The 138,759-nt window shown below is 55.8% G+C and overlaps 6 protein-coding genes across 15 annotated transcripts; 1 reads left to right on the plus strand and 5 right to left on the minus strand.

The window, feature by feature from the left end:
- Window positions 1–85: 85 nt before the first annotated feature.
- On the minus strand, window positions 86–1,012 carry LOC104335404 (G-protein coupled receptor 55). Its single transcript, XM_009941133.2, has one exon. The coding sequence runs from the start codon at window positions 1,010–1,012 to the stop codon at window positions 86–88; it is 927 nt and encodes a 308-aa protein (XP_009939435.1).
- Window positions 1,013–24,793: 23,781 nt separating this feature from the next.
- On the minus strand, window positions 24,794–27,917 carry LOC104335414 (G-protein coupled receptor 35). The gene is made up of 2 exons (XM_009941144.2): window positions 27,838–27,917; window positions 24,794–26,459 (listed from the first exon to the last, which is right to left on the minus strand). The coding sequence occupies exon 2, from the start codon at window positions 26,431–26,433 to the stop codon at window positions 25,498–25,500; it is 936 nt and encodes a 311-aa protein (XP_009939446.2). The 5' UTR covers window positions 26,434–26,459; window positions 27,838–27,917; the 3' UTR covers window positions 24,794–25,497.
- A 3,929-nt stretch (window positions 27,918–31,846) lies between these two features.
- On the minus strand, window positions 31,847–37,486 carry LOC142361002 (G-protein coupled receptor 35-like). The gene is made up of 2 exons (XM_075417277.1): window positions 37,334–37,486; window positions 31,847–35,916 (listed from the first exon to the last, which is right to left on the minus strand). Exon 2 carries the CDS (start codon window positions 35,902–35,904, stop codon window positions 34,936–34,938), a length of 969 nt encoding a protein of 322 aa, XP_075273392.1. The 5' UTR covers window positions 35,905–35,916; window positions 37,334–37,486; the 3' UTR covers window positions 31,847–34,935.
- Window positions 37,487–38,909: 1,423 nt separating this feature from the next.
- On the minus strand, window positions 38,910–45,253 carry LOC104335403 (G-protein coupled receptor 35). The gene is made up of 2 exons (XM_009941132.2): window positions 45,189–45,253; window positions 38,910–40,181 (listed from the first exon to the last, which is right to left on the minus strand). Exon 2 carries the CDS (start codon window positions 40,142–40,144, stop codon window positions 39,221–39,223), a length of 924 nt encoding a protein of 307 aa, XP_009939434.2. The 5' UTR covers window positions 40,145–40,181; window positions 45,189–45,253; the 3' UTR covers window positions 38,910–39,220.
- Window positions 45,254–57,703: 12,450 nt separating this feature from the next.
- Window positions 57,704–63,302, plus strand: LOC142361078 (dynein regulatory complex subunit 2-like). 2 transcript variants are annotated; one of them, XM_075417540.1, is made up of 8 exons: window positions 57,704–57,820; window positions 57,904–58,071; window positions 58,149–58,318; window positions 58,447–58,585; window positions 58,687–58,884; window positions 59,539–59,757; window positions 59,847–59,999; window positions 60,117–63,302. In XM_075417540.1, the coding sequence occupies exons 1-8, from the start codon at window positions 57,800–57,802 to the stop codon at window positions 60,327–60,329; spliced, it is 1,281 nt and encodes a 426-aa protein (XP_075273655.1). In that variant the 5' UTR covers window positions 57,704–57,799; the 3' UTR covers window positions 60,330–63,302. The 2 variants fall into 2 exon arrangements, with proteins under 2 accessions (XP_075273655.1, XP_075273656.1); XM_075417541.1 differs by lacking the exon at window positions 59,539–59,757.
- A 7,448-nt stretch (window positions 63,303–70,750) lies between these two features.
- On the minus strand, window positions 70,751–116,309 carry ST6GAL1 (ST6 beta-galactoside alpha-2,6-sialyltransferase 1). 9 transcript variants are annotated; one of them, XM_075417548.1, is made up of 11 exons: window positions 112,305–114,396; window positions 111,454–111,722; window positions 110,969–111,077; window positions 110,654–110,880; window positions 104,808–104,980; window positions 87,839–87,967; window positions 86,076–86,757; window positions 81,067–81,164; window positions 75,684–75,785; window positions 73,714–73,888; window positions 70,751–71,797 (listed from the first exon to the last, which is right to left on the minus strand). In XM_075417548.1, the coding sequence occupies exons 7-11, from the start codon at window positions 86,704–86,706 to the stop codon at window positions 71,541–71,543; spliced, it is 1,263 nt and encodes a 420-aa protein (XP_075273663.1). In that variant the 5' UTR covers window positions 86,707–86,757; window positions 87,839–87,967; window positions 104,808–104,980; window positions 110,654–110,880; window positions 110,969–111,077; window positions 111,454–111,722; window positions 112,305–114,396; the 3' UTR covers window positions 70,751–71,540. The 9 variants fall into 9 exon arrangements, with proteins under 9 accessions (XP_075273663.1, XP_075273660.1, XP_075273662.1 ...); XM_075417545.1 differs by having other exon boundaries at window positions 110,981–111,117; XM_075417547.1 differs by having other exon boundaries at window positions 110,654–110,877; window positions 110,969–111,117.
- Between the last annotated feature and the right edge of the window lie 22,450 nt (window positions 116,310–138,759).

Below are 138,759 nucleotides of genomic sequence, written 5' to 3' on the forward strand. Positions count from 1 at the left end.
TGCTACGTCGGGGATAATGCTGTCGGCATCGTGTGGGCCACGTGGGAGCCGAGGAAGAGGTGTTCCTCCACCGCAGGCGGTCCCATCATGTGGCACACGGCTTAAAGACAGGACATAGCTCAATAACCTTTTTCAGATGTGTTTTCTCACGAAATTCCTTTGCAGCGAAGTAGTAGAAGATGGCGTCCAGGCAGCAGTTCAGGTTGGCTAGTATCATTGCCACCTGGATGAAGAGGCTGATGGTTTGTTTCAGGCTGCAGTCCACTATCACGTGCTGCCTTACCAGGCACTGTAGGCAGATCCCAAGGTGGACGGGCGTGAAGCACACAAAAAACACCACAAGGTTGATGGTAATGACTCGTAAGGAGCCACTGCCTTCTACCTTCTTTTTAGCTTGACTTTTGCGGTTTAGAAGAATCCAGATGTTTTGGACAGAGCAGAAAACCATCACAGCAAGTGGGATCAGAAAGCCAAAGACTTCCACAGAAACAATGAGGGGAATGCTCCATGCCTGTTCCGACATGTTGTGAAAGCATTTCAGACGTTCTTTCTTGTGAAACACATACATTGGGCTGCTGCAAAGCCAAGCTACTGCCCAGATGAAGCAGCAGATCCAGATAGCCCATCTGGGGGACTGGTTAGCTCGACCTTCAAAAGGGTGTCTGATGCAGATGTATCTGTCGACAGTAATGCAGACAATGATGAAGATGCTGCCGTACGTGTTGACGAAGTAGAGAGATTCTATGAAGGCGCACAGGAGTCCAGGTGCGTCCGTGCTGGAGTAGTACAGCTTGAGCGGGAGCGAGAGAAGCAGCAAGACATCTGCAAGCGCGAGGTTGATCATGTAAACGGAGGTTTTGGTCTGTTTCTTCCAAAAGCAGCAGAACACGGAGAGGGCCAGGGCGTTGAGAACCAGCCCGAGAATGAAGGTGGGGATGGAGATCCCCAACCGCAGGGTCTCTGCTAATCTGTCAATGTCTGTAAAATTACATTCCCCGCTGCCGTTGGTCATTTCTTCCCTAAAATGACAGAAAGAACAGGTTGGAAATGTGTAAGGCTCACAGTTAGTGCCTTGATATATCAGAGTGAGATACTTTCAAACGCAGCTATGGGCTTTTCTGGTTTTGAGATGTGCACTTGATCAGCCTGTGGCTATTATTGAAAGTGAATCCTCATTTCAAGCACAGAGCTTTCTGTTTCCAATTTGAGTGACTTTATCTGTTATACAGGAGCCTGATTCTCAATGGCAGGTAGTCAGCACCCACTGACTACCGCGCCCTTTAAGATAACCGCATTCACATACTGAAGAGACCGACCCATTCAAACATATGTTTTCAAAAACTCTAAAGTGTACTGGCTGTCTTTAGCAGCTCGTACATCTATTGAAACTTCCAAAACACTGATGTCCAGTTGCTTCATTACACAGACATTCAGGAAATTGCTCGTCCCTATGAAGGCAGGTCCAACTGCTAGCTGGGATTTTACTCTTGTATCTGTGATTCCCTGTGCATCAGTAGCTCTTGCTGGTGTGCTTTTACTACACCCGCGTTTATATGGATATTTTAATTTTATATTGGGCTTGTATACGATGCTGGTTTTTTAGAAGGTCAGCTTAAGAAGACTGATCTTTTATCTAGTTGCAAATTGAGTAAGCACATTTTCTAGCTTGTGCCTAACTTTCAGCACTGGTTAAATTTTGGGTTTGCACATACTTTAAATTCTAACTTATTATCTTAGACAATCTGGCAAAGATTAGCAAATGGAAGGCATGACATCTTAATAATACCATTCCTTAAAAAAGTATAACTTGTGTGGAAGAAGTGTTATCAACGTTCTTAAAAATATATGTATGCTTTAACAAACCATGCCCTAAAACTACTTTTTGATAACCTCTTTGAATTCAGATCACCAGAAATCCTAATGAAGGAGAAGAAATTGGCAGTTAGTTTTCACTCCAGCTCAGCCAACCAAGAAGCTCAAAAGAAATTTTAGGAGTAAGTGAAGAGGTTTTAGGAAGAGCATGATCAAGAAGGCAACCTCTGCTTTGGAGGACAAGAAGTGACAGGTAGATCATAAACACTACCAAATGGAGCTGGACTTTGCTAAAGAAACCAAAAAACAATTAGTGAAAGATTTAGGTTTTTTGTTTTCATGGCTAAAAGAACATATAAAAAGAGAGAGAGACAAATGGAGAACAAGTAGATCTGCTAACGGAGGAGATGGCCTGGAGTTTTGCCAAACCTTACACCTTTGCTTTTCAGAGGGCTGCTGACATTGTGCTGGAGGTCAGAGGTGGGACAACGTGCAGGAATCAGGGAGCTTAACATGTTCCTATTGGGGAAAACAGTTTGTTTCCAGCGCAGACTACGGACAGAAGAGGCACAAGAGGCTGAAGGTCCAACCCAGTGACTGTTATGAAGTATGTATGTTATGAGTGTATCTGGAAAAGGATCAGTCTGGTCTGTTGTAGGAAAGAGGGTCAAATCTGATTAGAGCAATTCTGCAACCACTGAGTCAAAGCTTCATACAGATTTTTAAGGAAAACTACTAAATAAGGCTTTGACAGGTCTTGCCAGACCACTGTCTTCTTTGATGAAGCGTCTGCTTTTTCAGATAAGGGAAAGGCAGAAGATCGAAGGCGCTTGCATTTCAGTAGAGTCTACTAGAAATAATTAAATAGCACTAGAAAAAGGGGGGGGTAGATCGAGGGCTGTTAAGTAGGTGAGGAAATGGTTTCGAGAAAGCTGGTGAGGACTACAAAGAGGCTGCTGCAGGTTGCTGGGAGGATGCACAAATCCATGGAGACTTCTCTGTGGCGGCGTCCCCGCTGCAGAGCGAGGTGACTGTGGGGAGCTGCTGTTGGCCGGGGGCCGGACCTGGCTGCCACCTCCAGAGATCAGAACCGAGACGCGCGACTGGCACTGTCACAGCTTGGTGAACTTAGGAAACGGCAAAAGGAAATCTGATTGTTATCAGTGGATTTAGCTCTCAGAAAGGAGAACAAAAAGAAAACCTTGGTTTGTACTTCAGTCTAAGACTGAGTCAGTCCCTGCTTAGAAAATGGTGTAGCTGTGGTACACGAGAGGCGAGAGAATTCCACTGAAGGTGGTGATCAAGACCATCCATTTAGCTGGGGAAGGATCAGATGGCATGAAACATTTTGGGGGAGTGACAACAGCTGTTGATCCAGCACTTTGTGCGTGGTACTGATAGATCAGAGAATTGCTTGTGAGGTCTCTTCAAAGTGGGAGTTTTGATTCTGCTTTTACTGGGTTTCTATTTCACTGAATGCTTTTTTTTAGAAGTCATTAGTACAAAATCATGTACAGCATTACTCCTGAAAATGGTTAATTTCAGGAAAACGTTACCCAGCCTTTAAACTGGTAATTTCAAATACTCAAACGGAGTGCCTGATTCTCAAAAACCTGATATTTTTTGACAGCTTGCTTCCCTTCAAATTTAAACTTCACATCTTGGGTATTTCAAGGGAATTGTTTGCAAACAGCTCACATGAGTAATAAGTTTGCCCCAAAGTATTTGAAGACTTCTTTTCAATGACAAGTAACCTTGCAGTCATTTCATAAGCATCATCTTTTCTTTACTGCGTTATCCAAATTATTAATAAAAAGACTGACAATACTGAATCTGAAAGATACCGAGCCGTACCAAACACAGCTTTCCTGTACGGCAGAGACTGATGAGTATCTTGGTGTGTACGCACTAATCATACAGAAGTTTCATACAGGTGATGTTTCCGTCGCTTGCTCGTGAGAATTTCTTTGGGGATAGTGTTTGCCGCCTGTTTCCCACTCCTGCACCCCGTCCCCAGTGCTGTCAGTGTGCCACAGAAGAAAGTCATATTACTGCTATTATTTCAGTCGTTCTCAGAGGAGTCTGTGCAGATCGTTACTTACCTCTCTGTTGTCTTCTGGGTGCTGGCAAACAGACTCTTCGGTGGGTGGTTCCAATATTTTTCCAAAGTCTGAGGCGAGGCTGAGTGACCTGCCGTTCCCCAGCTCCTCCTTTGCCACCTCCTTCAGAGGCGACCACTGCGATTGCCCTGTTCCAGCCTTCGTCCTCCACGAGTTTCCTGAAGGAATCGCCTGCAGCTCTAGGACTATTCCGGACAAATTCTAGAAGCGAAAAGATCACATCAAAACCTGTAACTGACACCACTCGAGGAAGCGTGTCTCAGCTGGTCCAGACCCTGTGTCATCACTGCTTCATTTGTTCTCCGTTTCTCCTACTGAGTGAGGATTTTCCACTTCCTATGGACTAGTTAAATGTTAGCTGGGTTTACCGGCAGCAGGAGCTTGTGCTGAAGCTAGCAGCAAAGGTGTGCTGACCTAGGAAAGGGAACAGCAAGGTTTTACAGTATGAGCTTTGCTAGGTTTTTTGCAGCACGGCAGGACATGTGAAGGGTTTCCTCTTTGTAGCTCGGGTCTGGGTTCCTCTGGCTCTAGCTGGGATTCGCACAAGCCTGTGTGTTAGCACAGATCGGGGATGACAGGTTAAGGATGTTCTTATCCATGAAAGCTTCATTAGCGGGGCATCCCCCTCACCAAATCTCTAACTTGCCGTAAGCGTAGGTGTAGCTTTAATAGCAAGGAAATGATGGTCAGATAGCAGAGCTCAGCGAGCCCATTGTCCTTAGTCTGGCTGTGCTACAACAGAGGAGCGAGGACAATTCAGGTCACTGCTTCAGCGAGGACTTTACAGCGTTTACCGTCATTACCCTCCTCATCGATACAAACCGAGTAATGTTACTGCTGCAAAGAAGATTTTGTTTGTATCTTCTATATTATTCGTGTTAGGTAGAAATTATTCTCTGGTGGATGCACAGGAGATGTGTAATCTGGCTTAGTGCAATGAAGAGCAGTAAGTTCCACATCTGCAATATATTTCATCTGCAGTTGGATAATTTCTTACCATTTTATTCTAAGTATTTTGATTGCAACAGAATATATTTATGCTTATCACTAAAGCAAAAATCATTTTTTCTGCTCTAAGCTAAGCAACACTACATGTTTGATCTTACAGTTTGATCTTTATGAGAAATAATAATCCAGCTGACTTAAAAATAGTGCTCTACAATCAACGCTGCTAGTAAGTGATTGGAAAGAAAGCTGTTAGTTAAGATATGAATTACTTTACCTGAATGCCAGCAAGCAGATCAGCAGCATCGCTTCAGCCCAGGTTGCTCTGTAGAGCATAAGAGCATTTGCTTACAGATCATAGCCTGCCAGTGCGCTTACTGCATGGCATAACCACATCCTTCTGTGTTCTTTTTTTTTTTTTCCTATTTCAAACCAGTCTGTGCTGCTTTATACAGACAAGTGAAGGAGAAAGAGTGTAAAGACTCGAACCCCCAGCTGTTTCCAGTCAGTAGTCAGTGCAGGGCTGGGAGCAGCGTTTCTCTGAAGCCAGGGTTGGGTTTGGACTGGACTTCACCTGGTGTGCAGCAGCTGAGAGCTTTTTACCGGCTTGTGGCGGCTACCTCCAAATTTCCAGTTATTCCTTGAGCTGGAGGGGAGATGGGGAAGCGGAAAGTTGTAGGAGAGGCTTCTCCCCCAGTTTCTGCTCAATTTGCATGCTGGAGATCAGTGGTTCAGCTCTCGGGTGCTTCTGAAAGATGCAGCTACTCACAGGCACGCAGCTGTGCGACTATTCACAGGGCACATCCCAGTTTTAGCCAGTTCGGATGGTGGATTCATGACTGCAAGCTGGCAGATGCTGGTTGGTGAGAGGAGGGAGATACATGGGGCACCAAACCAGCGCCTTATAGGAGTCCTACAGTAGGCAGGACACGCTTTTCTTGAAATGAGCTTTCAAGGCTTTTCCATCAACAGGACTTTCCTGGTGGAGCCTGCAGCTCTTCCCCTGCTCAGGGAGATGCCACGCAGTGCGCACCTTTTGGAAGGGTCACGGTGCTTGCAAAGAGCGAGCAGCAGCACTACGGGGGCATGCAGCCACCACTGTCTTCAGGAGACGGTGGACAGGAGTGGGACATAGCCAAGGACCCAAAGCTGTGATCTCCTCAGGTCCTGGCTGGCTGTGGCTTGGTGGGGACTGGCATCAAACAGATGTTTGTGGTTACACAGAGTGACAGAATTTAGCGAGAAAAAGTTAATTGCCATTTGATGGCGATGTGACATTCTCACACACACACAGCAATTTTATCTCCAAGCAGCCGAACTTGATGGGATGCATCAAGAGGAGTGTGGCCAGCAGGGCGAGGGAGGGTCTCCTTCCCCTCTGCTCTGCCCTGGGGAGGCCCCATCTGCAGTGCTGTGTCCAGTTCTGGGCTCCCCAGTTCAAGAAAGATGAGGAGCTACTGGAGAGAGTCCAGCAGAGGGCTACGAGGATGAGGAGGGGACTGGAGCATCTCTCCTACGAGGAGAGGCTGAGGGAGCTGGGCTTGTTTAGCCTGGAGAAGAGAAGGCTGAGAGGGGACCTTAGAAATGCCTCTAAATATCTGCAGGGTGGGTGTCAGGAGGACGGGGCCAGACTCTTTCCACTGGTGCCCAGCGACAGGACAAGGGGCAACGGGCACAAACTGGAGCAGAGGAAGCTCCAGCTGAAGATGAGGAGGAACTTCTTCCCTCTGAGGGTGATGGAGCCCTGGCCCAGGCTGCCCAGGGAGGCTGTGGAGTCTCCTTCTCTGGAGATATTCCAGCCCCCCTGGCCGCGGTGCTGTGCAGCCTGCTCTGGGTGACCCTGCTTGGGCAGGGGGTTGGGCTGGGTGACCCACAGAGGTCCTTGCCAACCCCGAACAGTCTGGGATCCTGTGAATTGGCGGAAGACTGAAACCCGAAGCAGGGGCTTGTCTGAGTCTGTCGTCCGGATGCTTCGTCCGGATGCGCGCAAACGGTCCCTCTCTGGAAGCCCTCTGGCTGAAGAGCGAAGCTGACGTGCCAGTGCTGAGAGCCACTCTTCCGACCCGGGGCCTGCTCTCACCTCACGCACTGCGGCCCTTTGCTGCGGCTGAAAACCTCTTCTGAGGGACATCTTTCAAATCGCAGCCTGGCTTTGGAGGTTATTTGGTCTTTCTGGGGAAATTCTGCGCTTCCTGCAGAAAAAGTAGCACCAGCATTTGTACCGCAGGACTTGGAGAAGAAAAACTTTGCAATTTCTTAATAGTTTTTCTTCTTCTTGTCTCATCTCAAAATCAGATCTGAAGCAAGCGGGGCGGGGGGAAAAAAAAGCAGAAGCCAAACAAAGTTTGGGTAAACCTCGTGAGAAAATCACATGGCAGAGGGAATGGATGCAACGTGGTTCATGTAACGTGGTAAACGCTTTATGGAATTGGGAGGTTTCGAGGGCTCTTCAACTTCTGTCTTTTCAGAGCTGCGGGCTGGCGACAAGTCTCAGCAACGGACTGTGAGGAGTCTGCAGTCACGAAAAGAAATCTAAGAGCGCAACGAAATAGTAGCAGAAAACAAATACCCTACAATTATGCGTGGCCTTCGAGCGAATTATTCTGTGTTTGGTTGCAGCTGGAGTGGGGTTACTTCTTTAATCCCCTCGCTGCAGGCAGATTTCAGACTGGGCTTAGAACTGAAGCTCAGTGTGGGTGAGCGGCTCGGTGAACTTCCCGCTCGGTGTCGGCCGGTGCGGCAGAGCCGAAGGCAGAGCCGGCGCTTCTGGCCGTTGGCGTGCGACGCCTGCGGGGTCGTCACTCGCAGGGGAGCGTGCGGGTCGTTCTTCTGCAGGTTGGCCTTTTTGGTTTGGATTAGGACGGCTTCTATCTAGAGCGTGTTTAACGAGGACAGGGTCTGAACGACACGCTCCCACACCTGCAGGTAGATTGCTGCCTGGGAAATTGGAGCTGGTTTGGCCCCTGTCTTTGGAGGCTGCTTTCGTAACTTCTCCCACCAGGTGCTACACGTGAAGATGCTCGGCAGGAATCATTTCAGTGAGTCCTTTGTGGTCGCAATGCCTTGATCACCCAGCGCTGCTGCTTGCTAGATGCTGAATTCCAGCGACCCAGGTGGCTGCATGGCTCTAGGTTTTCAATGGGAAGGAGCAGGGCTTTGTTTGTTTCACTTTGCCTTTTTTTTTTTTGTTCCTCTCAATTAACCACTAAAATGTGTGGGATGTGTATAATTTGCCATGCCTAGAGACAACAATCTTATCAGCCTTATCCTTTTCCCAATATTGTGTTCCAGCTAGCGAATCAATAGTGGCTGGAAGAACCTAAACCGAATTTGGAGTAACTAAAAGGAAGTGTGTGAGCAAATAATGTATAACTCTTATGGCAAAGAGGAGTAGGATTTTTTTGTGTGCTTTTTCTTTTTGTTTGTTGTTTGTTTTTTTTTTGTAGAGGTTGGTGAGCTTTCTCCATCTTCTATCCTCTAGGCACAGCAAGTGCCGCTCTGCGAAGTCAGGCAGCAGCAGGCAGCATGTCTCATTTTCAAGGAACCAAAATCTGTTTGAGAGGAAACATTCATACTGTGCAAAACCACATTCATTTGCATGACAACATCACAAATTCTGCTGTTCTTTTTTTTAGTGGAAAATATATCAAAACAGCTTTGCAATTCAGCTTTCACAAATGTCTAAAATGTGTGTTTGCTTGTACTTATTGGCCAGAACGGAGTAAGCTGGGTCTCAGATCTGGAATTAGGATGCTCAAGTGCAAATCAATCAAGTTTCAAAGGTGGGGTCAAATACGTTTCTGTGCCACTCTGAAGGCATGTGTGACATGTTGTTCTCCCAGACAGCTATGACCTATGAGCTCAGATAAGAAGACTTCATCATCCGGAGCAAAAAGAGTTATGAAAAGACATTGGCCGGCAGAAGGCTGGGAGGTGAATGAAAACCTGTCCGTCTCCGTCCTTGTGCAAAGCACTGGATGCAGTGGGGAAACAGAAGGCTTATCAGCCCAGACCTGAGTCGAAGTTACCTTCTATGTTGTGCTGTGACTGGTTTCTAATATTTCTGGGTGTGATTAAAGGCTTCAAAAACTGGATGGTCAAAGTGAGTTCAGCTAACAAGTTGTCTTGTTCTGAGCAGGCTACCACAGCTTGCTACCGCGAAAGGGACTGGCCGCCTCCTGTGAAGAGGGGGGATGCTGGGGACTGCTGCTAACTCCAGCTGAGCAGCAGCACACTCCTGGAAAGCACACGAAGAGCTCGTGATGCTATCACCTACCTGAAGAAGTACCTTGATGCTCCTTCTGTCTCAAGAACAGGTAAATTAAAGAACAAGCTGAGTTTTCACTGGTGTCTTAGAAGTTGTTGCTTGTACTTGGGCTGGAATGCAAACAGTGTTTTCTTTACCTGGAGGCCTTTCGCTTCATGCCAGTGCTCTTTGGGGTGCTGAGGCACAGGAAGTTCCGTCTGAACGTGAGGAAGAACTTCTTCCCTCTGAGGGTGACGGAGCCCTGGAACAGGCTGCCCAGGGAGGCTGTGGAGTCTCCTTCTCTGGAGATATTCCAGCCCCGCCTGGACAAGGTCCTGTGCAGCCTGCTGTAGGTGACCCTGCTTGGGCAGGGGGTTGGACTAGATGACCCACAGAGGTCCCTTCCAACCCCTACTATTCTGTGATTCTGTGATTCTGTGATTCTGTGATTCTGTGCTCAGTACTCTCTTGCTCATCTTCGTAAGCAGTTGAAGTCTGGCTTGCAGTGAGCGCTCTTGATTGCGCAGCTGGGAACTTCGGGAGGCTCGGGGGTTGTGTTCTTCTCACGTAGCTGCTTTTTTTGCAGCAAGTGAGGGAGACTGCAAAACTAGAAATCGGGAAACTTGGCAGCTGCTGAATTTTATGGGAAGCAGCCACATTCAGTCTCTCCAAGGTAAGGCAGCCCGGGACAGAGCAAGAAGTGCCGTTGTTCTTGGAGCTGGCCAGCTAGGAGCATGGATTTGTTTCTGACTGCATCTGAGAAGCTTTACGAAGGTTGGTTAGGGTTTATGTTGAGAGGAAAGGAACGGGCCAGTCTGGTGAGCAGCCAGTCTCACGCTGGTATGGTTGAGTGAGCAGAGCAGTATTTTAGGCACAGAGTGTCTTCAGCTGTATCTGATTCAGAAACACACCAACAGGAGACGGAACACGCCAGGTGGCATCTCCTCCATGACTTCAGGGACCCACAGTCTGCAGCTGAGCCGAGATGATCTAATTCACCATAGGTCAGTTTGGCCTTTCGGACCCAAAAAGGCCGGTGAGGAAGGGCCGGCGTCAGCCAGGCGCCAGCGAGGAGAAGAGTTTCATGGCCAGCCCATCCCTCCTTCGAGGCAGGGATGGAGCTTGCGCCTGGCCAAAAGCAACGCTGGCTGTGGGCGCCCCGATGGGCTGTAACTTTTCTGGAGTATTTGTGGGAAGGAGCAGGCAGTCAAGCTGCGAGCTCGGCTTTAGTGAAACCGTGAGCATAGCGGCGGGGCGTCCTGCACGAGCGAGCGTTGCAGCCTGCTCCCCGAGGTCCACCAGCACGCCCCAGCTGTGCCAGCTGCCCGGCCGAGACGGGCTGTGGGTGCTCAGCAGAGCTGGGCTGGCGCTGGTCCGGCACAGCCCTCGGCAGTTGCCATCCACCAAGACGCATCCAGTTCTTGCAGGGGTTTCCATGGGACGTGTACAGACTTTGAGGAGCCCCCTGCAAAGCGACCAAGATGAGGCTGCTGTGTTGATCTCTTTGAAGACAGAAAAGCGTTTGTTTGATGAAGATGCCACGCTCACTGAGCGGTGGCACAGCCAAAGGAAAGAGTAGGTGTGCACAAAAGAAAGGTTTCAGGTGAAACCGCCAGCTAATTGCAGAATTGTCCGGTAAGAGGAACGAAAGGTTCGCAGCAGCGTGGACACAAACCCGGGGCCTGAGTGGGGAGACCACACGGCTCCTGAGCACTCAGGCTCCTGGGGTTTGTAGCATCATATCGCAGCGAAACAGGAGATTTCTCCGCTCTGCCTTACCACCGTGCAGTCATTGCACGCCGTTCTTTTTCCTGACGCAGGCAGTAATCAGATCAGAGAGTCATGTTAGGCTCGCCCATCTACACCATATAACATAATACTCTGATAAATGGTGTATCTAGATTTTTTTTTTTTCCATAGCAAAACATTTTCTTCTCAGCCTTTGCATTGCATTTGGTAACAAAACACGTAATGACAAACACTGCCTTTAGGTTTTCACTCTACCGAGTACTACCTGGGCGCTGCGACTGGCGCGTCGCCGTCTCCCGCCTGGACTGACGGCAGCCGGCACGCCCGCCCCGGCAGCGTGGCACGGAGGGACGGCGGTGCAGGAAGGCGGCCGGTGCCTTGCACAGTCATTCCTGGAGCTCCGCGCAGGCGGCCCTGCACGAAGGGCTACGAGCTGCCTCGTCTGCAGGGTTGTGCACTCCCAGTGCCTGCTGGAGGACCCATTGCTGTCGAATGGCTTGGGCTGAAAAAGAGCTGACTTGGGTGGAAACTGCGTTGTTTTCCATTCCCTTCAACTTTTCCCCGTCCATCTCTCCTCACTGTAGGGACTGGCATTGCTGGAAAGGAAGCCCCACGCACTCAAGCCTGTAACTGCAATGGACTGGAGTCAAATGAAAATCACAGTCTGGCGCAGAAGTAACGTTTTCCAGACCTGAGATGTGCCCTGTGTCATTAACGCCCGTCATCTTTGCACTCTGGGTCTCTCCTGGTGTAGCGTACGCGTTGCCAGGTTGCCACTACCTTTGTGTGGTTTCCAGACGGGTGTGCATTCAGCTTGCATTCGTAAGGCAGGTCTCAAAGGGTTGCGGAGAAGCGGGACGAGCTCTGGCCCCTCGCGGCATGGCCAAAATGAATGTTGCTGTCCCAGGGACAAGGCTATTTGAGACATCAGCTGGGGACTGATGGAGATGGGATTGTGTCTCATGCCGGTGTTGTCTCACCCGGACAGCGGCCGTTAGCACGCCCGTGGCTCTCGTCTTTGCTTAGCTCGGTGTGTCCTGCGGTTTCTGCAGGCTGTAGCACGAGTTGCTCCGTCGCAGCCCAGGTGTACTGGCAGGATGCACTTCTCAGTGCCAGCTCTCCAGCCTGCGTCCCCTCACCTTGGCACTTCCATCTGAGGGTGTGAGAACTGCCGCCAACCTCACTGCTGCCGTGAGTGTCCTGCAGGTCCCAGGGCACCGGAGCCGCAGCCGGGATCACGGAGTAACCCAATGCGGAGACACAGAGAGTGCTGCTGAGAAACGGAGAGCGCTCAGGAAGGGCTAGTCAGACAGACAACAAGAGAAAAAAAAAAGGAAAGTTTAAGAAAATGCTTACAGGGATCCCTGCTTTTGCTTCGCAGTGGTGTTTCCGAGTGGCTGTCGGCGCTGGCAGAGGAAGCGCTGCCCGACAGTGCCATCTTGGGGTACCTTGGGTTGGCGGAGAGGCAGCGAGGTGCAGCTTGGCTTCTCCTTGGCGTGGTGCTCTCTCCCCGTATGCACAGATAAAAAAAATATCTGTATATTTGTGTGTGCATCAATATCATAACGATCTATTAACAGTCATTTCGTTGTACATGTGCATTGCATGCATGCTTACTTTATGAGCTTTATTTTGTTCTCGTCTCTCCTAACCTGTCCCGGCCGACCGCTTTTTGCTTCGGTAAGAGAGCCAGCCTTTGAGAGAGAGCGCTCTGCTTTATGCTGCTGAAAAAACGTCTCTGTGTGAAAACATGGCTTTGGCTGCTCTCCCTGGAGAAGGGCAACCGAGCAAATTTCCGTATTCATTCCAGTGCAGAAGGGTTCTCTGCCCTGAAGAGAATCGGCCATGCTTGGATCTGGCGTCTGAAGAGGACAGTACCGGAGGCAAGTTCCATCAGCTGTAGCGTGTTTCTTCTGCGCGTGCAGGTTATCTGCCCTGGCCGTTGGCGTATGGTCAGCAATACAGCTGGTGGGTCTCGATCTCAGGGCCTTGGGTGCTGCGAGGCGGGGATGCTGCGATGTGCTGCCAGCCCAGCTGGCTCCCGCCGGAAAGGCACTCTGGCTTGTTTTGCAGTGAGTGGGAATTCACCCTCCTTTGTGCACAGAGAGGCTGCGGTGTTTGAGCCCAGCTGTGGCTAGATACTCGTTGCCTTCTGATGTGTAAGGTTAATCTGGCTGACTCGACATGGTTGTCTTTGCTCTGGCTGCCTGCCGTAGCCAAACGTCTTTACGCACAAGTTCAGAGTGGATGAATGGCTTTGGAAATCAATGCATTTCTTTTGGGTATGAATATGCCACTTAGATAACCTCCTAGCTTTCTGCTCCAAACCATGTGCTAGAGATTTATTTGAAGTGCTGGAAAGGTCCCTTCACTTCAGCACAGGTGCATTCCTATAAATAGCCTGTTCAGAACAGCCTCATAACAAGAAAGGGATCAAGAAAGCAATTTTCAGGAAAGTGAAAAACCTCAAACAGCTGAACACCTCTCAAAATGTCAGTTGAGATGACAGCTTCTGAATTTCTGTCGACACAGCCTCTGAAAGACCCAGCAACTGTGTGGAGCCCAGAGTGGTCCAGCCTGCCTGCAGAGGGGTATGGGGGGGGTGTACGCGTCTGTCTGTCTGTCCCTGTGTCAGCCAGGATGCTCTGCAGGTTGAAAACGCACTTTTCTCACTCAGCTAGAGGTGTGCTGGCCTGGGCTAGGTGTGGAGGTGGCTCTCGGGGCGGCCCTTGCCAGGTATTACGTAGGGTTTTGTTGTGCTGCAGTGTCGTGGGCACGGGGGCCCCCGAGGAGTCGGATAAAGGCCCTGACTGAACCTGTGCGGACTGACTAGCTCTCTCCAAGGAGGACTGCCTCTGGTCCTCTGGTTTTTACGCTACAAACAGGATTGTCCTAAGCGACTGCCTCATCTTTGGAGCGGGATGGAGGGTGCGTGAGCTGAGTGCAGGTGCCAGCCTCTGTGAAGAAAGCTGTTGTACTGTTATAATAGCCTGCTCTGAATAAACCCCATTTCTTCTGTGTCGGCTGGGAAGGGCGATTGCTAAGGCCGGGGTAGTTGTGCAGGGGTTGTGCTGAGGTGGCTGAGAAACCTGTGAAGGTCGGTTATCGCGTAGGGACTGAATCGTGTCGCTGCCTTGAAGTCCGGTGCCTCTGTAGTTCTCTCTGATCCCGGGGGTCACCTTGTATGCATGCACCAAGCGTGACCTATTTTGATTTCTGCAAAAAGGGGCTTAGGTTTCCCAGGCCAGAGCAAGTTGTTCCTTTGCAAATTGTTTCACTGAGCCTGAACCTCCAGTTGGGGTTGTTCTGGAGCACCCAGATAACCAACAGCAGCTGGCCAGATGTGCAGGTGTTTCTCCAATTCCACTTTAAATCTGCGGTATCAGTCAAATGGCAAGCCTTGACGCCCCTGGATCACAGTGGGGGTCATCTCCCAGCTTGGCAGAGCAAAGCTTCCCTTTGGAGATGCCTTCAGCTGGCGAGGGACTTGCAGCCCGCCGGAGTCCCGACACAGCTCAGGCCTCTGCCACTCTGCCGGGACCGGTGCCGGGGGTCTTCCCGGCTTGGACCCTCGGCTCCCACGGGCTGGGGCTGCAGCCCGCAGCACTGCCCAGGAAGGGCGATGAGGTGGATGGAGCCCCCAAGCCCTGCCCCACGCTGTGGTGGGAGCATTCTGGGGGCCTCCCCGGGTGCCGAGCAGCAGAGGGCAGCTTTGGCCCGGGGGATGTGTTCATTGGTCGCACAGCGGGTGAACATAACGGCACAATTCCGTCATCGCCTGAGCCCTGACAGAGTTATCCTCTTGGGCATGGGTGAAACAGGGGCCTCCCGACAAGCCCCGGCTGCCCGGCTGTGCCATCACGCCGCGTCTCTGCCATGCACGTAGTTCCCCATCGTTTGGCAAAAAACTCTTGGGCTGAGGCTAACTTGAAGCCAACCGGCGCAGCCTCTCGGCTCCGGTGTCCCGAAGGCTGGCAGCAGCACCGCGTGCGCGTGCGCAGCTCGCGGCCGCACGGCGTCTGTCGAGGATGTAGTGCTTCCAGCTTTGCAGAGCAGCGTTGGGACCCTGTAAATCCAACCCTGTCCGGGCTCAGACGCTGTAGACAGACAGCGCTGCAGCAGGGACTGGGACGGCGTGGGGTGGGCTGGATTTCTGCTTCCTATCAACCTGACCGCATCTGGAAAAAACCTCGTGGGGAGGTGACCTGTGCTGCGAGAGGCTGCCTTACCGCTTGCACTCTCTCTCTGGCTGCCTACAGACAAGACCTCTGTAGCACTAGGTAGGCCCAGAGGCACGCAGAAATCGCTAATGCTGTGCCGCGGAGGTAAATCTGAGCCGAAGGAAGAAGCTCTGGCTACCAGTGACTGGTGACAGTCGTTTTCAAAAGACCCAGAAAGAAGTGTAGGTACGTAACTCCTTCAGACACTTGAAAAGGCACCTTAGCACAGAGACTAATCACCGTATTAAAAAAAAAAAAAAAGCCTACTTTAAGTCTGGAAGTCCCATCTGGAGAATATTTACTAAACCTTCTGGTACATGAGGAGCAAGTTAGAATCGTGAGTTCAGGAAAATAAAGCAGTTTCAACACACAAAAAAAAGATATACAGTAAATTACCTATGCTCTCTGCTCAGAAATATTAGTCACAGGGAATTCCTATTTTCTCTAGTTTTACAAGCCTAATGCATCACGAAATAAATTTATGCAGAAGGTTTTGTTTTCCCCTCCTGCATGCCGCAGCCACTGCCATTTCTCCGTTGCTGTATCTCTCCTAGATGCTTACTTGTTTTCCGTCCCCTTTATGTCCCTCCTCTACTTTTTGTCACCAGCACAGGGAAGAAAGCAGAAAAACAGAGTATTTTCTCCCTACGTTGGCTGATGTGTTATTTACTTTTCAGCTGGAGACTGGGGGTTGTGTTCAGAATGTTTCTTCTCAAATCAGGATTTTAGAAATGATAGAGAGTGACTCATGGAGACTTTTTATTTAGCTGTTGTCTTAAGATGAATCTTCAGATATTTTCTTCATCTTTCCTTCTTTTGTGACAGCTTTCTGGCTGATTGACCTCCCTGAAGTTGCTGACATCTAGGGTTTGTGGCTCCTGAAAATGTCATTTACCGAGTCAGATCTGTGAGAAGTCATTTAGTGGCATGGGCATTCTTGATCCAGAGAAGGTGGAGAAGCAAAAGGTCAGACAAGGGAGGTGCATGATGGTTCCTCCTGCGTTTTGCAGGTTGGTGCCAAGATGCCTTTGGAGCTTGGTGATAAAACAGAGCAGTGAGGGATGCTGGTGTGGACGGGGGGACGTGGCCCTCGGGGCTCGGGACTGTCTCCTGCTGGGCTTGTCACTCCCGCATGGACAGATTGGAGGAGCAGACCTTGAATAGTCTGTGCTTGGTGTGGGGAAGAGGATTTCTAGCTGGGGTCTGTTGCCACTTGCTTTCCTCTGTCGGCTGCCTTGCTTCTCTCCAGTCCTGGGCTGTTTTGTTAAGCTGTGGCAGTGAAGGGACTTCACCGAGCACCAAGGCAGTTGGATCCCCCAGTCCCAGGTTTCCCAGTGCCTGCTGGAGCCAAGGGTGGTTAATGGTCTCACGAGACCACACTGGCCTTGTGTTGGCACCTGCTGGGAGGGGTTCGGCTGCCTTTGCTGTCGCTGGGAAGGTGGGTGAGGTCGCACCAGAATTAGCAATAATTGCGGCTTTTAGAGAAAAGCACTGGTTTTGCATGAAGCCAAGGCTCCCCACCACGTGTGTCAGCATGGCTTATGGACATGTTTAGCAATAAGGGGGTAAATACAGGCCTGAATGGCCTTGGGCAGCTCGGCACAGTTAGAAAAAATATCCTCGTGCTGTGCTTTCAACTTCTGCCCTGGCGTGAATTCACCGTGAGGATTCCGGCTGCCGGCACGCCCGCACCTCCGGTACGAGTTTGTCAGCCGGGGTGGTAGGTACGCAGGGCAGCCAGGCCGTCTGGAAAGATCCCTGGCTTTGGGGGTCCTTCTTGTCATAAACGTGCTCCGACCATTGCATCTTGGCTTTGGATTGGGAACGGTTTGTCTTGAAAAAGGAAAGGGAAAGGACTGCGAGTGAGACCATGCCGGAGAGACAGGCAGGAGCTGGGCACTTCTTGCAGAAAGGGTGTTTTTGTTGTGGTGTGGGTGTGTTTGTTTATTTTCAGGGTGTTTTTTTGGCTTTCTATCAGATGATTTTTGCTGTAGTTGAGAACACACCGAAAACTGCCCTGGGCAAGGACGTCTGGCCCATGCTGGGGCTGGATGCTCAGCACTGCTCAGGATAACTCAGAGCGGCAGCAACCAGAATGTGCCCCTATGACTGCTGGAAAGGCTGAGTGGCTTCTGGGGTCATTTCCAGGAGAAGACCATGATAAAAAAGGAAAAGTCCCCAGGACCTGGAAATGTCACATCTGAATGGCTGATGGAAATAGTGGCTTGTTTTCTAGGGCACACCTCTTTCCTCTCTGTCTGGGTGTGCAGAGATGTGGCCACCAACAATTTCTCATCCAAGTCACCTTTTTTGTGGCTGGAAGATTGGTTAGTTTGCTTGTTGTTGAGTTTTTTTGGGGTTTGTGTGGCCTCACCCTGGTCACGGGTGACCCATGGCTTCTGCGGCTGGGCGGCCGGGAGGTTTTGCCGAGCAGCCGGGTCCCGCGCGGCCGTTCGCAGGCAGCCCAGCCGGCGGCGTAGCTCGTTGAGCCGTGGGGCGGTCGGAGCCTTCGGGTGACCCTGCCAAGCACCGGGTGTTGCTGAGGACAGAGCCACCCGAGGGAGCGACGCCTCGGAAAGGTGAAAAGCAAGCAGAGCTGCACAGCACAGTTCACTCTCTGGAGAGGTTTATTGCTAGGACGGCAATTTCTAAAGCTAGGTTTTCACATGGGGAGCAGGGCTGGGATGGGGATGGCCATGCTGGGGAGCCCGGAGGAGGACGGGGAGGTGGAGGCACATCTCCTGGAGCCGAGGGAGGGCATTTCCGACAGCTCCCCTGTGCACCCCTCCATGGAGGAGCCGTTCATGGGATGCGTTGGGTGCGGACCCGGGTACGAAGTGTGCGGGGGGGGAGGACAGGTCGATCCCTGCGCTGGGGAAAGGGCTTGCAAACGGGCACCGCCGGCAGCGACGGAGCAAAGCAGGGCGGCTGCGTTGCAGCTCCGTGCGCGTCCCTCCGACACCGGCAGAAGCCTTTGCACCACGGGGCCGTTTGCCAGCACTGCAGGGGAGGTTTGAAGCGCACGGGGAGAAGCTCTTGTGATTTCTCCCCTCTGTTTGTGCAGCTGGAAACTGAAGAGGCTTGGCCAAGCACAGAAGTGACGCGTGCTCTGCAGCGTCTGGCTTCTGCAGCCCCATCCGAAAGCAGAAGAGCAATTCCTCCTTTGGTCGCTTTTACCAGAAAAAAAGTATCTAAAAAAAGTTAAGTAGGGAAATGTTTCAAGGGAAACTAGAGGAAGATGCGAGGGGTTTGTGTGTTTATGAGGAAGAGGAAAGTGTTGAAATACACCAGTGGAAATCAATCAGCCTGGGCTTTTCTGGCAAAAGATAAAGCTAACATGAATTAATCAAGAACCCAGAAATGTGCTGGAGTTCATAACTGGTTTCAGTGTCATCACCTTGAACCTGCCTCGCAAAGTTTGTGTAAATAAATTGCCACCAGCAGCACAGCCTGAACCCGGGGTGCGCCTGTAAATGCAAAATCTGGGAAACCCCCTTTTGAAACCGACTGCTTTTTCTGCCGTGCTCGCATCTCCGTGGGGGGCTGTTTCGCTTTTTTTCAGCTCTGTTTTATTTTTTTGAAAAGTGGGGGGATGCTGCGTGGTGAGGGTCCCTGTCCTGGGCAGGCAGGCAGGCGGGTGGTGGGATGCACTTGACTTTGCTGTTGAATTTGAGCTCCCTTGTCCCTTCTTCTAGAGCTGGGACCGCCGTGGACCACCATCCCTCCGGAAGGTGGGAGGCAAGATCCTCCCTTGCTACTGTCTGCCTGCTGAAAATATCCTCTGCTCTTCCCAAAGGGACAAACTCCACCGTTTGGGTCCAGCCAGCTGGTGAAAGAGAAAAATTCCAGGTATGTTATTAAAGTCAGAGATATCTTTTATCATTGCGCGGTCTATTGCAACTCTAAATTGTTTCCAAGTTGTGTTTCTTTAAAAACAAAACAGAAGGCAAAGCCCAGCCCCTCTCTACGATTGCCAAAGCGCTGTGAATATAGCCGTGTCGCTCGAGACGAGCACGCATAGCCGCAGTGGCAGAGGGCGCAGACCCCAGACCGCCGTGCTGGCGGGGGCACCGGCGGGCACTGCGGTGCCCGGGGAGCCCAGCCCCTAACGACCTGTTCAATGCCACTCAAGTCTGAGATGTTCGGTGCCCAGAACACGAATGGGAGCATCCTCAAAGTGATAAAATAAAGGGCTTAATTCTTCATGATTGCTCACTTGCCATCGGGAGAGTAGAAAGGCATTGAACATCAGCTGCGTTCTTCCATTCGCCAGAATAATAGCGAGGCAAGGCAGGGAGCAGCAGTAAAAGACCTCATTTACCGTTATGTTATAGCTTGAACAAGCATCTCTTCCTCCCTGCCCCAAGATGCCTCCTGCCCACCTCCTGCCCACGCTCCCTGCCCAGCCCACGGTGGCTGGCGAGCAGTTGCCCGCTGCCACCTCTGCCACAAAACCAGGCTGGACTCTGCAGTGCCCTTCCCTGCGCCAGCCGGGGCTCTTCGCAGAGGGGATTGCTGGGTGACCTTTGGGACAGGCGGAGGTGGGAGCACATTAACTTGAGCAGGTCGTGAAATGGCTGGGGCGATGCGGGGCAGCGGCGTGACCCAAATGGGCTGGGCGTGATGGAGTCCTGCCGGTCCGAGTTGTGGCATCCCTGCGGTGGAGACGTGAGGCACAGTCTCTCTGCTGGGCACTGAGAAAAGCTGCTCCTTCGTGACTTTTGGTGGAAACGTGATGGTTTTGGAGCCCATTTTTATACAGCAACACAGGGCAAGGGACTGCGAGCTGTGGCACCCACCAAGGGCAAGAGACCTGCTGGCTTGCTCTTGCGTTTTGAGGCTGATAAAAGTCAGACTTGAAATATCCATGCCAAATTTTTACTGAACCAAAGCAGGAAGCCTGGCTTGAAGGCCAAGGGCCAGAAAGGCAGAAGTGTGAAGTGTTCATCCTGGCAGAAAAATGTCAGCAGACACAAATGGCAGTTTTGAAATTAGTAAAGGTGCTGGCAGAGTGCTGCCGGACAGGCTTGCAGATGCTGCAGCCTTTTAGCAGCTTTGAGGCCAAGGGGTGCGTGGTGTCAGGCTCTGTCCCCAGCCGGAGCACGCGGTGCCCACGCAGGACAGCTCATCCCCTTGGAGCGACTCGGTGGCGGTTCCGAGACTGCGTTCAGAGACTGAGAGGTAAGGGAATGCTTCTGTCTGCAGCTGATGATAGCGAGCCACCCCGATTTTCACTTCCCCAGAAGTGCCCTCTTTTTCTGTCTTCGATGAAAGCGTCGTTGAAGTGTGTCACAGTTTTTTGGTGACAGCTTTCACACTTTCCCCCCGCAGATGACATTCAGCTGAACTCTTGTTTTTCGGTCAGCTGCCCTGGTTCAGTACTCGGCAGCAGGGTTCAGTTAGAATGCGACAGCAGCAGCACACGGAAAGCCCCAAGTGAGGAAACTGGTGTGAGACGTTACCAGACCTCCGTGAGCGACAGCATGGAGCGTTAGAGGGAGGTGTGGATGTCTTCCCACGCCCTGTGCCCGTGTGTCCCACACGTGCAGCCACCTCCAGCACACTGCAGCAGCCCCACTCCGCTTCCGAGTGGTCTGTCTTCTGCAACCAGTCCATTCAGAGCTGGCGAAGGGCATCAAACTGGCTGTGTCCAGCTCTGTCGTCAGCTCACAGGATTAGAATTCCTCCAGCACAGGAGATGGCAGTGCCAGGTGCTTGTGCCTGCCTGTGTGCTGCAGCTGCTGGGAGGGCAGGACGTGAGCCGCATGAAGGCCAAGTGCAAGGTCCTGCACGTGGGTCGGGGCAATCCCAAACAGAAGCACAGGTTGGGCAGAGAGTGGCTTGAGAGCAGCCCTGACGAGAAGGACGTGGGGTACTGGTGGATGAGAAGCTCAACACGAGCTGGCAATGTGTGCTTGCAGCCCAGAAAGCCAACCGTGTCCTGGGCTGCATCGAGAGCAGCGTGGCCAGCAGGGCGAGGGAGGGGATTCTGCCCCTTTACTCCGCTCTCCTGAGACCCCACCTGGAGTCCTGCGTCCAGCTCTGGAGCCCCCAGCATAGGAAGGACATGGATGTGTTGGAGCGGGGCCAGAGGAGGCCGCGAAGATGATCCGAGGGCTGGAGCACCTCTCCTGCGAGGACAGGCTGAGGGAGTTGGGGCTGCTCAGCCTGGAGAAGAGAAGGCTCCGGGGTGACCTTAAAGCAGCTGCCAGTGCCTGGAGGGGCTACAGGAAGGGTGGAGAGGGGCTTTGCACAAGGGTGTGTAGTGACAGGACAAGGGGGAACGGCTGTAAACTAACAGAGGGCAGATTTAGATGAGATATGAGGAAGAAATTCTTCCCCATGAGGGTGGGGAGGCCCTGGCCCAGGCTGCCCAGAGAAGCTGTGGCTGCCCCCTCCCTGGCAGGGTTCAAGGCCAGGTTGGATGGAGCTCTGAGCACCCTGGGCTGGTGGAAGATGTCCCTGCTGACGATCTTTAAGGTCCCTTCCAACCCAAACCATTCCATGATTCTATGACGTGGCTGTGCATGGTGGGAGATCCCTGCCTCGGCCCGCCTGCGAGCTGTCGCGTCCAGCCTTCGTCACACCTGTACCCTCATCCCTTGGAAAGCGCGAGCTGGTTGCTGCCCATGCTTGGCTCTGGAGAAATCTGGGGAGTCTGAAAGACAGAGCATTTCTTATGCCAAGACATTTAAGTTGCACGTATTCAGAAGCTTGCTGGGTGTGAGGAGATAGCCAGGGGTTTTTTTGCAGCAAGATCAAAGAAAGCCAAGCAATGCCTGCTCCGTCTGGATAGTTATGGTCTGCTGGGGGGGAGGGGGGGCCCTGTCTGCCTTCTGGGCAGTGCTGGAAGGATCAGTATCTTGTTGGCGAGTGCCCAGACCCCCCTTGTCTCCCAGAGGTGGCTGAGCCCACCAGAAATGTCTGCTGCTGTAGATTGCTGCTGCCTCCTTGCTGCTTCGTGCATCCCTGGGCTCCTCTCCGTGCGGTGCCGGAGAGCTTGGCCGGGCGGGTTATGGGTTTAGAGAACACTCCTTCTGCTAAATCAGCCCAAAAGCTCCAGGTGGAAAAAGCAAAAAAAGGCGAGTAAACAGAACAGCATAATCCAGTTTTCTAGCTGGGGAACCTGAGGGGGTTTCTTGGTCCCCACACCAAGGTGTGGCTGGTATTTCAGCCCCGCTCCGCTGACTCCCTGGCTGCCCTGTGCTGGGGCAGACCCTGCTCAAACGGTGAAGGGCAGAGGCTTTGGCCCTACGTCAAGGCGACGGTTTTTCACACCTCTTTCCCGAGGGCGAGACATGCTCTCCTGCCTCTTTGCCCTCGTTAGCTGGCAGGCCCTGGCAGCCCCTGGCAGCGGTGGTGGCCCTCCTGGGACCGAGAGCTGCTGCTGCGGAGCACCCGAGCACCCGCAGCCCTCTCCGGACGGCAGCACGGGCGGCTTTGGGCTCGGGGCCGTGCAGAGGTTTCTGTGGTGGGGAGGTTGGGCTGCCTCTGGCCGAGCGTTCATGGTACGCGTTTCTGGGCTGCTGGAGGAAGGGCTGCGGCTCGCGGCGAGGCAGCGCGCTGCCCCAGATCAAAGCGAACGGCGTCTGCTCGGAAAGGCCGTGTTTGCAGGCAGCTTTCTATCTCCTCCACCCATTTTACAGAATCACAGAATCACAGAATAGTAGGGGTTGGAAGGGACCTCTGTGGGTCATCTAGTCCAACCCCCCTGCCGAAGCAGGGTCACCTACAGCAGGCTGCACAGGACCTTGTCCAGGCGGATCTTGAATATCTCCAGAGAAGGAGACTCCACAGCCTCCCTCAGCAGCCTGTTCCAGTGCTCCGTCACCCTCAGAGGGAAGAAGTTCTTCCTCGGGTTCAGACGGAACTTCCTGTGCCTCAGTTTGTGCCCATTGCCCCTTGTCCTGTCGCTGGGCACCACCGGAAAGAGCTTGGCCCCATCCTCCTGACACCCACCCTTCAGATATTTGTAGGCATTTATAAGGTCCCCTCGCAGCCTTGTCTTCTTCAGGCTGAACAAGCCCAGTTCCCTCAACCTCTCCTCGTAGGGGAGATGCTCCAGTCCCCTCACCATCCTTGTAGCCCTAATTAGCGGTTGCTGGAGGAGAAGTTTGTTTTTTTTTTTCCTGTGCATCTAAAATAGCAGTTTGGTTTGTGCTTTCCCCTCTGAAGAGCTCGCACCCGTGCTGGTGAGACTGGAGGTGCAGAAAAAGCACACCGGCCACCAGGTCACCTCTGAAATCACTGCGCTCTCAGCACACCGGTCCCGTACCGGGAGGAAATCTTCACGGTTTGCTCGGCCTCACTGGGGAGCCGTCCGTCACATTAAAGCCGCGGAGGAGCGCGTGTTGCTGCAGCAGCGCAGGAGACGCGTCGGCACGCGGGGATGGGGCAGGCGATGCGTGAGCCCCGCTGCGCCGGGCTGAGCGGGGTGAAATCGGTGCCGAGGCCGTGATGTGCCCCGGGCTCAGCCGGGAGAGAAACCCATCTCTGCGTGCTCGGTGCCGTTCAAGGAGCCTTACAAAGTAAACGCAGATCGAGGGAGGTTCTCCTTCCCCTCTACACTGTCCTGGTGAGGCCTCATCTGCAGTGCTGTGTCCAGTGCTGGGCTCCCCAGTTCTAGAAAGATGAGGAGCTACTGGAGAGAGTCCAGTGGAGGGCTGCGAGGATGAGGAGGGGACTGGAGCATCTCCCCTACGAGGAGAGGCTGAGGGAGCTGGGCTTGTTCAGCCTGGAGAAGAGAAGGCTGAGAGGGGACCTTAGAAATGCCTCTAAATATCTGCAGGGTGGGTGTCAGGAGGATGGGGCCAGACTCTTTCCAGTGGTGCCCAGCGACAGGACAAGGGGCAACGGGCACAAACTGAAGCAGAGGAAGCTCCAGCTGACCATGAGGAAGAACTTCTTCCCTCTGAGGGTGACGGAGCCCTGGCCCAGGCTGCCCAGCGAGGCTGTGGAGTCTCCTTCTCTGGAGATATTCCAGCCCCGCCTGGCCGCGGTGCTGTGCAGCCTGCTCTGGGTGACCCTGCTTGGGCAGGGGGTTGGACTGGGTGACCCACAGTGGTCCCTTCCAACCCCTGCCATGCTGGGATTCTGTGATTCTGGGTAGAAAAGGGGAGAAACAAACCTCCTTAAAAGGTCTTTTTTGCAGCCAGAGCCTTTCCTGCTCGCCCCCGCCGCTGTGCCGTGAGCAAAGGTGAGATCCTGCTTTCAGATTTGGTGGTGACAGAGCAGATATCCCCGTTTCTGCCCGCATCTCTGGCAGGCGTGGCGAGAAGCCCGCGTCCCCTCGGGAAGCTGTCAGGGCAGCCGCTGCCTGGGTGGATTCGTGGAGGGCTCTGCTCCACGACCGCCTGCAGCAGGGTCTCTCCCCGGGGGGGTTCCTCCCTTTGGCGTCTGCCGGGAGCCGGAGGCGATGCGAAGGCGACCTGGGCGTGTGGCTGCAGGGCTGCTTCGCTGGTGCTGGGGTTTGCCCAGCGTGGGGGGAAGCCCAGGCTGGGGCAGCGGGGAGACGAGCCGTCCTGCTTGGGGACAGACAGCAGAGCAGGTCCTCTACCACCCGACCTCCCACCTTTTCCCTTCGACTCATGAAGAGACCGAGATCTGTGCCAGTAAGACGACTTTATTTGTGTTGGTTTCTTTGGAGCAGCTTGCTGCTGCTCTCTTCAGACAGTCCTTTACATTATAAGGTTGAACAGGCCCCCAGCACAGAGTCCTTGCTCCCACTGCCCAGCCCAAACTCTGCAGGTAGTAGTTGCAATGCCACTTACTCAAACGCTCTGATAGAAGCAAACGCAGCTGCTCTGACCCTGTGTTGCGACCGATGAGCGTTTTGTAGCAGGAACGGTGCTTTCAAGTTGTCTAAAGCAGGCTAAATCTGCCTCTGCTGCTATGACTGCGCTTTATTACCAACTAAAAAAGCAGACATTTGTGACTTATGAAAACATCCTCCTTTCTTTTCCTGCAGTGGTTTCACTTTTATATATTTTTTTTTCTTTTTTTTCGATATTTGGAATAACCTCTGTTTCTTTGTCACAGCTACAGTTGCATAAAAACTGATTCAAGGTGGGGGGCAAGGGACAAAAAACCTCTCCTTTACCCCACTGGCTGTACTTGTTTTGGGTTTTCTGGGAAAGTGAAAGACAGTTTTTGCAGGGGAAAGCCTTCATTTTACTCAAATTTGCATGAGGCAGAGAATTATCAGCGGCAACCTAGAGCGTTACATCAGGATGACGACTGCTGTGGTTGCCTGAATGCGGGCTGACCTTCGTGCGTCTGCATCCTTCCCACCAGCAGAAAGTCCCTCCGTCCCACTCACCCCAAAAGAAAGCGTGAAAGCCTGCTGTTGAGTCCCAGCTGAACTCAAACTTAGCGAGTATGAAATGCGTGCCGCGTGTGCTTTGCACTACTGTGTTCTGCGTGTGAGCTGACCTTCATCTTCTTTAGTGCCTTCAGATTTGGACTTTGCTAGCCTGGGAGATGCTTCCTTAAATTCCTTGCTGACAAAGTAGTAACAAATAGCATCCAGGCAGCAGTTTGTGTTTGCGAGGACCGAGGCGAGGTGAACAAAATTATTGACCCTCTGTATTGCAGGGCAGTGGGAGCTGAGGGAGTCCATTAGAAAGCGAAGGAGATGCCCCAGGTAAAGCGGTAAAAAGCATACGATGAACACCGCCATGTTTGCAGACACGATGTAGACAGCCTTCCTGATTGACTTCTCCTTGTGACAGTGTTCATTCTTCTTTCTCACGAGTTCTGCAATGACTTGTACGGAGCAGTAACTCAAGATCATCAATGGTATGAAAAACCCTACAATAATGGCACACAGCGTGATCACCGAGGGCTTAATGGAAGATTTTTCAAAGCAAAGTTCGTCTTGTCCTCGGTCCTCTAACTTTTTAATGAGGGACATCACACAGATGATGACTGTCCAGAGAAATCCAGAGGCAAAAGCCGCCTTCAGCGGCGACCTCAACGCCTTGGCTTTCAAAGGGTGCTTGATCGCAAGGTACCTGTCGGCTGCTACGACAGTGATGATACCGATGCTCATTAAGCGGTTTATGAAATAGCCACCTTCCAGGACAAGGCACCAGCTACCTACCTTCAGCTGATGGAAATGGGATAAAGTTTTAAAAGGCAAAGTAAAGAGCAGCAGGCAGTCAGCCACAGCCAAGTTGACCATGTATACTCTGGTCTCTGTCCATCTGCCGAGTTTGCAGCAGAACACCCACAGCGCCAACACATTCAGCAGAACACCCAAGAGGAAAACCGGCGTGTAAACACACAGCTGGATGAGTGGAAAGCTTTCGTAGACTGGGATACTGCAGCTGCTGAGGTTCATTTCGGGGGTATTAAGAGGCACGGTTCCTGCAGAAGCAAATTAAACCTTTTAGAAGCTAGACTCTTGAGCAAATTGGTGATTAATTCAGATAGCTCGGGGCTTTACCAGCAGTGAAAACCAGACCGTGGAGATGACTCTGCAGAGCTGGCTGTAGGGTACCTGCTGGGAAGCAGAGGGAGCTCGATCAGCCATGGAGGAGAGAGAAGCGCGGGTTCTCACCGTGTCCCACGCGGGGAAGACCGCTCACCGAGCGTAGCAGGGGAAAATGCCTGCGCCTCTGTTTCGGGCCAGATTTGTCAGGCAGCAGCAGGTACCCTGCAGCTGGGAGTTCTCTGAGCTGCTGCAACCGTCTGGTGATGGAAAGGGGATGCCTAAACCCAGCTCCCATCCCTGCCCTTAGAGTGGTGCTCAGGAGAAGCCAGCCAGCATTCTCACAGTTCAAAACGCTCCGGGAGATGCGCAGCAGAAGGACAACTGCTCTCTCCTTCAGTCCTAAGCTGTCCCCGCTTCACTCCTCATGAGTAATAAGAGCAAACATTAGGACCTCTCTCATTAGTTTTAGCTGCCGTTGAATCCTGTGCTCAGTGGTAGCATTTAGTGGTCTGCAGCAAGGATCAGAGTACTGGGGTCTGTGTGCTGCCTTTCGAGGCTTGTGACAGTTGGTCTTCATCTCAGAAGTATTAGAGCAATCTGCCCCAATTCCAAGGCAAAAAACCCCACCAATTACAGCAAAAAATGTGATCAGCAGCCATGTGATCTCAGAGAGGTAAGCTGTAGCTGGTCTGGTGGGTGGTTTTATAACCCTGGATCTGAGGACAATATTGCTGTTTGCCTTCCTGCTTTGGAGGAGTTAGTGCGGGAGTACGTTCCAGCTGCAACTCTTCATAGACAGAAGAGACCCGGGAGGTCTGAGATGTCTTTGGATTTTCCCTGCAAGAGGAACCTGGCACCATGAGGTGGGTTCCTGGAGCTCAAAGGCATCCAGAGCGAGCAAAGCATAGGGCAACGCTGCAGCATCTATGTGCATCTGCAGCTCTTGTTTAGCTTTGAAAATTATGCTGCTGAGGAATCGTGCCAGGACATCTGTTTGGAGGTGAGGGACTGTGCTGCAGACTATACCTGCAGCAGCTCTGTGCTTTGGGCTCAAGGAATGAGTTATGAGCCCAGAAGTTATCAGGATAGATCGTAACAGGCAACAGGGAGATCTAGCAAAGGCTGAGACAGCCCTTAAGCATCCAGAACATGTCTAATGGGGCCAGTATCGAAATGAGCTTTTAGAAATAGGCAGGCTCCAGCCCTCTCTCTGTTTCTCTGACACCATTTTGGTGTCCCACCATGGCTGGGGAAAAGCGGTGCCTTGCCGAGCTCGAATAACTGGGTCAGCAAATAGCCAGGAGAAATTACCTGCTCGCTGGCCGTCCTTGGAGAGGGTGGCTGTTCCTCCGGCCCCGCTGCGGTGCGGCGTGCGGGCACGGCGAGCCCTCCAAGCGCTGCCCCTGGCACTTGGCCGTCGAGGTGCCCTGTGGTGACCATTTGCCGGTGGCTGTGGCACCAGTGGAGGAAGCACCCCCGCCCCTTCTCAACGCATCTCCCCGGGGTTGAGCTTCCTCTGGCACCACTGGCATGGCTTGTACCCGCCCTGTTGACTGAGGAGCTGGCGGTAGCCCTGCAGCGAGGCGAAACGCCCGTCTGCCATGTGGCCCTGCGGCAGTCCCTCCAGCGGCGGAATGGCTTTGGGTTTTTCCTTGGATTCACTGCCGAGTGCCTGACATCAACCCGGGCGATGCCTGCTGGCCTTCTTCACCCAACAGGCTGTGTGCAGTGCCTGGAGGGGACCAGTTGCCCTGGAGAGGGTCCTGAGGTCTTCCCCCTGCCAGCCTTCTGGAGCGGGGACTGCCACCCGCTGTCACGCTGCGAGCCCCCGGGCAGCCCAGCCCCGCCGGGACCCCGGTCCCATCCACAGAGCTGTTGGAGAGGCGAGGGCTGCGGTTGCAGGCAGTTTTGTGATTGCTGTATCTGGGTTTCGCTCTGAATCACGGCAATTCTCTCGCCTTCCATCGTTCTCGCCAGCCAGCGGTTCTGAGAAAGCGCGGTGCCGCGACCCTGTGACCGGCCGGCTTTGTGACTGCGGGCGCCTGCTGTCCACCGCACCGCCCTCGCAAGAGAAACCCGGACAAGCTGGGCAGCAAGCAGAGGTCCCGCTGTTAGTGCCTTGAATTGCTGTCTCAGGCAAACACGTTTCCCCTTCGCTCTTTCCAGAGCAGCTTCAGGACTAGTTCTGCATTGTCTGGCTGCGCAGCGCAAAGCAGCCTTCGAGAGGAATGCCTTGCCAGCGTGCAGTCAGTATAGAGCTTAGCCTAAATGCTTCTCCTGCCTTTCCAGGGGCTGCTTTCACCTTTCTTGTGGCTGCTTCTTGGTGGATGCTCGTAAGTAGTTACTGACCTATTACTGCACCCAGCTCGTTGATCCCCAGCCACCATCGTTTTCATGCCGTGGTCCTTCCTAGTACTCTAGTTTTCAAAGTCATCCAGCTCCTGGGTTGTGGTAGTTTCACCGCTGTACAGAAATCACTTCACTTTGCATCATCTGCAAGTGTTGCTCACACACTCCTGTTGTCTACGTCAAGGCAATCGCTACCGGTATTAACCATGAGCAGACAAAATCAAGCCTGGAGGGAGCTCAGCTCGTAGCATCTCCAGTGTGATGCTTCCTATCCACAGCTTGGCAGACGAGGGCAGCTATGTCTCCCATCAGCCTGATGAGTCTTCGAGGGAGGGACAAACCATGTCCCCAGGCACGAAGCAGCTGGCTGTGGTCAGCAGGTTCATCAGGATGCGTCAGAGCATCTCAACACCAGCTACAGGTAGGCAAAGCTACAATGAACTGTTATCTGTGGAGAACTTACATGTCTCCTGGTGTGGCTCTCGGGTCCCTGTGTGATTCCTGCACACCTCCGGGTCGGGATCTTCATGCCTTTCTCTTCTTTCCACCTCGGCTCCCCATCAGCCACCCTCTAGGCTCTTGCAGCTGCTTCTGGCCCCCTTCTTCCATCCAGTTGCAGATTTTATCACCCCTGCCACAGGCCAGTGATGCTCGCTGGGTATTTCCCCTGCCGTTCTGGGGCTGTCCCAGCCCCATGGGTGTTGTCACCACATGGCGTGGTGCAGGTGACACTGGTGCCGTTGTCTCGCTTCCTTGTCGTCCGGCGCCTGCGCAAAGTGCGTTACCGCTGGCAACGTGCTTCAAAGGACCTGTTTCTGACACCAGGGTCTACCACGCCTTGGCCGGAAAAAGTGATTTGCTTAGTCAAAGCAGCCAGTGAGGCGAAATACGGTGAAGTACCACGTAACTTTTGCCTTTCTGTTTGTTCCCTCCCACCTAATGTTATTCAGACATCTTGTGAAACTGCACATTTTTCAGATGTGAGCACAACCGAGCTGTTCCTGGCCAGATCTTTCCCTTTCTTCCCCCGTGCTAGAGAAGGGGCTGTGTTTGGTGGTCTCTGACCCCATCCTAATTTGGCTGGCTTATTTTAAAGCCTTGTTGCTGGTGTGAGATTTCGTGTGCCAATTCCTTAAATGTTCTGGACTTTTCAGGTTCCTTATCCTTACTGAAAGCTGTGGCAAAGTAATCAGGTAGTTTTCAGGACATACTTGGACAATTTTTTAGCAGCAGCAGTACTGGGTCATCTCACTTCTGTGCTCGTCATTTGCCGGGTAGCTTTTCATATCTAAGGGAAGGATTTGCCGAGACCCGTTTGATCTTTACACTTCTCGGTCTCCAAGACTTACTTTCGTTCTGCACAACCATTTTCCTTCCCTTGTAAGCTCTGCCTGACGTCCTGCTTGAGGTTGTTTCCCGGCCAAAGACAACCCTTCTCGTGAGTTTTTGCTGTGCTCCTGGTGCAGATTGCTGATAGAGAGGGCAGCTCAGGTTGGATGGGCTCCTGCCTCCTTTCGCTGCCGGGGAACATCCTGCTCTCCTCTGCCTCCCAGGAGACTGTGCCCTGCCGCCTACAGCCGCTGGCACATCACAGTGGGACAGGGCCGCTGGCGAGGTGAGAGGGGTACCGGTACCCCCTCCCCACGTGCAAAGGGGACGCGGGACGCCACGCTACACTGCGGCATTCGGGTTCTGCAGCGCTTCTGCCCTCTGTGGTTTTTTTCCTGGCTTTCTCACGGGAAGACGTGATGTTGCAACAGCAGATCTTGACCAAAACAGAACTACAGGCAGAACTTGTCAGTCTTATTTCTAGCACGGAAAGCCTGTGAAATGTCAGCGTGAGGCTAACGGCATCAGTCACACAGCGCCCGACCCCGGCTGCTGAGACTGTTTCCCCTTTCCCCTTCCTTCGCACCACACAGGAACCGAGCCACAGCAGATACCATGCTGTGATATCTGCTTATAGAGCAGATAAGCACCCGACTCGCCGAAATGCAGAACTCCCCACTGTGTGTCCTGCAGCCCCCGGGAGAGGAGCGCTGCCGGAGCACAGACCTCCAGTGAGAACGGATGCCAGGCCTGTCCGGATGACACCAAAGAGCAAAACACTGCCTCATGCCAGCCTCTGCCTTCCCTGCCAAGAAGGGCCAAACCCGCTAAATCTGATGGCTGCTCCGTTAGGAGCAAGATCCTCAATTACTTTGTAGGCTTTTCCTTGCATTTGTTTTTTTTCTCTCAAGCCTAAATTTTGACAGCCGCATCAATTTGCTCATTTAAAGTTTAAGCCATTGTTACCATGTTTTTCTTTTAAGGGACAGAGAGCTTAGGTCTTGCTGAAATGTCAGTAGAACCCAGTGCTCTGGAGCTGCTGGCAGGCTGTGGCTGCCGCTCCCCGCTGTCCTTAGCCAGACTCTTCTGCTAGGAAATGGGAAAGATTTGTGGATAGCCGTGTCGCTGTTCCGGCGCTGTGTGATGGCTGGCAGGTTGTGGTAGCCTAGGTGCTGATAACTCATCTGTTCCAATTACCGGGAGCACTTGGGGAGCTGAGGGTTTGTTTGGACTGAAGAAAGGTGTCAGAAACCCATCATAAACATCATTATAGCCTGACATGTAAACTATTATATATATATGTATATATATAAAAATACTATAAAGATAATAGGTTTTGTCCAAGGTAGTACCTGCGTGTTAAGGTAACCAGAAAGTTCCTTGCTCATCTCTGGGCTGCGCTATAAATATCCTGTGGTAAGGAAGATCTTGTATCATGGTAGCTAAGTCTCCTCTCAAGACCTCCAGTATAGGTTTAGTGTTGATAATGGAGGACTTTGATGTGTAATGGTAATAAATGGATATTTATAGACCGGTTACTATGAGAGAACTTTATTTTCACTTGCAAAAGAGTGTTTCCTTTTTTGTTTTTGTATTGGGACAAACAACAAAAAATAGTACTTAATGATGACAGGGATCGTGAACTCAACAAATTTCTACTTTACAATAAGAAAAAGGGATGCTTTGTAAATTTAGAATGTGAACGGTGAGAGATGTCAGCTGGCGTACCACGCAATAAAACCATTCCCTTCATACAGCTCTACATGCAGTCAGCCTGGCTGTGTATAGGAATGCCAGCTATAAATTCTTTAGCACAGCTGTTGTACTGGGTTTGGCACCGACAGGGAGTGAGAGGGCGGCTGCGTGGTGCTTGGCCGCGGGCCGGGGTGAAACCGCAGCAGCTGGTCAGTTTAACAGAGTGCCTTGTCTGTGATCCTGCCTTGGTTTGAAAACTGGAGGCCTGGGCAAGACCAAAGAGCTCTGAAATTCTGTGGTTAGATAAGAATAGCAAATGGCATATCAGCAGCAGTCGGTCTTTGCTGTGCTACGAGGCCTGTGGACGAGGCCACATGCCCTGAAGCATTGCTGTTTCGTATTTCGGAGCAAACAACCGAATTGGAGCCTGTTGTAAGACAGACAAGGTGCCCCAGGGAAAAATCATGAAGATGACGGGGTTTTCAAAAAAAGTGTTTGCTTTCTGGATTAACAGTAGGATAACAGGTGGATATGCATCAGCCTTCATATATTTTAAAACTAATACAAATTTTCACAATAATATGTTTGGAACAGGTATTCGTTATGACCAATGAGATGCTGAATCCCAGAAGGGGATCCCAGTGCCAAAAGTGTTTTTGAAGGCTCTCTGCCTTGTTTCTGAAAACAGAAATCTTTTTGCTGGCTGAACACCACTTGCCTGGACACGTAAAGGATGCCCAGCGTGAAAATCGACGGCACGCGATAAAGGAGAATGGGCCAACAGGGACCCTAAGCCTCTTGCTCTCCGAGGACAGTTAATTGCAGTGTATTTGCTGACAGCTACAAGGACGACAACACTCATGTGTCTGCTCAAGCAATGGAGGTTTTTTAAGATCAGCCACTGTCTCTATCTTTTCCTGTATTTGAAATGAGACTTTAAAAGGCAGAACGAGGGCCAAACAACGGTGTGCTGTGACTAAGCTGGTCACGTACACACGTGGCCCTTTGCTCTGCTTGCCGTGAAATACCAGTAACACCAGAACACGAAATAATACATCAAAGAAGAAAACTGGGACATGAATGATCAACTGAATGACCTGAGTAGTTTCATCCATTTTTATGCCGCAGTTGCTCACCGCAGTTTCCATCATGCTGGGACCTCTGCCAAAGTATCGACACAGAGCAGGTGGATCTAACGTCTCCACAGGGAGTACTTTCTGTGATGGGAATAGTCATCCCTATGCTGTCTGGCCAATGTCTAGACAGTGGTTTCAGCGTGTGGTCTGCAGACATTGGAAGGTGACAGGCTACTTGTAGGGGAACTATTTGTAAGTTGTCACGAAGACAGCTAAGTGTCTGCAGGTTTAAATGAGCAGAATCTGGGTTTGCATTGCCTGGAGGAATTTTTGGGGGGTTTACGGGTCGGAAGACGCTGAAAGTCAAGGACCATGAAGCCGACCCAGATACAGTCATCACACGCATTTCGAAAACTCTGTAGTGTTTCCCACGCTGACATTAAGTTATCAAAGGGACTACGTGGTGATAAGCACGAAGTAATCACGCCCTGGCACTGGCTCCCCTCTCAGCCCAGGTTTCTCTGTGGGTCGCTTCCTTCCGGTGCCCCACGACCTCCCTGTGTGACTGAACTGTTCTGAGCTGCTCGGTTGTCACTTCCCTGGGGGGTGGGAGGGCACGTGGTGCGCACTTGGCAAGCACAGATACTACAGAGGAACCTGGTGCTTGGAAAACCAGACATTGAAACTGATGCCTGGTCCAGGATCCAGCTGGGATGGGTCAAGGCTCTCTGCGTAGTGCGTGGCAGGAGTTTTGTGCCTCCAAATGAGGTGCAGGAGAGATGCTGAAGCCCCGTTGCGCACTGTCCCTCCCCCAACCCAGCAAGGAGAGGCCTCTTTTAAAGAAGCAGCTGAAGGAAGAAAAAACCCAGATCCAAAGCAATGCTTCATCACAGAGGGCAATGCCAAGAAGGCCTCAGCCCAGGGTCTGCCCCATCTCTGCGGGGGGTCCTTGCAAACCCCAGCCACACCAAACCTCCCCTGAAAACTGTTCATGGAGAGCGAGGTGGGGATCAGGGCTGCGCCTGCTTTGGGTTGCTGTTTTCTGGGCACCAACATCCCTACAGCGGGAGGCTGTGACGACGTGGGCAGATGTGGTGAGCTCTCGGCAGACAGGGCGCCCGTTGCAGATCTGAGCCCATCAAAGCACAACAACAAACCTGTCACCAGAGCTCACGGCAGTCACTTGTGTGAGATGAGGTCTTCACAGCGTTATATTTGATATGCGCGATGCTAAGGGTCTGTTCTGTGGTCCACAAAGCTTTGGTAGGTCAGTGTTTCCATGCAGTAATGGCTTTATTTGTGCCCACAATGATTTCAGCCTCACAAGTGCCAGGGCATTGCTGTAAGCTAATGCAAGTGTTCTACAGCAGGAATGGGGCAATAGTCGGGCAAAAGGCCACTGCCCGACTCCTCCAGCTTGCTTCATGCACGGCGATAGCTGCGTCCTGGCGATAGCTGCGAGCTGCAAAGTCACGTAGGTTGCAAGAAGCTACCACTGTAGGGGCAAATGCTTTGATGCCAGCAGCACGGATGTATTAGGTCGGCATTGCAGTACAGGGGCTTATTCTTGTGTTTAAGGGACTGTGTATATTGCAGGACTAGAAATGGGTTTGTGAATTGCTGTCAGGGTGCTCAGTTTCCTATGCTTAGCTGCATGATACGTACAAATACGTGCATGGCGGAAGCAACGGCCTGATCATCTGTTCTCCATAGCACGTGGCTCTCCCTCTTGACCAGGAGATGCCTGAAGCTGCGATACAACGACCTAAGACAGCAGTCAGAGCTGGAGTCAAGTCACCGAGGACAGTAGAGGAAAATTCAGGTTGACCCCTTGGCGGGGGCTGCCCCTTTTTGCAGGTGTGCCTATACCTACAACGCTTGCAAATACTGTAGGTGGTCCCATTCCCTCTGCCTTGAAAATCCAGCAGCCCCGTAACACCTGTAGTGCACTACACCTTTTTTATGTCATGACTTGATCTGTGGGTGGCTGTGACTCCTGGCTTTGGTTCATCTTGAACCTCATCAATATACAAGTTGGTAACAGAGAAGGAAATTCCGGAAATTCCTTGGCGGCAAAGTAATAGCAGAAGGCATCCAAACAGCAGTTAGAGTTTGCTAAGCATGCAGAGATCTGAATAGAGGCTCTAACTTCCGAGAGCAGAGAACAAGCTTTAGCAACATCCACTGCAAACCGCAAGAGCCGTGCGACGTAGAAAGGCGAGAAACAGACAGCGAACACACACAAGTTCACAGAAACGATGTGGATTGCTTTCTGGGTTAACTTTGTCTCGTGAGGGCTTGTGGCCATCTTCTTTTTGAGACATCTGATGACTTGCACTGAGCAAAAAATCACAATCCCTAGAGGCATAAAATACCCAAAGATAATGGAGAATAACGATGAGTAACTGGGTTCAGTAGACTGCCTCCGAAGGCAGAAGCCTTCTGTTTTTGCATGAATTCGTGACTGCCAGCAGGAATAGATAATCAGCGTTGTCCAAAGAAACCCACAGACTGAAGCCGATTTCAACGGGGATCGAAGAATCCTTGCTTTCAGAGGGAACTTGATTGCAATGTATCGATCAATCGCAATCAGGGTGATGATAAGGATGCTCATAGGCATGTTAGTGAAATAGATGCTCTGTATGGTGAGGCACAGGTTGCCTATGGGGTGGTCGTACTTGGTAAAATATATCATGAAAGGCAGGGCAAAGAGCAGGAAACTGTCTGCGACCATGAGGTTGATCATGTACACCCTGGTCTCCGTCCACCTCTTGATTTTGCAGCAGAAGACCCAGAAGGCAATCGTGTTCAGGGGGACCCCCAGAGAGAGCACCGGGATGTAGACAATAAATTGAAACAGCGCAACACTATCCTGCAGCGTGTCGTTGTCGCTGGAGCAGTCGCTGGAGCAGTTGGAGCAGGTCGCCATGTTGGGCTGTCTCTGCAAGAGAAAGGTGCAGGCATGAGAGCGAGCGCGGGGCCAGGTCCTCCGGGCCGGGTCCTGCTGCGGTGCTCCCGGGCTCAGCAGCACCGTCTGTCCCTCAGCCATCGCCGGGACGCTGCCGCTCGCCGCCAGCTGACACAGAACCACGGAGGCACCCCTCCCTTGCATCTATGCGGGGTTAAGCCTGCCGTGCCCTCCCTCCACGCTGCTTTGCACAGTCTGGGTGACAGCAAAGGGGCTGCAAAGCAGGACTGACGTTCTGTGGTCACAGCAGAGCCCCTGGCTGTCGGGGAGGCCGGAGCGGAGCTGGGCAGCATCCTCCCTTTGCCCCCCGAGGCCCTTGCCTTGCTGCTGGAGCCACCCCACGGGCTGGCTCTGGGTTTGGCTGGGCATGCGGAGCCCCGCGGGGCTGGAGCCCTGCCAGCTGTAAGGCAGTTGGGGTGGCTTTACTGGGGGGGGGTGGTGGGAAGGCGGCCGCGGGCTGGGAGGAGGGGATGTCCCTGCTGCGGGCAGCCTGCCCCCGAGCAAGCACCCGCTCCTCTCGCTGTGGGATGGCGGGCAGGAAGAGCTCAGCACGGGTACCACCAGCCCTAGCAGGTCTCCAGAGAGAGAAGGGAAAGTGACCACACGCGTCTGAGCTCAGCCTTCAAAGGTAGAAGGCCAAAATATTGCAAGAGCAGAAAACGCGAATCCGAGAACTTGGCCAATCTCCTGGTATCCCTTTAAACCTTGCAGAGCATCCGCTGCCAGCAAGCAGGCTGCAGAGGATGAGCCAGGCTGCGTCTGCAGCTCGTAAAAGAGGAGTTTACAGGGAGACAGGAAAGATTTCCACAATCTCTTATAAATACATTGCCTTATAAGTCAGCAGCTTCTAGGCACCGACACGCAAACTGTAGTGAAAATGTCCGACGGCGTGAACCAAGCGAACGGCTTTCAGTGCCCGAGACCGGCAGCCGGATCCAGCAGCCGCGGAGGAAAGCGCAGCACCTGCCCTGGCACCAGCACTGGCACGGCGTGGCTGAGCCACAGGGGCACAGTCAGCGTCAGGGTGGGGTTTATGGAGGAACCAACCTACAGCTCTGGGGCTCGCAGCCTCCCGGCTGGCCGGCCCTGCAGCCGATCCCTGCCCGCCAGCCGCGAGCAACCGGTGCAAGAGGCGCGGCGAGGAGCGCCGGTGGGAGACCGCAGCGAGGGGCCAAGGATCCCCCCCATTGACACGGGAGGCTCAAAGCAGAGGGGCAGAAGAGCTGTGACAGCAGGAGGAACCCGAAGCATCAGCCTAGGGGATGGAGCTGTGTTTTAAGCAGTGGGCAGCCCTGGCTGGCGCTTCGGTGGGGAGGTGAGCAGCACGCCCTGGGCTGCGGAGCAGAGCACGCTGCCACGCTCCGGTGTGGGAAGAAGGAAAAGGCGTTACCTGCTTCTTGCGGGGCCGTCAGGCGGGTCTCGTCCTCAGAAAAGTCGCGGTGTAGACGCGGATGGCCTGGCAGGGGAGGAGATCTGTCGGGGCCGCCGGTGCTGGGTGCTGCTCCGCGCAGGGCTGCGCGGGAGCCTCCTGCCAGCAGCTCGAGAGCGCTGAAACGCGGCAATGAACGCTTGTTCCCCAAAAATGCTGAATTTATCACCTCCTTTTTGGAACGGCCAAATCTCTGGTGCCCTCTGTTGTTCTACGCCCATCAGCTCAGCGCTTCTTCCACCCGCTCTGCGCTCCCCCCCTCACCTCACACCAGCTAGCAATTAAAATTTCATATTTTCAGCCACGGGGAAATAAATAATTTCTGAAATAAAACCCATAATGGCTGCAAATTGCCCTTCTGGCAGCGAAGGGTCCCCCAGGGAGGACAGCAACCCGTCCAGCCTCCGGTGCAGCTGTGGAGCGTGTCCCAGGCAGGCAGGAGTGTGGGGGCTGGTGGCCTTTCCAGGGGGGCACCTCGGGGCTCCTGCACCCCATCACGGTGAGCCCAGGGCGAGGGGACCCAGCACGCTTCTCTTCCATGTCGTTACAAGAAAGGTAGCAGGCGTTATGGGCCTGCTCGTCTTCTGCAAAGCGGGCAGATGCCTAACGCTGCTCTTCAGCATCACTGCAAAGCCCAAGCTGGTAAGGACAGGCGCTGCCGACCAGGCACGGGCGAGGGATACCGGTGTGGCTGTGAGCACACCATGGGTGTCAGGACCTTTAGAAACATGCTTGAGAATGTTCCTGGTGGTATTTTATGGTCGCTTTGATGGCTTCTGCTGTCTGTTGGCTGCAGCAGTTGCAGTCCCACCTCTGTGAGCCAGACTGACTCCCTCGGGACTGGTCCCATTAATTCAGGTCTCTCGAGCTTGCGGTCCCAAAGGTGACAACGGCAGGTAGAGCAGCAGCCATGGGCTGCTGAAGGCAGATGGAGGTCACGGGGGGAACAGCGTACGTGGGCAGGGCTGACGACTCCACGCTGTCTCCTGGAGCACTCTGAGCATTGCCTGGGCAGAGCTCGGAGGCCGTTTGGGAGATTTTTTTTCGGTATTTAGAAGGAAAAAAGCCCAGTCCTAGGGAGAATTGGAATAACACATAGGGGGTCAACCCGCTCCCCATCTCCCCTGACTTTGCTAGGCTGCTGGCCCATGGGGAAGCGCGTTTCCCCACAGCAGGAGATGTCCCTGCACCAGGGCTCAGCAGTGCAGCGGGAGGGGAGCCGGCAGGAGGGCTCAGCTCTGAAATCACCAGGACTTTCTGCCTTTTTGGCACTGGACACACCTTGCTTTCATCCTAAAGGTGTTCCTTCCCGTCTGTCTGACCCATTGACTGGAAGGGGAAGGGTGGTCAGCAGAGTCCCGGCTGTTCTGTAGGGCCGTGTACTCAGCAGTGTGCTGCTGCTGCCTGAGATCCCCCAAGCCCACCAAAGGAACGTGATAGAACTAAACTGGGTCATTTTAATAATGTAAATAACCTGAAACATGATATATTCTTTTGTACATGTCGGCAAGAAGAATCAATTGACTTTAGCTGTACAACGAACCGAAGCAGGGGGACATACATGGGTCACCTGTCGTCCTGTGAGAGCTACAGGTGGGTGCTGGAGGGTGCAATGGAGGCATGTTAGCGACCAAGGATTACCTATATGGTTTTACCCATCTCTGTGAAATACTTAATTTGTTTAATAGAAACATAAACGGCAATTAACTTAGTAATGCTAAACCTAACAAAGATCTCCCCAGAGAAAAAAAGTTGTCCAAATAATGCTGCATCTTCTTTTGATGTTACAGATTTGTTTTGGGTTTGTTGGGGTCTGGTGTTTTTTGTGTCCGTGCGTCCGTTCCCCCCTTAGCAGGGGTGTGTCTGCAGGGGGTGGGTTTGACCTGTTTCTTCGGTGCTGGGTTTGTGCGGTAGCAGGGCTTCGTGGAACTCCTTGGTCACAAAGTAGTAGGAGACGCTATCCAGGCAGCAGTTGGACGTGGCGATGCACCTCGCCACAGAGGAGAAGTTGTTCAGAACATGGAGCAGGAAACAGGTAGCGCCGACGCTCTGCATTATGAACCTGGCAAGCAGCCCGAGGTAGGCTGGCAGAAAACATATCAGAAATACAATCAGATTTGCATAAATAATGTGAACAGCTTTCTGGATTAATTTCTCCTCTGGTGTGTTTGTGCTCAGGCGTCTCTTAAGGTTCCTGATTACTTCTGTGGAGCAAAAAGTCAAGACTACTAACGGGAGAGTGAGAGTGAGCAGCAGGCTCAGCGCAGCGGGCGCTGCGTGGTCCCTCTGAAAGCAGAGCGCGGCGTGTCTCTGCCCCAGCTGGAAGGCGGCCCCGGCTGTCACGCAGACCCACAGGAGCCCACAGAGAAGGGCAGCCTTCGATGGCGACCTGCAGGTCCTGGCTTTCAAGGGGTGCTTTATGGTGACGTATCGATCGACGGAGATGAATGAAACGATGTAGATGCTCACGACCATGTTGATAAAATACATCGCCTCTATAAACTGGCAGAGTTCGTTTCGGGTTGACTTGCTCCAGAGCAAATAAGCCACGCAAGGCAAGGTGCAGATGACAAAGCAGTCTGCAAAGACTAAATTGATGACATACACCCTGGTTTCTGTCCACTTCTTCATCTTGCAGAAGAACACCCAGAGGGCAAGGGCATTGAACAGTGCTCCGAAAAAGAAAATCAGGCTATATAGCATGAGCTCAACGAGACGAACGTGGTGATCCAGTTCTGGGCTTGTGACGCTGCAGTTGCTGGCCTCATTCATAGTGCTGACCTGTAGATGTTGTACGATGTTCTGAGACCTGAAATGGGAAAAAACGTGGTAAGACTTTCCTCCTACCTCTTAAGAGATGCATGGGTCCTACAAAAAAGGGTATTTAAGTAAATATTTACTTGGTTATGAGTGTGAGTTTGAGTCTACAAAGCTGGCCTTCATGTTCAGCCTGTAACTGGGATGCATCCTTTGTCAAGCTTTGCTTCTGTTTACTCAGTTTATGAGTAAATATCTCAAGGTACCCTTCCAATAGCACTCGACAGACTGCCTTCATTAAATAGCGGGATCCTGAATGGAGGGGTGGAATAGCGCTTGGAAGAGTCCCCATAGATAGAAGGGGCATCCTGTGACAGTGTGAACACAAATTCCTTAAGCCAGGCTGGGCAAAGGAGGTAAAATTGCCCTTAGCTAGGTTTTGACCTAGGCAGGATTGCAGCAACCGAAGCTAAAGCCCAGCACACCCCATGAGCAAAAGCTCTTCTACCAGTTCTGTTGGCCTGGGAGCCAGACTAAAGGGGGATGAAGGGCTGCAAGGGCATTGCAGATGAGGTATGTCAGCCGGAAAAAGATGGTCAAAGAAAGCGTACCGCCGCTCATGAGCGAGACCGGCAAACTGGTAACAGCAGATGAGGAGAAAGCTGAGGTACTCAACAACTTTTTTGCCTCAGTCTTCACTGGCAACCTCTCTCCTCACCCCTCCCGAGTCGATGAATGGCATGAAGGAGATCAGGAGGGTAAATTCCCTCCAGCTGTAAGTGAAGACCAGGTTCGGGACCTCCTGAAGAACCTAAACGTACAGAAGTCCATGGGACCTGATGAGATGCATCCCAGAGTCCTGAGGGAACTGGCTGATGTAGTTGCCAAGCCACTCTCCATGATATTTGAAAAGTCATGGCAGTCAGGGGAAGTTCCCAGTGACTGGAAAAAGGGAAACATTGTGCCCCTTTTCAAAAAGGGTAGAAAGGAAGACCCTGGGAACTACCGACCTGTCAGCCTCACCTCTGTGCCTGGGAAGATCATGGAACAGATCCTCCTAGAAGGTATGCTAAAGCACATGGAAGCCAGGGAGGTGATTCAAGACAGCCAGCATGGCTTCACCAAGGGCAAGTCCTGCCTCACCAACCTAGTGGCTTTCTATGCTGGTGTAACAACAAGCGTGGACAAGGGAAAACCAATGGATGTCATCTATCTGGATTTTTGTAAAGCCTTTGACATGGTCCCCCCACAACATCCTTCCCTCAAAATTGGAGCGCCATGGATTTGATGGGTGGACCGTTCGGTGGATAAGGAATTGGTTGGATGGTCGCAGCCAAAGGGTAGTGGTCAACGGCTCAATGTCCGGATGGAGACCAGTGACGAGTGGAGACCCTCAGGGGTCCGTACTGGGACCAGTGCTGTTCAATATATTTATCAATGACATGGACAGCAACATCGAGTGTACCCTCAGCAAGTTTTCAGATGACACCAAGCTGAGTGGTGCGGTTGAGACACCAGAAGGACGAGATGCCATCCAGAGGGACCTGGACAAGCTGGAGAGGTGGGCTTGTGTGAACCTCATGAGGTTCAACACGGCCAAGTGCAAGGTCCTACACCTGGGTCGGGGTTACCCCAGTATCAATACAGGCTGGGGGATGAAAGGATCGAGAGCAGCCCTGCTGAGAGGGACTTGGGGGTACTGATAGATGAAAGGCTGGACATGAGCCGGCAAGGTGCGCTGGCAGCCCAGAGGGCCAACCGTTTCCTGGGCTGCATCAGGAGAAGCGTGGCCAGCAGGTCGAGAGAGGTGATTCTGCCCCTCTACTCTGCTCTGGTGAGACCTCACCTGGAGTCCTGCGTTCAGCTCTGGAGCCCTCAGCACAAGAAGGACATGGAGCTGTTGGAGCGGGTCCAAAGGAGGGCTACAAAAATGATTCGAGGGCTGGAGCACCTCTGCTATGAGGACAGGCTGAGAGAGTTGGGCTGGTTCAGCCTGGAGAAGAGAAGGCTGCAGGGAGACCTGATTGCAGCCTTTCGGTACTTAAAGGGAGCCTATGGGAAAGATGGGGACAATCTTTTTAGCAGAGACAGCAGTGACAGGACGAGGGGTAATGGTTTTAAACTAAAACAGGGTAGGTTTAGGCTGGATATAAGGAAGAAATTCTTTACAGTAAGGGTGGTGAAACACTGGAACGGGTTGCCCAGAGAGGTGGTGGAGGCCCCATCCCTGGAGGCATTCAAGCCCAGGTTGGATGGGGCTCTGAGCCACCTGATCTCGTTAGCGGTGTCCCTGCTCGCTGCGGGGGGGGTGGACTAGATGACCTCTGGGGGTCCCTTCCGACCCAAAACTTTCTATGATTCTATGACATCCTCGTGCTCTGGCTCTCACTGGGCAGGTTTCTGAGCCTTTGGGCTGCCTTGCAAACCTGGAGCTCCCACTCTAAGCTGAGAAAAACAGAGCTGAATCTGACTTTCTGCATCCCAAAGGCTTGCTTGAAACCCTAAGGGTGCAGGGCACGCTGCGCGCCGCCTCCTTGGGAGGGGAACGACGGGTGGATGGAGTGACCTGATCTTAAGCCTGCTCGTTCCAGGAGAGAGTAGGAGTCTGCAGATGTAAAGGAGAAAGGCCCGCCTGGAAGAGGTGCAAAACAAGGCACTTGCCCTCGAGGGCCACATTAAACGGTTCCTGCTCAGGGCAGGCATCCTGCCCCTGGGAATGCCGTGACAAGAGTAGGTGCTGAGCCTCTGTCACACAGGCTACCGGAGGTGTCACAACTGTGTGAAGAGTGCGAGTTCACGGGCTGATAAAAATCAGCTTCCGTCAGACCCCATCCTGCGCGAAGCGGCTCTGTGCGACGCGAAGCGGCTCTGTGTGACATGCACACGGAACACTTCTCCGAACTGGCCAGCCTGTGTTCATGCCACTCAATTTCTGCTTGCGTCTAAACGCACTTTGGAAGGAATTTAACCTTTTAAGTGAAGTTTCTTCCCACCCTAAGGGGACAGTGAAGTGGTGAGGGGTCTGGTGAAATCCCACCGCTCCCAGAGGCGTGCAGGGGGATGCTGTGACTGAAGGCGCCTGGCGAAGCCGTTTGCCTCCAGCAGACCTTGTGGTCAGCTTCTGAGGGCACTGCCTCGCCGCAGAATCAGACTTCAGTCCTGAAGTAGCTGGTAAACACACAAATAACTCGGCTGCTGGGGGGATATGCAAGTGCCTCGGGCACTAGCAGACGCTGACGTGACTTCGGCGCGGAGCGCTCTCCCGATTCCCCGGGTTTTCCCACAAAGGCTCGCTGCTCGCTGCGGGCACCCTGGAAGGAAGCTGACAGCCGTCACCTGAGGACAACCTCTCTGAACTGCAGTAAGCAGCAGCAGGGAAACACCTTACGTCACGAGCTGAAGCCGCCGCATCGTTACGCTCACCGACTGCACGAGGCAGAGGTCTCCGCTGGCACGGCTGATGCCCAGGTCGCTTTTCGTTGGCCCTGGTCTGCAATGGCGGCAGCAGCCTCCATGCTGAGGTACAGCACAGGCAGCCCACGCTGCTGAGCTCTGCAGCGTGAAGGGGCTCTGCCCGGCACCACCTTTGGTGGCCCGAACGCTGTTCCCAGCGTCAGGGCTCGCAAGCGCTCCAGCCCACGAGGCAGCCCGGAGACTGGGGGGAGGAGGGAGGAAACGAGCAGAGGCCCCATAGCACAGATCGGGTATGGCTGAGCCGAAGATGTCTTCAGAGATGCCAGCTGATAAGCAGCATATCCTGTGGCTGCTGGAGATGCTTAAGGTGGGGTAGATGAGATGGCTGCAGCGTCAGAGGGGCTAGGCAGCAGCCTGCAGCTGTGAGAAGAGGATGGAGACGGCTGTAAAACAGCGTCTTGCTGCCGCTGGAGGAGCAGGAACAGGCTGGGGATCGGCAGACAAGGTCACCGGTGTTGTGGAGCGTGTCCTGCTTTCCCCCCACCATAGACTGGGGAGAGCTGGTCGGCGAGCATCCCCCACCACGGAAGCTGGTGGCTGGCTGGGGGGGAAGGTCAGGGCTGGGCTCATTTCCTCCAGCAGCTCGAGAAGCAGCAGGCTCCTTCTAGACCCTTAACGGGGAGCTTGGAGGAAGAGAAGAAAGGCAGAGTGGGTGGCACAGTGGCACCACGGTGGCAAACATCCCGTGTTTTTCCCAGTGGGATGCCCGTGGGGAAGCAGCTGCACTGGAGGGGGAGCCTGGCGTGTAAAATCCTTCCCCCCTCCTTGTTGGGGGAGCTCAGAAGTGAGCAGGTACCAGAGGGGCGAGGGGAAGATGTGGTGGGTGGGATGACTGAGGACAGCACGGGAGCCGTGGTGGGTGGGGGAAGGGACCTGGAACTGAGTGAAGGAAGAGGAGGAAGGAAAAAGGGGTAGGAAGTATGGGGTCCCGCACGCATCTTCTGCGCCGGCTGCCTGCAAACCTGCCGCCTCCACAGCAACTGCCCTGATGGTCACCACCATTCCCACAGACTGAACGGGCGGCTGCCAGCGGAGCAGATGTGCTGCCGGGGCATGAGAACAGACCCACGGGCAGCGAGCCGGCCTGCGAGGGGAGCACGGCCAGGAGCAGCGCGCAGACGAGCTGCCCTGGGGCAGAAGAGCCCTCGGTGAGGGCCCTGCCACCGCACCTGAGCGAGGGGCTTTTGCTCTCTGTTTCCAAACAGCATAAAGAGATCTGGAAACTGCCTGCTCTGACCTTGCTGCTGCTGTTCACACCTCTCTTGACCGCAGTGATCTAAGGCACAGCACTTCTTTCTTTTCTTTCTTGAAACCCGCGTTCTTTCAGGCTCGTTTATCACCGCATCCCTTGAAAACAGTGATGTGGTCCCCCCAACCACAGAGCTGCTTTGAAAGACCCTGCAAGGGGATGCAAGGTTTCACTGAGACAAAAAAGAAATCTTTCCGCATCGCTCGTTTCCCGTGTCGGGATGAATTTAGCTTCCGCTTCCCTGCCCTTAGGAAGTGATCTGCCGTAAAGGTGAAGCACCCAGAGAACACCTTGGAGTAAGAACAGAAACCGAAAGGCTGAGAGATCACGACCTACTTGATGGAGCTCTGCGGCGCAGGGACTGCGCTGCCCTGCAGAACCCGGGTCTCGGCCGCCGCTGCCTCCTCCCAGCCGCAGCAGGACGCAGAGAGCGAGGGAGCACCAAGCGAAGGGATGTCACCTGGAGGCTCAACGCCACGGGTCGCGCCGGAGGCCGGGCACGCGGGGGCAGCCGGTGGGGCTGGAGGATGGGCATGGGCTGCGTGCCCAGCGCCAGCAGCTCACTGGTACTTAAGGGTTTCTGTAGCACCTCCTCCTCCTACGTAGCAGAAGATTTCATGTCAGCTTGGTCGAATGTCAGGCTGCTGACCACATAAATGGCAGCAGTACTTTCCAGTGCAGTCTAGCAGCTCGTTGTTCGGCGCTTCCTAGAACGGCGCGTTCACCAGCTAGTAGTGGTACTCAGCAACTGCGGATCTGCAATGCTGTGCTGAAACCTAAGCTGAGCAAGGCCAGGAAGATGCGATATCTGGAGTACTGTGTCCAGTTCTGGGCTCCCCAGTTCAAGAAAGATGAAGAGCTACTGGACAGAGTCCAGCGGAGGGCTACGAGGATGAGGAGGGGACTGGAACATCTCCCCTACGAGGAGAGGCTGAGGGAGCTGGGCTTGTTCAGCCTGGAGAAGAGAAGGCTGAGAGGGGACTTTAGAAATGCCTACAAATATCTGCAGGGTGGGGGTCAGGAGGACGGGGCCAGACTCTTTCCAGTGGTGCCCAGCGACAGGACAAGGGGCAACGGGCACAAACTGAAGCAGAGGAAGCTCCAGCTGAACCCGAGGAAGAACTTCTTCCCTCTGAGGGTGACGGAGCCCTGGCCCAGGCTGCCCAGGGAGGTTGTGGAGTCTCCTTCTCTGGAGATATTCAAGACCCGCCTGGACAAGGTCCTGTGCAGCCTGCTGTAGGTGACCCTGCTTCGGCAGGAGGGTTGGACTAGATGACCCACAGAGGTCCCTTCCAACCCCTACTATTCTGTGATTCTGTGATCTGTGAGGTGCTGTAGCAGAAGAGGGCAGGGAAGCGTGCAGTGGCTCTTTGGGTTGCAGCGCGGAAGAGGGACTGGAGGGTTGTTGAAGGTGTTGCAGGCCAGAGAAGACATGTGAAAAGAGGCTGCGGGAGCTGTTTGCCTCTGGTAGCCACAGTTGCGTTTCCCAAACAGGGGCTGATGCTGTGGGTTATTTTTGACTGAGACCCCAGGACGATGGCATTGCTCACAGAGTGGTTGGGGTTGGAAGGGACCCCTTGGTGTTTACTCCAGCCCCTTGCTCAGAGCTCGCTGCCCAGGGCCACGTCCAGTCTAGTTTTGAATATCCCCAAGGTTATCTCCACAAATTCTCTGGGCAACCTGTTCTGGTGTTTGATCACCTTGAGAGTAAACATTTTTTTCTTAAGTTTAAATGGACTTTACTGTATTTCAGTTTGTGCCTGTTGCCTCTTGTCCTCTCAGTGTCCCTGCTGAGAAGAGCTCCGTCTTCTTTACTCCCTCCCATTGTGTGTCTGTACACATGGGTAAGATCCTTGCGAGCCTTCTCTTCTCCAGGCTGAACAGCCCCAGCTCTTTCAGACTCTCCTCATACGTGAGATGCTGCAGTGCCTTAACTGTCTTTGTGGCCCTTCGCTGGACCTGCTCCAGTAAGCCCACGTCTTTCTCGCGCTGGGGAGCCCAGCGCTGGACACAGCACTCCCGATGTGTCTTGCCAGTGCGAGGTAGAGGGGGAGCATCACCTCCCCTGACCTGCTGGCAGTGCTCATCCTAACGCAGCCCATGATGCCGTTGTCTCCCTTTGCTGCAACGGCGCGTGGGCACCTCATGGTCAGCCTGGTTTCCACGCAGGTTTCCACTGCGCACCCCACAGGCACGCAAGAGGGAACAGGTAGAAACAGCACAGAAAACAAAAGCCAAAAGCTGATGATATCGGGCCATTTTCTCATTTCCATAGGCACCACTCATGGTCCCGTGACCTCAAGTAATCCTGCCTCTACAGCCCAATGACCGCACCCCGCCGTACCGACCTAACACGTCATTAAACGGTGAAGCTTTTGCTGTGGGCGGCCAGAGGCAGGAAAGAAGTCGGAGGGCTCACAGAGGTACAGGGAGCGTTCGCAGAGGTATGGGGGGGGGAAGAGATTTCCATAAACATACATTCTCAAAAACAAAATTATCCCATCATTTAAGAACTAGCAACGAATCAGCAAAGGAGAGGTGATAAATTAGATCCAAATCCATCTCGCATCATTCGTGAAAGGGGATACTGCTTCTGTCCCAAAAAGCTACTGATTTATCACACAGCTCAAAAACATTCATGAGCAAATGTTTCACCTGGTCTGTTTCCATTTTCTGAAATGGAAAACAAATTTAGGAATACAGTTTAATAAGTTTAATAAATGAATTTTTAGGAATAGCTCATTCACTCTTTAACATTTTTAGAAGGTCGATGAGCTAACTGACTGTAGAGAGGGAGGTTAAGCAGAGATTATTGGTGCCAAGCAGCTATATTTTAATCTCTTCTTCATACCGCGTACCAGATGGCATCGCACGTTTCCATGGGAGAGCTGAGCTGTACACAGGAAGGCAGCAGATAAGCAAACCATCACCCAACCACACGAATATGTGCACCATAGCGTGGCAGCCTCGTTAGCGACATGGCGGCGACGGCTGAGGAAGCAGCCGTGTCACAGCGTCAAGGACCAGCCCTGCCTCCAGTGTCACTACGAAACCCAGGTGCGCAGCCCGGCCCGGCCTCCAGCACACCGCTGGTGTCCACACCGCACGGGAGGCACGAGGACACTGCACGACTGTTGCCATGGTTTGACCTGGCAGCTGGCAACGAAGCACTGGACAGCCGCTCGCTCACCCCTCCCCTTCCCACCCAGCGGGAGCGTGAGGGGAAGGGACAAAAGGAAAACTCATGGGTTGAGATAAAGACAGTTTAATGAGGCAACAAAGGAAATACTACTAATAACACTAATCATAGTGATGATAATAGCAATGATAATAATTAATATGGACAAACAAACTATATACAATACTATTTTTCTCACCAGCTGACGACCAATTTGCAGCCTGTAAAAATGTTCCAACTCCCGGACAAGAGAGGATTCAAACTCCTAAAACTGAGAAGAGCTGACAGCTGCCTCCCCCCCCAGCCAACCGCCGTTCATAAACTGGGCACGCGGTCCATGGTGTGGAATATTTCTGTTGGCCAGCCTGGGCTGGCTGCCTGGCCATGCTCCCTCCCAGCTCCTGCATGCCTGCTCATCAGCCAGACATGAGGGGCTGAAAAAGTCCCCGTGCTGAGGGGACTGCAAGGGCTGGTGTGGTGCCGGGAAGGGGAACCAGGAACGGCAGTTTTGCCACATCGTAATCCCAGAAAATGCGGGCATTTCCCTAGAGCCTCTTTAGCTCTTTGGAAAAAAAACCCAGAAGCCACGATTATTCTTTCTCGCCCTCATGCTCTTTGGTGTGTCTGCTGGGTTTGAGCCCCTGCTGAAGCTTGTCTTTGGTACCTCCAGCTAAAGGGCTTTGCTGACACCAAGATCTCCCACATCTGGGGGAACAGAGGCTCAAATTAATTTTAATGCTGCCAAGGAGGGGAAACCAGGTCATTTGAGGTACTAAGGTTGGTCTGGTAGATGTTTCCATCAATACCATATATACCAGGTGTGAATAACACCGAGCTCTGCGGAAATTCACACTTTTATTTCAACCTACTCGAAGTGGTCACTTAGCAGCGTGGCGAGTGTCACGTCTTGGCAGGAGGGCTCCTCTGCTGCAGCGGACAGCAGGACCCTTCGGCTCAGCGGGAGGCCTGAGGCGGGTGTACCTGTAAGCAAAACGACACCTGAACCACGGCGGGATGTACAGCTTTCACACGTGTGAACTACAATTTATCTACATTTCCTAGCCTGCTAGGCATGCAGCAATATGGCATATTTCTAGTACAGGAAACATCTTCTATCTGCTAGACATTTTACAGACTACAAATGTACCTTATCTGACAGGGGTTTACAGACCATAACACACCCAGTCTTCTCCACTGACTCCCTTCCCCAGCAGCGCTGGGTGCCACTCTCAAGGGTGGCTATAGATCTAACCCCCTAATTTCAAGAAAATATCAGAACAGAGGGGTGAAGGCAGGAGACTCCACAGCCTCCCTGGGCAGCCTGTTCCAGTGCTCGTCACCCTCAGAGGGAAGAAGTTCTTCCTCATTGACGTGTGGAATCAAACTTCACAGCTCAGAGAGTTATCAAGCAGGGATGTTTATTGCGGCGCCGGGGGCAAGGGGGATCGCTCCTCCTCGCTTGCACCCCGAGTCACGAAGCGTGCACCTATTGATTACAAAGCTGATCTAAGTAGGCTGGACTATTGTCATTATTTCTAGGAATTCATTATCATACTCCACCCCCCTTTAGCACTTGCGCAGTGTCGTCTGGTGGTCGTCTGTGGGGGTCTTCTGGATGAAGGCTCGTAGTCTTCCTCGCTGTGTGCTTTCACCTTTGGCTCAAAAATTCCTGAGCTGTCTGTGTTGGCTGAGTCCCAAACCATAGAAGCAGTTTCAGCTGGAGAGTTGCTTCTTACAGACAGCAAAGTTCTGGTTATCAGTCCTTGTTTGTCTCCGTCTGTCTCGCAAGCAGTCCTTGTGAGCTCCATTTGAGCCACACCAGTCCTTGTTAGCAAGATTACAGAGAGCAGAACTAAATTAATTAACAGTGTTTAACTCTTACCTTAACATAGCTGCAGAGCTGTATAACAAGCTAAACTAAAGCTACAGCAAAATCGAACTAAACGTCAATTTCCCACATCATCATCTTCAGCTGGAGCTTCCTCTGCTTCAGTTTGTGCCCGTTGCCCCTTGTCCTGTCACTGGGCACCACTGAACAGAGTCTGGCCCCGTCCTCCTGACCCCCACCCTGCAGATATTTAGAGGCATTTCTAAAGTGTCCTCTCAGCCTTCTCTTCTCCAGGCTGAACAAGCCCAGCTCCCTCAGCCTCTCCTCATAGGAGAGATGCTCCAGTCCCCTCCTCATCCTCGTAGCCCTCCGCTGGACTCTCTCCAGTAGCTCCTCATCTTTCTTGAACTGGGGAGCCCAGAACTGGACACAGCAATGCAGATGGGGCCTCCCCAGGGCAGAGCAGAGGGGGAGGAGAACCTCCCTCGCCCTGCTGCCCACACTCCTCTGAATGCACCCCAGGATCCCATTGGCCTTCTGGGCACCCAGGGCACGCTGCTGGCTCATGGTCACCCTGTCGTCCCCCAGCACTCCCAGTCCCTCTCCACAGAGCTGCTCCCCAGCAGCTCAGCCCCAGTCTGTACTGGTGCCTGGGGTTGTTCCTCCCCAGGTGCAGGACCCTGCACTTGTCCTTGTTTAACCTCATCAGGTTCCTCTGCCCCCAACTCTCCAGGTCTTGCTGGGTGGCACCACAAATGTCTGTAACCCTCAGAGCCCAGGGGCCTCTTTGGCTTTTAGCACAACTCCAGAAGCCTTAATAGGCCTTGAAAAAAGAGGAGAAGAAAAAGCAATTAAGATTTTTCTTTGTTTTCACAGCCTATTATCTATCCTCTTCTCTGACAATCTGTTTCATGACCCAATAAACTGCCTTAAACACCAGTAATCTTCCTGTGGGCCATCCGGCTGCCCCTGCCCCTAGCCTTTCTACCCAAGCTGGGGTCTCCCAGCCCCCCGAGAAGGGGGCATCGACATTGCCTGCATCCCAACATGTACACAGCTGTCAGGGCAAGGACAGGGCTTGTGGCTGAACAGCACGCAGATGCTCTGCTGCGTGAAGTCCTGCTGGGGCACCCGGGAGGCTCCTTGGGGACCTCCTGCTGTGAAGGCTGGCTGTGGACCAGAAAGTTTCTGGGGACCGCGATTTTCCTACCACTGTACAGAAAACAAAACAGGCACGCAAAAAGAAAAACCAGGAGAAAGGAAGATTTAACCATTTTAACTTACGAGACGACGACATTCGTGAGCTCTGTGTGCCACTGGCCAATTTTACAGGCTACGTTTTCTATAGCGGCGCATCCTAGGGATGCCTCTCGCGTCACAGCCCTGCCGCAGCCCTGAGCTGTGCCAGGGCAGACTCACCTGACGGAGGCTACGAGGGTGGTGAGGGGACTGGAGCATCTCCCCTACGAGGAGAGGCTGAGGGAGCTGGGCTTGTTCAGCCTGGAGAAGAGAAGGCTGAGAGGGGACCTTATAAATGCCTACAAATATCTGCAGGGTGGGGGTCAGGAGGATGGGGCCAAGCTCTTTTCAGTGGTGCCCAGTGACAGGACAAGGGGCAATGGGCACAAACTGAGGCACAGGAAGTTCCGTCTGAACATGAGGAAGAACTTCTTCCCTCTGAGGGTGACGGAGCCCTGGCCCAGGCTGCCCAGGGAGGTTGTGGAGTCTCCTTCTCTGGAGATATTCAAGACCCGCCTGGACAAGATCCTGTGCAGCCTGCTGTAGGTGACCCTGCTTCGGCAGGGGGGTTGGACTGGGTGACCCACAGAGGTCCCTTCCAACCCCTACTATTCTGTGATTCTGTGATGTGTACCCACCTGCCTGGGCCACGGGGCGAGGACAGAGGCGGCTCCGACCAGCCAAAGCCCTTCCCTGCTTTCCCGTTGAGGTTTCTGCATGGGGAACACCTCGTTCGTGTACTGGGTCCTGTTTCAGACAGACGATACCGGCTTTAAGATCTTCAGCAATGAAGAATTTCTTTTGCCTTTTCCTTGCCTTTTCGGTGTCTAATTGCCCTCGGTGCTAAGTTCAAGCTTCTTTCCAGCTTGATATCTCTCAGTTTTGATTTCCAGTCTCCCCGAGCCCCACGTGCCGCCCCACACCCTGCGTGGAGGAGGATGCTAGCGCTCGGCTCTGCTGGCTCCACAAGGATGACAGTGCCGTGCTCGCTCTTTCCACAACGCCCCATCCTTCTGTCAAGCTGAAAGCCTGGAGAGGAGGACAGACCATGCCCTGCATTAACAAAAACCACTAAAAGCAACATTTTGCAGGGATATCTCAGACGCTATGGTCCGGGTCTAGCGTCGCAGTACAACCAAGCAGACCTCAAAATATTTCCGTGCTAGAGTGTGCTACTTTCTCATTCTTCTTCACAACCATGCTTGGACCAGAGACAATACTGGAAGCCACATAGATTTCATGTAGGCTCTATGGCTATTGTTGCTTAAGTTAAAACCCCTTCACTTCAGCAACTATTCATTATTGGCTAGAAAAGGGTAACAGACCAAGGCTGCTGCACTCACACAGCAACAAGTTTGGAGACAAAGTCCTCTGCAGAGGACCAGCAAAACACACATTTGATGGGACAGCCCAAAAGGATCCCATGGGAAGCACTCGTGTGCTGAAAGAAAACAGGTCATCTAGGCACTCAGCACCTTGCTAAAATCCTACCAAAAATCTAATAGGACTGTCATGAAAGAGTGCTCCTTAAAAGCAGTAGCTAATATTTATAACTATCTATATCAAAATAAGGAGACGACACCAACTCGTTGAACCATTCAAATTCACCAAGTCCCAGTAAGATTCCTTAGGGCTGACAGCCCTGCAAGGAGATGATGGTTTATAAAGAATAAACAAAAAGATCTTCAACAAATTAAAAATACAAACCCAAAATTTGAAATGAGAATAAGAAGGACTGAATATAAAATTCTGTTCTAAGCCTGCTCGCTTATAGCAAAGAGGAGCAGTTGTCCACGTGGGAATTGCTCACATAATCATTAGGAAACTCATTAGCTAACAGACTTTCTGGGAATAAAGATGAGGTGTCATCACGGGCTGCAATAGCGAAAAGAGAGGCAATACCAAATGATCCTGCACGCACAGCAAACGTGTACCCACGAGCTGCTGGAGGAGCGGCTTTTGGAGGAGCTGAGGCTGATCTGCCAGCAAAAACACATTTCCATGGCCACCTTTGGCCAAACCCGAAGCACGGAGGGCAAGAAATGCTGGAATTAGGAATTAGGCAGCCCAGGCCTCCAGGACAAGGTAAATTAATGGTAAAAGGAGTTTACGTACACGTTCCTGGCCAACAAGCCCGTGCAGTGCAGGCAAGGGAAGTGCTGGCGGGCCTTAGGATCCCTGACCCCCGCACAGGGGGCTGGTGACCTGCCAGCAGATACCTGGGCACAACCTGCGTCTGGTTGCTTGGCCCCTACCAACAGAACGAGATGAGTTTTCTCGCTCGGTCATAGAAAAGAGACGTTGAAGTCCGAAAGCTTTGTGGTCATGGTTCTCTATGGACCCAATTTAATAGGCAAGTTCTAGACTTCTGCCTGAAAAGGAGTGTTCTTACTGCTGTTAAAGCCCCTGTTAACATGAGTGTGTGTGTAAAATAAGAGATATGACTTTATGGATGCAAGGAGATGATGGTGTCTGGTCTGCCCAGGCTCTGAGTGGCTGGAGGCAATGCCAGCTCTGAGGTCACGTTCCTGCCCAGCACTCTTCTGCACCTGAGCTAATAACCCTCTGCCTTCTCCGATATCTGTAGGAACTCATCCATGTAGATATGCCCAGAAAGAAACACGTTTCAGTTGAGTCAACACCAGCTTCTGCAGTATCTTGCCTTTTATAAGGATTTCACTGCATGGGGTGACTGAAGACTGTAGCATTTTGTATAAATGACCTGGCTGGTGCACAAGTGCTTGCCACTGCTAAGAGACTTTTGACTTTGATGGTACCAGTGGTTCGCAAGCAAGGACCCCAACCTTCCCAATGCACATCCCAAAGAACTGGGGAGCTGCCTCCCAGTCCACAGGGATCCGGCTACGCAGCGCCAGGGAAGCCCCCAGAAAGCAGTCTGGGGAAATTACACTGGCTCCCGACAGCAGCAAGCACGAGCTGGGGGGCAGGGAGCAGAGCAGGCAATGCGCGCGTTGTGACAGACAACCCGGGTTTACGTCAAAACCAGCCAGAGTTTTGCTTCTACATAACTGCCCAGTCCTTTCCCTGCAGCATTTACTCCTCCATGATTAATTACACTGTGATTTACCCAGATCAGAATAGATGGGACAAGAGAGAACCTTGTACAAAGTAATAATCATTATTCACATACAAGCCTCTTTTTTTCACGTAAATCGTAACTTGTCAAATACTGGCAATGGGAGTTATTCTCATTCCCACATTTCCACCGGCTCTAATTAGTCCAGTAGGAGGATTATTACCTCTCTTATCATTAACAAGGGAGAAAAGCTAATTTGCCACCACGTTGCCGACTGAGGGCTGCTGCTGCTGTTCAGTGCTGTCGGGAATCGCCGGGCTGCGAGGGTCTCGCTCATCCCCTCCGTCCAAACCTGGTGGGGGGTCCCTGGGAGAAGGACGGCCCTCGGGGGCTGCCCACGGCTGCTCTCCCCACGCCGTACCCCCACCACATCAGCCAGAAAGAGCTTGAAGCCCGAGTGCCATGGGCACCCTACGCCTGGATGTCGTTTCCACGCAGCCTTTGCTCAGCCTTTCCCCGGGGAGCCCACTCGCCCCACGCTCGGTGGGGCCCCGTGCCGTCTTGTGGCCGTCACTAACACAGAGAGAAGCTTCACCACGCTCACCAAAAACCTGGGCTGGTTTTTCAGTAAAATGGAAGCGAGAACTGCAGTGAAAACAGATGCGCTTCTGCTTGATATTATGTCCCAAATTCACCGCTGACTTACCCCAACAAATACGTGCCAAATGCCACACAGGCAGGGGTGGTGAGCAAAACTCACAAATCATCACATCGCATGCGTAACAGAGCTCTTACTGTATATAAATTAACCCTAAAATAAGGTAGCGAGACGTGATGACATCAGGAAAAGTGTAATATTTCTTTATTCGCATCAGGAAGGATGGAAAAGATCTCTAGCAGAATCACAGAATAGTAGGGGTTGGAAGGGCCCTCTGTGGGTCACCCAGCCCAACCCCCTGCCCAAGCAGGGTCACCCACAGCAGGCTGCACAGGACCTTGTCCAGGCGGGGCTGGAATATCTCCAGAGAAGGAGACTCCACAGCCCCTCTGGGCAGCCTGGGCCAGGGCTCCGTCACCCTCAGAGGGAAGAAGTTCTTCCTCGGGTTCAGCTGGAGCTTCCTCTGCTTCAGTTTGTGCCCATTGCCCCTTGTCCTGTCGCTGGGCACCACTGAAGGGAGTCTGGCCCCGTCCTCCTGACCCCCACCCTGCAGATATTCAGAGGCATTTCGAAGGTCCCCTCACAGCCTTCTCCTCTCCAGGCTGAACGAGCGCTTGCGCAGGGGAGCGGGTTTGCCGGAGGACTCGAGGCTGAGGTTTGCAGGAGCAGCAGCTCGAGCAACGCGATTGCCACCACCCAGCAGACTCCAGAATGAACGCCTGGGAAGTATTACAGACCCAAAGGTCGCTAACCCTTCCTGAACATCTGGGAGGCTTCGGCTTTCTCCGTAGGCAAAGAGTTTGGCAAAGCTTAGGCAAAAATACATTCCCATTGTGGGGTGCAGTAACAGCAACAACAAAAACCCGCTTTCAGGAACGGATTTATCTTTCCCTGCCGGCACTACGCATGAGTTTATCCGACTGTAGAAAGTGACATTTCCCTTGCAGCAAGAGGAGGCAGCGCCACAGACACGGAACGAGAGGCACCGGACAGGAGGCGGCAGGGCAGGCACGACCCGGGCTGGCAGCCACTCCAAGAGCTCTTCTCCTCCGAGCGCTGCGGGAAGGTTTTGCTGTGCCCACACCCCTCCAGCAGCAGACACGCGAAACGCAGCGTCCACTGACCGTGCAAATTGTTTTCAAGCATACTTGCTTTGCCCTTCGTGGTTTCCAAGCAGACGGGCAGCGCAGGGCCGTGCCGGGCTGCTGATCAGAGTGGTTTAACTGGCCAGCCGCTGGGCACGGCAGCTTCACGCCGAAGCAGCACGCCAAACCCCGCAGGAGCCCGGCTCTGCCCCTCGGAGAGCCCAGGCACAGAATTCGGCACCACAGCCTTCGCACGGTCCCCGACACGCGACACCAAAGAGGCACCGGCTGGGCGTTGTTTTGGGTGCCCAGCCCTGGCGTTTGGGATACTTTAATCAGTCTGCTGGATAATACAATCAAATGATAGCAATTTCATTAAAAAAATAACCCAAACAACCAAAACAACCAACCACAACCAAAACAACCCAAAACCAGACAAAAAAGCCCAGATTACAACTCACACCTCAAAGGCGAGGGGTACGATTCTCCTCCTGGAAAAGGAGGTTTGGCTCCCATTCGTTTCACCAAGTGCACAGCCCTGTACTTCCTGACCTTGCTCAGCAGCTTGTCTTTTCATTTGAGCAACTCGATTTGCGATCTGCAACAGCTGTCATTAAAGGAGCTGGTAATTTCATAACCACTTACCTGGAATGTTTTCAAAATGAAGCACCGGAGCAGCAGAACAAGCAGTCTGGCAGGGTGTGCAGGGTGTGCAGCAAGCAGGCAAACATTCAGCCTTCTCTTACCCGCTCTTCAGCACCTCCAACACCTGAAAAATAGCTAAATGACTGAAAATTGGCTCCTAGCACTATTTTGCCTCCTTTTTTGTGATACAGAAGTGCTACATAGCTTTAAAACCAGCCATTTAGCTGCACGCAGAACCAATCCCTAGCGAACCGCCAGCACATCCTAGGAGAGACCTTGCAGAGTATTTGCCTTACGCCAGTCCCAGTGCCTCCCCAGTGCCGCCGCCGCCCCCCCTCGCCCCCCCTGCCGCGCAGTGCTGACACGTTCCTCCCGCCCACACCGTGTAGTGGATCTCCACCGTGTCACCCACCGCCAACAGCTCCATGCAGCCCCCCGGGGGTCCACCTGCAACGGGGGGGTCAGGGAAACACGGGGGACCCCCCCCAGCCTCGGGGTCCACGCACCCCCCTGCCCACGGGGCCCCCGAGTGCTCCGCGAGCCCGATCCCTCCACAACCCCCCCCCCCCCCGCTCCCCCTCCCCAGACACGGCCCCCGCCCAGCCCGGTCCCCCCCTGCACCCCCCGGGCAGCAGCGTCCCGTCGCATGGCCGTCTTGCCGCACTGCACGCCGCCCACCAGCACCAGCTTGCAGCTGACCGTGACCCGTCCACGCACCCACCCGCCACCAAACCCTGCGCCCGCTCGCCACCGCAGCGCCTCTATATACCCCGTCGGCGCCGAGCCCCGCCCACGGCGGCTCCCGCCCGCCAATCGCCGCTAGGGCTCCCGGCACGCCGGCCAATGGCGGAGAGGAGGCGAACGGCCGAGGGACCGCCCTTTCGGGTGCGAGGCCGCTCCTCCAACGCCAGGGGGCGCCTGTCTGCTTGCGGACGGAAGCGGGGGCCCCGCTCCCGCCCCGAGCTGGAAGTGGCCGTTGCTAGGAGACGGGTAGGACGCCGGCCGCTGGACAGGGGGCAGCGGCGGGGACCGCGGCCGGTAGCGGGATGGGCGGCGGGGCGGGGGAGGACCGGAGGGGTGCGGGGGCGCTGGGGCCTAGCGGGACCCCGGGATGGGGAGGGTCAGTGGGGCCTGGGGAGGCCGCGTCCCCGGGCCCAGCCACCACGGCAGGGGAGCGTCGCCCGCAGGCGGCAGCCCCCGCGGCGGGGGAGGACGGGCTCCTGCTGCTGCAGAGCCAGGCGCTGGCCCAGGAGGAAGCGGCCAAGGCCAAGCGGGAGATGCTCACCCGGTTCCTGAAGGTACGTGGGGTGCGGCGGGGGGGGGTCGGCGGTGTCTGCCCCCCCCCGCGCCCACCCCCTGACCCCTCGCGGCCCCCGCGCAGGACAAGCTGGCCGAGGAGGAGCGGAGCAGCGCCCTGAACCTCCGCAAGTTCCGCACCCAGTGGCGAGCGGTGCTGCGGGAGGCCAAGGCCGAGGAGCTGCGCCAGGACGTCGAGATCCTCAGCCAGACCTTCGCGCGGGCGATGGACTGCAAGGACGGCGTCATCGAGGCGAGCGAGGGGCTGGCGGGGCGGGGGGGGGCGGCCCCGGGGTCCACCGCTGAACCCCCCCACCCCGACCTCCGCAGTCCCTGGCCGCAGACCTGGAGCAGGCGGAGGAGCAGCACGGCCGGGCGCTGCACAGCCACCTCCACAACATCGACCGCCTGCTGCAGCTCCAGCGCTGCCGCCTGAGCTGCCTGGAGCAGGGCTACGGCGCCCAGCTGGAGGCCCTGATGGCGGAGTTTGAAGCCGAGAGGTACGGAGCGGGGACAGAGGGACAGCGGTCGCACCCGCTGGCTGGCCGGTCCTGGTGCTGAGCCCTCCCGGCCCGGCCACGACCGCCGCGGCTTCCCTGTGCCAGCAGCTCCGCCGTGTCCTCCCCAGGAGGAGCATCCTGGAGCAGCACGAGCGGGAAAGCTGCTGCCTGCGGGACGTGGCGCTGGCCGCCCAGCAGAACCACGCCAAGAAGGACCGCGAGGCCACGCTCCGTTTCCAGAGCGCCCGGGACGACATCAGAAACAAGGCACGGGGAGGAACCGGCCAGGAGCGTTTCAGGGCTGGCGAGCAGAGCGCACGGCCACGTGCGGGAGCTGCAGGGTCACCCACGCCTGCCTCTGTCCCCAGAGCCTTCAGGAGAAGCAGCACAGCCGCCTGCAGCTGGACGGGAGGGCCGAGCGCCTCTGGGAGCGGTTCCAGAGCGCCATGCAGAGCTACGCCGAGGCCACCGAGCACCAGAAGATGGCTTACGAGGCGCTGAAGGAGAAGGACAAGAAGAGCTCCAGGGAGATCGAGACGCAGGCGAAGAAGCTGCGGAAGCTCCAGGTAGTGGCAGGGTGCGGGGACACCCCCGATCGTGGTGACACCCCAAGCTCAGCAACACCCCGAGCACGGTGACACCCTGAGCACAGGGACACCCTGAGAGCGGTGACACCCCGAGCGCGGGGACACCCTGAACATGGTGACACCCTGAACATGGTGACACCCCGAGAGCGGGGACACCCCGAGCGCGGGGACACCCTGAACATGGTGACACCCTGAACATGGTGACACCCCGAGAGCGGGGACACCCCGAGCGCGGGGACACCCTGAACATGGTGACACCCTGAACATGGTGACACCCTGAGAGCGGGGACACCCCGAACATGGTGACACCCTGAACATGGTGACACCCCGAGAGTGGGGACACCCCAAGTGCGGGGACACCCTGAACATGGTGACACCCTGAACATGGTGACACCCCGAGAGCGGGGACACCCCGAACATGGTGACACCCTGAACATGGTGACACCCCGAGCGCGGGGACACCCTGAACATGGTGACACCCCAAGAGCGGGGACACCCCGAGCGCGGGGACACCCTGAACATGGTGACACCCTGAACATGGTGACACCCCGAGCATGGTGACACCCTGAGCATGGTGACACCCCGAGCGTGGCGACGCCCCGTCCCACTGCTCCCCTTCCCCCCCATCCCCAGGACGCGGTCGCAGCCACCAAGGCCCGGGTGGCAGCTCACCTCCGGGACAGCGAGGAGCGGAACCACCTGGCGCGAGAGGAGAAGGAGCGCGTCCTCCGGCAGCTCCAGGAGCTCACGGGCGAGATGAGCCAGGCCCGGGCTCAGGCCCGTGGCCGCCTGGCCGGGCTCACGGCCCAGAGCGGCGCTGCCCTGACGGCGCTGGCGCGGGTGGTGGAGAAGGTGAGGCCGGCGGGCAGGGGCAGCACCGGGGGCAAGGGGGGGAACCGCCGTCCCCTCCCGCCCCGCTCACTCCCGCGTCCCCCCGCCAGGCCCAGCGCATCCTGCGGCTGGCCGAGATGTGCCGCCGGCTGGAGACGGAGGAGGAGAAGGTGCTGCCCTTCTACGCTTCCTCGCTGGCGGAGGGGGAGCAGCGAGACGCCCGGCGGGTCCTCGAGGAGACGCCTGCGGAGCCCCTGGCCCAGGTGAGGACGCCGGCGTCGACGCTGGCGCGGGGCAGCGAGGGCCGGGACGCGGGGACGGCGCGGCGGGCGCGTGGGCAGGCTGGGGAACCCCTGCCCTGCTCCCTGCCTCTCGCCCAGGCCGCGCGGGACTACGTGGGGCTGGAGCGGTTCTGGCAGCGCTTCAGCAAGGCGAAGCTGGAGGAGCGGGCGCTGGAGCGGGAGCGGGCGGCCCTCAGCCGGCAGAACCGGCACCTGCGGGAGCTGCTCCGGCACTGCCTGGCGGTGATCTCCGTCGGGCCGAGGGTGCTCGCCGAACCCAACCCGCACCTCGCCGTCACGCACAAGAGCTGAGTCCCCAGGGTCTCGCCCGGCGCCGGGGACGGCCGGGTGCACGGGCATCGCGACGCCGCGCACCCCGACAGCCTCCCGGGCCCTGACCCCCGCGCCGCCGGCACCGGCTGAGGATCCCCCGCGGAGCGGGGTGCCCAGCCCGGGGACACCGCAGAGCCCGCCACCGCCCGCAGATGCCATAAAAGAGGTAAAACATCCCCCCAAAAAGGGCTCCGGGGTCTTATTTCACTGCCCTGCGGACATCCCCACCCAGCTCCCAGTGCCAGGGCCATGCCAGGATATCCTCATACTGGTCCCAGTGCTGGTCCCAGTGCCAACCCACGCCCAGCCCAGGGCTGTCCCCATGCCAGTCCCAGTGCCATCCCCATGCCCACACCAGTACTGTCCATATGCCAGTCCCAGTGCCACCCCTCTGCTGACCCCAGTGCCACCCTGGGGACATCCCCACCCCGCTCCCAGTGCCAGGGCCATGCCAGGACCATCCTCATACTGGTCCCAGTGCCAACCCGCGCCCAGCCCAGGGCTGTCCCCATGCCAGTCCCAGTGCCACCCCAGTGCTGTCCCAGTGCCATCCCCATGCCTGTTGCAGTGCTGTCCATATGCCAGTCCCAGTTCCATCCATATGCCAGTCCCAGTGCCACCCCTCTGCTGACCCCAGTGCCACCCTGGGGACATCCCCACCCAGCTCCCAGTGCCAGGGCCATGCCAGGACCATCCTCATACTGGTCCCAGTGCCAACCCACGCCCAGCCCAGGGCTGTCCCCATGCCAGTCCCAGTGCCGTCCCAGTGCCATCCCCATGCCTGTTCCAGTGCTGTCCATATGCCAGTTCCATCCATATGCCAGTCCCAGTGCCACCCCTCTGCTGACCCCAGTGCCACCCTGGGGACATCCCCACCCCGCTCCCAGTGCCAGGGCCATGCCAGGACCATCCTCATACTGGTCCCAGTGCCAACCCACGCCCAGTCCCAGTGCCACCACTATGCTGACCCCAGTGTCGGAGTGAAGAAGCTGCATCGGGTCTACGCAGGATCCAGCCTGGTCAGTGCGCTGTACGTTTGAGTACAAGAAATTAAAGACTTGGGTTCCTTGCCAGTCTGCCTGGGTGAAGTTCTCAGGCCTGCTCTACAGAAGAAGTCCCTCTGGGCCCTTGAAGAGCCAGCCAGTCTATAAATAGTCCATGAGAAACATCTTAAAGTTTAAAATTAGCATGAAAGACGCTGAGATCTCAAACATCTCAGCAGAAAGTTTCACAATCTTTTTCCGTGGTAAGAGCTATAATAAGCTCTCCCCAGCCGCTCCCCACAGAGCCCTCCCACCAGCTGAGGGTCTCCGCTCCCGGCAGCCCTGCCCTAGCGCAGACACCAGCAGCACCGTGCCTGGGCTGACACAGGACGCCCAACTCAGTCGCAGGTGCCACGTGGCGAGGTCCCAGTGACCCCTTTGTGCGTGATACAGGAAACAGCGGGCGCTCTCTAGTCACATCAGTCTTCCATTGCAAAAACCCCCAACATCAGTCATGGTTTTAGTCTTGAAAGGGCTATCCTACAACTGAAATATAAATGAGGTAGAGGAAAACAGAAAAGAAAAAGCCAAGACAACTCTCTTACAAATTTGGTAAATAACAAAAACGTTCCTTTCAATCCAAAAGCAGAAAACGTAACGACAGGTTTATTTTTAGTACAAAAAACAATGACATTTTTAGGGTTTTTTGAAACTGAGGCTGGAGTTCTTCCTCCCAATAGGATGATCATGTCTTATAAGAGGCTTTTATGACTTACTATAGAAGTCCGTTTGTTCCTGAGCTGGTGCAATCAACCCCAGTACTATTTAACTCTTTTGGCCTGGTGTGAACGCTGTGTCCAAACACCCCAGGAGGCAGCGAGGGAGCAGCCTTATTAGACTGTCAGCTGCTGCAAATCCTTGCAGCAGGATTTCAGACACCCATGAAAACCTACCCCAGGCTCAAAAGTAGGAAGGGGAAAAAAAAAAAAAAATCTGAACGCATTTCTCCTCATGTGATCTTTGAGAACAAGGGTTCAGCTGCGCAGCACTTCCAAACAAGCTGCGCTTGGGGAAAAATTAACGGTGGCTGTAGATGACTGCCTATGGACTACCAATAAAAGCCCTGAAAAAGAGCCTCAGGCAGGTTAAATCTCACCAACCCTTATCTGGAGCCTGGCGACAACACAGTGATGTCTGCTGAACGACTCCGTTTCCTCTGGCCTCATTAATCCCAGGAACAACTGAAACCCAGCCAGCGCTCCACTGCTGCTAGAGAGGCTCCCTGGACTTTAACAAGCTTGGATTAACCCATACAACAAAAGCTGTCGCTTGCCTGCAACCCGTTCAGAAACACTGTCTTTAAAAATCAGTGGAACCGCGGTGTTAAAGCAGTTACAAGTCAAAGCCACTCTACTTGCCGGGTCACCTGTGGTAAACTCAGATAAAGCTTGTTTGCTTGGGCTGTTTGATCCAAACATGGAAACATATTCAGTTATAACTGCCAGAATAAACCCACAGGGTTAACCTCCTACCTGACATCCTAAGGGCAAATATAGCCTCATTTGATCCACACCTACTACAGCAGAAAATAGGAAGGATTTGTATATTAAGGCTTATTCTAAAATTTGCTATTAGGCTTAGGCTTTGAACGTGGAAGGAGGATGCCCACCACTTGCCTGGTTTCCCGAGAGATCCCGCTCAGCCACCAAACGCGCGCAGAGTGGCTCTCGGGTACAGCACTAAAAGCCCTGCCCTTGACTTGCTGTGTTCCTCGAGAGCAGCAAGGCACTCTGTAACGCTGCTTTCGTCTGGAGGCAGACTTCTCCAGCGACTCCAGAAAAAGGCAGGGGAAACCCTATAGCGAGCCGTCACCACGTGAGATACCCCCAAAGGTTCTTCTTAATTGCTGTTTACCAGGCATTGCTGTCCTTCCTGAAGCAAAAGGGAATAAAAAGATTTGGAACAATATTCAAGCCTTAATATATTCTTGTTATCCACATCACTTTCCACCCCTTCTTTCAGTGCAGCTCATTTTCAGTGGAAAAGTTGAATTCTACCATCTCTCGCTGTACTAAATGAAAGTCGTGCTTCTTTTACTGCAAAGTATGAAAAAGCAGGGCAATCCTGCCCACATTCGCCTTCTCATCATCACAATCAGCTGGTTGTTCTATTGAATATACGTAAGATACATCTGAGATGCAAGAGTATCATGAGATACACAAGGTCTAGGGAAAAGACAGGAACGTTTGAGAGCATACAGCTAGGAGGACTAACAGTCCAAGAGTTCTTCATTACCAGAATTATCTAAGATAGCACAGTACTTTACCATAAAATAATTTCACTTTGAAAAAAAGCATAGATGATAGAATCAAAATGTCTTTACGGAACAAAGGAAGATCGGTCGATCAAAGCAACAGTGAGCGCTCCATTCAATCTTATTTCTACATTTTTTTTAATATCATTTGCCTAAATGGACTGTCCATTGAAAATAGAAACCAAACACACAACACACTAGTAAATCAATAAGATTTAAGACAGGCTTCTCAGTGCCAAAATATCTGTAGCTGAGTCTGTAACTGCTGACGAATCCAGGAGCGCTGGCTCATGACTTGGCGTGATGAACCAGCTCCGCAGCCTCAGCCCCTCACTGCTCCTGGAGAGTGGCACCTGCCCCTCGCTCCGTCGCCGGCCAAGACCCCGCAGCCCAGGGCCACGCCGCACACCGCTGCCCGACGCAGGCATCGGTATCAAGGCTGCTCGAGTTTCCACGCCCCTTTCCGCGGGAAATGCCTCCATCTACTGAACTTTCCATCTGACGGCAAACCAGAGGAGAGCTTTACTCCCACGCCGCACCAGAAAGCTGCTCATTAACCTGGAAGGTCACAGACATGCCTGACAAACGGGGATCCGCGTTTCCAAGAAAAGAGAGGGGATGTTTATTTTGGTTGTACTCAGAATGTGGTTCCAGATAAGAATGAAGTAATTAAGACATGGGGGATAGAGGAAATCCATCTAGATCTGCTGGAACAGACCAGAAAAGGGAAGCAGTTACAGAAACTAACATGCTCTGCGAGGTTGTTCTTCTCTCGAACGGGTGCAACCCAATGAAGGGACCCAAACCCGTCAATTAGGAGCTCAAGGGCTGACCCATCTGTCAAGGCAGAGCTTTGTTTACAGAGCAACTGAGATCCAGGCAAGCAATGCTACAGCTTCCTTAACAATTAGCTTTTAATGAGCAGCTCCCTAGGTCCAGCATCAGTTCTGTCTTTGGGTGATGTGCAGCCAGACTACGGGAGCATCCTCGCTGCCGTTCCGGTGACCCCAACGGGATTTCAGCTTATGTCTTTTCACCGACAACCCCGACCGCTCCGCAGGTTCATGTGCCGATGCCCTTCAGATGCCAACTTGCTGGCTCACGAGATTGCTCTGCGCTGGCAGACAATCCCAAAGCAAATGCCATTGCCCCCTGTTTCAGGCATAGGATTTCCCCACGGGCTTTTTCAAGACAACCGACTCCGTTGCTCCAACACATATTCACGCCAGGCAGTCCATGGTTCGGGCTGCAGACACGGCAGATTTCGCCACAGTGAAAACAACTAAAGCTTTTCAGCCTTCGCTTTTCCCACCTGTATCTTTCAAGAATACTTCTAACGGCATTTTCTTTTTTGAATAACAGGTAAGTGTTTGCAGTTTTCCGTAACCAGGAAAGAGTGATCCCAAGCTACCCAGATAACAGAATCACAGAATCACAGAATAGTAGGGGTTGGCAGGGACCTCTGTGGGTCATCTAGTCCAACCCTCATGCCGAAGCAGGGTCACCTACAGCAGGGTGCACAGGACCTTGTCCAGGCGGGTCTTGAATATCTCCAGAGAAGGAGACTCCACAGCCTCCCTGGGCAGCCTGGGCCAGGGCTCCGTCACCCTCAGAGGGAAGAAGTTCTTCCTCATGTTCAGACGGAACTTCCTGTGCCTCAGTTTGTGCCCATTGCCCCTTGTCCTGTCACTGGGCACCACTGAACAGAGCTTGGCCCCATCCTCCTGACACCCACCCTGCAGATATTTGTAGGCATTTATAAGGTCCCCTCGCAGCCTTCTCTTCTTCAGGCTGAACAAGCCCAGTTCCCTCAACCTCTCCTCGTAGGGGAGATGCTCCAGTCCCCTCACCATCCTTGTAGCCCTCCGCTGGACTCTCTCCAGTAGCTCTTCATCTTTCTTGAACTGGGGAGCCCAGAACTGGACACAGTACTCCAGATGAGGCCTCACTAGGGCAGTGTAGAGGGGAAGGAGAACCTCTCTCCTCCTGCTAGCCACACTCTTCTTGATGCACCCCAGGATCCCATTGGCTTTCTTGGCAGCCAGGGCACACTGCTGGCTCATGGTTAACCTGTCGTCTACCAGGACACCCAGGTCCCTCTCCGCAGAGCTGCTCTCCAGCAGGTCCACCCCAAGCCTGTACTGGTGCATGAGGTTGTTCCTCCCCAGGTGCAGGACCCTGCACTTGCCCTTGTTGAACCTTGTTGAACAAGCCATTTCTTCTGCAAGTCTGTGGTCAAGCTGTAAACCAGAGCACTGGACGCTTTTGGCAGCCCGTGTCTTCTCCTGAATGGGTGAGCAGGGAGAAAGCCAAGGCCAGTTTGGCAGCTAGCGTCCCAAGAGTCGCTGGGGAAGGCGAGGGGGGGAGACAGGCAGGCACCAAACCCCTGGGGAGTTGCCCCGCACCCTGGGGGTCTGTCCCACTGCAAAGCTCCCTGGGGTAAGTCAGTCATCGTGCTTGCCCCTTTGCCCCCCATTGCCTTCCCAAGCGTGTGTCAATGAACACACCTCTCACGAAGCTGCACCCCAGAGATACGCTGCGGACGTGTTACTTCTTCCCTTCAGCAAATTTTAGTCTGAGACCGGTGTGTTTCCCCTTACTGCTCATAGCAGCAAAGAGCAATACTGGATAAATTAATCTGTAATCGGAAAAGGGACGCAGAGATGAACAGAGGCATGGAGTCCTGAGGGGACAGATGTTAATAACTTTGGCTTCCAGGAGGAAAGCATGTTAGAAAATTGTAATTAGAAAAGAACCTGCAAGAGGGGGAGAGCCACGAGCACATATTTAAATGCCTGAGATGAATACTAAAACGGCATCCTTTTCTGCCAATTTACTAAACACAGACAGGAGCACAAGACCCTTGACTCTGCACAACAGCATCGCTCCCATATGCTTGCAGCAAGCAGCAGGGGAACCCCGCGCTGAGCCCCTCGCAGCCGGGACCGCAGCCCAGCGATCGCAGCGGCCGCCCCGGCGAGGCAGCGGGGAGAGGGGGCCGGGGGGCAGCGCCTGCCCAGCTGCACCCCGCTTTCACGCGGGACCCCCGCAGAGGGAGTGTGCTGCTCCTTCCCACCAGCCACGGCCCCGCTCACGCACCAGCCCGCGGCTGGCTCACCCGCATCGGGCCACTCGCGGATGCGATCGTCTCCGAATCTGAACTGAACCTCGTGAACCGGGGACCGGCAAATCCCCCAGACTGGTGCAGCTGCTGCTGCGTGCAGCCAACACCTCCTGCTCGGTGCCTGGAGACCCATCTGCACCCGCGTCCCGCTCCCCCCCGCTGCAGATCTGCTCGCTGCGCTACGGCCTCAGCTTCGTCTGCTTCAGCAATCCACGAGGCTGAGCTTCCCCGCACCCACTTTGAGAACTTTTTTGTATTTATTGTTTTTTCCTCTCGGCAACTCCCTGGTGCCCACCCACTCGCAGCTACAGCCGGGGACGGCGGGGAACTCAAGACCCCGGCTAACAGAGGGGTACGCTGGCGGATCGCGCCGTGCGACAACAGAGCGCGACTTCAGACAGCAGCACCGGCTCCGCTGGTCCCCAGCTGGTCATTTGTGTACCAGCTTTTCCCAAGGTGCTTTCCTGCTCGTGCTAGAAGATTACAAATAAAGCATCCTCATCATGCTGAGGCTATGGAAGTGTCAACCACGGATCTGCAGAAGCCACCTGCTCCCAAGGGAGGACGGACAGCGAACGGCGAGGGGATCAGACCACCACACACACGCACACAGAAGGAAAAGCACGCCCGTGACCCTCGCTGCCTCCTCCCCGCTCCCCGGAGACCTGGCAGGGCAGGGAGAGCGCGGCGGGGTGAGGCACGGCGGCTCGGGGGTCCCCAGCTGCCTGCAGGGACCCTGGAATGCAGCGTGGCGGCAGGGGTCTGTCGGAGACGGGGGGAGCAGGGGGCAGCGCCAGCATCCTTTTAATATTAATTGCTACATAAGAGAACTGAAAATGAATTGAACTTCAAGCTGTTTCCTGTATTGTCCTTTGTAGGGAAACAGCGACGAAAATAGCTGATTTCTTGACACACCACTGCCTCGCTCACGCATGCCACCAAGGCTGCTCGTTTGCCTTCTTCTCCCCCTTCTCTGCCACGTATGACAACGCTGTATTACAGCACCGTCGTTATCTTTCATTATTAAACAAAAGTGTAAAATGAAGGCAGAGGAAATGAGAATTCCTTCAGGGCAGCGGTTTGCGTGCGTACAGGCAGGAGGACGCCAGGAGGCAAGAGACAGGCGTGCAGAGCTGGATGCAGGGCTCCCCGGGACACCTCAAGGCCGGGAGACGGCTTCCAGCCGGAGTGCCAGATCAGGACCAACCTCTGCTCCGCAATGCACGTGAATACTTCTAAGACCAGGCTCTTTTGTAAGCTGGGTATATTTACAGTGTGGAGAAAAAATCCTTTCGCTCCCTAATTTCTTAACATTACAAATCAGTTTCTACTGCCTTATCTAAATAAATGGTAAATTTGATTATCACAACTCCTTTTAAAGGTTGAAATTTCCCCCAGAAGCTGTCTCTGGTTTTGGAATTCTAGGTCTTTAAAGCTATTTTTTAAATCTGGATCAGCAAGCTTTCCAAAGCGGCAGGCAAGGACCGGCACGTGCTCCCGAGGCTGACACTCGGCAATGAGGTCTCGACGGCGTTCGTCTACCAGCCCGCTGTCACACCAAAATACACTTTCTGCCAATGAGTCAGCACAGCCGCAGAAATAAGTGGAATACTGGATAATGCAAAGTTTAAAGTTGAAGTCAAGGCAATTCAGGGGTGGTGTCTCCCTGAAGTTAAGGCAGAGTTCCCATCACCTGCCAGCATTTCCCTTTCATTCCCTTTCAGCACTTCAAAGACTGCAGCTTCTGTGAGGGCTACAGATTCCTTTACTCTGCAGGGAGGAGCTATGAAGTTACAAGCCAAGGAAGAGAATTTCTAAGCAATACTCAGAACAGAAATAACACCACAATCAAGAGGAGAGATCTCTCCTACCTCAAAGCCTACAACAACCCCTTCAACTCTCCTGCTCCCCAGACTCGCTGGCCTTCCCCCACACCCTTCCCGTACCATCACGGAGCATCTTCCCCGGTGCTCAGCCCTCCAGTGGCTAACTGGGAAGGGCAGCCTTGCCCCCTTCGCGCTTTCCACGCGGACTGAAAGCTGTTCACGCTCTGGGAAGAGCTGGAGACCGCAGGAGGGATGAGGCTTGTGTTGGAGTCTAGCTACTACTGCCCGCTATCTTCTACTCGGCTGTTCTAAATACCAGACTTGTCATCACTCGCAATTCATCTTCGGTTTGGATCTAGGCAGCCAAAAAGAGCAAAAAAACAAAAAAAAGGGAGGGTTAACACCAGCCTATTTTAAGCTCTGTCACAATTCCCGTGAAACGCTGTCTATATTGTAAATGCCTCAGATGCTGGATCTCGCCAGCACCGCCAGCATAACGCCCGGAGCCACACCGTCGCCCGCAGGTAACCGGGGTCTGCAGGCCCTGGGCAGCCTGTCTGACCCTCTGCCTTCTCGCAGGGGCACTGCTTTGGGACCCGCAGGGGAGGAGCAGGGAGGCTGTGCTGCTTCCCCGCAGCGAGGTACCGTCCATCCCGAGATGGCCCGCGCCGAGGTGGCTGCTCTGGCCATCCCGGCCGAGGAGATGGGGAAAAATAACACGGTGAGAGAGAGAAAAAAGGCAGCAGCTGTTTGAATCCCAGCCGAACACATCCTCAGGCAGCAAACTGCTGTGGCAGACCACCCCGTGATCCAAGGCCAGAGGCAGGACCATCACAAACCAGGGGTGAAGATGGAGAGAGGTTTGCTATGGCCCTCCCGAACAACCTCTGCTGGCTTGTCCTCCGTTAGCTCTCTCCTTCCCCAGCGTGACCTGGATAGGCTGGAAAGCTGGGCAGAGAGGAACCTGATGAGGTTCAACAAAGCCAAATGCGGGGTCCTGCACCTGGGGAGGAACAACCTCATGCACCAGTACAGGCTGGGGTGGACCTGCTGGAGAGCAGCTCTGCGGAGAGGGACCTGTGTGTCCTGGTGGACGACAGGGTGACCAGGAGCCAGCAGTGTGCCCTGGCTGCCAAGAAAACCAATGGGATCCTGGGGTGCATCAAGAAGAGTGTGGCCAGCAGGACGAGGGAGGTTCTCCTTCCCCTCTACACTGCCCTGGTGAGGCCTCATCTGGAGTACTGTGTCCAGTTCTGGGCTCCCCAGCTCAAGAAAGATGAAGAGCTACTGGAGAGAGTCCAGCGGAGGGCTACGAGGATGAGGAGGGGACTGGAGCATCTCCCCTACGAGGAGAGGCTGAGGGAGCTGGGCTTGTTCAGCCTGAAGAAGAGAAGGCTGCGAGGGGACCTTATAAATGCTCACAAATATCTGAAGGGTGGGTGTCAGGAGGATGGGGACAAGCTCTTTTCAGTGGTGCCCAGTGACAGGACAAGGGGCAATGGGCACAAACTGAGGCACAGGAAGCTCCAGCTGAACCCGAGGAAGAACTTCTTCCCTCTGAGGGTGACGGAGCCCTAGCCCAGGCTGCCCAGGGAGGTTGTGGAGTCTCCTTCTCTGGAGATATTCCAGCCCCGCCTGGACACGGTGCTGTGCAGCCTGCTCTGGGTGACCCTGCTTCAGCAGGGGGGTTGGACTAGATGACCCACAGAGGTCCCTTCCAACCCCTACTATTCTGTGATTCTGTGAACAGCGAAAACGAACGCTTACCAAGACACAGGGGCTTCATCACGTTCTCGTCCTAGAGCCCCTGAGCAGTAGTGCAAGGACCTGCATTCTTTTACATATATATATATATATGATGTGCCATACATCATGACACACATCCGTACAGAAGAGGGCAGGGAAGGCGCTGTCACTGGCGTGCAGGAATAGCAGGGAGCAGCTCCCGCCCCAGCCCTGCCCGCGTTTCGGCACGGGGGGAGCGGGGCTGACGCAGCACGGGGACTGCGCGCCCGCTCCCCCCCCCTTCGGACAGCCCGCAGCGGCCGAGCCATCGCCCCGGTCAGCTGCAGAGAACGGGAACGCGCCTGGGCAGCAGCTGCCCGGCGTCCCTGTCACCAAAGGCAGCCGGCAGAGAGCTGGAAGGAGGGGCCGACGTCCAGAGAGTTCTCCCACGCGCGCCTCGGAGCATCCTCATCACCATGTTTCTGAATAAAGCTCCTTCTGTACCAAGCACAGCACCGTACTGGAGACGTAAGTGTTCACTAAAATTTATTTTCAGCAATAAAAAAAAAAGTAAAAAGATTAAAAAGCCTTACAAGAATCATCGAACTGTGAATTGTCTCCCTCTTCCTCTGCCAGAAATGCCGCCCGAATGCCTCCAGAAGTCTGACAGCTGGAAAGGAAGTCGCCATGCTTCTTTCACAAACTTTATAAAATTAAACATTGTGGACTAAGTTTAGCTGATCAGCACGCAGCTCTGATGGTGTTTCCGTAAATCAGCCCTGCTCCAAAGAGCTCCTAGGACTACGGGAACGAGTTTTAAATCATTTTTCTCGTTTCTCACTGGCCCAGGTTTTCAGCTGCCACGAGCCCTTTGAAGCAAACTAAACTCTGCCCAGCGCTCGGTCCCGACGGGTGCAATCCCTGGCTCGCAAGCCTCTCCCACGCCTCCGTCGCACCGCCGTCGTGACGCGGAGACGCCCGCCCGCCGCGTGAGCCGGGCCCCACCGGGAGCGAGCTCCTCGCAGCGGCTCACGCCGCGTGGCCGCACCGCGCCGCGCGAACACCGCCCTCCCGCCGGGAGCAGCCAGGCAACGGCGTCCTCAGAGCAAGCGCTGCAGCACGAAGGGGCTGCCCAAACACGCCAGTGCTAAGACCTAACAAAGCCGACGACCCCGATTCAAAAAGTGCTTTGACAGTCACGAGAAATTCCTGAACGCGCTACGAACGGACCCGCGAGCAACGCAGGTGTCGGAAGCCAGGCAAAGTGACCTTCCCGTGCGTGTAGATGTCCTCGTCTGTGCCCTGGTTTATGTGCTTCACCAAGTTCTTCTCGAACAGGAGCGGGTGGTAAGCTCCCATGGTACAGGCACGGTCGTGGAACTTCTGGTAATAGTGGCAAACGTCCGTCTGCCGCTTGGACGGGAGAAACTCGTACACGTGCACTTCGTCACACAGCGTCATCATGATCACGATGCCTAGGGAGGGAAAGACAGCAGACACCCCCACGTCAGACCAGAGAACCGACCCAGTGTTCCAGCAGACAGGTGGTCAGCGAGGAGCGTCCAGTCCAAGGGAACGGTCTCCTACCTCAGCGTTCAGAGGGGAGAGGGAGAAAACAAGCCTGGCCAGGCAGAGCTTTTCCCCGCAGCCCTCTTGCAAAGCGCACGACTGACTCGGTTACAGCAGACTGTCTGCAGCAACAGCCAGGCCAAAAGCCCAATTTTTAAGAACGCTGCCGTTCTCCACAACCTTCGTGGAAACTCGGGTGCCCGCCAACCACGCACTACAGCCAGCTGACACAAACAGCCCATCTCAGACCCACCCGGGCAAGCGGCGGAGAGACCTTCACCGCTTCCCCACCCGCCCGTCGTGAACGCAGGGGGTAGGAGACGGCTCAGCGAGGCGAGAGCCTCGGCTCCTCGGGCTCCCAGCTGCCCTCCCGTGTCCTCCGGCACAGCCGCTCCCGGACACCGACCTGCCAGCTCCTGGCCATAAGGTAAGCAAGCCATAGCTATTGGCTACTCTTCTTCCAAGTGCGAGGAATAGCAAACACCCTTGCTGTTACTCGGGAAACAGAACCAATGCGTAACGTCACAGAAAATTCATCCAGCGTTGGAGACATCAGGGACCGCGCACGCCCAGAGGAACACAGTTCACAAGGCACCAGCAGAACCCACCCGTGAAAGCACTTGTTAAACTCAGGCACAATTTAAACACGTTCTCATCCACCTTTTCAAACGACAATTTCCATTCACGCTTGGGCCTTCCAGGAGAGCCAGAGCTGCAAACTGGAACTCGCCCGTGCCCCCGAGCCTGGCGAGGCGGCCTGTTTTACAACGCAGGTAACCTGGCCCTACGCTGAGCCACGGAGCACTCTGCTGCCTGACGTGGCCTGGTGCCTGCCTTCGAGCCCCTAACGCCAGCGAACGAGAATCGAGCTCCTGAGGTCACTGACCATGCTGTCACGGAGCTGTTCTGCACGTGTGCCAGTAACGATGTCAGAGGCGCCAGGCAAGAGCGATGTTGTGGAAGAAAACCAGACTCTGGATTGGCAAAACAAGCAAAGACTCCGTTTCCACGGACAGAGCAGGGTGCCCGTCCCTGGGAGCAGAGACGGGAGCAGAGCAGCAGCTGCCCGTCCACCGGCAAACAAAACCATACGTCCACGCCGCGGCTTCCAACGTGCGTGAACTTCCCGAGAAGTTCGCTCCTTGCTGTCCAGCTGCTCGTGAGATCTGCTCTCCAGCAAGAAGGAAAAGCTCTGCAGCAGCAGAATGTGAAACGGGCGCCTGGGCTGAGAGGCTGGATCCAGCCTGCTGACAAAGACGACGTCAGCGTGCTGAATGAGGGGGAATACCCCCCAGCTCGGCAGGGTAACTACTCAGTCTGAGCACCCCCAGCCCCCCAGTAAGTCTTTAGCTATATATATTTTTCCACATATTTTTTTTTTTCCATATTTATATACGGAAAGCATAAACTGGCAAGCACTTCGACTTCGTCCGCAGCAAACGGACGTGCCTGACCAGACCTGCACCCGCAGGAGCTGTGTCCCTCCTCTCCGCACCCCGCGGGACCCGCGCTGGCACGAGCGGCTCAGCACCCTCCGGGCCACCTCAGCGTCGCAGTCTGCTCTGCTGCGTCCCCGTGGAGCCAGGCCACGCTTGTAACGTCTGCTTCAGAGGGGTGCTGCAAACCGCTGGCTGCAGCCCAACCGAGCTGCTGCTTCACAGACAGGAAGCTTAAACTTTGGCAGAAGGCAAACGCTGCAAAAGCGACCCCGACAAGCACTGTAAATCTGCAGCTGTCTTGGGAAAAAAATAAAAAAAAAAAAAAAGGCATCCTGGAGAGCTCCTGCAAACCGAAGGAGAAGTTTAGAGGGCAATTCTCTTACCAAGCATTCCTGACGACGGCGGATTAGGCTGAATATGCTCCAGGGAATTCTCCTGCAGAATATCCCAGAGTTGCCAGGGCATTTTCGGGTTCAGGATATAGAAGGGCTGCTCTGGATGTACGCTACGATACGACTTGTAGCTTTCAAAAAAGTTGTAGTCTGGTTTTCTGTACCACTGCAAAACAGAACCAGAAGTCAGGCCCTCTTTACTTCTCGTCCACGCGTTCCCACAGCCAGCGGGAAACAAGGATGAGCGAACCCGCTGCTGCCAGGGGGAAAAGGCCCCGCTGGACCCGTGCGTGCTGACCCCCCGTCCCCCGGCCTCACCCGCCCCTCGAGTCACCGCCGCGACTTGACTCAGCGAACGGAGCAGGGCAAACCCAAATCTCAGCGAAGGAGCCATTACGTGAGACCAGCATCTTGTACCATTTCACTCTGCACCCCCCAGCAGCAGACGACGGCGAGAACTCTGCCTGAAACGTTACAGACCCCGGCCCCTCACAGAATCTCAGAATCACAGAATCACAGAATGGTAGGGGTTGGAAGGGACCTCTGTGGGTCATCTAGTCCAACCCTCCTGCCGAAGCAGGGTCACCCACAGCAGGCTGCACAGGACCTTGTCCAGGCGGGTCTTGAATATCTCCAGAGAAGGAGACTCCACAGCCTCCCTGGGCAGCCTGGGCCAGGGCTCCATCACCCTCAGAGGGAAGAAGTTCTTCCTCATGTTCAGACGGAACTTCCTGTGCCTCAGTTTGTGCCCATTGCCCCTTGTCCTGTCACTGGGCACCACTGAAAAGAGCTTGGCCCCATCCTCCTGACACCCACCCTTCAGATATTTATAAGCATTTATTAGGTCCCCTCGCAGCCTTCTCTTCTTCAGGCTGAACAAGCCCAGCTCCCTCAGCCTCTCCTCGTAGGGTAGATGTTCCAGTCCCCTCACCATCCTCGTAGCCCTCCGCTGGACTCTCTCCAGTAGCTCTTCATCTTTCTTGAAGTGGGGAGCCCAGAACTGGACAGAACCCTCTCCTCGCCAGAGCCCAAAGCATCCTGCTCTGCAGGCAAGCGGCCCCAGCACAGCCCCCGAAACCACGCTGAGCTGAGCTGCACCCTAAAACTTCTCCTTTCAGTAAAAACACTTCGGAAGGGTTTATGTCTTCTTAAAGTCATTTAGAGGGTTTTTTTTCCTACACTAAAAATATCCCATCCTGCTTGTACTGACTCTCGAACACGCTGGACACACACCCTCCCGCCTCCCGGGGGTGTGGGACCAGACACCAGAAGAAACCTCAGGGAGAAAATGGGAAATGCAGTCCAGAGCAAGGAACGCAAAGACCTCTCCGTTAGAGACAGAGCTTAAAATAAAAGTAAAGAATGGACTGTTCACTCCTACCTGCTTTCACCCTGAGCCTCCAAAGCTCATCACTTCTCAAACAACGCCCTTTTGTACCCGAAGTGAAAGGTGAATGCTAGGGGGATTGCAACACCCACGGGGGGAAGTCCAGCTGACACAGAGAGGAGACATTGCTAAGGTCCTCAGAGGGTTTCCCAATCCGTTCCTAATGCATCCAGTGTATCTCCTGTCTGATCGGTGCCTGAAATATCCAAGCACCAACCACCAGCAGATCTTCCAGCAGCTGTCAGCAAGGGGAGACGCTCCTCTGACGAGATGACGAGGGCTGCAGGCAGCAGCGACCTCCTCCCCGCCGCATCAGCCCACGGAAAAGCACAGGGGGTGACCCGTCACACTCGGCCCGGGGCCCTTCACAGGGATCAGGGACAGGCGAGTGTTCCCCTAGGAGCACCCGTGCACAGGGCTGTCTCAGAAGTACGTACAGATACATCCATGATCACGAAGAGGTGAACAAGAACGGCCGTAAAATGAGAGACTGCCCGCATTAGGAGGAAGTGGGGTAACAGATGCACTTCAAAGCATGCGAAGCCGATCTTATTTACAGAAAACTCAGCCTTACCTCCTGAATTTCTGCATGATACGGTGCTGGATCCCAGACAATTAAGATTCCAGTGTTATACAGTGCTTCCCTCAGGAACTGCTGCTCCTCAACAGTGACAAGCTTGAATAAAACAACAACAGATACCGTGATACGCAACATGCTCTCAGAATCAGCAGGCAGCAAAACCCACGGGAGAAGAGGCACCACCACCCCACTGCTGGTTACCGAGCATGGCCCACTGCATGCCGGCAAGGAGACAACCCCAGCGATGCCCTCCAGCCGCTCCTGTCCCACCTAGCAGCAAGGATTTAGGGGGGAGTCACAAGAAGAACTGCTGTTATGCTTCACAGGGTTTTTTAATCCTTCAGTAACACGAGGACAGGACCCACGGAGGGACCCAGCTTGGGTGGTGGACACCATCACTACAACCAGCAGAACCAACAGCTTTCCCAAACAAACAAAACCAGAGCAGTTGCCTGCTGCAGCCCGGACACAACCCTCGGTGGCACCCGAGGGCAACCCAGGTCTGCAGCAACAGGCAAACAGAATCAAACCAGACAGGGACCGATCTCCTGTCCTCCCCACCCAACGGTGCAACCCGTACGGGCACAGCTTCTGAACACCTGCTGAAGAAAAGCATCATCATAAAAACCAGCTCCCATTTCTCCTGATTTTCGCCACGGATCTAATCAAGAGCTTGCCAATTTATCCCCGAGTAGCCCGGCTGCCCCAGCAGTAAGCTGCTCTCCTGGCTGTCCCCACAGCCGGAGCAGACGGACGCTCTCTCTGGCCAGCCCAGATGCAAACCATTCCAAAAGCGAAGCGGGTTTCCTCGCATCTGCTCTAAGCTCTGGGGCATTAGGCTTTGGCCTTGTCCACGTACACTGCTTGGTTTCATTTCCTGACAGCAGCAAACATCTCTAGGCCACTTCTGAGCCGGAGCGAGCAACGCTGCCGGTGCGAACTTCTGCCTCCGCTCCGTGGACACCGGGGCAAGGGCAAGGAGAGGGCACGGCAGCGGGCACCAGCCGTCCCCGAGCCAGGTATGAGCAGGATCACAGAACCACAGACTGGTCGGGGTTGGGAGTGGAGCGACCTTTCAGGGCCATGCACCCAACCCCCAGCAGTGAGCAGGGCCACCTCCAGCTGGACCAGGTCGGTCACAGCCCCGTCCAGCCCGGCCTGGAGGGAGCACTGCAACGGGGCAGGAACAGCGCAGGCAACACGGGCGCTTCATTTTCATTTCATGGTTTCTATTTAAAGGCTGGAGTCTTTCAGGAACTCTTCTGATGGGAAACACGTGAAAGGAGGATTCGAGAGACACCGAGCACCAGAGGAAGCAGAGGTCAGCCAAGCAAAGCCACGTGAGTCGGCAGAGGCACCCAAACCGCCCAAGAGCCGGCAGGTACAAGAGCAAAGGGGCGAGAAACCAGGCGGGGAGACCCCCACACCCACGAGGCGTTTGCTGCTCCCTTCCCACACCACAGAGCCGGCCCTTGGCACCACTGGGTGTCTGCTGGTCACCTCACCCGCTCGCGGGAGGAAGCCGGCTCCCCAGATGCCTTCAGTGCTGACTTGCTCTGCCGAATAGTGACTGATTCTAAGCAGTTAAATTCATTTAAACCGCTACATGAATTATTTTTCTTTGCCCAGTTTTTTGATCCTAATTAGTTAACTGATCTATTGATTTCCTAGTTAATTTGTTCTTTAGCCAACTCGCCCTTTAGCAAGTATCTTGCTAATACAGCCCCTACGCTCCCAGTACATTTACCGACCGTACCAAAGCAGGCTCCTGCTCTCTGGCTACCGCACTCGATGCCCTGTAATCTAAGCTCGCTCCCCCTCCCCATCACAACCTTACTCCACGCCACCGATGTGCTGTCTCCCTCCTCTTCGTCCCCGCAGACTCGTCAGCGCCAGTAACGGCAAACGCAGCCAAAGCAGAGGGTGCTCTCGGCGACAGCGAGCAGCCAGCCAAGGAGAACGGCAAACACGGGCTGGGAGGAACGAGGAGCTCTGCTCCGCGGCCAGCTCTGCAGCAGGGAGTTGTGTCCTGCAGAACGGCACTGGCCTCCCCCCGCACACTCCTCAGCCCTTGTTTTTGCAAGATGGGAGTGCTTTCCCAGGGCAAACCGACGCCTCGCGTCGGGAAAACATGCCATTAAAGCTAGTGATCAACCAGGGAAGGTCTAAGGAAACAACCAGCACAATATCTTTCTTTGGAAGAACTACCAAGGTTGTGGATCTACAAGCGTATCCTCAGATCCGAGGGTCCCAGATTTCTCCCCCCTGCCAGCATCAATCTGTTCCTCTTTCCCTATGCACACAGCTGTACCTGACACCCCACTCTGCTGTTAAAACCATCCACCCCTAGCTGCGTGCTAAAGACTGCTCCGCTAACTAACAGCTGGGGACTCCTTCCAAACTCACTTGGTTTTGTTTATTACAGAAAAATACCTCAAAATAGTTATTAAGCAACCCGGGGCCACGGGACACACGTGCCAAAGGCATACTCCTCAGCACAGACCAGTCTTGACAGAGCAGATTCAGGAGATCCCGTTTCCTTCTTTGTGGGAACGGGCTGAGGATTGATGAATAGCAGGAGCGAAAAGAAGAGCAGCCAAGCCACAATCCCACCCCGGCTCCCAGAGCCTGCTTACAGCCTAAGAAACGCCAAACCCGAAACAAGAACAAATTACAGCTTGTCCAGCCAGTACCTGATGCCTGCAAGCAGCTGGAAACAGAAGGCAATCGGGCAAAGCCACTAAGAAGGAGGTTAAAATGACACTGCCATGACTAGAACACTGAACCAGTAAAAGGGCAAATAAAAACACAGAAGAAACCCAGGCTCCCAGTCCAGTGATGCCTGAAAGCTACCGGGGACTGCAACGGGAGCTGCTCGGAGAGCATCGCCTGCCCTGCTCAGCAGCTGGACCAACGCTGCCTTCTGGGTCAGCTTCAGCCTCCAAATACCACCACAGTTTCGCTCTCCCTGTAACCCAGGTTTTCTAAGCCGGTGCCTCCCTTCAGAGGGGACGGTGGCAGACGAAAAACGTCCCCGCCGGCCGCTGGCTGATCCGCAGGGAGAACAGGAGCACGGTAAGGACATGGCCGTAACCACGCCTGGTCCAAACCAGCAGCATCCCCACGGAGGGTCTGGAGATATTCAAGCCCCGCCTGGACAAGGTCCTCCACAGCCTACTGTAGGTGACCCTGCTTCAGCAGGGGGTTGGACTGGGTGACCCACAGAGGGCCCTGCCAACCCCGACCATGCTGGGATTCTGTGATTACAGCTGTGCCGGCACACGGTTACCCTCCTCCCTGTGCAGACAGCCCTGGGCTCACACAGCCCACGTACGTGGTTTTGCTGGTACACGACTTGGTGTCACAGTAAGTTTGGCAAAGGGCACATCCTCCAGAGAAAGCTCTCTGCAGTGAGAGCGCCTGTCTGACACCCGACAAACACACGCAGAAGGGGAAGATAAAAAAAAACGGAGAGGTCAAGCAGGGCAGAGGAAGGAGGACGTCAGCAGCCAGATCTGTCAGCCGAAAACAGACCGGTTCGGGAAGGACAAGCTGTCCCGCATGCGACGGGCAGCGCGACGCGGGGGAACCGACACGGGGCCAGGCAGCAGAACGGAGCACGGCGGCGAGGGGCGACGGCGAGACCCACGAGCACAAAGAGGCAGCAACAGCACTCGCACGAGAAGCAAGAACGTACTGGAGAGGACACACCAAGCGACCCAGGGAAACCGGTCACAAGCTAGCTCCACGTCCTGCCGTTGGAGAGGACGGGCAAGCTCCTGCTGCTGCTCGCAGAAACTGCAGCCCCTGCCACGTGGCAGCACCCACGGACCCCTCGCACAGGAGCGGATCAGAAAAGGCCATGCCTGCAATTCTCCGCTTTGGGGTGAGGAAAGGAAACTGCCTTTTTTGGCTCATGCCACTCCGGTTTCCTCTTCTCTCTGCGTGTCTGCGCTCGAAAATTCCACCCCCCCCCAAAAACAAACCCCAAAGGACAAGCGTGCGGGGTAACAGCTGTACGGAAGCGGGGTGCAAACACTCTCCAGATGTACCTAGAGCAGCGGCAGTCTCTGTCGTGGCTCTCGCGGCTCCTGGACGGTAGCTTACTGACCCTGCTGGAGACGGGTCCTACCCACTGAGGGTCTGCGCAAAGCTGACTGACATCCAAAGACAGTAAGCAGAGGGAGAGCCTCAGGCCTGGAAAGAGCTCTCGAAGAGTCAAGGAGAATTTAACCCGTTAAGTGACGCCCTGCGTTAAAAGGTGCTTTCTGCTGTGCTCTGCAATGAGGTCCTGAACCCTCCGACAGCCGCCCCAGCCCCTGCCCGCTCCCGCCTGCATGCAGGCTACAGCTTTCAAGGTGGGTCCCTTGCCAATTCATAGAACCACAGAATCATTAAGGTTGGAAAAGACCTCTCAGATCATCAGGTCCAACCGTCACCCCAACACCACCATGCCTGCTAAACCATGTCCTGAAGTGCCACATCCACACGTTTGTTGAACCCCTCCAGGGATGGGGACTCCCCCACCGCCCTGGGCAGCCTGGTCCAACGCCTGACCACTCTTTCAATAAAGAAATTTTTCCTAATATCCAACCTAAACTTCCCCTGATGCAACTTGAGGCCATTGCCTCTCATCCTATCGCTGGTTACCTGGGAGAAGAGACCAGCACCCACCTTGCTACAACCTCCCTTCAGGTAGCTGTAGAGAGCGAGAAGGTCCCTCCCCAGCTCCTCTTCTCCAGACTAAACAGCCCCAGCCATTTGACAACCCCAGTTAATGTGTTATCTACAGAGTCTGACATTGCTGGGCAGAAAAGTATTGTTCTTTTATTAAACACCAGATAAGCCTCCTCCACTCTTCACGCCCACCTCTGGGGCAGGCACAACCCCCCTCCTGAGACACCTCGGCTTGCTGGGCAGCGTCAGCTCATCCGCAGCTCTGCTCCCACCTCACCCTCCCAAAGCACAGCGGCAAGCGTGCAGCTGCCATTCCCCTGCTTAGAAACAGGCTTCGAGCCGAGCCAAAAATCAAATTACCTTGTGCTTACTGTAAGTCGCAAGCAGGCTGCTGCAGGTTCACTAGCACACGCTGATTTAGTAACCTCAGAACGTATCTCGGCTACAGGGAAATGATTTACCAACTGCCCTCCGCTACAAGGAAGGATGTGCCCACCCTGCAGCTATCTGCTAGGGACAGGAGAACTTGGGTGGAAAGCCCTGTCCTCCCCAGATTCATTTTCAAGACCTCCCAGCAGCAGACGAAGCGAGAAGCCCCGTGGATGTTGTGATTCCAGGCGGCCGCTCAGCTCCCAGGCGGCACGGGGCAGGTACGCAGCTCCGCCAGTCGCCCCGTCCGGCACGCGTTCGGCAGACCTACCTGCGAGTTCACCAGGCGAATCGTTGTCTTCTGCCCCACGTCCTCCTGAAACCCCTTGACAGGAGCCGCATTGAATCGCAAGACGGCATCGTGGCTGTCTGAAAGCGAGAGAGAGTGAAAACCGATTTCTTGGGTTACAGAAGAGATGTGCAACAGGTTATCCACCCGCACTTCTACACGGCCTGGCTAGTCCCTGGAGACCTTCCATGTAACATCCAGCAGTGCCAAGCCAGGTTCTGCAGAATCACAGAACCACAGAATGGTTTGGGTTGGAAGGGACCTTAAAGCTCGTCTGGTTCCAACCCCCCTGCCATCAGCAGGGACATCTTCCACCAGCCCAGGGTGCTCAGAGCTCCATCCAACCTGGCCTTGAACCCTGCCAGGGAGGGGGCAGCCACAGCTTCTCTGGGCAGCCTGGGCCAGGGCCTCACCACCCACATGGGGAAGAATTTCTTCCTCCTATCTCACCTAAGTCTGCCCTCTGTTAGTTTAGAGCCGTTCCCCCTTGTCCTATCCCTGCACCCCCTTGTGAAAAGCCCCTCTCCATCCTTCCTGTCGGCCCCTCCAGGCACTGGAAGAAGTTGTTAGTCCAATTTCACAATCAAAAAATCCTCTTCTTAAAAACACGATCCGCCGGCAGGCTGAGCGCGCAGCCCCAGCGTTTGCCCCGCACGGAGGAGCGCGGCGTCTCCCTCCCTCTCCCTCTCAGAATCACAGAATCACAGAATAGTAGGGGTTGGAAGGGACCTCCGTGGGTCATCTAGTCCAACCCCCCTGCCGAAGCAGGGTCACCCAGAGCAGGCTGCACAGGACCTTGTCCAGGCGGGTCTGGAATATCTCCAGAGAAGGAGACTCCACAGCCTCCCTGGGCAGCCTGTTCCAGTGCTCCGTCACCCTCAGAGGGAAGAAGTTCTTCCTCATGTTCAGACAGAACTTCCTGTGCCTCAGTTTGTGCCCATTGCCCCTTGTCCTGTCGCTGGGCACCACTGAAAAGAGCTTGGCCCCATCCTCCTGACACCCACCCTGCAGATATTTGTAGGCATTTATAAGGTCCCCTCGCAGCCTTCTCTTCTTCAGGCTGAACAAGCCCAGTTCCCTCAACCTCTCCTCGTAGGGGAGATGCTCCAGTCCCCTCACCATCCTCGTAGCCCTCCGCTGGACTCTCTCCAGTAGCTCCTCATCTTTCTTGAACTGGGGAGCCCAGAACTGGACACAGTACTCCAGATGAGGCCTCACCTGGGCAAACACTGCACCGGGAGACAGACCGAGATGCAATTAATCTACCACGTGGCTGGCTGCAAACGAAGGAACTGGGAAATAACGGCAAGTCCGCATCCTCTCTTGCAGCTTGGAGGCTGACCGGCCTGAGGAACACGTGTAACGACCACGGTGGAAACCGAAGGTGGCTTCAGCCCGCCGGCGTGCCTCCCACCTCACCGGAATAAAGCCATCGCTGTGCGTTTACCAGGCACAGGCTGTTACACGCCTCGGGACTCGCTGCGTTGTCCTCCGCTGGCATCACCTCGTAAGGCAGCAGCACAGCATTCCTCCGCCCCGGCACGGCCAGCCAGGCTGCCGCCGCGGCACCGAGGGCACTCGTGCCCCTCGCCCCGGCTTCTCCACACCCCTGGCGAGATCTGGAGGGGAAACCTTTTACGTGACCGGGGGTGCTCAGCCGCAGGAGCAGGACCGGCTGCCCTGCCTTCGTGCTGAGGCCACACGACAGCTTGGCCGGGTCCGCGGAGATGTGCCGAGCCCACAGCCAGGGCAGGAGAGCTCGCCTGGTCCAGAACCAGCTCTTTTCGGGATCGTTTTACTGAAAACAGGGGTGTTCTCACAAGCGATGCTGGAGGGTCAGCAACCACTGGCAGCAAAGACTGCTTTCCCAGCTACTTTATTCTCATAGACAAGTGGATCTTGCTCAGAGCCCTTCCAAAGCAGCACAAAGCCCAGAAAGGCGATGTTTCCGGAGAAAACACGCCCACGTGGAGAAGCAGCTCTGCAGTTACCACCGCAGACCCTTAACTCCGCATCCTACCTTCCACCAGAGCAGTAAGGGTCACCATTTCCCCAGACAACTTCGGCCAGATACCCAGCGTTACTCTGCCCTACGCTGGCCGCTAAAAAGGGCACTCAGCTGGCTCCTGCAGCGCTCCGTCTCCAGGTGGTTGTGCTGCACTCGGTGTTTCCCATCACAGATTCTTCACCGGCAATTCGTAACCTCCAGCAAGACCAAGAGTCCTCACAGTGACCAACGGCTCGTTTGATTCTGTAACGCGATTCCACAGAACAAGTATTTGCTGCTCAGTTCAGGAATAACCATTCAGCTGTCTGCTGTGCCCACCTACGCCACAGCTCCAGCTTAAGCCTGTCAGATGTTGTACCCTTCCAGCACCTTCCTCCAACAAAACCACGGCTTCTCCTACATGGAAATATGTCAGGTCAAAACTGAGCGAACACCACGCATAAATACCCTGAATACTCCTGAACGCAAGGCAGGGACACCAGCGGGGGTTCACGGCATTCGCCTCGGGCACAGCACACAGTGACCTTTCCAGCACCCACCCCTTGAGATCTGCCACAAGCTGGTGCTTCCGTTTGGGGACAGGCTGAGAGACCGGCCGTGGGAGCAACGAAATGGCTTTCCACACCCGACGTCCTCTCGGCTGTGCCGCAGCCGGACACAGCCCACCGCACGTCTCAGCTGCTCTGGTTCCGAATCCAGCGCACGCGTGGAATCGTAGAGCCATTAAGGTTGGAAGCAACCTCTAAGATCACAAAGTCCAACTGTCCGCCCAACACCACCATGCCTACCAAGCCATGTCCTGAAGTGCCACATCCACGGGTTTTTTGAACCCCTCCAGGGATGGGGACTCCACCACTGCCCTGGGCAGCCTGGGCCAACACCTGACCACTCTTTCAGTAAAGAAGGTTTTCCCAATATCCAATCTGAACCTCCCCTGACGCAACTTGAGGCCATTGCCTCTCTTCTCCCAGGTAACCAGCGACAGGACGAGACCAACTCTCCCCTCACTACCCCCTCCTGTCAGGCAGTCGTAGAGAGTGATAAGGTCCCCCCTCAGCCTCCTCTTCTCCAGACTGAACAGCCCAGTTCCCTCAGCTGCTCCTCATCAGACTGGTTCTCCAGACCCTTCACCAGCCTCCTTGCTCTTCTCTGGACATGCTCCAGCACCTCCATGTCCTTCTTGCTGTGAGGGGCCCAAAACTGAACAACAGAAAACAACGGCAGTGCATCCTGACATGCCGTGACCACCACCCTCGGCTCTGACTGAGGAGCAAGCAGTTCCATCAGTACGTGGGCATCTAACAGGGACGCCCTGGGATACAAGGCCGCTGTCTCAGGGCAGCGTGTTTGACAGCAGGTCAGTTCAGCAGAAACCTTTAGCTACTGAACTTCAGGAAGCACCCCAACAGGCCAAGACAGGCCATCAAAGGAAATGTCAGAGTTGGCTTCCCACGTCCTGGCCCCCCTGGCCTCAAACCCTCCTAAGAGGTGGAAACAACTACATCAGCCAGCTCCCACCCGTAATCCTCACCAGGAGACAACACTATCTGGACTCCTACTGCTGTTATCTTCTTCACCGCATCTCTCATAGCATTTTAACACACTTCACACTGTTCAACCTCATCCTAGTGCCTACCCACCTGCCCTGTGGAGCAAGAGGAGTTTGGTGGAGAACTTCTGAGCGAGCACCAGAACAAACCCCTGACCCTCCCACGAGCATCCAGGGACCACGGTTCTGAAGGCCTTGCCCAAGTTGTCCATGCATAATGTATTAAAAGCTATCCATCTGCTTGTTTGAGGGACTGATCCGACACACGACTTACGAACACACCGAAGTCTGCAACCAGTTTCCCTCGGAGTGAAAGCTCCTAGGCTTTAAAACTTCTCCTCCAGCGCAGCTGCAGTTTAGCACAGCATGAGTCTTCACCGAGCCTCAGACAACAGTTAACGAAGAAAGCCGAGGGAACTGCAGACACGGGAGGACCTTCTGCCAGACTCAGAATCCTGAGTTGAAGGCGGAAGCGTTCCCCTGCGTGCTGCTTTCTTACAGACACAACATGCTTCAGGATCAAAACATCCTTCTCTATAATCCACCGTACAAGACCCATGCTTCGGCATTTATTAATTAATGCATTAACCTCAGATGAATATGGCCAGATAAGGCTTTGCAAAGCACCACCAAGCTTTGTCTAATGAAGAAATTCAGCAAAGCCCTGTAAAGTTTTTCCGTTGTCTTCCGGGCCACTCCAACTGAGCCACTGCCTTACGGTTCAGACCGAAGCAGTGCCACTTTTGGAACGCCACAAGCAAGAACTGCAGCGTGGCTGAGTTTGGAAGGGACTTCTGCAGACTGCCTGTGCCCAGCCCCTCTGCTCCACGCTGGGCCGACTACAGCAGGCTGCTCAGGGCTGTGTCCAGTGCAGTTTCTTCCCCTTTAGTCTTTTCCTTTACTTCATCTCTAAGAGGTCTTTCTGAATGAAAAGTTTTCGGACAACCCACCCCAAACCCTCCCATGAAACAAACACCTGAAGACCTAAGAACTCTCTGTGGTATCCAGCATTGGTGCTCCCCTCCAGTGATGCCAACGCGATCGTGAAAATCAAAAGGACGCGCTGGAACAGAACTACCTGCCCATACGTCACGTCCTCTCAGCTCAGCCCAACCCCTCCACTCCCTCGGGGCTTGTCCGTGTTGGCCCACCCAGGTCTAAGGCTCACAGGCCCTGTGGTCCTGGGCATCACAAGGCAGCCTACGCTGCGCAGCACACGCACTCGGAAGGGAAGAGAGTATCTGATCATCGCTCCCATCTCCTCCTAGGCTGTAACGTTCAGTAACTTCAGCAGAAGTTTGAGGATAATATTTCAACTTACGTTAAACCCCTTTGTGACCGCACCAGAGAGAATGAGCATGACAGCAGGTCTTCTACTCAGCGTAAGTTATAAACCAGTGTCTTTTGACTTCCCGCTAACAGAAAGATACCAACCTATCTCTTGTCCCAAACGAGATGATTTCAGCGACCCCGCTGAGGACACGACGGCACAGCGACCCAGGTGGCCCACCGTCTCATTGAGGCTCCTCCCTGGCAGGTACTGCTGCCATTCAGGGGTATCGAAAGGACCCTCCGAGCCCTGGATCATGGTCACGTTCACCCTGTCCCGTAGCTGGCAGAGCAGCTCCTCCGGGCTGAGTTTAGCAGCGTTCCTCTTCCCGGTGTAGGTCACATCGTACTTGTTCATGGACAGGTAGTTTTTTCTGACCTTCTGCAGCCTGGGGATGAGATTTCTGGATGAACTGTCCTTATCCCACACCTTCAGAGAGCCTGCTGCTTTCCTGGACTTCTCGGCGGTTCCAGAGGTGCTGCCTTTTACTTTGTTGTGGTGACTAAACCAAGCCTTGGGTATCTGACCCAACTCACTGGCTGCTTCATGGAAGAGGCCCTGTGATTTAAGTGGGTTCCATTTTTCAGAAGTCCTGCGAACCTGCAAATCATCGTACTCAGTCTTGAAAGGAACATAGTAGCTTCTTCTTGTCTCTCTCCACAGGCAAACGGTCAGAGCGACCAGCACCACCACGAGAACACACACGAACTTTTTCAAGACATTGATGTGAACCATAGTGCACGGTGCATCCGGACGGGACTCCGAGCCCCAGGCAGGAGGCTGGTCCTGCAGAGAGGAACACGTCTCAGTCAGGGCTGCGGGCACAGGCACGCGTGTAATACAAAGTTATAAACATCGGTATGTGGGCAACGGGAGGGAAGAGGGAGAACTTGGGGGTAATTTTAAAATTTCAAGGTCTCATTTTAAAGCCCACCCCCTCAAACACCAAATGGAAAGACCTGAGCTGGCTACGAGCCACCGCGCTGCGTAACGGTGATTCGAGGCCGCTGCCACTCAAACCTTTCTTCCATTCCCCTCCGCCGGTGACGGCCAAGCTTAGCACAGCCAGTGCCACACCAGCGGCAGCGCGAGCCTCCGCCCTGCTCTCCTCCGGCTCCCACCCAGCCCGCCAACATCCAAACCCCACCACCAGCATTTCCAGAACCGGGCTGCTACCCAACCACAGGCACGGACGCTAACGAAGCACATAACGAGGCGTGTAACTGTTGAAGCAAAAGCCGCAAGCTCACAAACGCCAGGAGCTTCGCCAGCACTGACACGCTCGGGGACCTCACGGGAAACTCCTGCGAGCTCCAGTGGGCTGAGCGCACCCCCAGCGCCGAGCCTCACCGAACAGCTAATTGCTGGGAGCCAATTAATCCACAGCAGGGTTTCAGGCACGCTTGGGTTCATAAATGCACTTTGCTAAACATTACTCGAGGTACGTCACCCCTGGAGAAAGCACAGCCAGACCGTGTTGCACAGCACTGCCTGTCCTCTTTCACTCTACCACCACCTCCCACCGTGCCATGACAGGGGGCAACTCAACAGCAGGAGGGCCCAGAGGGCAGCTCCACCGAGGCAGCGCAAGGGGCCGGTGCAGGCAGCGTACGCCGAGGGAGAAACCCCTCGTCAGCGGCACAGGGACCACGGAGGACAGGGGGGCAGCTGGTTGCTTCGCTGCTCCGGGATGCATCCAAGAGCACGGAAGCCGTGTAGATACACCAGCCACCCCAGCGCTCCCCAGGAGACACACATATGCAGATGCTACCCGGCCTAGAGAGACCCTAGGGACAACCCCCTCCGTGAGCGACTTGCCGAAAGCAAGCTGTGGTACTGCGGAGCCAGCGAGCTGCCAACACGCTACCTGGTGGATAAAGCCGCAGCTCTCCAGCTCAAGTCATTCTTGGCTGTTGGCAGGTTTTCTTCCGAGGGTTTAAGCGGGGTATCCCAAAACACAACAGTTCTGTGACGCACTGAAGAGTTCAAGAAACACCTGCAAAACAAAGAAAAGAGTGGGGAAAAAAAAACAAACCCTGTTATGGAAGTACCTCGTGGTTCTGGGGATGAGCAAGCACTTTCCCACGTAAGCCCTGTGGTCCCACGAAAGCCGTTACCCAGGCATGGAAGCCCTAGCAGCAAACACACTGACACCACGTAAGCCTTTTAGACGGTTAAATGCCCACTCAAAATGGCCATCTCCTGACCTTCCTTCTTAGTCTGAAACCTACTCCCAGCTAAAGCAGGAGCCGGGTCGCAGGCTGCCTGCCCCGTGCTCCCACCAGACCCACAGTCGACACCGAGCAGCCGATACGCCCACCACACAGCGGAGGCAAAATCCCAGTGCCGATGCTTAACACCACGGAAAAGGAAAGAAAAAGCTAACTTTTCCTAGGGAAATATCTTACTGCCTGTTCTTGGGCGATTCACGCACTCCTTCTCCAGGGCAGGGGCAGCAGAGGTTCCCCGCTGTTGGAAGCGAGCCGTATGAAAAGCTGCTTTATGACATACATCTTAATCCACAGGTCTGCACAAACCAAAGGGATTTCTGACCGTACAGCTTTACGACGCAAACACGGCAAGCGAAAGGGAGATTTCACAGTATCATACAATTCAAGAAGCAGCTCGCTTTTGCAGGAACTCTGAGTCAGTACAATGCCACATAAGCTAAATTACAAATGCTACCCTTCACAGGATTAAATACTAAATTATTAAAGCGTCCTAATGCTGACTACTTACATTTTGTTTTAACTCTATCACGGAACTTGACTTGTTTTCTTACAGACCACCCCACAAGCAAAAAGCAAACACTGTTGTACCTCCAGTCCTTAAAAAACACCACCACTAAAGATTCAAGAAGCGCAGGTAATTCTAGCTTTTACCAAAAGAGTTTCCCCTGCCTTGGCAGACCATCCCACCCTTCGTTTCCTTGAGCAGCAAGCGCTAGCCAGGCACGCCGCAGTCTGTGTGGCCAGCGTGGCCTCAGACGCAGAGGTGGGCAGCCCGGGGAAGGGGCTGGCAGGAGGGGATGCCTCACATCGCCGCGCTCTCCTCCCGCGAGGGCTCAGAACAGAGCCACGGGAAGGCAGGAGACAGCAAACCGTGGGCAGGACGGAGCCTCCCCACCCGGAGCTGCCCCGCCGAGCAGAGCCCCGCGGATCTGCCGCGCTTTTACCTTCAGAAACCTCTCCCGAGGGGTTTCCAGGTGTAGCTGGCAGCAGGCGCGTCTCGGCACCACCAGCTTTTGCCTCCCACGGCTGGGATGTTCCAGCGGAGCGGCAGGTTCATCGCGGTGTGACAACCGTACGGCTCGCTGCAGGCTCCTGCCGGGACGCCCCAGCAGAGGATGCCCAGCGAGCCACACCACCTCCTCTCCTCCCCGGGCCGCACAACGGATCCCGGCAACCTCCCCGCCAGCACCCAGCACAGCGGGACCCCCGCCGCTGCTGACCGCGCGTGCCGCCGCAACGCCGGCAGCTACTGAGGGTTGGGCTCGATGACCCACAGAGGTCCCTTCCAACCCCCACCATTCTGTGATTCTGTGATTCCGCTTTGGTTTGTAAGCTGGTGAAGTAGGTTCTGCAAGCAAGTACGTTTTAGCAGAGCCACAACATTTCCAGGTACCTTTTGCTCACCAGGGGCTCATTGCTGTCCAGTTTTATTATTGCTACTACTGAAACAGGATAGAAATTTATTTTATTTGCCCAAGTAGTGTCCCAACATGGGGTCCCTCTCAAGCGTGCGCTCCGTATTGCAGCCGTTAGTACAAACGTGCTCTTCTGGCGGTGACGGAAACTTCTCACCTACGCAAAGCACAAGGTCTCAGCTCTGAGTACCAAGAGAGAAAAGACTAAAAAAATTCCCCGATCCTACAAAAATACTTCAACAAATAGCAGCTGCCTTCTGGAACCCCGGCGCCCGAGGCAGCTGCGGGTGCCGGCTGGCAGGCTGACCCCACACAGCACGTCCTCCGCGGGTAAATCCATCCCGCGCCGAGAAGGAGCGAGCGATGCAGCATCAGCGAGGCACTCGGGGACTTATATCCTGCCCACGCACTCCTACACTTCACCTTCATGGTCCGAGTATCTCACCGGACTCGGGTCCCAACCCTCCACGCACGGGTGAGTGCGACAGCCCTGCCTCCTCTCGCGCCCCAGGGACTGCGTCCACCCGGGGAGAGCAGGCAGCCCACAGCGGATCTACCCCGAGACCGCTAACGACGGCGCCTTCACCCCGTTAAACGACGAGTCCATCAAGCCCGTACCGCTCTCCCACGGCGACCGACAGCAGACACCGAGAAACCACCCAAGTACAGACAAACACATCAACACAGCGTCCAACACGCCGTGCCACCAGCTCCACCCGCATTTCCCGAAGCGCCTGAGGCAAGGAGCTCTGCAGCGGCACAGGGCGCAGCGGCAACCCCTCCTCTCCCCGGCAAGCGATCCGGCATGAAGGAGCCGAGGGCGATCCTCCTGCCGTCGCGCATCGGTCGCACCTCTCCCAGCCCCGCTGCCCCAGGCTGAACCCCGCGAGCCCCCCTCGCTCCTGGCAGCGCCGCTTTCCTGTACCTCTGATGGGCTCGGCCGGCGTCCCCGGCAGCGCGCGGACGTCCCTCGAGGCCGGCACAGCCCGGCTGCACACGCTGGGGCCACGTGGCCCGGCAGCAGCACAACGGTGGGGTGGCTTTGTTCCCCTTCCAAAGCTTCCTCCACTTCTGCTTCCCCTCCGGACCGCTGCCAAGCCCCGAGCTGCAGCTCTCGGCTGCCGGTGGTGACTTCAGGCTGTTTTGCAAGCAGCACTGACTCACCGAGAGCTGTCCCCAGCTCAGGGCGGAGGAATAAAATACAGCTAAAGAGCGTTGTCCTACCCCTGGTAGCATCAGCTTCTCTGCCACCACGCTGCCCAGCCGCCCGGGACCCCCTGCAGCTGCTCAGCGCTTCCTCGGGTCCCTCCGCAGCCAACGCCAAGCCAAGCCCAGCCCTCCTCCTCCTCTCCTCCGCAGACCCGCTGCCGCTGCTCCACGGTGGAGATCTCGCAGCAAACCCCTGCGGGACCCCCGCAATGCTGGGAAACCTGCGCGCGTGGGTCCCTACCCACCCGGCAGTCGCTAACCCAGGACGGGGACCTTCTCATCCCACGACAGCTTTGGGTCTTTTCACAGAATCACAGAATCACAGAATAGTAGGGGTTGGAAGGGACCTCTGTGGGTCATCTAGTCCAACCCTCCTGCCGAAGCAGGGTCACCTACAGCAGGCCGCACAGGACCTTGTCCAGGCGGGTCTTGAATATCTCCAGAGAAGGAGACTCCACAGCCTCCCTGGGCAGCCTGGGCCAGGGCTCTGGCACCCTCAGAGGGAAGAAGTTCTTCCTCGTGTTCAGACGGAACTTCCTGTGCCTCAGTTTGTGCCCATTGCCCCTTGTCCTGTCACTGGGCACCACTGAAAAGAGCTTGGCCCCATCCTCCTGACACCCACCCTGCAGATATTTGTAGGCATTTATAAGGTCCCCTCGCAGCCTTCTCTTCTTCAGGCTGAACAAGCCCAGTTCCCTCAACCAGTTCCCCCGAGGCTCTCCGTGAGCAATCTCACCAAAAACCTGAAAGCTCAAGCGCGCCGTTTCCCCTCCCTCCAGGCTTGCTAACTTCTGAAAATGAGAGAAGAGGAAGCAAGCAGAGAGGTTTGAAACGCGATCGCCTTCTGCGAACGGACGAGGAGGCTCCTCCGGTCACTCTTACACGTTCCACAGGTGGCGGTTATTTTTATTATGTTCTCCAGTCTGATGCACCGGATCCCACCCACCAGAGTCCCTCCGAAACACCGCACCCCGCTCGCCACCTTCCACGCCGCGGGGTCGGGGCCTGCAGCGAACAGGTCCCACGCCTAAAAACATTGAATTTAAACGGCGATTTCCGAGCCACAGCCCCTGGGGACGGGCAGGAGCAGGGACGCGTCCACCACCACGCCTTCCCTTAGTCTCTCCCTTCACGCATCAGCACCCTCCACCCGCAGTCCTCCTGCCTCTAACGTACGCACAAGAGCTTTTCACTTCAGTAAGTAGTTCCTCGGGCTTTTTTGGGCAATGTGATGACATTTTCGTATTTAAACCTAGAGCATTTACCGTTCTTTCCAGGTTTCCTTCATTTCTGCATTTCCACCTGCACCCAGAACTCCGCCGTGCCTGAACACAGAGCAGCAAAGCTTCATTTCCAGCTTCTGCGGGAGTATCCTTGAATGCTTTTATGCAAAATGAACATTTTGCACTGCAACTACACCTTTCAGCTCGGGTTTGGTTTTCTTTTCTTCTGTAAATTCTGGGTATGAACCCTTTCCTCCACCCAGCAGGCTCCGCAAAGCGCCTGTGACGAGAGCGGCGGCGGCAAACGAGTTCACGTCACCATGTGTGAAAAAAGGACACCTAAGGAGGAAAGGCAGGAAGGTGTAGGGCAGGAATCCCTCCACACGAAACCAAACAACATACCCAAGGAAGCCACAGAGGAGAAAAAAAATGGGATTCGAAAAGTAACCTTGAATCCACATCTGCTCTTAAAATTCCCTATTCCTGTCCTGGAGGTGGGAGGGGTGGGAATTATCAGGAGCCTTTATAATACAAAACCAACTACGGTCATGCCATTTTGCAAATGAATAAACTATATTTTTCATATACTCACTACATCAGATGAGAGGTGATAATACAGCTGTTCAAGCTAAAGATCTGCCCCTCTGGAGCTGAGTTTCAGAAGATCTCCCTGATATTTTATTTAACCTGGCCCGTTAATTCAACTACATGTATTTCAGTTTTCTAAATACATAAACAGTGAAGCCTCACTTTTAGAAATTCTTGGTTTTTTTCCAAAACATCACCGTGCTGTGAAAATAAAACATCTGATGAGGCATACATCCAGGTAAGTGCTTCTCATGCCACCGAACAGAACAAAAAGAAGTGGAGAATGGGGAATTTTTAGGTGGAGAATGAGGAGAAGAAGCATTTTAAGTGAGGAACGCGGTTGCATTTCAGTTGACGCGTCGAGGAGCAGTTATACAAGTCACTTGCTACTGAAATAAATTATTCCATTAGTCCTGCCTGCATTAAAAATCCCTGCGTGTGCCAGGAAAAACACACTGCTGTCACCGCTGAAGAAAACCCTCCAGGAGAACAGGACACCGAGAGCCAAGGAGCGCCGTCAACACCGACGCACCGCGAGCGGAAGGGAGGGATGCAGCAGACGGGGCTGCGGCACGGCCACGCCGCCCTACCAGCCGGTGACCCTGATGGGGACGGTCCTCCTGTCCCCCTGCCCACCTGTCCAGGGACTGACAGCCGCAGAGGGATGACCTTCAGCGCCGACGAGCGTTATCGCACTGCCACCCTCCACTCCAACACTGCCAGGAAAGCAGGTAACACCAAATGGCGTCCCTTCTACTGCTGCAAAGCCACCAGCCCTACCCATCACCCGGGACCAGCAGTAACAGTTCCTGACCCTGCCGGCTACGGGAGAGATGGGCTCCTGCAGGGTCCTAGAACCATAGAATCACTAAGGTTGGAAAAGACCTCTAAGATCATCAAGTCCAACCATCAACCCAACAACCCCACGCCTGCTAAACCATGTCCCCAACTGCCAGACCCACACATGTTTTGAACCCCTCCAGGGATGGGGACTCCACCACTGCCCTGGGCAGCCTGGTCCAACGCCTGACCGCTCTTACAGTAAAGAAACACGTGCATGGTATTCTCCACCACGGTCTGCTGTGAGAATTATTTTTTCCTGTCTTAAGAGTTAAATTCTCCTTCCACCTTCATGCACCTGGTCAGGCCTTGGACCAGGCTGCCCAGGGCAGTGGGGGAGTCCCCGTCCCTGGAGGGGTTCAAAAACTGTGTAGATGTGGCACTTCAGGACATGGTTTAGCAGGCAGGGTGGTGATGGGGTGATGGTTGGACTTGATGATCTTAGAGGTCTTTTCCAACCTTAATGATTCTACGGTTGTAAGCCCCGGGCTCGGGCAGCGTGCTCCCGCTTGGATGCGGCCGGCCAGCCACCACGGGAGCTTCCAGAGTGCATTCAACACAGAAGCCATTCCACGACGGGGACGTGCCCACGGCAGCCTCACTCAGCAAGGTACCTGGAGACCACTGCTGGCAACAAACCTGTCAGCTTCTAAAATTGCCAGTTTCAGGCCCAAATTGAAGAAGAGGAAGGAAAGTGCCTCATACCACGCATGAACAGCACCAATTCCCAAAAGCACCGCTTCTCCTCGCGCCCCCGGACCCCCAGCGCCAGGACTTTACAAGCGAGGTTTTCAGGATCAGTCAGCTTTATCATAACTGTTCCCACGCTGAAACCACCAAAATTCCCCCCCCCCAGCTTTAAAGACCAGGGTGCGAGCACTCATTTAGGACTACTCACTTTACACAGAACATTACACCTTCGAATCAAACCAACCCCTCCTTCGTTCCCCCCCACCACGTGTTCCTCTGCGGCATTAACTTCTTCATCAACGACCTGGATGAAGAGTTAGAATGTACCCTCAGCAAGTTTGCTGATGACACCAAACTGGGAGGTGTGGTAGATACACCAGAAGGCTGTGCTGCCATTCAGCGTGACCTGGATAGGCTGGAAAGCTGGGCAGAGAGGAACCTGATGAGGTTCAACAAAGCCAAGTGCAGGGTCCTGCACCTGGGGAGGAACAACCCCATGCACCAGTACAGGCTTGGGACGGACCTGCTGGATTGCAGCTCTGCGGAGAGGGACCTGGGTGTCCTGGTGGACGACAGGTTAACCATGAGCCAGCAGTGTGCCCTGGCTGCCAAGAAAGCCAATGGGATCCTGGGGTGCATCAAGAAGAGTGTGGCCAGCAGGACGAGGGAGGTTCTCCTTCCCCTCTACTCTGCCCTGGTGAGGCCCCATCTGGAGTACTCTGTCCAGTTCTGGGCTCCCCAGTTCAAGAAAGATGAGGAGCTACTGGAGAGAGTCCAGCGGAGGGCTACGAGGATGGTGAGGGGACTGGAACATCTCCCCTACGAGGAGAGGTTGAGGGAACTGGGCTTGTTCAGCCTGAAGAAGAGAAGGCTGAGAGGGGACCTTATAAATGCCTCTAAATATCTGCAGGGTGGGGGTCAGGAGGATGGGGCCAGACTCTGTTCAGTGGTGCCCAGCGACAGGACAAGGGGCAGCGGGCACAAACTGAAGCAGAGGAAGCTCCAGCTGAACCCGAGGAAGAACTTCTTCCCTCTGAGGGTGACGGAGCCCTGGCCCAGGCTGCCCAGGGAGGCTGTGGAGTCTCCTTCTCTGGAGATATTCCAGACCCGCCTGGACAAGGTCCTGTGCAGCCTGCTGTAGGTGACCCTGCTTCAGCAGGAGGGTTGGGCTGGGTGACCCACAGAGGTCCCTTCCAACCCCTACTATTCTGTGATTTATCTTTCGAAATGAGCGGGGAGCCCTTCTCTATTTTCAATTAGCAGCGTGCGGCAGGCCAACCCTTCGTGCCTCTACAAACACCACCGCGCGCCAAGACCTGTCATCGGTATTTCATGGCCCCAGGACAGCGAACACCCTTTGTGCCAGCGGCCGCCATGCCGCCCGTCAGGAGCACATTTCTCTGGCACCAGGCTCTGGCAGGTGGCCACGATGCCTTTCCGTCTCCCTAAGCACAACGCAGTAACTCTTTACGACTTGCTCAGACAAGAATCAAATTCAATTTAGACAGCGAAATGCACCGCACACCTCTGCACCTCCCCTTGCTAGTTCTCGGGCCAGCAGCACTCCTGAGATCGGGTTCTCCCCTTCCCACCCGGCGCTCGTCCCTGCCAGGGCTGCCAGGGCTGGCGCTCGGCGGCAGCGTCCCACCACACCGCCTTCGCTGGAGGACAGCGGTCCCGTGGGAGCTCTGGCCACCGACTTCAGAAAGCGCTAGCCAAACCCCTCCATTAAGCACGACACCCCTTGCGTTCTGCTTAAAATAAATCGGTTTTCACCAAGAAATTCACAGTTTTATAAGGGGAGATGTACAGATGCCAAGGGCGTTCGTCAAAAAGCATCAGGTGCTAAGAAAAAGAGGCACGGCACATCCTGACCACCGTAAAGAGAATATTAGAATGAACACTCATTAGAGCCCATCAAAGCAAGTAACTCTCAGAGAAATGGTAAGAAAAATTAACAAGCACTTCAACTACTTACCTGGCAAAAATCAAAACAGTTCCCTTCTATGCACGGAACTTGAGGCATGGAAGACAAACGGGACTAGATGACCCACAGAGGTCCCTTCCAACCCCTACCATTCTGTGATTCTGATTCTGGGACATCAAAATTACAGTTAACTATTTCCTCTCTGACAGAAAAGGAGGTGGAAAAAAACACGTTACAAACTTCAGGCATTAAGAACAGCGAGTGCTGCTCTGGTTTTTAAACACAAGCCTGATTTAGTCACCTGGTGACACCACCCTCTCGCAGCATCGTTCCAGACGCATCTGCCATCAGCAAGCCCACAACAGCTCTGCGGAGAGGGACCTGGGTGTCCTGGTGGACGACAGGTTAACCATGAGCCAGCAGTGTGCCCTGGCTGCCAAGAAAGCCAATGGGATCCTGGGGTGCATCAAGAAGAGTGTGACCAGCAGGACGAGGGAGGTTCTCCTTCCCCTCTACACTGCCCTGGGGAGGCCTCATCTAGAGTACTGTGTCCAGTTCTGGGCTCCCCAGTTCAAGAAAGATGAGGAGCTACTGGAGAGAGTCCAGTGGAGGGCTACGAGGATGAGGAGGGGACTGGAACATCTCCCCTACGAGGAGAGGCTGAGGGAGCTGGGCTTGTTCAGCCTGGAGAAGAGAAGGCTGCGAGGGGACCTTATAAATGCCTCTAAATATCTGCAGGGTGGGGGTCAGGAGGATGGGGCCAAGCTCTTTTCAGTGGTGCCCAGTGACAGGACAAGGGGCAATGGGCACAAACTGAGGCACAGGAAGTTCCGTCTGAACATGAGGAAGAACTTCTTCCCTCTGAGGGTGATGGAGCCCTGGCCCAGGCTGCCCAGGGAGGCTGTGGAGTCTCCTTCTCTGGAGATATTCAAGACCCACCTGGACAAGGTCCTGTGCAGCCTGCTGTAGGTGACCCTGCTTCAGCAGGAGGGTTGGACTGAGGGACCCACAGAGGTCCCTTCCAACCCCTACTATTCTGTGATTCCGTGATTCTGTGACCTTGCCCGAGTAAAATTTGGTTTTATAAATCACAGGCAACATAAATGTGTAGCACAAATCTGGGCGCCTAGATATATTTAAAGACATTTAAAGAGCTTGGGACGCTCTCCCTCCCTCAAAGGTTCACATATGTATTTAGAACCATAGGATGGTTTGGGTTGGAAGGGACCTTACACGTGATCTTGTTCCGCCAGCCCCTGCCGTGGGCAGGGACCCCTTCCACCAGCCCAGGGTGCTCAGAGCTCCATCCAACCTGGCCTTGAACCCTGCCAGGGAGGGGGCAGCCACAGCTTCTCCGGGCAACCTGGGCCAGGGCTTCACCACCCTCACAGTGAAGATTTTCTTCCTTATATCTAGTCTAAATCTACCCTCTTTCATAAAACAGAAAACATTAACGAAACCCTCCTGCTAAAGCCTTCAGTTCAAACCTCCTTGCTCTTTTCTTCCCTTAGCATCCCCCCCCAGACCCTTAGGAAAGGACAACAGGTCCGACGGTACCTCCAACCCAAACCCAAGGCTACGTCCTCTGCCTCAGGCTCCAGGACGGAGAACGCTTCACCGAGCAAAGAGGTGCCTCTCGCAGGACGGCGTGCAATGCCCACCCTTTGGTGGGACGGAGGACCTGGCACAACCCAGCACGGGCTCCAGCCAGGAGCTCCCAACCAGAGCATGCCACGCACCCGGCAGCTCCGCGGTGCCAGGTAAAACCTACCCACATAAAGCCCCTTTTCTCCCACACCAACCCACCCTGGCAGCACCCCAGTGATGGATCGGTGTCGTTACGGGCATGGTATGAAGTGATCTGAAGCACAACAAAGCCACACAGCTGCTGGAGAGAGGAAAACACCGTGCTTGTGAAACTGAAACACACTTAAAGTTGACTGAGGTTCAGAGAGGCCAAAAAGGCAACAAAGGCCATTTTAGTCTTTCTCCACATTATTAATATCTCCAAGTGTTATTAGCCTGCTTTTTCCTCTACCAGAAACCCAGGCGTAAAGCCTGGAAAGCAGCGTCCGGCTCCCGTCCCCAAACACATCACTCGCTCCCCATGGTCGGCACTTCGGAGGCAAGCCCAGCAGCAGAGCTTGCAGATGGCAGCCAGATGGGTCCACCACGGATCTGAGCCACAGGGCTCCCCTTGAAGCAGCCTGCTCTCTCCCCTCTGCTATTTCAGGGCGCAGAAACTCCGTGCAGCGGGCGTTTGTGCCATCCCACCGAGCGCAGGGCTCGCTGCGCGGTGCCCCACCAGCTGCACGAGACCGAGAACGCGGTGGCTGGGACAGCGGGGGAAAAGGCGAGGCAAGCAAGGAATCTCTGCAGAAATGTGGTTTGCATCAAAGCCAGGTAGCAACTTCCAGCACGGAGGAAGAGATTGAGGCAGATAATTCCAACAAAAACAGAAGTTACTCCCTAAAGGAGCAGAGTGGGCCCCAGACGTTTTTGTATCTCCTCCATTCAGTATTGGCCCTCGCACTGCTTTTAGAACAACACATTTCAACAGTCCTAGAGGGCTCCTGTCTGACCTAAAAAAGCTCCCCAAGCCTCTTGGAGCAATGAAAGATCCCCCCTGCCTCCTCCCAAGACCAGCCAGCACGTCGCTGGGAGGAGGGATGAGATGCGGGAGGAGGAGACGTGGGAGGAGGGCATCAGGAGATGTGGGAGGAGGGATGTGACACGGGAGGAGGGATGTGACACGGGAGGAGGGATGTGACACGGGAGGAGGGATGAGGAGACACGGCAGGAGGGCATCAGGAGGACATCTCTGCCAAGAGCTCAACTCCTGCACACGAGCACGCAGCTCCCTTCCCATCCACTCAGTGCCACCTGGCCACGAAGACAGTAGACGACTTCTTTCATGAAGGAAACCCCCACCAAACATAGAAGTCGGGCATCTGCCATGCCTAGGACAGATGGCTTCAGAAGTGGTCATTCTCACCCACCAATAATTTCCATTAGTAGTTGCAACACTCCACTCCTTACCCCCACCTTGTTTTCCAAGCATAACTGCTAAAAACGGAGTCCTTTCCTAGCACACAAGAGCTGGAGGGCCCCGAGATGAGCACACACTTCACAGCGTTCATTCACAGAGGTCATGCCCCAAGAGAAACCTGAGATTATCTGCACTGCAGTTTTTCTTTTTGTAACATCACAAATTGGTTCCGTTTAAATATTGAAGTTCTTCCAGCATTTCATGGTATCAGTCAGCTCTGTCCTCAGGTCAGCCATTTCATCGTACTGCCAACCCCGACTTCATCTTCTTCAGCGAGTAAATCCTAAAGGGAAGCTCAAAAAAGCACATGTGAAAAACCAGAGGGGTGGGAGGGGGTGTTCCTTACGGCTTCTGTTGGTGTCCTGCTGCTGGGAAACGCAGCAAGCCAAGCAGCTGGTGCAACCACCAGATGTTAGACCATTCTTGGAAAGCTTCTTTTGGCTGGGTTTCGCTTGACTCAAACCCTCTTTGATCAGAAACTGCTTCCCGGTATCGATGGAAACACCGCACGTGCGGGGTGATCAGCAGGTCTGGGCCAACGGCACGCTCTTGACCCAAAGCACATCACTGAAGTAGGAGCCCCCAGCTTCAACGCTAATTCAACCTACGCTGCACCACTCTCTCTGAGGAAGCCTAACCCCCAGATCCACCCAGCTCTTTCCAGTACGATCTCCACAGCCCAGACACAGAAGGCCAAAGTCTTTCACTGGGGCTTCCCCCAGCCCCAAGGAAGGAAACTGCGCCGCAGCATCAAACGCTTGACGTCCAGCCGAAACAAACCCTTCCCAAGCAGGGAGAAGGTGCAGAACACTGCCAGGCTTGCCTCCGAGACGAGGCTGCAAACGCTACCTACAGCCACCTCTCACCGTAACGGGCCTCCATGGGCTGCACGCGTAAGCCCAAGAGCCAAAGCCACCCGCACCCCGGCAGCGGACCCGCTCCCGTGCAGACGAGGAACCCGCCGGAACCCATCCGAGATGCTCCGTGTGGCTGCCAGCAGCTGGGGGGGACCCACGCGATGCCCGGTGAGGGGGGACACACATATTGCCCACCTGCTTTAAAGCAAGGAGGGGTGGTTCCACGCAGCAGCGACCTCACGCGCCGTGACGTCCCGCACGGTGCCCGGGGCTGCGAGGGGGGTCTCAGGCCATCTCTAGCACATGCCCAACTGGTGCCAGACAAGGCCATTTCTTCCCACTGCTCAACATCCGATCCAAGCTCAAAAGGGAAAAGCTCCAGGCTTAAAGTCCACTGAACTTTAAACAAGGCTGACTTCTGATCTGGCTCAGGTCAAGCTTTAGGTTAAAGTTACTCACTTGTTTTTAAGGGACACGTTTTTAAGATTTTTATTTGGGAATGTCACCATAGTCTCATAGGAGCTGAGAACTGGCAGAGAGTCCCCAAGCCCTGGGTTTGCTCCTTAGAGTATCTCCTCTCATGTAGGAGAAGCTGCTACACTCCAATACAGAATCATAGAGTCACAGGATGGTTTGGGTTGGAAGGGACCTGAAAGCTCGTCTGGTTCCAACCCCCCTGCCATCAGCAGGGACATCTTCCACCAGCCCAGGGTGCTCAGAGCTCCATCCAACCTGGCCTTGAGCCCTGCCAGGGAGGGGGCAGCCACAGCTTCTCTGGGCAGCCTGGGCCAGGGCCTCACCACCCTCATGGGGAAGAATTTCTTCCTCATATCTCATCTAAATCTGCCCTCTTTTAGTTTAGAGCCATTCCTCCTTGAAAAATGACAGCGCAGCCTAGGAAAGCCCTCTCACGCTATTTTGCCATTATTAATTTGCATTTCACTGGTCTTTTCATTTGTTATTTTCAAGAATCAGGATGATTCAGCCGAGTTTCTTCTGCTGCCCCTGAAATGCGTGTCTCTCTCCAGGACACCTAACAAACCCACGTACTTCCACACCTACCCCCACCCATCTGAGAATGAAGCCGTACCGCACCCATGGCACAGTGAGGAATCGATAGTGCTCCGATAAAAGCTCTTCCTTAAGCTGCCCAACACACACTCAGGCCTGGTTGTGTGTCACCAAGGGAAATACTTTTACAAGTCATCTTCTCCGAAATTTTCTTCCTCCTTCTGAAGTTATTAAATATAGAAATCACTCGTTAAAAAAACCCACATCAGCGAGATGAATATTTTCTGAAGTCTGTTAGGAACAAGCATTTTCAATTTCTTTCCCCAAAGTGCCGGGTAAAAATAAGAAGCCCGCCCCAGTTCTGAGGTTCCTCTCCCTCTGGGCTGTGTGTGCAAAGCCTTCTCGTGTCTGGATCTCCGTCGGGCCGCTCTCTGCAGCCACCTCAAGCGGACGGAGCACCAGCGCCTCGGCAGCCAGCGCCCTTGCAGCTGACCCCCCGCGCCCTTTTTGGGAGCTCTCTGCAAGCTGGCTGGGCATCAGGGCTTGGTTTCTGAGGTTACAGCCCGAAGTGGTGGACCCTGACCCGTGTGCGAGCAGGGGAGCCGGCAGAGCGAACACCGACCCAGCGCCGGCACGGCAGCGCTGGCCGTTAGCGCTTGGCGAACCCGCTCCTCCGACCGCCGCCGGACTGGACACGGCTGCTTCAGGAGACCGAGGACGCGCGGCACGGCGTGGAGAGGGGGAGGAGGGCTGGGGATGGATGCGCACGCTACCCGCGAGGAACCGGGTGCCTTCCTACGCGTCTGCGTCCCCAGGAGTCTCCTCCTGCTCCCTGGAAGTCCTCCCCGAGACCCTTCACATCGGCACCGCGCGAGGGGATGCCGTATGTCCTGTGGCCGTTCCCCACGGCGCAGCGGCAGGCAGCTGCCCTCCTGCCTTGGTGGGCTCCGTATGCGCGTCTCCAGCCCTCCTCCCACCCTCCACCAGCCTCCCATGGTGGAAGCCCTTCCCTTCTCCGCATTGCAGGCCAGCTTTTCTCCCGTCTTTCCCAGACCCCCTGCGCGCAGTGCCTGTTCCAGGCTTGGGTCCTCAGCTCACCAAGAACTTTCAGAGCTGACGTACGGATGCTCCAAGCGCGGAGCAATCACAGAATCACAGAATGGTAGGGGTTGGAAGGGACCTCTGTGGGTCATCCAGTCCAACCCTCCTGCCGAAGCAGGGTCACCCAGAGCAGGCTGCACAGGACCTTGTCCAGGCGGGTCTTGAATATCTCCAGAGAAGGAGACTCCACAGCCTCCCTGGGCAGCCCGTTCCAGTCCGAGACGGATGTCTCCTGCCACAGCCCACCGCAGCATGGACCTCACGCATGCAGGACAGCAGAAGCCTTGAACAGACAGAAACAGGCTGACACCAGAGCGGCCATGGAGCCGCAGGCACCGACAGCCGCGTCCCGACGGAGAAAGCCGCCCCAGAGTGATCTCCACAGCACCTGCAGAACCGCAGCGGGAACGGGCAGCTGGGCTGGCACCGCACGCCAGCATCAAGAACACAGAATTAATTCCTCTGCTAATCTTACACCATACAATTACTTATGCATCATCCTATTATCAACCAAGGGAACTGTACCTTGTTACATGGTCCAAGGTTTTGCTGAGCCTGCCTCAGCGGTGGGGACACCCACCCTGGAGAGCCATGGGTACCTCCAGACGCAGCACACCAAAGCACAGCCCCGTCCTCCTCTCCTCCGAGCAGCAGACCCGGCGCACAACAGCCCCTCTTCTCCAGCGGGCAGGCTCCGCTCAGCCGCTTCCCAGCACAGCAGCGGCCGGAGGAGCTGCGCGGAGCACGGGGGGAAAGCGGGCAGCGCCTGGTTTGGGTTTTACTTCCCTATTTCAGATGCGCCCGAAGGAGGAAAGAAAAAAGCCCTTTTTCCATTTCAGATACTGACATATTAAACAGCGTAACTGTTGACACGAGGGTTGAGCACGCCGACAGATACAGATGTTACAGACCAAATACATCCCTTGGCTGGCTTTTACATATCCATCTCCCCCAGCAGCCTTTGCAGCCAGGCCAAACCCAGCTGCCTAGTCCAAAATCGTATTGTAATTTACAGTATAATAAATAAAAAATAAAAAGATAAAAAAATAAAATACAAAGATAAAATACAAAATGGTATTTAGTAATTCAGGGGACTGGCTTTGGCTGGCCAACAGGAAGACTTCTGCGCATTTCAAACGGGGCTGAAGGTTTTGTCCTGCCACCAACGGCAGGTAACCCTGCAGTGTCACCAAAGCACGTGAAGAGAAGGAACATCTCCGCCCTAGAAGTGAACCTGTGCTTGAGAGGTTGGCTTGGCCTCGGGTTCCAGCTGTCCTGAAGGCCGGCATGCAGCCACGGCCCAAACAGCGGCCGTCGGCCACCGCCGCACACCGGCACATTGCGGGCGCACAGAGCTGCCCCGTGGCCCCGCACCTCCCGGGCGAGGACGGCTCCCGTGGCCACACGAGATGCTGCTCCCCCACCAGCCCCTCTGAGGTCACACCCCAGCAGATGTCTTTGTCTCCATGGTTTTGTCTTTGAGGATCTCCACGGAGGAACAAGCAGGAAAAACAAAACTAAAAAAATCCCTTGTTTCAAAAAAAACAGGAAAAAAAAGGCAAAAAAAAAGCCGTTGTACAGGGGCGGAGCTGGATCTGACCTGCTTTTTTGATCCTCTGTTCCATACCCAAATCCCACCTAATCCAGCGTAGTTTCCTTCTTCCCCCATGAAAAGGGACGCTGCCAAAGATGCCCAAGGCAACGTGCCACGCTCTTTCTGTTCCACCCGCCTACCTCCAGCCGCGCACCGCCGCTCCCGCCGCCGCTCTCCAGGCCCCACGCCGCTCCGCCTTGACACCCGTGCGGATTTGGGCTGCTGCCTGCCCTCTCCGGGGGTGGAAACCCAGCAGCCCCCCGGCAGGCAGGCGGCTGGAGCTCCACCAGCCCAGCCCAAGCGCTTTGGTTTGCAATGCTAAAGGTAACACAACGCTGGGAGGGAGAGGTGTTCCCTGGCCGGAAAGGGAGAAAGGCTGGTGCATTTTCCATATTAAAGATTCAGGTTTCAAGCGGAGGAGAGGAGATCAGCATGCTTCCAGCAGAGGAGGGAGCGGGGAGCAACATCTGGCACTCCTGAAGCCAGCAAGTTAGGGAAGTAAAGCAGCAGCTATACGACGACGTCCTCCCAGACCCGCCTGGACAAGGTCCTGTGCAGCCTGCTGTAGGTGACCCTGCTTCGGCAGGAGGGTTGGACTAGATGACCCACAGAGGTCCCTTCCAACCCCTACTATTCTGTGATTCTGTGACCTTCTTCACACAGGAGGACAGGCATAAACCCAACAATTCTATCTGCAGCCACCTCTAAAAATGGCCCCTGCCAAGCTGGCTTTCCCGTGGGCAAGAGAAAAGGGGGGGAGGTCCCAGCGTCCCCCCCCTCCCCAGCCACCACAGGGGCTCAGGCTGCCCACCAGCCCACAGCCAATGCATGTCAGCACCTACAAGGGCTCCCTCAAGAAGCAGGATGAATGTTTTATTTTGCCTCAGAAGGGAAATATGGGACAGTCAGAAGGGGAACGGCAGAGAACCCTTCCTGCTCTCCTCGCCGTCCTCCCAGCTCCGCGGGCCGCGCGAGGTTGTCCCCGCGCACGCAGCAGTGCCTCTGCACGCACGCGGCCCCAGCGCGCCGACCGCAGCCGTGCGAAAGGGAAAAGAGGGGCAGGGAAAAGAAGAGGAGGAGCCACGGTCAGCATCAGTGCACCTTCATCTCCAGGTTCCTTCACCGTCCACAGCGGTGCCCGTCAAACCCTTCCAGGCAGAAGCAGGTCGCCAGGTAGGAGCTGTAGGAGATGCCACCACAGGGAGCACATCCGTGTTCTGCACGCAGTTCTTCTGCGTCTCCTCTTCACGTCTCCCTTCTAATCGAGTTCTCTCCTGGGAAAGAAATTAAGGGGAAGATGTTAGGCGGCCACATCAGAAACCACTGGACTGGGGACCGCAACTGCCAGCCAGGACCACGCAGCAAGTCAGCAGCGACACGGAAACGCCCAGACACCGCTGTGCCCACCCCACGGGCAAGGCTGTCCTGGGTGAGGCCGACAACCGAGCCGCCAACACCTTTAAACGTGCCTTGTGCTCGAGTAAAACAGCACACAGAGCCTTCCTTCGATGGCAAAACCTGCCGGGGAAGAGCTGCTGGCTGCCGAGCTCCCCAGAGTCTGACGCCGGGAGCCGGGGCTGGCGAGCTGGGGCAGAACTCCCTGCCCCGGGCACGGGAGCTCTGGGTCCCTAGGGAGATGGCAGCAGGGTGGCCCGTGCAAAGGCGTGCGCACAGCCCCTGGTGCGGATCCGTCTCCCGCTGAACCGTGCGGAGCGAAGCCCACCGCCCACGCCGACGCAGCGATGCACTGCACGCACCCAACGGCCCTCCCACAGCAGAGCCCTCAGGGTTCGCTTTGCTAACCTCTCCCCTGCTTCTAACAGAAACCCGCTGTAACTGCAGCACGTGGCCCAAAAGCCTCTTAAATAAGATATTAATCACAAGACCGTTTAGCAAGTGAGAGCGCACGGTCCGCTGGAACGACACCGCCTCCCGCAATCATCCTGCCCCGGGCGAGGCTCCGGCGTACGTGCAGGGCCTGGCAGACGTCTCGCCCCGGGCCCAGCAGCTTCGCTTTCTGCTCTCTGCCGGGAACCCAAGCGCTCACAGCGTCAGGAGAGGTCCAAACCGACCGATATCCCAAATCACCGCCAGCCTGCACCGTGCGAGGGCCCCAGCCCGCTGCCGCACACCGTGGCAGCGGAGGGGAAGCAGCGGCGGAAAGGCAACCTTAGGCTTTGCAAAGTTTGGGTGATGAGGAAGGAAGACAGGGAAAAAAGAAAGAAAAAAGAGAGGTAAAAAGCAAGAAATGAGGAAGACAGAAGCAAGCAGAGGGGTGCTGCTCAGTGCAGACACCCGCACGCCGTGCCTTACCACCGGCGCTGAGGTCCCACCAGCGCCAGCCGGTGCAGGTTCTCACCGGGTGAGAAATAACGAAACTAGAACGACACTTGAGGGTTAGGTCAGAGGGGAAGCGAACAGAAAGAGCTGGCTGCTAGGCTGCAAAATAACGTTCTTCGCTTCCCCCGGGCCAGCAGCGGTGCCTCCGAGAGCCGCCTCGCCCAGCAAGGCGTCAGCCGTCCCGGCACGCCGCGGCAGCGAGCGCCCTACGGGCAGACGGCCGGAGAGCTGCGACGTGGCACAGGCCGGCTGCGTGCGCGCCGGTGAGCCGCAGCCCCAGCGTATTTACATGCCAGGCTCGGAAACCCCCGGCCGGCGAGCTCAGCGGAGCGGCAGGATCCCCGCCGTGGCCCGCAGCAAGGGCACGTTCCAGTTGGAGAAACGGTGCGAACGGGAGAGAACAGCGATGCAGAGGGGCACAGGCGGTCGAGCGAGCCCTGCACAGCGGCCAGCCAGCCAGGCAGCGCTTCTGCGGGGACATCGCTCTTAAAAACGCACAACAACTCACCTCCAACTGCCCCATCCCAGCCCAAGCCTCCTTTTCTACACGATGGAAAAGCAAAGGCAGGGATGCCATCAGCGGCGTGCCTGGGGCAGCCACAGAATCATACAACCATTGAGGTTGGAAAAGACCTCTCAGATCATCAAGTCCAACCGTCACCCCAACACCCCCATGCCTGCTAAACCACGTCCTGAAGTGCCACATCCACACAGTTCTTGAACCCCTCCAGGGACGGGGACTCCCCCACTGCCCTGGGCAGCCTGGTCCAAGGCCTGACCACTCTTTCAGCAAAGGAATTATTCCTAATATCCAATCTAAACCTCCCCTGGTGCAACCTGAGGCCAGTTTTAGAGCTGGGTGAGGAAGCACAATGGCCAAGGGGGCTGCTCAGCCGCCTGCCCGCTCCCTCCCACTGAGGGGGCACGGTGCCCCGAAACACCCGCCGGCACCCCTGGGAGGCAGCAGGGCCGAGAGGCCACGCGCCCCGGACCACAGCAGCGCAGTGAGACTGCCGGCTCAGGAGCACCGCCGCAACCCGGCTCCTTCCAGATCCCAGAATCCCAGAATCCCAGCATGGTGGGGGTTGGAAGGGCCCTCTGTGGGTCACCCAGCCCAACCCCCTGCCCAAGCAGGGTCACCCACAGCAGGCTGCACAGCACCACGTCCAGGCGGGGCTTGAATATCTCCAGAGAAGGAGACTCCACAGCCTCCCTGGGCAGCCTGGGCCAGGGCTCCGGCACCCTCAGAGGGAAGAAGTTCTTCCTCGTGTGCGCAGGGCCCAGTGTCCATCCGCACAGCCCGAGTCCTCCGCGCTCGTCCTCGCTCACGAGAGGGACCGGGGTCCCTTGCCTCCTGGGCGAGCCCCACTCTGACAGGCTCCTCACACAGCGTTTCTACAGGGCAAGCCCTCGCACCACCAGGAATGCTGGCAGAGAGACATGGAACAGAAGACACCAAGGTTAAGTCAGGACCCAACATTACCCCCTCACGCACAACGACTTCGCAAAAATTATCGATTCTTCTTCTTCCCTCATCAGGCAGAGGATCTGTATCGAAAGCTACTGGAGGATGCTGAAGGTCCAGTACCAGCCCAGGTGAGCTCATCTGCGGGAAGGGAATTCATTAACCCCGGCACCATCCGGGCTCCCGTGTGACACCGCACACCGCAGGCATGGCAGACGGCGGGACCAGGAGGCGAGCGCAGGCAGCAAGCCTCCGCTGTCCCCAGCATCCCTCCCGCTGGCAGAGGCTTCTGCCTTCTCTCCTTTCTGCGGGGGAGAAGATATTTCTCCTCCCCACCTTGCCCAGCCGCAGCATCACCAGGTGCCCGACGGCTGCGTTGGCAGAGGGGGCCGCTCAGGGGCCAGACACCGTGCCAGGAGAGGGGCGAACCAGAGCCGCCGGACGGAAGCCATTCCTGCCTTGCTTCTGCCCGAGCTGCTACGAAACCAAACAAACATCTTAAAATCAACTTTTCACGTCCCTTATCGCCGGATCCTTGCACAAGGTCAGACCCGTGACCGAATGGCCACGTGGGCCGAGTTCTCGGCAGCAGAACTGGGTTTCCCAGACGGCAGAGATGACGCAGAGGGGTGAAGCCCTGGCTGTCCCCCAGCATCGCGCCGAGCAGCAGCTGTGCCACCACGCAGCCAGAGCCTGTCCCAAGTCCAGCCTGGGCTGGACAGGTAGCTCCAGCGCTACCTTGCCTTCCGAGAGCCTGGCTTTGCAACCCGTCCCTCCCGCTACCGAGGCCCAGGCTGACAGCTTACCCATGCCACCAGGACACAACCTGACTTGATAAACCTGCCATTCCCATGGTGTAAACTGCTGCATTTACACATAAATGCCTGACGTGGCTGATGCTACCAGAATACGGCCTCTGCTACAAAACGGGACCTTCTTATAAATAAATTACACACACACACAAAAAAAATCAAAAGACACGAACACAGTTTGAGCTACGGGAATTGCATGAGTTGCACTCCTTTTCCCGGGACGGAGCTTTGCTTGGTCTTGTGGCCTTCAGCCAAAGCAGCTATCATTCACCCTTACTCCGTCCAACCGCTCCACAACGCTGCAGGAGCAGGACTTCCCACACCAACCTCTGCCGAAGCCAGAGGAGCAGAAGGCAGCAGCTTCCAGGGGAAACACCAAAGTCCTTCCACCTTCATTGAAGACCCTTTGTCCTTCTCTGGAGATATTCAAGACCCGCCTGGACAAGGTCCTGTGCAGCCTGCTGTAGGTGACCCTGCTTCAGCAGGGGGGTTGGACTAGATGACCCACAGAGGTCCCTTCCAACCCCTACTATTCTGTGATTCTGTGATTCTGTGATTCAATTAAAGCAAACTCTAGGACAAGCCTAGGGCTACCGCACCCCACCGCAATTAATTCCAGGACACACAGAAGTGGGGCAGCTTGTGCTCGGGCAGAAGAACGATGGCCACCTCGGAGCACCGGGTCTTTGCCAACACCGGACGAATCCCATGGCACCACAGGAGACAGGGACGCCCGAGGGGCATCCCTTCTGCAGAAGAGAGGCCCATGGGCCAAGAACGGAGCGAGCGGTGCAGGCGCTCGGGTGCTGCCTCCGGCCGGGATTCGGGGATGACGGCCGGGATTTGGGGACAACAGCCGGGATTTGGGGACGTCGCCATCGCCGCTGCCAGACCTCAACCGCTGCCGCCTGGGAGCAGGGTCACAGCCCTCAAGGGCGGGACCTGAAAACCCCCTCCCCGATGGCTACCTCGGCCACGCGCCTGCGGAAACACGCGCCCGAGCCGTGACATTACCAGGACATGCTGGCGAAGAAATCCCCGGGTCCCCCGACCAGAGCCAGGAACTCTCCCGTCGGAAGGCAAGCTGAAGCAGGACTTTGCTTCCCGCCCTTCGCCAGGACGCAGCCAGCCCACGCAGGAGCCACACCACGGCCGCGGAGCAAGGCCACCCGTGCCAACTGTGGCGAATCCCATCTCTCCCACCTAGCAGCAGCCTCACCCAGGCAACACCCAGCAGGGTCCTCTCTCCGCGCCTGCCACCTTCACAGACCTTTCTCTTGCCACTGCCAAGCGTGAGCATTTCCATTTCCAACCCATCTTGCTGGAGATACACCAAAGCCTCCTTGACCTTCCTGCCCAAACCAGAGCTGAAGAATTGCTCTTTTCCCAGGGAGCAACGCCAACGTAGCCTCTCCCCAGGCGTTGTTTAGGGGAGTTGTTTTTGCAGCTCATCGACTCTGAGCCAGTACACCTACTTTTTGACACCAACACAAGGCTAGTAGTCTCCTGGTAACTGGCTACAAAAAAATCTCATTAGCACCACTGATAACACCAACAGTCGGCTTCAGTTTGGGGAAAAATCAGCAGCGTAATACAGAGAAGAGAGGCAGAATGTATCCGGACTTTCAGAGGTGGTTGGCGGGCTTGTTTTATTTCTTTTTCCAATTCCAGAGTTTGTTTTCATGAGACCTAAGAGAACGCAAGGAAAGGGGGCGAGGGATGTCCGTGTGGGCGCTCAGAGATGCTGCAGGACCAGAGAGACCCAAAGCTCTCCAGGAGATGGCTGTGGAGGAATCCGGCAGGACCTGGAGGGGCTGGAAGGAGCAATCCTGGAAGGAGGAGAAGGTTTCTTGGAGCATACTGGCTAGCCAGGCATTTGGCCGAGGGACAAGGTGCACGGATTCGACACTCGGGGCACGCCTGCAAGGTGCTCTTTCGGCTGCCCCTCTGAGAAACGCTTTAGAACACCGGCAAGCTCGCGACACGCAGCATCAAAACGCGCAACAGCCCGTGGGGCAGCCTCAGGCGGGGAGAAGCACGACGTGATTACCCTCCTGCCCGGCTTCAGGGCTTTCCCTTCAGAAAAGCAGCCAGAGATGGAAAAAGCCAGCCATGAAACCCCCCCCAGTGCAGTCTGTGGGTACCGTGACCCTGACCACTGGGCTCCGGGCAGGAAGCACGGGCCGGGCTGTCCCAAAGCCGCGGTCACCTCCGAGGCAGCCGAGTCGCGGCACCGCGTTCGCGCCCGAGCACGCCCCACTCCTGGGGAAACGCTGCCAGCAGCGAGGCGACGCTCGGGCACCGAGCGAGTGCGGCACCCCAAATCTCACCTGCAGGGTTCTACTCGCTGCTCAGACACCCCAGTGCGGAGGCGAACGGCTCCTCCGGCCAGATTCACCTTGCAGGCTCTCACAAGACACACGCAGCGTTTCAGTCGGACTCGCTCGCGAAGATCAGCACTGCGGAGCAGCCGGAACACGGCGCGTCCATCTCTGCGCCGCTTCGGCCAACGGACCTCACTCACACACGGCCCAACCCCCCCGGTGCTGCATCTCTGCTGGGGAAGTGAGAGATGGGTGGAGTATTAATAGAAATTTATATCAAAATGTAAACAAAACAATAAGTAGTTTGATCCCAACAATTACAATCTCGTGCACCCAAGCCTCTCATTTCCGTAAGACTCCTTGCAAGCACCGAGGACGGCAGGATCACAGTCAGGTCACAGCGACAACCAAGGAAAGTGGTTATCCATCCCTGGACCAAAGTCAAATCTCGAAGTTATGCAGAACTACACCTTGGAGGAAGGAAAAAAAAAAAAAAAACCAAAACCACAACCAACAACAAACCAAAACCAATGAAATAAATAAACAGAACATCCCAACTTAGCTAACAAGGGATCACGCCCAAATTTTCCGTCTGGCTAGGCAACGCAGCTCACAGCACGAAGGTGCGTTCTCCGAGCACTCGGAGAAGCGTTGCGTTCATTTATTTCTCTAAAACACAAGCTAACGGCCCCGCGCCCGAGCCGCCCTGCTCAGCAGGCAGCTCTACACTACCCCTCCGCCAGCAGCATTTCCTGAGGACTCTGTCTCACAACGACATTTAGAAAAAAAAAAACCAAAAAACTCACTACTCTGGTGCTGTGAGTTAAATGTTCTTTCAAGATAAACAGCAGCTCCTCGAGGTCTGTCGTCCGCAGGGGGAAGCCACGACCGCGGGTCTCTCGCGGTCCCCTCGTCTCAGCCAGCAGCCGCCACTGCCGCTGTGCCACCCCGGCCAGCGTCCCCGCGCCGTCCCCGCAGACCGGGCACTCCTCTGGGGCGCAGGGCGGCTGCCGCAAGACTGGGGAACGCGGTCGGGCTGGTCCAAACCCCTGCCACCTTCTCATCAGTGAGTGCTCTATTACAGAGATAAGAAGGGTGAGCCATAATAATGCATACTAAAAAAATAATATTAATCGCTGCTGTCAATAACTTCTATTTTTCTGCAGAGTTTTACAGTTGAAAACACAAACTGCTGCATCCATTGCACGTGTGAACGGACACAATCAGCCTGGAGAAGGCTGCGAGGGGACCTTAGAAATGCCTCTAAATATCTGCAGGGTGGGGGTCAGGAGGATGGGGCCAGACTCTTTCCAGTGGTGCCCAGTGACAGGACAAGGGGCAATGGGCACAAACTGAAGCAGAGGAAGCTCCGTCTGAACATGAGGAAGAACTTCTTCCCTCTGAGGGTGACGGAGCCCTGGCCCAGGCTGCCCAGGGAGGCTGTGGAGTCTCCTTCTCTGGAGAGAAGACACGCGGTGCTGTGCAGCCTGCTGTGGGTGACCCTGCTTGGGCAGGGGGTTGGGCTGGGTGACCCACAGAGGGCCCTGCCAACCCTGAACATTCTGTGATTCTGTGACAAGGGGAGCATTAACTCATTTCCAGCCTCTCCCTGCCCTCCGAAAAAGGAGGGATATTCTGCACAGCGGTCCTGCTTTACCTGAAGATCTCACAAACGGAACCTCTGAGCTGTGAGGGTGTCAGAAGAAGCGAGAGGCCGCGTTGCAGCTTTCCGTGCAAGCTTTGCTTGAGGACAGAGGTTGTGGTAACTGGTGAGCAACACGCCACGAGCAAAATGTAAGCTCATCTGACGACTTGCTGGCAGAGTTGTAAGCTCGGAGACATCCTAATCTTGATTTTTACCTATGAGCAAGAGGCTCAAATACATAAATTTTTGCAAGGTCTTTAATCACACAAGCGATTAGAGCATCTGATAACAACGATTACTGCTGGCTAGACATCTAAGGGCACTTTATACCAAAAACATCTCATTTCATCTTCTAGTTTTCTAATCAGCATGATTATAATTAAAAGAACATTACAAGGAGCCACTTCTATTTCACACTTCATAGACAAGTTACCACTCCAGCAGCAGAGACTTTCGGCACCTCTGAAGTCACCGGGAATTCTGGTCAATCTCTACGTCACCTCGGTGAGAACATTCTCCAGACACAAAGATGTCCAGCAGCTGGGCCACCGCACGCTCAGACACGGAGCCCAGCCTCGGCGAAGCAGCTGTAGCGAGAGCTGGGATATGTAGGTCAGCAGCCTGGGCAGGGCGACGGTTAATACGAAGCATCGGATTGATTCATAACGCTCTTCGATCGCTAATCCTGCCCACAACCGTGATTTACATCACTCCAGCAAAATCCGAGGCCTACAGAAAAGGTCTGTGCGTTTCGCAAAAGATCATCGAGACAACTCCGTCAGATCTTTTATCGCTGACTTTACGAATCGACATTTTCACCGAGGGCTGTGCGCGCCGCTCAGCCTCTCCTCTGGGAAGGGAGGAGGACCACGACCCTGCCACGTCGTTTCTGCCCTCTCAAAAGCTGGCAGATCTGAGCGGGCCAGGGAGGAGGACCACGACCCTGCCACGTCGTTTCTGCCCTCTCAAAAGCTGGCAGATCTGAGCGGGCCAGGAGAAGCACGGGCGGTGGAAGGACCTGACTTCGAACATCTCCTCCGTGCCAGCCAGCCTGAGAGCGAAGGGCAGGACAACCTGACGTGGATTTTGGCCAGCGCCCATGATCACCCTCCGCCTCCCCCAGCCCGGAGCGACGCAGAAGCAGGGAGAGACGCGTGCTGCTGCCGGCAAAGGGCTGCCCGTCGGCGGGGTGTCAACCCCCTGGCAGAGGCGGGCAGGGAACCAGCCTCTGCGTACAGAGCAACCTGCTCCCGCAGCCCAGCTCCTCCTGCATCACAGCCTCACGGACAGAGCCAAAGACACGAAACCTCACCGGCTGCGTCTGCGTTGCCCTTCGTTAAACCACCCCCCGCCATCGCCTGCCGGCACCTCCGGCTCCTCCCGGGGGTTTCCAGCTCCTGCAGCAGAGGACTCTGCCAGCGAGCGCTTCAAATCAGGATTTAACTACTTGCCCATGTTGTCAGTAGAAAACGAGCTTCCGCGAGCTGCTTCTAACCAGGTTACAGCGTACTCGCAAGCCAAGAGCAGCCAGCAGCCCGCTGATCAGCGCCTCACGACACACGCTCGTCTGCGCAGGAAGCAGGTAAGGACGACCGCGCCATTCCCCCACGTTTAACCTCGCACCCGCCGCCAGCGAGGCACACGCCCAGCCCAGCGGCACCGCTGCTCGCCGCGCGGCTTCTCCGCCGCCCAGGGAGGACTTTTCGGGCCAACCAATTCTGCCGGACGCGCAGAGGACCCCACCGCACACCCACAAAGCCCGCGCTAACTCACCACTGCTGCGTACAGACGCAGCCCCAAACTGAGCTGCTTTCACAAGGTTTTGCCGACCTAAGGGAAGCAACTGTAAAAAGCAGCAAAGCAAGCAAAGATTTATCCGGGGCGAAGCCGCAGCCCCACGGGGCTGTCCGGTCCCCGGCGCCCACGGCGGCTGCGCTGGAGCTCCTCCACCATCACCTCCAGCAGCAGGAATCTGATTTATTAGCTAAACCAGCGGAAAACGGAGGATTTGTCTAGACTCAGCACTTGGCATCACCTCCAAAGCAGCAGCTTGTGCCGAGGGGAGGAGATGGGCTGCCTGGGCTCCCCAGTTCAAGAAAGATGAGGAGCTACTGGAGAGAGTCCAGCGGAGGGCTACGAGGATGAGGAGGGGACTGGAGCATCTCTCCTACGAGGAGAGGCTGAGGGAGCTGGGCTTGTTCAGCCTGGAGAAGAGAAGGCTGCGAGGGGACCTTAGAAATGCCTACAAATATCTGCAGGGTGGGGGTCAGGAGGATGGGGCCAAGCTCTTTTCAGTGGTGCCCAGTGACAGGACAAGGGGCAATGGGCACAAACTGAGGCACAGGAAGTTCCGTCTGAACATGAGGAAGAACTTCTTCCCTCTGAGGGTGACGGAGCACTGGAACAGGCTGCCCAGGGAGGTTGTGGAGTCTCCTTCTCTGGAGATATTCCAGACCCTCCTGGACAAGGTCCTGTGCAGCCTGCTGTAGGTGACCCTGCTTCGGCAGGGGGGTTGGACTGGGTGACCCACAGAGGTCCCTTCCAACCCCTACTATTCTGTGATATTCTGTGATATTCTGAGGAGAGGAGACCTGGAGAAAGGCTGCCCGCCCTCAGGGGTCCCCGCTGACCCCAGCCCCCCACACCCTCGCCCTCCAACAGCAAACGCTGCAGCTAATGGGGAAAGCTTGCCTGGTGAGATGCTCTTGGCTTCTGTCCCAGGGGCCTTCTGGGGAAGACTTTTCCCGGGAATATTCTTCCTCCCGGGGAACGTTCAGCATCACTCATGCCTACAGGAGCTCCTCAGCTACTCAAAGCTTCACTTCAACCACCCCCGACACCGTGACCCGGGCAAAAGGGCACGGTCATGGTGTGCGAGGGACGTGTGCTCGCTATCTTATTGTATCCCCTCCAAGCCACACGCGACCAAGACCAAGCACCAGGCTCTGCAGCACAAGCTGAGGCCCGCAGGCCACCCCTTTCCCCGTCGCGACGCGCTTCAGGCCAGCCGGGCCCTCCTTCCCCCCAGCCCCTCCGAGAGCAGGAGGACGGCGTGGCCGCGCGTCACCGTGCCCCCATGTTCAAGCATTATCCCAGCTCAGGAAAACTGTTCCACAGCCCTGGGAGGGTTACAAAACCCCGTCGGGTTCGCTCCCGACCTTCCGGGCGAGCGCGCCACGGGGGAAGGAGCCCACTCGCCCCTCGCCCATTAACAGGCAGCTCCGGGTTCTCGCTCCCTCGCAGCCAAGAAACCCTCCGGCCGCGTCCAGCTGCGCGGCGACGGCACCTTCTCCCTCTCGGATAATTTTTTTTCGACGCTGCCAGCGATTCGACCCAGCCGCAGCACGCGGTGACGGGGAGAGCATCGGGCAGCGGCAGCCTCCGTCCCTGTACCTGCCCGGGACCCCCACTCCGCCGCCCCGCTTCGCAGGGGGGGGGTCGTAAACACAGCACCCCCGCCAGCCACACTGCCACGGGGAGCAGGGGCGCGGGCAGGGGGCTGGGGGCACCTCTGCCTCCCCCCCCAGCCCCACCGCCGGGACCCCCACCCGGGAGAGGAGCCCGGGGGGGGGGGGGGGGGGGGGGGGCAGCCCCGGCCAGGAACAGCCACTGAAAAGTTTGTATTTACGGGGCTGTAAGGATTAAAGAAAATAAAATCCGAATAATAACAAAGGGGTATTAGTAAAGCGGAGCTGGCAATTGTCAATCAAGGCAGCGACCCGAGCCGCAGCCCCCCCCCCCCCCCCAGCCTGGCCCGGCCACGCCGAGACCCCCGGGGCTGGGGACAGCGCGGCCCCTCCCGCGGCACCTGCCCCCCCCCCCGCCCCCAGCCCCCCGGGCCCGGTCCCCACCGCCCCCCGGGCCCGGTCCTTACCGCCGCCGCCCGCCTTTGTTGCCGCCGCGGCCGCCGCTCCCCGCCGCTCCCCGCCGAGCCGAGCCGGGCCGGGCCGAACCCAGACGAGCCGAGCCGAGCCGAGCCGAGCCGAGCCAGGCCGAACCGAGCCGAGCCGGGCCGAGCCGAGCCGAGCCGAACCGAGCCGAGCCGGGCCGAGCCGAGCCGGGCCGAGCCGAGCCGGGCCGAGCCGAGCCGAGCCGAGCCGAGCCAGGCCGAACCGAGCCGAGCCGGGCCGAGCCGAGCCGAGCCGAACCGAGCCGAGCCGGGCCGAGCCGAGCCGGGCCGAGCCGAGCCGGGCCGAGCCGGGCCGAGCCGGGCCGAACCGAGCCGGGCCGAGCCGAGCCGAGCCGAGCCGAGCCGGGACGAGCCGGGCCGAGCCGAGCCGAGCCGAGCCGGGCCGAGCCGGGCCGAGCCGAGCCGGGCCGAGCCGAGCCGAGCCGAGCCGGGCCGAGCCGAGCCGAGCCGAGCCGAGCCGAGCCGAGCCGTGCCGAGCCGAGCCGAGCCGAACCGAGCCGAGCCGGGCCGAACCGAGCCGAGCCGAGCCGAGCCGAGCCGAGCCGTGCCGAGCCGAGCCGAGCCGAGCCGAGCCGAGCCGTGCCGAACCGAGCCGAGCCGAACCGAGCCGAGCCGAGCCGAGCCGAGCCGAGCCGAGCCGAGCCGAGCCGGGCCGAGCCGGGCCGAGCCGAGCCGAGCCGAGCCGAACCGAGCCGAGCCGAGCCGAGCCGAGCCGAGCCGAACCGAGCCGAGCCGAGCCGGGCCGAGCCGGGCCGAGCCGAGCCGAGCCGAGCCGAGCCGAGCCGAGCCGGGCCGGGCCGAGCCGAGCCGGGCCGGGCCGAGCCGAGCCGAGCCGAGCCGGGCCGAGCCGAGCCGGGCCGGGCCGAGCCGGGGCGGGGGGGCAGGCGGCCGCCTCCCACCGCCGGGCGCTGCCGCAGCCGTCCCGGGGCGGCTGGCAGCGGAGGAGCCGGGTCTGACACTGCAAGGGGCGAGGCGGGCAGGGCAGGGCGAGCATCCTCCTGCTCCTCCTCCTCCTCCTCCTCCTCCTCCTCCCCCTCCTCCTCCCCCTCCTGCTGCTGCTGCTCCCCCCGCACCCCGGGCAGGCGTTGGCGGCCGGTGGCACCGGGTCCTGCCCTGGGAGGGGGGGTGTCCCCGTCCCCCTGCAGCAGCCCCTCGGTGGCAGCCCGCCCTGCCCTGCCCGGGGAAGCTTTTTCTGGAAATAACCAAAACCTGCTCCTACCCGACGGGCAGAGACAGCTCCGGCGAAGCTGCCACCCACCCCGGTCACTGCAGACCGATGCCCAACACCGGGCACGGCACTGGTGCTGCCACCCACCCCGGTCACTGCAGACCGATGCCCAACACCGGGCACGGCACTGATGCTGCCACCCACCCCGGTCACTGCAGCCCGATGCCCAACACCGGGCACGGCACTGATGCTGCCACCCACCCCGGTCACTGCAGACCGATGCCCAACACAGGGCACGGCACTGATGCTGCCACCCACCCCGGTCACTGCAGACCGATGCCCAACACCGGGCACGGCACTGATGCTGCCACCCACCCCGGTCACTGCAGACCGATGCCCAACACAGGGCACGGCACTGATGCTGCCACCCACCCCGGTCACTGCAGACCGATGCCCAACACAGGGCACGGCACTGATGCTGCCACCCACCCCGGTCACTGCAGACCGATGCCCAACACAGGGCACGGCACTGATGCTGCCACCCACCCCGGTCACTGCAGACCGATGCCCAACACCGGGCACGGCACTGATGCTGCCACCCACCCCGGTCACTGCAGACCGATGCCCAACACAGGGCACGGCACTGATGCTGCCACCCACCCCGGTCACTGCAGCCCGATGCCCAACACCGGGCACGGCACTGATGCTGCCACCCACCCCGGTCACTGCAGCCCGATGCCCAACACAGGGCACGGCACTGATGCGTCCGCGGCGTCAGGGCGCGGGTAGCCTCCCCGGCACCGTGTGTCACCAGCCCATGGCTCCCGTGGGGCTGGCCCGGGTGCCCGCGGCACGGGGTGCGTGCCCGAGGGCTGCCTCCGGCCCAAAATCGGGGCTCACGGCTGCTGCCTGGCTGCGGCTACGGTCGGGGTTTAACCTCTCCCAGCCTCTTCTGCTTCCACAAGCGTGAGCAAGGGCCGGCGTGCGCGGACGCGTTCTGCCAAGCCCTGTGCCAGTTCGGTTCCAGGCAAGCAACGCGGTTAGCGCTACCGTAAAAGCTTGAATTTTGGAGCGGGAGAGACGCCGGCCGCGCGAGCCGAACCAGGGTCAGCGCCGTTCCCCGTCGGGGGGCAACTGGGGCCGCGGGAGCTGGCGCGCTCGACCTGTCCTGGCTGCGGTGCTTCCGCTGCTCAACTGGGACGAGCGAGCGCGCTCTTGCTGGGGTGCACCCGTGTTTTCCCACCCTGAAAGGAGCCGGCTTCTGGTCTGGGGTCGTGCTACCAGCCCATGCCCAAGCTTGGCATCTCGCTGCGCCTGACTCCCACCTCGGCTTGCTGGGTTTCTGCGCGGCACCCCGTGTCCCTCCGCACCCGTGGCCGAGAGCGCTGGCCCGGGAGCGCGGCTGCTGGGGTTTCGCAGCAGGGAGACGCTTTCCCACCCAGGCCAAGTGGTTTGGGGCACCTCCCAGCATCCAAACGCCGGGTAAACCTTGCGCTGAACCGGAGGGCAGGAGGAGTTTGCACAGCGCTTGAGGAGGGACGCGAGGGAGACGGGCAGCTGGCCAGCCCACATTTACCACTAATTGTGGCGTGTTTATGTGGAGGTTTGCTCAGAAAGGTCTTAGCCCGGGCTGACAGCCTCTGCGGAGCACCTTCCCAGTCCTTCCGCACTTCGGCTGCGGAGAGGTGGGTGCCTGCCGTCAGGGCAAGGAGCTGGCAAAGGCCTCCCGCCCTCCCCCTCGGGGGCTCCGGGTCGTTACACGGGGGCTCGCTTGCTGCCTCTCCCTCCACCCTCTCCCCTCTCACAGAAGCCCCCTTCTCGCTTGTCCTCGGCTCCATCTCCGATCCCCCTCGCGCTGTGCTGCTGGCAGGAGGGACCATAACTGGACGAGCTCACCTGCCTGGCTGGCACACAAGCCCCAAGCCGCCGTGAGCACTCCCTCCTCCCCTCCCGACACCGTTCATCCCTTCCTCTCGCTGCACCGGGTTTCAGACCAGGACGGTGCCTGAAGAGGGACCACCCATGGCGGAGGGAAACCTTCCCCTGCCTTTGGAAACTCTCACAAAACCGACAGCGATCTTTGCCGGAGCCCAGGAGCCTCCGCGGGGCGAACCTCACCCGCTCGCCTTGCCATGCCCCCGGGCAGGCGCAGCGGAGACCACAGGGGAAGCGAGGGAGAGCATCCAAATTCCAGAGGGATGTGCTGAGCTGCGTGGGCTTTTTCGGGCTCGTGACTCCTACCTCCCGGCGGTGCTGCGCTCTGCGGAACAGAGCCGGTGTCAGCATCTTCCTCCAAGTCATTTTTTCCTGCGCGGCAGAAGAACGAGTGGTTACAGGGCAAGCACCGGGTGTCACAGTCAACTCCTCTCCATGTGTCACTCTGAGAAGACGGGCAGCCTTGAAAGAGGAACAGCATGAACAGCAGGCTTTTGTCCTAGCACGCTCTTGTCCTGTCCTGGCTACATCCCAGGCCAGTTCAGGGACCCTGGTACCCCCCCAGCACCAGCTCCTGCGTGTCCCAGCGCTACCGACTCTCCCTGGGGTTCAGTTTCCAGTGCCCGCGGTGGCTTTGGCGGGGCAGGTCCGCAGGTTGCTGGCTGATGGCTTTGCCCCCGTGGCTGTACTCACGCAACTTCTAGTTGTAAAGTTAGGGGTGTCGCGGCAGGGAGGGGGGACGCGTGCCTGTGCAGCGCTGGGAACGTTACAGACAAGCGCTCAGCTGCACAATGAAGTGATTAATATTTATGTTCCGTGGTGTTGGAAGTTCAGGAACAAGAGATAACGCTTTTGTGGGGCTGTTAAAAGGGATCTTTCTCAAAGACTCCTTTACTGAGAAGCCTATAAAGGTGGGTTTGAGTGGCTTTTGCATGCAAAAAAACCCCCTTTTGTCACATCTCCAATTCCTTAACTCTCTGCTTAAAACTTTAATAGTTTCATGACAATAAGTTGCCGCCCAGCGACAGGACAAGAGGCAACGGGCACAAACTGAAGCACAGGAAGTTCCGTCTGAACATGAGGAAGAACTTCTTCCCTCTGAGGGTGACGGAGCCCTGGCCCAGGCTGCCCAGGGAGGTTGTGGAGTCTTCTTCTCTGGAGATATTCCAGCCCCGCCTGCACAAGGTCCTGTGCAGCCTGCTGTAGGTGACCCTGCTTGGGCAGGGGGTTGGGCTGGGTGACCCACAGAGGGCCCTGCCAACCCCCACCATTCTGCGATTCTGTGACTCTCCTCGAATGGCAGGAAGCCACGCGTGCTCAGCCCCCTCGCCCTCCCGGGCACCTTCCTCCTCCCGACCCGTTCAGCAGCCCGGATTCTCGCGCAGGCAAGATGAGTCTTGTTTTCCGAATTCCTGTGGGTGCACTTCCCAGGCAAAAGTGAAGAAAAACAAGAGTTGGGCCGCGGAGTTTCGTCCCTTGGCCAGCTCCAGACAGCCTCCTGGGGCTGAGCAAGCCTACCGGAGTCCGTGATTCGTTGCGCTCGCCTCGTATTTATCTCTTCTTAGTGTTGGGACGCTGCTATTCGATAAAAAGATGTCACATTTAGCTGGTGGAGAAATGGCAGACCCCGGGCAGCAGCAGCAGCGAGAAGGGAGGGTGTACAGTCCCTGCTGGCACGCGTGCAGCGCGTACACACAGCGACGATCAGGCTGAGGCTGCGCTTGCAGACGACGTTACAAATGCAAGTCCACACACAGCCTGAGCTGAAAAAGGCAGATGCAGTTTTTCTTTTTCCTGGAATATTCTGTGTCACTGAGGTGCCGCACACGAAGGAAAGCACAATTGCACTTGGAGCCGGGATTCTGCCTGCGCAGGGGTTCACATGAGTCCCAGCAGCCTATGGGCCACGTTTGCTTCTCCAGTTTCCACCCACCCGAGTAGAGAGCTTAGGAGGGCACAGCAGCCTGTGAACCCGCATCCTCCCTTCAGCCGCCCGGGGAGCGAGCGGGGCTGCACCCGGAGCCGGGACGTAGCGCGGCGGGGATGCACCTCTGCCCAGCTGCGGCCCCGGCTGGCTGCTGTGCACAGCAGAAGGGGTCAAAGCGTGGGGAAAGGCATCAGTTTGAACACCCAGAATGTGTTTAAGGCCGCATTCACTCTTCGCTCTGTCCGGACCACATCGCTCCTCTGCCTCCGGGGCCCCGCACAACCCCAAGTAAGCCATCATACAATCTCACCGGGCTGCGACTGCCATTTTCCAGCAATCCTGTGGGCACGGTGGTGGGTGGGAGCGGAGCGGGCACAGACACAGGTAACCCAGCCCCGCTCGCTTCCAACCTCCGCCCAGGCTGGCGCGGGAGGGGGGTGCTCCAAAGCCAGATCGTGATGCACAGCAAGGCGCAGATGAGGAAAATCACACCGCTCCCTTTAGGTGTTATGTTCCAGCCAAGCCAAAAATAGTGGGTATCCAACTGCAGGCAGCATTTGCTTCGCTCGCTTCACACAGGAGAGAAGGTTCAAGTCTGAAAAGCTGACACCGAGAAAGGTTCCTGCAATCAGCATCCTAACGCGATTACGTACGCCGCTAGTGTCTTCAGCTCCTTGCGAGTATAAAACGGGGAAGAAAATGGCACTGAGCGTTATTTAGGTAAGCAAGGAATTCTTATGCATTAAAGCTTAGCAGAACCAGGTTATATGAAAGACTTCCCCCCGCTGCCTTCTTGTTATCTTGATTGTGGTGATGTGTAAGGTTTGCATGGCAAGGGTTTGGCCCGTCCTTGCCTTGACCCATGAGCCTTTCATGCTGTTTTTCTCCCGCTGTCCAGCTGAGGAAGTGCAGTGATAGAGCAGCTTTGGTGGTGTCATGGTCTGTCCCCAGCCGGCAGCTCAGCACCAGGCAGCCGCTCGCTCACTCCCCCGTGGTGGGATGGTGAAGAGAAGCAGAAGGGCAAAACTGAGGAAACTCATGGGTTGACATAAAGACAGTTCAACAAGTAAAGCAAAAGCCGTGCACGCAAGCAAAGCAAAACAAGGAATTCATTCACTGCTTCCCACCGGCAGGCAGGTGGTCAGCCATCTCCAGCAAAGCAGGGCTCCGTCACGCGTAACGGTGACTTGGGAAGGCAAACACCATCACTCTGGACTTCCTCCCCTTCCTCCTTCTTCCTCCCACTTTACGTTGCTGAGCATGACGCCGTACGGTATGGGATATCCCTTGGGTCAGCTCTCCCGGCTGCGTCCCCTCCCGACCCCTCGCGCACCCCCAGCCTGCGCGCTGGCGGGGTGAGGAGCAGAAGAGGCCTTGGCTCTGTGCAAGCCCTGCCCAGCGATAGCCAAAACATCCCTGCATCACCAGCACTGCTTCCAGCACAAAGCCAGAACACAGCCCCATGCTAGCTACTCTGAAAAAAACTAACTCTGTCCCAGCCAAAGCCAGCACGGGCGGGCATCTGGTGTCCAGCCAGGGTCACCCCACCCCAGGTTAAAAAAAAAAAGGTAAGTTCGCCTTTCTAACTAAGAAAACGAGGAACTCCGTTTCTGCAGAAAAGGATCACGCAGGCTACACAACCTCAGCAGAGGAACTCGAGGTCCTTGCAGTCGCTACAGAAATTGCTGACCTCCAAAAGTCAATCTGTGGACTGGTGAAGTTCAAAGTGCAACCGAGATATCTTTAAATTATCTCTTCGATGTCCAAAGCAGTATCCTAATTCTGGAAGAAAGTCCAGCCCCACCTACACTGCAAGCCGTAAGCCTACCAAGGTAGCAGCAGGAGGTCATCGGGTTTCCCTGTGCATAGCTGTCACCAGCGGAAAGGGACGGGGGAGCACTGGTAATTTTTCACAAAATAATTTCCCGGAGGTCAGGCGTGCCGCAGCCCCATCAGCGTTCTGGTGGAGGAGGACGTCTTCGCTGGGTGGCAGCCAACAGCCTGGCAGGTGAAGGATGCTCCAGCGGCATTTCCTTGGACAGGAGCGGCATCCCCCAGCCCAGGCTCACAGGCAAGAGGCTCCTCCTTGCACAGCTCTGTTTTATTTCTCACGGATGCTTGGTTTTTCAGGCTGGCAGGAAGGGTGCCGTGGCCTGCAGCCGCGACGCGGTCAGCATTCCTTCCTTCGGGTCAACGGTCCGCCCGCGCCGGCAGCTGCCTGCCTCCCTGGCCCTGCCCCGAGAGCAGCCCTGCCTTCGCTTCGGGGCAAAATCAGCCCAAAGCCGCCTGAATTTGCCCCGAAATGCGTGAGGAGCTTTCACAGGCTCTGGTCTGCCGCTGCGGGGGGGTTCTTGGTGGCTGGCTTCGCGGGGGGAAGGCTGGCGAGCTGCACAGCCTGAAGCAGCGACACACCGAACCCCTTGCCGCTCCTCTCCGCGCTGTAAACCATCACGAGGCGAAGACAAAAGCACGCCAGGGCACCGTGACCGTCTCAGCAGCTTTGCAGGGTGGTTTTTGCTTTTCCAGAGGAATATTCGGAGCCAGAAACTGCTTTTACAGGCGCGTTTTAATTTTGTTCTCTTGTTCCCCGTGAAATGCAAACACACCACAGGGCTCAGAAAATCCTACGGGGTGGATCTGGGGCTGGCTGGGTCACCCCGTTTCACTGTCAGTCTGCAGTAATTAGACCGCCTGCACTACGCCATTTCATTACAAGGCACTCCAGAGTCAGACCCCTGAAAAAAAGATCAGACACTTCAGCCAGTCCTGTCAGCACCTGCCACTAGTGATGGTGTTTCAACGATAACTGCTCAACTGGAAGTGTTTTTCTTGATGGAATTTAATAAAATTATTTTTCTTAAGTTTGTTAGAGGGGGGAAAAAAAAAAATCCCAAAACACCTAGCAAAAAAAACTTAGTTAACTGGAAAATTAATTAAATAAAACATTTTATGGTAGTTCTCATCAGGACATACAACTCCCCCCCACTCCCCGAGTCCCAGACAAACGCACGGCAGCTCTGTGAGCCTCCTCCTACAGCCGAGATGTTCCAGCTCAGAATGAAGAAACAGCAGATCCAGCGCAGCTACTACATGCTCTGCCTGGTGTCTGTATGCTTATCTGAGCTGAACTCAGTCCAGTAAATCTAAGAAACCCTCAAAGTTCCTCAGCACAGAGCGAGCAGAGAAAGGCAGGCTCAGCAGAAACCGCTGTTGCCAGGTCCAGCTGGGTGGCAGAGCGGTTTTGTACCCAGCGTGCGGTCGCAGCATACAGGAGAAGTGCTTTGGGTTGGACCAGAGACTTCAACTCTCCTTACCAGCACGCACCAGCTTCTCCCAGCTCTTCATCCACAGCAGAGAGAGCTGGCGATGAGGGGCGTTGCGTGGGCTTGCAGACTTCTGCAGGGTGCTCTCACGCCGATGGACTGAGCGATCGGACTCCCTGCAGCAGGGCTGAAATTAAAGGAGGTAGCAGACAAGCTTTAAGACAGGAAATCATTGCTTACCTCCCTTTTTAGTGAACTCATGGCAAGCCAGCTGACCTGAAAAGGTCCAAATATATGCCGCTCCTGCGTGTTTCTACAAGCTCAGCGTTACTCAGGGACCCCTTCTTTCCTTTAAATCAAGAACCGTGCTTTGAATTCACTTCAGAAAGAAATTTCACACCTTCACACCAGCTGCGTGACGCTGCGCTGGGCAGGGTACGGCTCTCCCACTGTCCCTAGCAGGGTGGCAGCAGGACGTCTTCGCCATCTGTCATTCCCATTAAAAGTTGGCCATTTCCTCTTGGTTCTCCTGGGTCTGCTTTAATTATCATACGCTTACCTGCATCCTCAGCACACTCCACAGCTTAAGCTGCTGAACTGATCCGCAAGCTCATCAACTCCATTTGCAAGTTGCCAGTGGGGAAGTTGAGGCACAGAGCGTGCAGCCCTCGTGCCTGTCGCACCACGCTCATGCGTGCGAGAAGTTCGGCCGCAGTCACAGCGAGGTATTGCTCACCACAGCCCCAGAGTCTGCCTGCTACGACTTCCAGAGAACTGGTGGGGCAGCGAGAGGTCCTTGGACTCTCGTTTTGTCTTGGTTCGTTGGAAACTCAAGTTTACTCCATTCTGACTCTGGAGCCTGCTAATCCGGGGCTTTTAGTCTCTACAAATAAAATTCTTTCATGTTCAGTCTTGATACTTCCTGAAGAAGTGCAAGAAGAGGTTGCTGTAAGGGTGCTGGAAATGCTAATTGCAGCACGACCTGTGCGCGTGCGACACGCAAGATGGAGGTAACTGAATCGTCGGTTGAGAAAGTGCAGGAGGGAAGGCAAGGTGTCCAACAGGGCTCAGCTACCCAGCCTGCTGACTTTGTCATCTGCATCCCACACAGGATTAAAAAGAACTCACGTGGTGCTGACAATGGTGCTCTCCAGGCGTGCCGATGCTCCTGGCATCGCAGCAGAATTTACTCCAAACGAGCCCCGATGTGACGAACCGGGGACTGGGCCTGACCATGCTCACCCTGAGCCCCGCAAGCTCGTGATTTAACAAAACAACTAGAATTTTCTTCTGCTGGAAGCACAGCGTGGAGGCTGTCAGGACAGCTTGCCAGCCCATTACTGCAATTTAACATCAAGACTCACTTTTTCGGAGCCGATTTCCAAAATACTCCGAGGGGAGAAGTCTGTTGTCACTCCGATGACCGGCAGCCACACGACTCCTGCACCTCTGGCGAGAAACACTGCGTGGCTACAGACACGCTGGCTGCACTAGCCCGGACGCAGGAGAGAAGCCTAAGCACACAAACGCCATGCCGGCATCGCTCCCCACCTCTGCGCCGGGGTTCGTTGCCTCCATGGTGCCAATTAAGAGCGTAAGGCGAACGGCAGCGGATTTACAGCAGGCAGCAGCATCCCCCAAGCCGAAGGCTGCTTCTTCCCAGCCCCGACCCGCAGCAGCGGTGAATACAGGGTTTGCCTCCACACCGTTTCCACGCCGCAGCATCTCCAGCCAGTTTGGGTCTGGCGCCTGCCTGGCCGTTCTCTTACTCACGCCAGCAAGCACGGGCTGCTCTGCGCTGCGAGGGGCTGCCCCTGCTGCCCACCGCTCCCAGCAAACTCCCCAGCGCTGCCCCGTATGCGACAAGGGTAATGAAAGTTTCCTCACTTTAAAATTCACAGCGTGTGTGGTTTTTTTAGGGAAACAGCAGTCCTCCACCACACTTCCGATAGACTCGCCCGGTAGCACTGGTTATTCTGCGACTGCTGAGTTTCTCAGAATAAAATCAGGAAAGAGAAGGTGACAAAAACAGGAAAAAAGAAGAAGAGCAGCACATCCAGAGAGGTTTTCAATCCCCCTGTCAGAAGCGTGGCCATACAACGGCGCAGCACGGACCCAGCAGACACCCAGCGCTTCCCTTGGAGACACCAGCACGTTAGCTACGCAAAGTAACCGAAATAAAACATTTGAAATCCGGGTTATGCTGGGTACACCCGGGGGCCAGGACCCGAAACAAACCTTCCCTCCTCCCATCACGCCGCGAACCACAGGCTGGCGGCCGGGCTGCCCGTGCCGCGGTCCTTCCCCGTCCCCACACGCTCCCCTTCTTCCCGAAGGGGGTGAGGGGCTGCCGCGGGGGGATGCCCAGGGATCGGCTGCAGCCAGGTTGTTCCGGCACCGGGAGGGACCGTTCCCCACGCCGGCATGGGAGGATTCAAGGTGCCGAGGAGAGCTCTAGCAACCGGCTGTGGGGGAACGCTGCCAGACGCTGTTGGTGGCAAACCCTGCTCTGTGGGACGAGCACCAGAGCACGTATGGTGCAGCACGGTATCCCTACAAGCGCCGGAGCGACTCCGGACCCGCAGCCCACTGGGAAGCGTGCAGCTGAGGCAAGAGATGAGCGAGGTCTGTGCTGCTGAAGGAAAACATGTAGGGGATTTTTCACTCGGATAAGCAAGGCATCGGGACAAATAAAGATGTCACCAGTGGGTAATATATGCACAGGAATTTCCAGGTGATGATTTATACCAGCTCCAGGGTATTTGCCAGAGCAAAAATACAGTCACAACCAAAACCTTCGGGACTTGGCCCTCCCTCCTCCTAAACACACCTCACCAGAGCCGTTTGCTTTAGAAGTGTTGAAGTGAGGGTCTGCGGATGTCTCCCAAGCATTCACACAGCGTCTTCTTGGCTGATGGCCCTGGACATCTCCCTGGTTTCGTGCGCGATGCTCGGGAAACTCAAGTACAGCTTTCCAATCAGCATTGGGGTGCAGGAGAAAAAACCCCCGTCACTCCGCTGGCGTGGTGGCGAAGGCAGGAGAGCAGGGCGGTGGGGTGGCCAGTTAGGGTGCCAGGCTGCCTTTGCTTACAGGGGAGGGACCACCTGACGCAGAAGATTTAAACACATCACAGAAAATCGAACAAAAGATACCGGGTCCTCGTGGCATCGGCTTGAATCTCTCGCCTCCTTTGCCGCTCGCTGAGCGCTGCGGGGGTTTTCCACCCTGGACGTCTCTGGTTGCCGTTACCACACTAGGAGTGCCAGGAGATTGCCACTGCTTTCGCTGGAATCCCTCTCTGGAAACCGAAAGAGAGATCTTTTGAAAGTCGAGGAGGACGGCAAATATCTTCAATTCCCTGCTCGTTTCCTACCCTGCTTCACTCTTCAGCCGCTGGAGCATGAACGGTTCTTAAAACAGTCTCCATCTCACCCACTCCTTTCTACCAGACTGGCCCCAGCTACTTCCACCTCAATTTTTCGTAGTGCTAAGAATAACCCTACTCCTCTACCATCATTCGGATGCACAGGACCACCTTTCTGCACGATTGCTGTGCCTATTTTCTTTCACCAGCTTTTTGGTGCTGGCTGCTTGGCCCACGCTTTCTTGATATAATTTATTTTTGACGCCATGTCGATGTTTGTCTTCCATGCACTTAACACCTTAATTGTCCCTATTTTATTGTGTGTATCACAGCAGCCTTCTCCTCTCTCTTTTGTGGTATTTCCCACTTCCTCTGGCAAGGGATGCTCCAGCCCCCGTGACCACGCTGCCTTGCAAGGTGCCTCTCGTATCTCCGACGCTTTCTTCCCTCACTGTCTGGCCTTGCTCACCATTAGCTTCTCCTCTGCTCGTGCTTTGATCCTCTCTCCAGGCCACACACACACACCCTCTGCACGTTGTTTTCAGGCCTGCCTTCCCACCACCCCTTCAGCCACGAACGCTGCTTTCCACAGGGTTTCTGAAGCCGCAGGCTCCTCGGCGATGCCCACCCTGCCTCTTGCCCGCGGTCTCCCTGCCAGGCTGGCTTCGCTGCTTGGTCGGGGCCCGCTTCAACCGCAGAGCGGCCTCGTTGTCCCTTAGGCACGGGCAGAATCCCCGCCACGAAACGTCCCTGGGTGACACAGACCAAACCCCTCCCTAGTGCGCGGTGGTGACTCTGGTGGGATGCTCCATCACGGCCAGCTCAGGAGCTCAGCATCCTCCGAGCTGCTCCTCTCCTCCCGTCTCCCACGGCCACACACCTGGTGCAGAGGCACGCGTGCTCCGGGCCAAGTCCCCTCCTCCCGGGCGCACAGGCAGGACGGCAGCAAGGGCAGCACACCCTTCCCGAGGGACTTGTGCGGAGACAGCGACGAGACAAGGGAGGAGGCTGGACTCGTCCAGTGCCAGCCCACCCCACCAGAAGAGAGAGGCAGGAGATCTGCCCGCCCTTGCAGGCTGCCCAGCTCAGAGCACAGGGAACACAGCCCTCCCTGCTCCTGCACCCTCCACCACCTTTCTTTGGTTAGAAATCCCCCAGACCAGAGAAGAAAACACGCGTGCTTCACGTAGAGACACCCACTGCAAACCCACAGACTCCACAGCCCTAAGCCGGAGGTATCCCTGGTCCCCCTCCCTCAGCCCACACCTCCTGCGTCTCTTCTTTCCCAAGACACAATTTCAAAATAGGATGCGGTTCTACAAGAGCGGTCAGGCCTTGGACCAGGCTGCCCGGGGCAGTGGGGCAGTCCCCATCCCTGGAGGGGTTCAAACACCGTGTGGACGTGGCACTTCAGGACGTGGTTTAGCAGGCAGGGTGGGGTTGGGGAGATGGTTGGACTTGATGATCTTAGAGGTCTTTTCCAATGTTAATGATTCTATGACCCGAGAGCGGATTATACAAAGGTGTGCGAAGGGGGGGGCTGTGAATTGACAAAAAAACTCAAGGAAATGAGGTTCACAGGATGATTTCTGCATTACCTACAATAACACAGGAAGCAAAGAGCTCACTATTAGATAAGAGCAGCCGATAACCGCCCGCTTGCTCAACAGCCAGAGCTGTAGAAAGAGACGCAGCCTCTCACCGCTTCCTGTTTTCGGGGTGGGAGGGTGCATCCCCCTCAGCCCCCGCTTCGCCGCAGCGCGTGGCAAAGCTGATGCCGCCGAGGGGAGGATGTCCGGTCAGCAGCCTTCGCCACGCGGCAGCGGGATGAACGCCAGAGCCCCCTCCACGTCTCCATTCGGAAAGACCGAGCTGCCCTCGACCACACGTGCCTTGGAAGAGCCAAGCTTTCCTCAAAGCTCCTTTGAAAATCTCGGCACGGTCACCCGCAGCGTTGCCCTTACTCCCTGCTGCGTGGGTGTCTGCTCACAGGAGCCCAGCGGAAGGGCCGGCGTTCGCAGAGATCCCCACGTACGGATTTATGGCCAGGGGGCTGCTGCCTGCGGCCCCGTCCGCGAGGGGTTTGGCGTGCAAAGGCTGGAAGGCTCCAGCAGAAAGGTGGTTCGGGTTTGGAGCAGCTGCTGGTGTCTTAGGGGCAGCTGAACAGGCAAATCCTTCCCTGTGTCGCGTTACCGGCTCCTCCTCACCGTGCTGCGCAGCCCTTCCCGGCGAGCGCGGTTCTGCGCCGCAGGCGCGAGCCTGAGCGCCGGAGACCGAAGCAGGTGGGAAAAGCAGAGTGTGGAAGAGAGCAGCTATGAAACCTAATCCACCTCAGCCTCCCCAGAAAGGAAAAGGTTCAAGCGAAATCTTCAGCTTTTCAAGGAGGCAGATGGAGGCTGAAAGATTAATGAGAGCCACTTTATTTAATACTTCTAAATCAGAGGCAGTTGGTCTGTTCAGAAGTGGAGAACAGTAGCAGGTTATTGTGCTGTGCTACATGGATTTTAAAGATACTGCCTTCATAGATTAAACTAAACTCTGAAAAATGTTGGATTTGAGAGAAATAAAAGGAGCAGGAAACTTGTGCAGCAGCTTTTACACACAGCGCAGAGACAGCCCAATTACACCTGATCTTCTGGAGGACAGGGGAATCCTTCACTCCAGCTGTAACGAGCTTGGAAACTGAAAAGGGAGGAAGAGCTTGCTAGCGTATTCCTCCCCAAATGTTGAAACCCACAGCTGGAATGGGGCAGCCCCCACAGCCTGGGAACGGGAGCGGCTGCAAGGCTGGGTAGGAAAGCAGGGCGATATCGCAGCAGGGCGGCACGGAAACCACAGGAACGTGCCGAAAAAGGGCAGAAACAGGGGTGCTGAAGAAACGCTTCTCAAAATCCACACCAAGGGAAACGGCAGGCAACGGTTGGAAGGAGCAGGCCAATGGAGGGAACCAAGCCAGGTCAAGGCAGAGCCTACCTGCGGGCAGAGCGGCCGCGTTCGGAGGCGGCGAGGCTCGTTTGCAGGAACATGCAATGAAATGAAGAATTCTGCGGCGGAGAAATAAATCACAAGTACGTAGTGCACAGGGAAGAGTCTGGCATTGCTCTGTATGGGGAGGGATGAATCACAGGATCCCAGACTGTTCAGGGTTGGCAGGGCCCTCTGTGGGTCACCCAGCCCAACCCCCTGCCCAAGCAGGGTCACCCAGAGCAGGCTGCACAGCACCGCGGCCAGGCGGGGCTGGAATATCTCCAGAGAAGGAGACTCCACAGCCTCCCTGGGCAGCCTGGGCCAGGGCTCCGGCACCCTCAGAGGGAAGAAGTTCTTCCTCGGGTTCAGCTGGAACTTCCTCTGCTTCAGTTTGTGCCCATTGCCCCTTGTCCTGTCGCTGGGCACCACTGGACAGAGTCTGGCCCCGTCCTCCTGACACCCACCCTGCAGATTTCTGTAAGCGTTTCTAAGGTCCCCTCTCACTATCACCAACAGCAAAAGTGATTTCCTTCTGAGATTTGCTCAAGGGATGGTTGCCTTCTTTGCTCAGAGCAATGCACTGCATGAATGTGGCAAGGGTGTGGAGACAACACGGAGGCACGATGGACACCTTACCCCATGTGGAGGGGAGAAATGCTCTCTGGTGCCGAGACATAACCAGAGGGAATGTCTAAAGTCCATAGCTCAAAGAAAAGCCAGAGAGATAACAGCGTAGGTTCCTTCTCCCTGGAAAACAAAAGGATGCCACGCTTCTCCTGTGTTCAGAGCTAAAGCATGCAAAACAGACGCATTCCCCACACTTTGAATAAGAGCTATCTCTAGTGATGAGGCAAATGCCAAATCATTTTCCATGCTGGAGGGCTTAACTGACTTCCTCCGAGGGTAACAACAGCCAGCCTCCCCCCAGCTGAGCTCGCCGTGCTCTTCGGAAGGCGTTGCTTTGGGAAGCAGCCATCTGGGCCGTACCCTGTGCCCAGACCAATTCACAGGTGGCTGCCACAGACACCAGAAGCCTTAGGGTCCATAGAAGTGATATATGGAAGTGGCAATAAGCAATAACAGGATGTAACCGTCAGGTTTATGAAACACCACCTCTAATTTATAGCCCATCAGCAGCGACAGCCTTCTTTGAGAACAGAGTAACCGAGCAGTGACCGCAGGTAAATTCCCACCTATCGCAAGGCGTTCGCAGTAGGTCCTCACCTTCAAAACCGGATTCATCAGGAGCACCAGGTTTGGCCGTGACATGAAACCTCCCCAGTGCCGGCGCGGCAGCCGCCAGCTCCCTGGCTCCCCTGGGTCGAGGGAAGGACGTCACGGGGACACGCTGCGGAAAGCAGGCTCCCAGGCTCAGGAGCGAGAGAGGCTGGAGGAGCCGATGGGTCAGACGGCCAGAACAGAGGGCATGGAGCTGAGCAACGCCAAAACCAACACACACTGGAGGTTTCCACACTCTGCAGCTGAACGGGATGGTTGCTGAACCCCTCGATTTTGCAGCTCTACCTCTGTAAGAGGGAAAAAACAGGAGATTTTCTGTATCTGAGGCTGGGCCACCACGCAGCACCCTCATGATGTCCTGGTACAGAGGAGCTGCAGCTGAGACAGACTCCTGCCCACGCTCCTCTACCACCTCTTGTCCCCAACACTTCCTAACCCACCTGTTATTAAAACCTCCTCATACACGTGGTCTCGTGGTCTCGGCCACAGCCCTGTCATTAGCTATAAGGGCTAATTAGTGCTGCCCTCCAACACCAGCAGTGGGAAATATGATTCAGGTGCTGCTGGGTTCAGGTTCTGCTCAGGAACAACTGCAAAGCACAAACTGAATGGGGGGGGGAAGAAGCAACGGCCTTGGGGTGACTTTCCCTCTCCATTTCGGGGAGTCAGAAACAGTCTGCGTTTCGGAGTTGTCCCAGTGCAGCCTGAGCATGCTGTCCCGAAGGGAAAGGCTTTAGAAACACTTTGTGCTCACGAACTGGAAGACGCCATCAAGGTAGAAGCTGCTTTGCCAGGATGGTGGCAGGGTCTGCTGGGCAAACGCCCAAACGTTTTTAATCGAACTGTGAAGACAAACACCGCGTGAGCAGCAGTCCCCGGGGAGCACACGCAGAGACGCCGCTCCCCTGCATTTCAGAAACAACTGACTCCATGTCTTGGTTGCTTTTTATATTTATTTTTAGGGGCACCAGAAAAGGCACCGCAGGCCAAAGGGATGGTGGGAGACAAGCACAGCCCAGAAACAAAAGCGAGCGGACGGGGCCACTGAGCGCGCAAGCGCCCCGGCTATCTCCAGCAAACAGACGCTGGCGTCCGCAGGCTCGTCGCCAACCCCAACGGCACAGCCCTGAGCCAGTATCTGTGGTTCAGCCGGATGAACAAATTTGTGGCCAGCAAGCTGAGAGACAACAAGCAAACAAGCCGCTGGTTCACGCTTTTTGGCTGGACCACTTGGGAGGTCGGTGCAGGGCTGCCCAGCGCAGCCCTGGATGGCAGGCACTGGGGGGTTTCCCGTGATGAATACCTGCATCGTAACTCGGTTTGATTCTTTGAATTTCCTCGCTCTTTCCTCTTTGGCTGTGGGAAAGAAAAAGCCCCTTTCCCACTCCTTCTGCCAAAGGGATGCCCGCTGATGCCCCCGTCTCCAGCCGTCACCCAGCAGCCTGCTTCACCGGCAGAGCCTCAAGGATGCAAGCACAGTAAAAGTAAAAAACAAAAGTACAGGGGGAAATTTTCAGTGAGGTGGATACATGCTGCTCTGGAATGAAAAGAAACAGTGTAGATCCTTTTTGTTTTCTCTCTTTGCTGTTCAGAGAACCCTCTGTGTCATCCGGGAAGAGACACAGTGGGGAGCTGGTACTTGCTTTGCCAAAACAGCGAGAAGGGATAGTCCCTGTTACAGGCACCACCCTCACAGGGATTACAGATAGAAAGGGAGATGAACTTCTCCCATTGAACCTCGTCCACAGAAAACACTGCAGCGAGGAGCAGGAGGAGGGGAGCGCCTGGCTGTGGGCAGCGGGCCAGGCAGGGACATACGAATCGTGTTAAAAACCTATAAAGGGGCACTGGAAAACACCGTTTAATATAGAAGCGCTTTCACTCCTGCCTGCCTGTCGAGCTCCACAGCTTTGGCTGGAGGAGGCTCTCCTGATGCTGAGGCGGCAGGATCCAGGGCTACGAGGATGATGAGGGGACTGGAACATCTCTCCTATGAGGAGACGCTGAGGGAGCTGGGCTTGTTCAGCCTGGAGAAGAGAAGGCTGCGAGGGGACCTTCGAAATGCCTCTAAATATCTGCAGGGTGGGGGTCAGGAGGATGGGGCCAGACTCTCTGCAGTGGTGCCCAGCGACAGGACAAGGGGCACCGGGCACAAACTGAAGCAGAGGAAGCTCCAGCTGAAGATGAGGAAGAACTTCTTCCCTCTGAGGGTGATGGAGCCCTGGCCCAGGCTGCCCAGGGAGGCTGTGGAGTCTCCTTCTCTGGAGATATTCCAGCCCCGCCTGGACAAGGTCCTGTGCAGCCTGCTCTGGGTGACCCTGCTTGGGCAGGGGGTTGGGCTGGGTGACCCACAGAGGGCCCTTCCAACCCCTGCCATGCTGGGATTCTGTGATTCTGTAGGGCTCACGGCTGGGGCAGGGCTCAGGGCACCCAGTTTGGTGTCCGAGGACTCGATCCCGCAGGGTTTCCACGCTGGCATGGATGCTCGGCTGCCTCACGCCTGGCTGAGCAGCACTAAGGGTCTCATGGCTCCTGTGCCTCATCCGGAGCGGAGGGTCCCCAGCTCGGAGGCACCGACACAAACCACTGCGTGTTTCCCACGTGCATTTGTAAAGGCCTTTTAAAACAGCAGGCCTGCAGCGGAACGGAGCCTTTCCTCCCCCCGTCCAGCCCTCCAAGGCTCCTTGGCGTGTCTGCAGCGCCGGGGGCCCTGGGCTGCTCTCGGCTGCCAGCTCCGCTCCTCCGGCCCGCACGTAAACCTCCCGGCAGAGAGCAGGCACTGTGCCGCAGCCCGAGCGCGGGCGAAGGCTTTCGGCAGCGAGAAGGGTCTGAAATGTGACAGCTGAGAGGGAACCGGCGCTGGTTTTCATATAGAACAGAGGCAAAGTCATTTCACCCATAAAAAAAAAACCCCAATTACTGCTAAAACCAGTCAGAGTGTGGTTTTGGCTGTTCGAGTCCGGAGAAGCAGCACTTAAAAAAATGAATAATTGAAGACATCATAAGTCTTTTATTAGCCCCGCAGCAACAATAAATGCCTTCCGCTCAGCACACAGAAACGCCCCGCTGAAAGTGCCACGGATGCGTCGTTCCCTGCAACGAGCGCTTTGTGGTGGTTTATACTGGGAAATGCCCAGAGTAAAAACATACAGTAATAGTTTTTAATCAGATTTACAGTTTCTTTGTGAAATATGCATCACAGCTTCCACAACGAGATTTCACTTTAGAGACAACGTAAGATTGAAAATGCCTCTAATTAATCATGTCCTCGCCTCTAAGTGATTAGATTTTACAGACGATGGGAGAAGCAAGCAGACTGCTACCCCTTCGCATCTGACTGGTGTTTCGAAGCGAAGATGACGGAGCCTGAGCACAGACCCTCCGCAAGGCACGCAGGGACGGGTCGCCTGGCCCAAGCAGGCAGCCACTCAGTCTCGTCAGCAGTTGAATTGCAATCCAGGAGGGTCCAGCGTTGGGAAAACAGCTCCAAAACCGAGCAGGCCAGTGCCCTGCCCCGCCATCACAGCCATCAGGGAGAGCTGGGGTCACCCCGAGACCCGTCAGCAGCAGCAGCCCCAGCACCCCGCAGCCCCTCGCTGCCTGCGCCGCACCCCGGCACGGAGCCGCTCGCCCCCACACAGCCTCTGCCAAACCCCTCGGGGGCACGGGGGTCCGCACGCCCCCTCCCCGCTCCCACCAGCCCCAGAGCAACCACACTCTTCTGGCTCTTGCAGCTCTGCCGGGCAGCCCGGCACCGCTGCTGCCCCAGGTCGAGAGCAGGGGCTGGGAGAAGAGACGTTGCCAGTGTTAGGGAGTGGTGGCTGTGGGGGCGGGGGGTGCCGTTTCTGCCCCTCAGCAACCAACAGTGATGAAAAACAGGGGACTGAAGGGCAAACACCCCTTTCAGAAGGCTAGAAGAGTGACACAGACTGTTGTCCAAACCTCACAGCCCGGGGGCCCGGCCACCTCGGGTAACGAGGAGATTCACGCGCGCGAAGGAAACTGCTCTTCCCCGTCCCTGAATTATTCAGAAACGCTCTCCTAATAAATAACTTATCTGCTTCTTAAAAATACGGTTTTGATGAACGCAAGTATAGGCTTCGGGGGACGGCGTGATTATCAGCTGCAAGCTCTCCTTCCTCGCCTGCGCCGAGGTGTTCATTTTAATGGGCAAGCAGAAACCTTCTTAAACATCTCCCGAAGAGCTCAGCCCGTGGAGCGGAGGCGCAGGGCAGAGCTGGGCAGGGGTACGCCGTCAGGTGCCTCGCCGGAAAGACGCGCTCGCTGCTGGGAGCGAAACCTGGGGAGGACGTTTTGGCAGGGGGGGATGTTGCTCGGGAGCGCTCCGCATACCAGATCGCTGAGGCTGTTATTCCGTCCCCTGCCTGGGCTCTTCCCAGCCCAGAACAAGCCCCAAAACAAGCCCAGCCCGTGCTAAAAGCAGCCGGTACCTGGCTCAGCTGCGAGCTGGCGTGAGAGCAGAGAGGAGCTGGACGGAGTCGTGGTAACCCCTGCGCTTCCCTGGCACAGCCCGGCGAGGCCAAGTGGCACCCCGACCTCGCAGCGCAGAAACGAGCGCCCTGGGAACAGCTCTGACATTAATTAAAGGAGCTTTGAGCAGTGTTTACAGGGTCCTGTTTCCTGAGCAAAATGCATCTCCATGTCCCTTTTGGCATGAGAAACCCTGCTGCGCCAAGATCCCTCGCCGAGAGCCAAGCGGGGATCCCCTGAGGCCGGGGCAGTAGATTTGTGGTCACCGAGAAGCGAAGCACGCTGTTGCTCCAGCCTGGCAAGGGGCTGTTCTGCCCGAGCTGCCCATTACAGGGGAGAAAAGAGCCCGTTTGTCCGTGTGAAACCGGCCGAGAAATCCGTAACCCCGCTGCCGAGAAGCGGAACGGATTCGTCCAGCGAAGGCGAAGGCGTCGAGGTCCGGCGGTCCCACAGCCGGGGCAGGGTTGGGCTCACCCCCTCCTGGCTGCAGGCTCAGCATCCCCACCGGGGCATCCCTCGGGCGAGCCAGCCCCGCGGGGTCGTGGAAAATCACAATTTGCGGCCAAGGTCCTTGCTGGCGGTGGCACCGGTGCTGAAGGCCGCTTCACCGCGCTTCGTTGGAGCTGGCTCCTCGGCGCTCGCCGCTGCCTGCACCCGACGCAGCGCGGGCTGAGCCGGCTTGGCCAGGGACAGAGCCAGCAGCAGCCCTGGCACGAAGCCGCGGTCCCTGCGCCGCGCACGGCCCTGGGTAGCACCGAGACAGCGTCCAAGGCTCTGTCAGCCAGCCCGCGAAACCGCCCCAGCAGTATTTTTGCCATTTTTAGCAAAGCGGGGACTGTGTGTTGTCTGTGGGACGTGCGGTATCCAGGGCCGGCAGCGGGACGAGGGAAGAGCCAGGCATCCCGGGGGGGACGGCGAGCAGAGCTGGGGCCAGCTCCCGGCGCTCGGCCCCGGGGCGGAGGGGACACGGCAGCCTCGGGAAGGGACGACCACGGGGACGACGCTTCCCACGGGCTGGGCTCCACGGCGGTGCTGGCTCGACCCCGCTGGGGAGGGACGACGGCGGGCAGGCCAGGGCTCCTTCCAGCCGCTGTCCCGACACCCCCGTGGCCAAAGCCATCCGTCACCCCTCGAATCGCACCGGCGGGGACCGTCACCGCGCTGGCGGAGCACACCTGATAACGAGCCTCCAGCTCTATTTTATTCCTGTTTATAGATGGCTGAATGTAACTTTCTGCTTATTCTCCACTCTTAGTGAAAGCTGCGATCCACAACCCACCAAGCTGGTTTTGTATTTTCCGTATTTGCAGGCTTGCATCAGATCCAAGAGAAGAAACAAGGTCAGGCTCAGCCCAAGGTCTGCAGCCGAGTCAGGCACGGGCAGCACGTCCTGCCCCGGAGACCGCGGTGCAAAGAGGAGAAGGTACTGCAGGACGAGGGCACAGCAGCTTTCTCTCCGTGCCAAGGAGACCCCCCAGCCCCAACCGGAGCTGCTGCCTCCCAGCACCAGGCACTGCCGGCCCAGCCTGCGTTCGGTGCAGGCTCTGCTCGTCACCCGGCAGAGCACAGGGCACGTTGGATGTCCTCCCACCACGCAGCCAGAAGCGGCTCGCTGGGTTGTACAATATCTCCCTCTGCAGCGGGACCAGGCGCCAGCACCAGCCTGGAACCCCGAGACGAGCCAGGCAGCCAGCCCTGCCTTCCCCCCGCCTTCTGGGAGGCAGGGATAACGTCTGGGGGGCTGTCTGATGGACCACTGAAAGGTTTTTCACCGTGGGCTTTTCCCAAGAACCGAATTGAAAGGCTGTGCGGTGATGGCAGCGCTACCTACTAAGCACATCAGGTCCAGTTTTTGAATATTGGCAGCTTAATAATTACACCAGTCGTGCATTTTGGGGTGCAAGGTGAGGGTTGGCAGGGAAACCAGCCTTGTCCTGCTCACACCCTGGGGAGGGGCAGCCAAAAACCTCTGGTTTCCACTGCAAAAAAAGTTCCTATTTCAGTTCCAAGGTACCTACTCCTCCATTCATTGCTCAGGAGATGAGACTTGGACAGAAACACTGGCATCACGCGCACGCCAAAGCACACACACAGCTCTAGCAAATCATATTTATAAGAAAACAACAGATCCAACTAGATCGCTGTCATACTTCACTGGGTTCACACGAGGGGTTGTTTGAAGTCTCAACATTGCATGGAAAA

This window comes from Opisthocomus hoazin, chromosome 4 (assembly GCF_030867145.1).
Source record: "Opisthocomus hoazin isolate bOpiHoa1 chromosome 4, bOpiHoa1.hap1, whole genome shotgun sequence".
NCBI lineage: Eukaryota > Metazoa > Chordata > Aves > Opisthocomiformes > Opisthocomidae > Opisthocomus > Opisthocomus hoazin.

Bases quoted from the DNA above. Each gene is read 5' to 3' on its own strand.
- LOC104335403 (XM_009941132.2), bottom strand. From the start codon at position 40,144: ATGAATGAGGCCAGCAACTGCAGCGTCACAAGCCCAGAACTGGATCAC.
- LOC104335414 (XM_009941144.2), bottom strand. From the start codon at position 26,433: ATGAACCTCAGCAGCTGCAGTATCCCAGTCTACGAAAGCTTTCCACTC.
- ST6GAL1 (XM_075417543.1), bottom strand. From the start codon at position 86,706: ATGGTTCACATCAATGTCTTGAAAAAGTTCGTGTGTGTTCTCGTGGTG. The intron at 81,165-86,075 runs GTTGGTATCTTT...TCTCGCTTTCAG, and splicing joins TCGTTTGGGACAAGAGATAG to ACAGCCACGATGCCGTCTTG. The intron at 73,889-75,683 runs GTAAGGCTGAGT...TCTGTTTTGCAG, and splicing joins ATCATGCAGAAATTCAGGAG to TGGTACAGAAAACCAGACTA.
- LOC104335404 (XM_009941133.2), bottom strand. From the start codon at position 1,012: ATGACCAACGGCAGCGGGGAATGTAATTTTACAGACATTGACAGATTA.
- LOC142361002 (XM_075417277.1), bottom strand. From the start codon at position 35,904: ATGGCGACCTGCTCCAACTGCTCCAGCGACTGCTCCAGCGACAACGAC.
- LOC142361078 (XM_075417540.1), top strand. From the start codon at position 57,800: ATGCTCACCCGGTTCCTGAAG. The intron at 58,319-58,446 runs GTACGGAGCGGG...TGTCCTCCCCAG, and splicing joins GCGGAGTTTGAAGCCGAGAG to GAGGAGCATCCTGGAGCAGC. The intron at 58,885-59,538 runs GTAGTGGCAGGG...CCCCATCCCCAG, and splicing joins AGAAGCTGCGGAAGCTCCAG to GACGCGGTCGCAGCCACCAA.